Below are 121,896 nucleotides of genomic sequence, written 5' to 3'. Positions count from 1 at the left end.
CTATACCACATCACCATTATGGCGTACCTGCCATATGGTGTATCATTCCATCATATAGAGTACACTTCTCGTGTACTCTCTTCACACGCACTGCGCCACATCACCATTATGGCATACCCGCCATATGGTGCATCATTCTATCACATAGAGTACACTCTACGTGTACTTTCTTTATATGCACTACACCACATCACTGTTATGGTATATCCGCCATATGGTGCATCACTCCACCACATAGAGTATACTTCTCGTGTACTCTCTTCACACGCACTACGCCACATCACCACTATGGCATACCCGCCATATGGTGCATCACTCCCCACATAGAGTATACTTCAGGTGTACTCCATTCACACGCACTACGCCACATCACCACTATGACATACTCGCCATATGATGCATCACTCCACCACATAGAGTACACTTCTTGTGTACTCTCTTTGAACGCACTACGCCACATCACCATTATGACATACCCGCCATATGGTGCATCACTCCACCATATAAAGTACACTCCACGTGTACTCCCTTCACACACTTTACACTATATCACCATTATGGCATATCCACCATATGTTGCGTCACTCTATCAGATGGAGTACACTTCACGTGTACTCTTTCCATTCCACAATACGTCAGGAGGGTATATTCTACATATACTCTCCTTATCCCACACTACGCCACACACAGAGTACACTCAGCGTGTACTGTTTCCATTCCACATGCCACGTCACCAATACAACACATACTCCATAATCACACTACACTGCACGGTCCACAACACTGCACAACACAATTTTCAACTACGCTCCACACTTCACAGCACACTATACAGATATGCCCAACACTTCACCACACAGAATGCCCAACACTTCACTACACAGCACACCCAGCACTTCACTACATGGAACTCCACAATACTAACAGCACAATCCACAACCTAATCAACTAATCAATAGCTAACATAAATAACGAGAGATAGAGGGTTATACCATCGACGGGATAACCGTGCGTTGCTCGTCGATCGTCACAGTCAATGATGCCGGAAGGGTCGTACGTGGCGGTTAACCCATGTATGGTGATTGTTTGGGCGTTTTGATAGCTAAGTGTGGTCTTGGAAGGGCTCGTGGTGGCCTTGTGATGGTGGCAAGGAGAGTAACACGACGGATCTAGCCATGTACAGTGGCGGTCAGCCACGCGCAGTGGCTATCCATCATGTGCAGTGGTTACCCATCACATAAAGTGATAGTTCGGCTTAGGGTTAGACCAAGGGAGGCTGAGGGTGGTCTCATGGTGGCCTCGAGGTGGTGGTTACATGCCGTGGGTGGCGGCGCACAACGGTGGAGGGTGTGAAACCCGTACGTGAGAGAGGGAGAAACCGTGAGATGGAGGAGGGGGCTACTGGCCATGGGTTCAAGGGAGGAGGAAGGGGGAGACTAGGAGGTGCCTGTGGCGGTGTCCAGTGGCCAAGATGGTCGTGCACTACGGCGCTAGGAGCGTGCACAGTGAACACGTGCATGGAAGAGCCACGAAAGTGCATGGGAGGAAGGTGGCCGTGCGGTGGAGGCTGAGCTTGCTGGAGGGTGATGGCCGATGGGAGGCGAAACTGCCGTGGAAGTGGTGGCGTCGTTGGGCGGCACACGGTGGTGTAGTGAGCACCAAGCCCATTCGGGTTGTGCACTACCGAGAGAGAGGAAGAGAGAGCGTGGGAGAGAGATACCAGGATGGGGAGGCTCACTAGAGGGAGGAGGTGCTGGGCTGAGGGGTGGAGTAGTTTGGCAAGAGAGGGGACTGCGTACATCGTATGCTTGAGGGGGAGGGAGGAGAGAGAGTGAGAGAGCTGAGGGAAAAGTGAGGGAGAAGGAAGAGGGGTCTGGGTATTTAACCTAGTCCCTTCATCTTGAGATCCTCAAAACTATCTAAGGATGAGAGATTAAAACACTAATTTGAAAATGCGTAAACATTAACTTAATTACAAGCACTTAGAGGAATTAAGGTAGAATATTATTTAAACTAACATTAGTTTATAAAATAATATTCTTCATCATTAATAAATGATGAAGTCTTATTTAATATATTTCAAAAGATAAAACCATTTAATTAATTAAAGCTTTCAACATAATTTAAATTTCATAATATTTTAAATAACTAAAATCATTTTAAATAATAATATTAAAATAATTTCCAACAATTATAATATTTTTAGAGCTCTTCAAGAATATTATAATTGTCGTATTTAAAATCAAACTTAGTTCAATAATACTGGAAATACTCCTTAAAAATATTTCTAGTACATTTAAAACATTGGGCGTGCCTTAGAAGTCACATAATATCTTTAGGAACACGCCATCGAGGTTCTGCACGCATGACGAGGCTCGCAGTCGTTAGAGAGGAGGAGCAGACAGACTATTACATAATCTCATTCTCGGATTTGCTTACGTCAGAAGGAAGGAACGTACGTCAGAAAGAAGAAGTGTACGTAAGAAGAAAAGAGCGATGTATTACAAGTATATTCCTATCACATTTAATAATAATCCTCCTCCCACTCAAAGAATGTCTCTTTGACATAGAAGATATCCTGAATACTTGCAAGATTATATTATTCAATGGCCTTTTTTGATTCTCCCAATCCATTAGATTCCATAGGAGATGATTCACACAACACATGTACATTATATGCTATCTCTTCTACTCTCTCTTATTCAAAATTATCTACTGCTCATCGTGCTTTTACCTGATCTATTTAATGAACCTAAAACCTTTAGCCAATCCATCAAACACCTACACTGGAAAGAAGCAATGGTTGTTGAAATAAATGCTCTTGAGGAAATTAAAACCTAGACTTTAACTGATCTACCACTTAGTAAGAAAGAAATGGGTTATAAGTGGGTGTGCAAATGCAAATTTAATTCAAATGGGACTTTAGAACGTTATAAAGCTAGATTAGCTGCAAATGGTTACACACAACAAGAAGATATTGATTATTTTGATACCTTCTCCCCTATTGAAAAAAATTTCACCATTCGATATCTCTTAGCTTTGGGAGCTATTCATAACTAGCATTTACATCAGTTTGATGTAAATAATGCTTTCATTCATGGAGAATTGGATGAGGAAGTATATATGCAAGTACCACTAGGTTTTACCAAGCAAGGAGATAGACGACTTTGCAAATTAAACAAATCCTTATATGGATTGAAATAAGCTTCCAGATAGTAGTATTCAAACGTCACGATAACCTTGCTTGGCTATGGATTTACCTAGTCAAAATCAAATTATTCTTTGTTTACAAAATCCTACTCTTCTACATTCATAGCCTTTTTGTTTATGTGAATGATATTGTCATTATTTGTAATGATTTACCTCTGTGAATTCTATAAAAATATTTATGCAATCCAAGTTCAAGCTCAAAGACTTTAGACACCTCAAATATTTTCTTGGTTTTGAAGTAGCTAGATCCATTGTTGTTATTTTCATAGGGTGCTGAGGTATCTTAAGTTCACACTTAAAAAATGTTTATTTTTCCCCAGTTCATCTAAGTTACAACTACGGGCTTTCTATGATTCAGATTGGGCTAGTTGCCCTGATACTCATCGATCAATAACTGGTTTTTGCATCTTTATTAGAGAATCTCTAGTTCCTAAATACAAGAAATATGTCATTGTGTCTCGTACATCAGCAGAAGTCGAATACAGATCTCCTGACATCAACTTGTTATGAGCTGCTATGGCTTTCAACTCTGTTTAAGGATTTCTCAACTAAGATCTTATCTCTTTACTTGCTCTTTTGTGACAACAAAGCTACTCTTCACATTACTACCAACCCGATCTTTCACGAACACACAAAGTATATAGATATTGATTGTCATCTAGTTTGATATTTGGTTTAATCTTGAACCAAATACACACTTGTACCCAACTGGCTGACATCCTTACTAAATGCATCTCCACAAGATGGGTGTAATTAATATACACACTCCATTTTGAGGGGAGTATTTTCAGCCTTGTACATGTACACCTATAATTATTCTAGAATATTCCGATGGCAGCGCAGTTGATTATTCCCTCATGTGTATATAAATAGTTTTTTTGTATTTATACTTTTTACACGTGATAATATTAAATACAATACTTCAACTTTACTTTCTTGATTATAGAACGGTTCAGAACTTTCCAGTGCCACTTTTAGATAGTTTTTTTACACATTATTCTTGTTTGAACGGGCCATATAATCCTAAGCCTATCATATCATTTGTCACAAAATATAGATAGTGTTATTGTGAGGTTTTGAACCTATGTCCTCAAAATCAACATATCTTTACCAAATCCAAGTATTTAATTTCACAATTTATAATAAATATAATATAATATATATAATATATTGTATAACATATTACACAACAATATTATAAAACGAGAATATTTTTATAAAATTATATTATTTTTATAAAATATTTTACAAAATTATTTCTCATTTAAAATATAATTACGTAAAATGTTATAAAAAATGTTCCGCTATAAATCATTTTCTATAGAGAAATATAAGGTATGATGGCAGTGTCAGAATCAATTAATTCTCTTCTTTCAGCCCATATGTATCTTCAATCTTGTCTGTTTGAGGTTTCCATCTTCATCGGGGATCAATCTCCGAAATCGTTATCCTTGCAGAGCAACTTCCTTTTTCATCACTGGTTGAAATTGCCCCTGTCAATTTTCTTTGAGTAGAAAATACTGCTCGATTTGGAATAGGAAGAGGCAGAGTTTCATTGGCAAGCATAGAAACAACATCAGACATGGTAGGCCTATCTGCTGCATAATCTTGTACGCACAAGAGACCCACATGAATGTATCTCAAGATTTGGTGATCAGAATCGGAATCAGCAAGAGTCGAGTCCTTCAGATCCAAACCTCTGCTTTTTGCCCATAATTCCCAAGTCTGCACTCAACCCATGTTTCAAAATTTGCAGATAAATTAGTTGTATTTGGTCGTTTAGAACCCAAGAAAACAGCACCCTAAACAAACCAAAAAGATAGAGATTGAGATTCAGACAACTTACATATCCTACTAAGTTCCCTGTGTTTTCAGGATCAAAAGCACCTTTATTCTTGCGGCCACTCACAATCTCTAGCATCAAAACTCCAAAACTGTAGACATCTGACTTCTCTGAAAACTTGCCCTGCATTGCATATTCGGGTGACATATAGCCACTGTAGCCAATAACAAAGATTTTTAGCCTTTGAGGATAAAATAGTTGCACAAAACAAGTGAATGTCTGCTTACTATGTTCCAACTACTCTTTCTGTCTTAGCATCAGCTTCATCTCGCTCAAAAACTCTCGCCAGGCCAAAATCCGATATTTTGGGGTTCATGACAGCATCAAGCAGGATGTTACCTGTTAGAGAAAATAATTTGATAAAACAATATTATAGAGAGAAGTTCTTCTCAAATTTTTGTTTACTATGAAAGGTACTTTATAATATGACAGATCATATTAAATCACGTCAATTTATAAATTTATTTTTGTGAAATTCATTTGTGGATGAAGTATTTCTATTATTTAAAATGACCAAAATAAATAACATTATCAGTTTATTAATACCATCTAACATTACCTGCTTTCAAATCTCTATGAATAATTCTTAGTCTAGAATATCTATGCAAATATAGAAGCCCTTGAGCAATGCCTTCAATGATACGGCAACGTCGTTTCCAATACAGAAGCTCCATTTTCTTTGGATCTATATGGTTTTGAATAAACAATTAGGCACATCATTGAAATACAGTTAAAAAAACTTGACAAGTAATATGAACTGAAGAAAAAGAAAGAGAGCATGGCCAACCAAAGAGGAAAAAGTCCAAGCTTTTGTTGGGCATATATTCATAGATCAACATCTTCTCATCTTCTTTAACACAATAACCCAAAAGTCTAACAAGATTAGTGTGTTGGAGTCTTGCAATTAGTATAAGCTCATTCTTGAACTCCACCAGTCCTTGTCCGGAACGCCTCGAAAGTCTCTTAACAGCTATCTCTTGCCCATCGGGTAGTCTTCCCTATATAGTATTAATTTATAAAAGGGTAATCAAGCTTTTAAAATTGTTAACAAAAGCATAATGGAAAGAGAAATGCTTTAACCATAAAAAGATTTCATAAAAGTAAACTCATAAACTGACGTGCCTTAATGTGGTACGTTGTATTGTAAAGTAGATCTAACGTCTCATATGAAATTATATAAGTTTGTGAATTTATGGTTGTAGCACTTCTAGGAAAATATGTATGGTTTAAGAAGCCTTACCTTGTAAACAGGACCAAAACCACCTTGTCCAAGTTTATTTTCAGTAGAAAAGTTGTCAGTTGCAGCCACAATGGATTGAAAACTGAGTACCTTCAAATCATGGCCTCTCTTCCCTGCATCGTTGCTAATCTCATTTGTGTCTCCAGATCTCCTTGAACTCGTCAATTCATACAATGTTGCTGCTTCCCGATTTCTTTCCAGGTCCCCTGTTCCGCAGAAGATTCATTCATTATCTTGCTCAACAAATTAATTGCTGTTATCTTGAGAAGCTAAGAACTTACAATGGAGCTTCTTCCTCCTTAAAAAACGTAAGAATATGATTATAGCTGGAACAGGCACTACTCCTACTATGATCCATATCCACCATATCTTCTTTCTTCTGGGCTCCTCTACTAATCAAAACCTTATATAGAGTCAGCTAAAAAGGAAACAAAAATGCCTCTGAATCAACAAGTTGGGTGTGGGGAAGTCTTACCAGGTTCTGAAATATCAGTCAGAACGAAGAAATCTTCTAGATTGCTAGCTTTATCTTCTACAAACTCACCACCAAAGAACCGACATCCGGTTTCAATGTCTTGAAGTGTACAAAAGCCATCACAGGAACAATCGTTCCAGCATCGATCCCAACAATCAAAAACACTGATGCTTGAATTCTCATCCAAACGAGGTGATGATGAAACAAAATAACCCTTTCGCTTCTGAAACGTTTTACTGCTATTCCTGCAAATGGGTGAACTCCGCTGCACACACCCTGGAGCGGAGGAATCACTAAAACACAAACCATTGCTCACAAAAGGAGAATCTAGAAAATCCATAAGAGCTCCACCTGAGGTCAAGATCCACCTCGGAAAACTCCCATCCAGAACAGAATAACTGAAATAGCTCTCATTCTCATTAGTGACATAACTAAAGTTGTAAATGCCAGCATCTGAAGAAATGGTGCCAAAATTCGCAAAGTGAGAATTGCTCCCAACCCCACTAAGCCAATACATATCCCCTCGGTGTCTGATGGCCAACTGTCTCATTCCGTTTGCTGCAAGGTTCCATTCAAGAGAAAAGCCTCCAGGGGCAGGGTTTTCGCCTGCCAACCACGAAGTAAGTGTCCATCTTTTCCCTGTTTTATAGTTGATGCCGAGTTTCATCCCAGGCAAAAGTGTGTTTGTCGGATAATCAAAGCTTTCCCATAAGATCCTCTTGGTAGATCCATCAGGATTCAACTCTTTCACCACTAAGTTGCCCGAGTTCTCGAGAGCAGCGATCGTGTTCGGTGCTGTTTTGTTAGCATTCAAGGGAATTGGACTCCCTCCATCATGCAGAATCTTCAACAGGCCGTCTCCATCCATTGTTAGATTTCCTTGACCAACTGATATAGGTGTGTCCCGGTTTGCAATCCATAACCGGTGGTTGAACGTATCATCTGTGTACCATGTTCCCAAGTAATTACCAACGGGATTGCTGAGGTTGAAAAAGCCAAGCTTAAATCTCCCGTCTGCTGAAATCAACTGCTGTGAGTAACCAAGAACTTCCCCAGGTTTGATGGCGTCTTTCTGTGCATGAGAAAACTGTAGCCCTCCAAGGCACCAACGTGACAAAGTGAAGACATATACTGCGGTTAGAAGCTGGGATTTCTGGCTAACCATTGCCGAAATAGATTTCATCTTTGGTGCTGATTCATGCTAGCTGCTTAAAGATGATGTCTAGACGAGACGTTTCACTTTCAATATTGCACTTGGTAGAGAGAAGAAGAAGCCGGAACTGTAGCGTACATGCACACTGCATTTTCTATTCATTTTTCAGGGTAGATGACATATAATTGTAAATCATGACTGGCTGACTTGACATGTCAAATCATTACTTAGCGTGCCAAAATTGAAACTCATCTACTGATTTGAACATTTTCTACAATTCCTCCCCGGGGCAGGAAATTGATCATAAGACTGAAGAAATGAAAGGCAGCAGATCAGAGAATGATCGAAGTTCCCAGATGAACACAACTACTAGCTCGGGTTGAGTTTTTGTTTGCCACCTTCATTCATTACCACATAATATTAACATCGCTAATAACAAAAATAATGTTTTATATATCTTCACGTGGTCAAGGATATTGCTTTGCTGACATATTCATACACATCATGACTATGGCTGGCCGACGTTAATGCTTCTAAGGACTTTTCTCAGAATTCATATTGTTGAACAAATGTCAACGTCTACTTTTTCATCCGCATTGATTTTCGACGGCTCATGCAATTTTTCAAAGGGAGTCGATGATTTTCGACGGCATCATCTTATAGTTTGGAGATTATTCCAATACTTTCTTATGGATTTTCTCCTCCGATTGGCTAAAAGCAGATCTTATTGTTTTCCAATAATTCAAAATATTCGATTGATTGTTTTGTTTTTGTTTTTTTTTTTTTTTGGAGGGGTTTGGATTCTATCATGATAACCCAGTTAATTATGTATACTTTAAGCCCTTAACAATTACGAGTTTGACTTGGAATTAAAGAAGGGAAAAAAAAATAAAGAAATCATAGAAAAGTTGTGATGAAATTCAAACTTGTAACGCAATTTAAAAAATGCCAAGTCCTCTAACCGTAGTGTCAACTTGGTCACCAATATTGATTAAAAAAAAAACTGGTCACCGGCCAACATGAAATTCTGCTTAATTATATCAACTAGATTTTTCTTTTTTCTTTTTTTTTTTTTAGTGGAAATTAAAGAAGAATGAAAGAACAAAAATTACTCCCAATCTTTTTAGATAGCATCAGCCCCATGCATTATCTCACTTGAAGCTTAACCGAAGTTTGAATCCTGCACCCTGTCAATTCCTACGATTATTAATCAATGGTCTTTTGGGAAGTAGTGGAAAGGAAAACGTCTTTTAAAAATTCAATATTGATCTTTTATGTAACTAATTAATGGTCATTTAAACAACAAAAAGTCTACTTTTACCCGGCAGGGAAACCCCCCGCGTACCCGAGTTCCACGTGTACATTAGTGAAACGGTGTGTTCGCCCCATCATTTGCTCTCTTTTGATTCCTGATTTTTGAAACTTGAAATCCAACCCATAGAACACCTCGTTTTCACCTTAAAAAGGAACACGGCCATGGAACCCCACACGGAACACAACAAGTTTTCCAAGCAAGCTACGAAGACGATTCACACAGTGAAAAAAAGTGAAAAAAGGAAATTACAACTTGAATGTAAAGAACTGCAATGGGAACAAAATCCATCCATCTTGTTTCCAATATTTACTCGTTGTGGAGAATAAAACCTTTCAGTATCGTCCTCTCCATATATGCCAGTTTCAGGCGGGATATTGATGTGGCTAGCAGACATTTCTACCACCATTACCATATTCTTCTCTAACCTTTTCTCGTTGATTAATTTTTTCCTCAATGTTCATAATTTTACTCTGCTCACCTTCTTTATCTCCTATCACTGCTTCTTCTTTTACTACCATTTCTGGTCTTTCTTGTGTTTTGTGCATGGTTCTATTAAGATTTATTTACTCAAAAGAGTCAAACTTTAATACCCACATGCTTAAATTCATTCTTGTTTAATTTCAGCAAGCTAGAAACCCTTATAAACTAGATCTTTTGCTAGATTCTTTATTGAGGGGTTGGTTTTCTGATTATGTTTAACTAAATTTCGAATCTTTGTCGGTTAGTTTAGTCCATTTCTTGTCTTGGGTTTTGGTTGGTAGTTTACAGATAAAATCAAATTGTTTGGGATTAGAAACTCTGAATCTTTGTGATTCCTTGATTCCTTTTTTTTTTTTGGTCTATGAATTCTTATTTCCCCTAATCCTGGGTCTTCTTACATTCGAATTTTGAAGTTGTTGGGTGGATAGATAGCATCTCTTCACTTACACATACTCTTCAATCTACCTGTTTTTTCTGAGTTTGGAAGTGGGTGAATTTCGTCCTCCTTCAATCTACCTGCTCTTGATTACATGGGTACTTAGTTGGACCACAGTGTCTCTGAGGATCTTTTGCTACATGGGTGCAGATAGGGGGAGGGAGAGGGAGAGAAAGAGGGGGGGAGGGAGAGGTTTCGGATGAATGCGACTCCATTTTACTTTTTTTTGGAATGCCTACATGGCACTTGTTGAGACGCCGAAGGAATTGCACCAAAAAATGCAACTCCATTTTTTTTAATAATATCGATAGTTAGCCGATTTCGCAAAAGGTACCCAAGGGTGGATACATGTAGCAGAGCTGTTTAAATAATAGGAAGAGTGTAAGAAATAGGTAATTAAGTGATCAATGATGACATATAAAACGAACATTTACATGCAAAAATTTCTAAATACCTAAAAAAAAAGAAGTTTTGAACAAATAAAAAATATATGCAAAATGATTGATACACGGCTAAAAAAATGAGGGGAGAACAGTGGGTTTTCAGCTTGTAAATTAAAAAGTGTTAAAAAAAGTATATCAAACACATTTTACAATTTTAAAAATAGATGGATACAATTTTTGGACCTCATAATGTTAAGTGATGTATGTGAATAAAGTGAGCTCTAATATTAATTATATTGAAGTCCACATGAAGGTAACTATATCTACAAGTTTAAAAAAAAAACATTTGAATTAAAACATTATAAATGTAGAAAATTGTATGTGGGAAAACTCTAAATATTCAATGTGTATTGATAATATACAGGGGTGGCCTATTTATATTGTAATAAGCCATGTGTAATAAAGGAAATACATTCAATACCTAGATAAAAAATATTCTGACCTAGAATATTTATAGATCATTACTATATCATTCTTACAATCTTAAACAACATACTAATCTAATTAAGGTAGGTAAATATATGCTAACATCACCCTCAAACTCAAGATGTTGAAGCTAACTGGAGTTTGGAAACAAGAATATCTAGCCGACGAGATGAGATTTTATAAAAATATCGACAAGATTTTTTTATATAGAGCGAAGATACAAAGTGTCTTGCTAAATTGATGACAAACAAAATGACAATCTATCTCAATATGTTTGGTACGTTCATGAAAGAAATTGTTATGAACAATTGATTATTATAGTGAGTGGAAGAACTAGTCTTCTGTTGAATGCCCATGTCTGCTAGAAACCATCAAAGCCATAATAGTTTAGAAGTGGTGTCGATTAGTGCACAATACTTAGCTTCAATACTAGATGGAGATACTGTTGGAAATATTTTTAAAATAATTAATTATATATTATATATATTAATAATATTTTTGGGTTAATTTTAGAAGTTGTGATTATTTTGAAAATAGAAGATATGGAAAGGTTATAAGAGTTATAACACTTTTGGTCTATATATGCATCATAAGTCATTCATTGGCTTAGTGGTATTTATGGTCTTGGTTTACTCAAAGAGCTGGAGTTCAAGTCACCCCCATGCCAATATGGGTTTTTAAAATGAAAAGTAATAACTTTTCGTTCGCATCTTTTGGCCATCTATAAATAGACTCGTTGGTCTGCTATTTGATAATCCCATAATTCAATTTCAAAATTCTCTCTCTCAATTTTTTCACTTCTTCAAAACTTGTTTGAATTTGTTCATTCTTAAGTGAACAAATTTCTAATTTTTTGGTTGAAGAGCAAAATCTAAAGGTATTTGGGATCTAATTTCGTGTGTGCATAACGCAGTTAAACAAACAAACAAACTTGTTCTGAACTTTATTGTATCTTTGAGGCAAATCCGCTTGTAATCCGTGTGTATACCGTTATTGGTGGGGGTGGAGATTTTCTTAAAGAAAGCGACATTGTAATGCGCATTGAAGCAAACTTTCTCTTACTATTTTTGTTTTGCAGTCCATTTTGTTCCAACAAATACAATTGATTATATCTTACTATGGCAATGTATCATATATGTCCCAAGAAAAAAACAATAGCTAGTGGTAAAGCGACAATTAGTGAGATCACTAGCCCAATCAGCATCAGAATAAATCTAGAGTTCGAGATAAAGAGAAATGAAGTGAGTGTAATAAAAATGCCCTTGATATAGCACATAATACGAAAAATGACATCATAATGAGTGGAGCATGGCACATTCAAAAATTGACTAACCAGATTTTTGTCTCATCTCATAAAGCTTATTCTTGAGCCAAAACTACAACGGAACATCATCAGTAGAATTATATTGCTTTGAATGAAAATCTCATGCAACTTTAACATTTTTGAGTTTAGGGGGAAAACTATGAGTAGAAGGAAAGGAAGTATTGATAAACCAAGAAAGGATCTCATAATGCACAATATGCCAATCTTCAAGGCGGTTTGCATAGACTTCAATACTTTCACCCTTTTGTTGCTTAGGGGCAACAATATCTCTCGACACATAGTGCCAAAATTTATGGCCATACAGAAAAATTTTTATATTTTGAGCCCACATATTATAATTGGATCCATTTAAAATATTGTCAATGAAACGGATAATATTATCAAAGTTGGAAAAAAATGACATTTTGAAAGGGTTTTTTTCTATCAACGGTCAAAGTCAACAAAAAAGGCAACGTTCAACTGTCAATCATAGGTGACATGGCATGGACTATGGGATGAGAGTGTGGACTATGGGCTGAGAGAAAGTATGAGATTAAGAAATAAATGTGGGCTATAAAGTTAATAGGAACTCACTTGAAGTGGATTGGGCTGTAATGGGCTAAACTAAGTTGAAATATGGATCAAGTTATTGCAAACAAAGAAGGGTGCATGGGGGTGTGTGTACAAACGCACCAAAGGAGCAATCAGTGCTTGGGCAGACCCGTAGAAGACTCAAAAGGTGTGTGCGGGCTTGTGATGAACTGGTATTGTATGATTTTTTCACAGAATCACTAGCGACAGCTCGGAAAGTCATATGGTGGCTTGAGTTTATCGAAAATAAAGACCTACACGGAGCAGTAAGTGCAAGGAAGCAGCAGCTGTCAAGTGTAACAAAACTAACGTAGAAATTCTGGTCGTCTGTAAAGAAAACAACATGAGAACACCAATGGCTACAACAAAAAGGTGTGACACAAACAATAGCGACCAGAGGCATCAAGATGGTATCTTCTCTGATATTATATAGAAAATTGTATGTGAGAAAACTCTAAATATTCAATGTATATTAACAATGTATGTGGGTTGCCTATTTATAATGTAATAAGGCCTATATAAAAAAGAAATACAATCAATACCTTTACAAAATATCATGACCTAGAATATTTACCAATATTACTAGTACTGTTCATCCAAGTTTCGGCATGAGAATTCGGGTTTCAAAACCGGGTTAGAACTCGGACCGGGTTAGCCTGGGTTTGACCCAGGCCGAAATTTGGATTGAAACCAGTTTTTACAAACTCAAAACCCGGGTTCTGGGTTGCACCCCCATTTTAAAAAAAAAAAAAAATCATAACCTTCATGAAAAAAAATGTTGATGCAACATTCAAACTCTATTTATATAATTTTTTTAAATCAAAGCCTACATGTTCCTTGACCACCAATAAAAAACCACATAAAGAAGAGAGTAAAAAAAAACCATAAAATGGATGATTCGTTGAACATAAAATAAATTTTCCTTTTGAGTTTGTGTCCATTTAGTTGCTAGAAAGGAATAAAAAAAAATCAAAACATTCAAACCCAAAAAAAAAAAAAAAAGGATACCCGAATTGGGTGTAGCCTGATTTTTCTATACGGGTCGGAACTTGTAACCGGAACCCAGTTATCCGGGTTCTGGACCTGGCCCGGATGCACAGGCCTAAATATCACCATAATATTTCATAATATTTACGGAAAGTTCCTGGAACAAACAAAACCTTTCTTTCACCCTTTTTGAATCTGTTGTGTTGATGTTTCCATCTTCAGCGGGGATCCATCTCTGTAATTGTCATACTGGTCGAACAACTTTCTTCTTCTTTGTGTGAACTTTCCTTTACCAAATTTCTCCTAGTGGAATATGCCCCTTGTTTTGGAATGGGAAGAGGCAAAGTTTCATTGGCAAGCATAGAAATAACATCAGACATGGTAGGCCTATCCATTGCCAACTCTTGTACGCACAAGAGACCCACATGCATGCATCTTAAGATTTGGTGTTGAGAATGAGATTCAACCAGAGTTGAATCTATTAGCTACAAACCTTTACCTTCTCTCCATAATTCCCAGGCCTGCAACCAACCCATGTCTCACAACTTTTATACAACTTGAGTTCGCAAAATCTTATGGAATAGCAATTTACATATCAGATTGGTCATTTTATTAGAATCAACCAAAAAGCAGAAGGAAAATTCTAAGAGTTAGCGTCCTTACATATCCTACTAAGCTCAGGGCGTGCTCAGGATGATCAATGCCATTGTTCTTCTGCCCACTCACGATCTCCAACATCAACACTCCAAAACTATAGACATTTGACTTCTCTGAAAACTTTCCTCCCATGGCATACTCTGGTGACATATAACCACTACACCCAAAAACATCAAGGAAGATTTTAGCGTTTGATGATAAAGTACTGAGTCTACTAACACAAAGTAAGTGTTTACTTACTATGTTCCTACTACTCTATGTGTATTGGCCTTGGCATCATTTAGGCCAAAAACTCTAGCCATGCCAAAATCAGATATTTTGGGGTTCATATCATTATCAAGCAAGATATTACTTGCTTTCAAGTCTCTATGAATAATTCTTAGCCTAGAATACTTGTGCAAGTAAAGAAGCCCTTGAGCAATCACTTCAACAACGTTGTAACGTCGTTCCCAATTCACCTTTTCTGTAGATCTATAAAGTTTTGCATAAACAATTAGTACTTCCTTGAGGCTCGAGATATAGCTAAAGACAAAATGAACCAAATAGAAAGATAAAAGAGCATAAACAATCAGTCTTCCACATACATCACCCTTAGGGTGACTCACAACTCCCACTGCACTAAGAGTATCCGGTCTCGAACCGATCTTGGCAACCTTAGCCAACATTCCCAGGCTTTCATGAGGAACGACAAAGCTGACCCCATTTGGCTTCCTCACATGTTTCGCGCGATCAAGCCTGCTTTTTTGCACTCTTGTATTTCCCTGCACATCACTGGATCCTCATGAAAAATACAAAGAATTAGATCTCTTACCATGCGCTAGGACCAGCGCACCCTTAGTGATCTTCCAAGCTCCTCTAGAGAACGCTACTACAAAACCGTTGTCATCAAGCTGTCCCACAGAGATCAGGTTTTTCTTCAGATTTGGAACATGTCTGACTTGCTGTAAAGTCCACACGCTCCTGTTTGGAAGTGTGATATGCACATCATCCACTCCCACTACATCTAGTGCCTCTCCATCAGCCGCATACATCTTTCCAAAATCACCAGTAACATAATTCTGCATGATTTCTTGATGTGAAGTGCTATGGAACAAAGACCTTGAATCTAACACCCAATCATCAATCGGACTGTGCACTGCAAGAAGTAAGGCATCATGAATTTCTTCTGCCACTACATTCACAGCATCATCATCAGAACTTTCTTGATTCCTGTAGTTTCTCTTGATGTGGCCCGGCTTGCCACAACTCCAGCACGTGATCTGTTACCCAGATCTCATCTTGCTATTTCCCCTGCTCTTGGAGCTTGACCTGCCATGTCCTTTGCCTCTATTGTCAACAATCAGTGCAGATCCTGAACCTGAGAACTCACCAAAGCCTCTCCTACGTACTTCTTCAGCAAGTATCATATCACGTATGTCATCATAGTTCAGTTTTGACTTGCCAGCTGAACTACTCACAGCCATCCTCATGGCCTCCCAACTATTTGGCAACGATGCCAACAGAATCAATGCTCTGATCTCATCATCAAACTCAATCTCTATAGAAGACAGTTGATTCGTGATCATATTGAATTCATTCAAGTGTTGGGCTACAGACATACCTTCAGACATCTTCAGATTGAACAATTTTTTCATCAAGTGCACCTTATTGTTCGCATACGGTTTTTCATACATACCTGACAAAGTCGCCATGAGATCCACCGTGGTTCTCTCCTTACTGACATTGTGTGCCACTGTTCTGGACAAGGTCAGCCGAACAAGACCTAGAACCTGTCGATCTAACAGGATCCACTCAGCATCAGTCATGCTCTCTGGCTTCTTTCCCAACAGTGGAAGGTGGGGCCTCTTCCCATAGAGATAATCCTCAATCTGCATCTTTCAGTATCCAAAATCAGTGCCGTCAAACTTCTCAATCCCGGGTGCGTTCACTTTATCTCCAGCCATCATTCTCCTTCAGATCCAACCTTGGCTCTTGATACCAGTTGTTGAGAAATACTATGCAAAGCACACACACCAACGATGACAAATAAAGTAAAAGCAACACAATCAAGAACACGACACACAATATACGTGGTTCGGCAAATTGCTTACGTCCACAGGAGCTGCAGAAATCTTATTAACCAGAGGAGATTACAATCACTCAATCTCAACTCACACTCTCTAGGGCTTTTTGCTCTCTCATACAATATGCACTCACTAGACAATTGTTCTCTCTCTAAATATGCTTAAGGCCATCCAACACAAGTCTAATATGATGTATTTATAGGGAATGGCGCTGGAAACCCTAATTTGGCAAAAACTACGCACTTCGCTCGAGCTGAGTGTCGAGCACGACTCGAGCGAACAACCAAATGAACATTGGCTCAAGCGGAGTGTCGAGCGAATACTAGGGTTTATGTCTCGCTCGAGTGGTTTGTCGAGCGTTGTCGAGCGAACTTTGGCTCGAGCCAACTGTCAAGCCAACTTTCAACAAATACTTTTTCAGCTCCAAAACCAGTCTCCACATATACCCAACAATCATGACCTCCCTTCCCATCATTCTTAATCTCAAATGTGTCTCCAGATCTCCTTGAAGATGTCAATGTAAATAATGTGGATTCTCGATCTCTTTCCTGGTCCCCTGTTGCACAAAAGATTCATCCCCACACTTCTATTTATCTGGCTTAATAAATTAAAAATAATGCTAGTATGCTCTCTCATTTTGACTCCTCATGTATTTAATCTTTTTTTACTTACTAATTAAGGAAGTGACTATTAGTGTATTGATATGTTTTTTAATTTTTTAAAAATATTTAAAGTTGTTAAAAAAATGTGAAAAGAAAAAATAAAAAAGAAGAATTTTGCCCAGACAGCACGCCCAAAGGTTATTGCTGGGCAGCAACCTATCATCACTTATAAATTAATTGTTGTTATCTTCTGTAGCTAAAAACTTACAATGAAGTTTTTTCCTCCATAAAAAGCATGCCAATATTGATATAGCTGGAGCGCCCAATGGTGCTACTATGATCCATATCCACCATACACCCTTCTTTCTTCTGGGTTCTCCTATTCAAAAGCTTATAGAGTCAGCTAAAAGCAAACAAAAAACGTCTCTGAAGTCTTGGAGAGGCGGGTGGGGAAGGGCATGCAGTCTTACCAGTTTTTGGCATGTCAGTTAGAAGATAGAATTGCTCTAGATTGCTAGCTTTATCCTCTACAAAATCACTACTATAGAATCGGCATCCAGTCCCATTATTGCGAAGTGTCGCATAACCAACACAGGAACAATCACTCCAGCATCGATCCATGCAATCAAATAAGTTGACGCTTAAGTTCTCATCCAAATGAGGTGACGATGAAATAAAATAACCCCTACGCTGCTCAAACTTTTGACTGCTATTTCTGCAATTGGGTGAATTCTGCTGCACACACACTTGAGCGGAGGAATAACCAAAACACATGGTACTGCTGACAAAAGCATGGTTTGGAAAATCAGTAAGTTGCCCGTCTGAGGTCAAGGCCAACCTCGAAATACGCATACCCGGAGCAGAATAACTGAAATAGCTCTCATTCTTATTAGAGACATAACTAAAATTGTAATAGTCAGCGTTAAAAGGCACAACAAGATTCCCAGAGTTGGACCTGCTACTGATCCCTATCCCACTAAGCCAATACGTATCCCCTCGGTGTCTCATGATCAACCGTCTTGTTCCGTTTGTTGAAGGTTCCATTCAAGAGAAAAGCCTCCGGCTGAAGGGATTTGGCTTGTTAACCATGAAGTAAGTGTCCATTCTTGCCCTGTTTTGTAGTTGATGCCAAGTTTTATCCCAGGCAGAAGTGTGTTTGTCGGATAATCAAAACTTTCCCATAACATCCTCTTGGTAGATCCATCAGGATTCAACTCTTTCACCACGAAGTTGCCCGAGTTCTCGAGAGTAGCAATCGAGTTTGGTGCTGTTTTATTAGCATTCAATGGAATTGGACTCCCTCCATTGTGCAGAATCTTCAACAGGCCATCTGCATCCATGGTCAGATTTCCTTTACCAACTGAAATAGGTTTGTCTCGGTTTGCAACCTGCCCGGGAGTTGAAGGTATCATTTGTGAACCATATTCCCAAGTAACCACGATCCGGACGGCTGATAGTGAAAATGCCAAGCTCAAATCTTCCATCTGCTGAAACCAACTGCTGCGAGTAACCAAGAACTTCGCCAGGTTTGATGGCATCATTCTGTGCATGAGAAAGTTGTGACCCTCCAAGGTACCAACATGACAAGATGAAGAGAAATATTGCAGGTAGAAGGGAATTCGGGCTAGCCATTGTAGGAATAGATTTCGTTTTGGTGCAAATCCTGCTGCTTAATGATATTCGTTGGTCGAGAGGAGAAGAAATTGCTGTGCTGTTTCGCGCCTCCGTAGATGTCAACTTATTTGAACGTGCTACTTATTTAAGAAATATGCTTTGCATTTTCTGCACCGGTAGGACTTTACAATAACTTAATAAGCACAACGTCGACGTTCCAAAGCTACTTATTTGAAATGTCTACTTATTTAAATAATTACATGATTATCATGCATTAATAATTAATTGTCTAAAATTTCAGTCATTCTAAAATGAAATAAAAAAAATTAAAAAATAGAAAAAAAATCTTTTCCCACTCCATCAAATATACTATTGACCACCCGATCGATGAAGACTCGAACCTAACAACCCCGCTTTAGGAGATGACGGAGACCTTACTCGGCGTCTCGTGTCTTGACCCATCAGTATGCTAATCTAATCCTAACGTCTTTGACCCTAAAAAGTTCGGATGCGACTATATATCTATCTTTTTGTTTGTTTGAATTTTAATGTTTGTTCTTCTTTCTGGCTATGGTTCTTTCTATTCTAATTTCTTACTTTTTTTTAATGTTTCAATAAACATCAAAATTAAGGGGTAAAGTAGAGAAGCTAAGAGCTAGACGCGGAAACTAAAGAGGTAACCAATAGACATTACTTACAATAGTGAAAAGGTGATAAAATGGTAGAAGAGATAAATAGTGAGGAAGGCAAATGCCAAATGACGAAAAACTAATAATCTTTTGTCTTCGAACATTTTTTAAGATTTGTGTCAACTGGTTGATATGACATAATAAGAGCAATATATATATATATATATATATATATATATATATATATATATATATACTATTATATAAGTGACTATGAAACGGTTACTAAACAGAAATTTTTGTTTTCCGTTATCTTCTCGTTAAATCAACGTTAGATCACGGTACTTGTCTTTTAAGTTAGATTTTACTTTTTTACATTTTTATCTGTTGAGTGATAGGATATTTTGAGTTTATTATCTTGAGAAATAATTTATACAAGTATCAAATAGACAAATTCTATACAAACTTTTGTAAAAAAATAGATCCCACTTTAAAAAAATATAAAAAAAATTATTATTTATTAATAGAATTCATTATTTTATAAAAAATTTATATAAAATTTATCTATTTAAAGCTTGTATTTAATATTACTCTATTATCTTTATCCTTTATGTATTGCCGATTGTGTCAGTAAATACTTTTTCTCTACAGGTTGTATGTTTTGTCCTTTATGGGGCTGCTACACAATAAATTCTTATTCATTCGTATTTAATCTTTCAGCCTTTTTATTTTCTTGTTTTTCTCTTTCCTCTTTATTTTCTGTTTCTTTCTGCTCACCGAAGTGACCTTCTTCTCTCTCATTCTTCTTCTTCTCTCTATCTCTCTCCTATCTGCATCTTCTCTTTTCAAGTTTGTGTTCTCTCTTCAGGTTTGTTTTCTGCACCATTGAGTTTTTTTTTTCTTCCATACCGTTGAACTAGTTTGAAGATTGTAGATGGATTCCTGTGATCTTATCCTTTCTCATTTTTTTCCTCTTTCCCTTTCTCTATCCCGAGTTGTCTTTTTTTAAGTTGTGTGATTTATAGATTTATGAAAAAATAGATCTTTTTTTCATGTTATTGAAGATGATCCAAGATCTGATTTTGAATTTTTTGTTTTTTATTTGCATGTTGAGGGAGGAGATCGGGGAGAGAGGGATTAAGCGAGGGGTTGCCAGACGACTTTGTTGCGCCTCTCAGTGGCTGATCACAGCGGTGGATCTAGGCGGCGGAGCACGACGCTGCATTACTTTCAGGTGGCTGGGCAAGACTACCTTGGGTGACCTTGCTCGTTATAAATGATTATATGGGGAGGGTGACTCCAAAAGTAGGGAGTATATGGCAGCGTCAAGGTACTACTTGCAAGCTGCATCTCTTTGGCCATTAAGTGGAAATCCCCATTATCAGGTTTTTCCCATTTATTAACACTATGCTACTATTTATCCTAATTGCATTTTGCAGGACTTTATAGCACTTTTCTCTTTTGCTGGCTGAGTGAATAATATATGTTCCTTGTATACAGTGATAACTCCCTTCTTATTAATAAAATTTATCTATCTTGTAAAAGAACTATTTTTTTTATCGGTACATCTTGTAAAAAAACTTTTGATCCTAATATATTCCCTGTTTAGGCCGTATTTATATGTTTTATTATGATCTTGATCTTTTACCGTGACATTCTCTGATCTTTGTGACAGCTTGCTATCTTGGCTTCATATTCGGGGATGAGTTGGTGGCTGTGTATCGATATTTTCAGAGTCTGGCAATAGATAGTCCATCTTCAACCGCGAGGGATAATTTGATTGTTGCAATTCAGAAGGTATAGTGTTTGAACTGATTGGTTTATAACATATATATTATTTACCTGAGTTGTGGCTATTTTACAAAAATGTTATACCATGTCTAGAGTTATATCCTTCTGTGTTGTTTTATCATCAGCATCATTATTTTTCTATTTGAAGTATTTGTTTGGTTTGAGGAGTTAACAGGTAGCCCTTGTGCATCCTTCATCTCATTCATTAGTTTCTAGATTTCTAAACTGAATTTGTATGTTAAATGCTTCTCTTATATTGAAAGTCTAAAGGCTTACTGCATTTTGAGTAAGAGTGGAAACTAGGCTATTGTTGTCAGCTGTAAGTTATTTAACAAGTAAACAGCATAACATCAATTAGATAAAAATGAGCATGCTTATGGGTTTGAAATCTAATTCACTTTCTTGATTTAAAGGCAAGCCACTCATTCTGAAACTTGATAATAGATAGTATGAGTTAAAATACAACTCAAGTCAACTCAAAGAGAGGCTTAATCTTAACTAATGGGTTCCATATACATTTTCTAGGGGTGGAGTGTGAAACAGAGGACCTCAATACAATCACAGCGAAGAAATGCACTTCCGCATGTTATTTGCATGGGCGCGCAAATACAAATGAAACGAGAAAGAAACTTCCTGGGTTATCTACCACTAGTCCTTCAAGATTGGGTACCTCTGCCCGTACGGGTGCATGCTCACTGGCCAACTTTCCATGAGCATCTTCCTCACATTTTCTGTCCTCTTTAATATCGTTCAGTTGTTTTTTATTTTATTTTCCTAATATTGCTCTATAATATTTCAAGAAGATGGTGGATTTGATGAAAATACAAAGAAAACTTGCATTGTGCCAAATCCAATATCATCGTACTCTAGCTTATATATAATGGAGTAGATATACACTCTAGCTTCATAATTGTTCTTTTTTAAAAAAAAAAAAAAAAAATCTTTTCCCCAGGTTTGAGCACAAGAAAGGTCAATCATACTTTTTTTATTTTATTTTAATGACATTTATTATTTATTTATAATTTGATTGTTTTCTGTTACTACAAAAAAGAAAAAAAAAACTTATCACAATTAATAGGAAAAACTCGACCAAAATACTACCTATTCACATTCGGAGGCGATCGAGCATACAAATAAAGTGTCCTCTATCAATCCCTTAGCCTAACACAACTGATGACAAATTATCACTGACACAACTGATGACAATTGATTGTTTTTTTATTTTATAATTAATAATAGATGATGATATTGATCTCCGGTAAGCAAAATTAAATAAAAGGCTAATAAAAGGCTGAAAGAATTTACTGTGTAGTGACCCAATAAAGGACAAAACATACAACCTGTAGAAAAAAAATATTTTCTGACACAATCGGCAATACATAAAAGATAAAGATAATAAACACTGGGAATACATAAATATTTTAAGTCAATTAATTGTTTTACCAATACTTCTTTTTTAGCAATATTTTAAGGCAATTAGACTTTTAACTTCTTCATTACCAATATATATAATGATTAAATTATCAATTAATAAAGAGAATATGATTTCATAAAAGTCTATCAAATAGAAAAAGCTCATGCAATACTGGGAATACATAAATAAAAATTAGTTAGTTATCAGTATAATTCTAAAATTATGAAATGTCAGCTAATCAAATGTTATAATAAGTATTGTTATTGTTATTGCTAAAAAATGTAAAATATATACTAAAAAATATAATAAGTTGGTCCCTACTAATAATTTTTATTCGCCACTTGCTTTGAAGAGCAAATAAATTTTAGTAAATATTTTATTTAAGAATTCTCGTATGTGATATTGTTCTTTTATAGGTTTCATTTTTTTGGTATTTTTTGATTTGATATGTTATTTTGTTATGTCTGTTTCTTTTTTATTTAAAGTATAGATAATTTGATTGCTTGTATTGTTCAGTGTAGAAATCAATGAAATTATTTATTGATTGTTTATTGAAATAGAAATTGTTTATTGATTGAAATCTATATTTTTTTATAAGAATCAAATTATTTTTTAAAATTAATCAATTTAGGAAACTAGGCATAAGCACGTGCATTAGTGTGTGTGTGTGTGTATATATATATATATATATATATATATATATATATATATTTATAGATTATAGATACTTTGTTTTTTATTCTTTTTGATAATCATATTTTTAATTTTTTTTTTTTTTATCGGTCATTCTTTCCGAAATTCATCCATTCCCAACGATTGTATTTTCAATTATTGGTCTCTTCCTAACTGTTATATTTTGTCACTTCATATTTTAAAACTCAATTAATAATGTCTTCTGATAAGTCGAGTTGAAACTAAAGTCGAAATTAACGCAGCTTATGCTATATAAATATGTCTTCTGATATATATACTAGTAAGGTGCCACGTGCAAGGCACGTATGCCAATTCATTCAAAAAGTGCCAAAATTAATTAAAATCTTCAAAATAGAAGAATACATTATCATTTATTTCATAACATGCACTAAAACATTGAATTGATGACAAAAACCAAGACGTTCAACTACGTTTGGGTACCAAGAGTACCTCAAGTACTCTCACTACTATTCCTTACTTTATTATTATTTTTTACCTACTTTTTTATTATTTATTACTTTTTACCTACTATTCATTATTTTATTATTATTTTTTCACTATTTTTTCACTACTATTCACAAATATTCTCAACACTTCTCAGGTATTCTCACTACCCAAACGTAGCCGAAAGCTCTTCAAAGATACATTCTAAACAACAAATTAAAGACATTCTTTATATAAATTGAAAAATATACAAAATCACTATTCCATGGGCAAGCTCTTATCGTGAGAATTGCACGTACATCCAAAATCACCAAATTTATAAACATCACTATTTACATGAATATTATAACGTCTGACATCTAGGTAAGCAATTCCTCTTTCATGTATAAACTGCAAACGATTTTTTAGTTATGTCTCATGCAATCTTCATGACCTATACATATGAAGAGCATCACACAAAAAACTCATAAAGAGCAAAAATAATCTATCTTGATATGAAAATTTAAAAAATGTCATATGAAAAAAAAAAAAAAATTTTAAAAACTTGAAAAAAAAAATTGCATTCTCAGGTCTACGACCTACCCACCAAAAGTTGCATTAGTGATATCATACCAATGTTTCATTAAGTTATAAATTCATAATATTTTGCAGTTCGGTGGAAATATATATTTAGACTTTATGTTGGTGTTTCATTAACGGGTGATGGACAAAATGTTGAATCTCTTATATCGTTGCTGTTGAAATAGATATGGTAAATGATCCTACATGACAATGATGCATCCTCCTGCTACCATTAAATGCCTCGGAAAAGAAAAAAACCATGAGTAATCTAGAAACATGAGTTATCCAATCATTTTGTCAACCCCCTAAGTATATCCTATAATCATGAGATCTTTTGAAATTGAAAATATTTACAATAGAACACTTGTAGCAAAATGCGCACAAAGGGCATTAGATTACTCTTTATATACATGCATGCAATTGTTATGCATGCGGTCTATGTGTGTAGGGAGAGAGAGAGAGAGAGAGAGAGATAGCAGCAAGAAGGAGATTATCATGTAAAGAACATTTCTTCTGCAATACTGTCAACATAGAATATCATCATAACTTCGAAGAGAATGGTGCCCAGAAAAGCCCAAGCAGAGAATGGAAACTTCATACCGTTATCAGAAGGTGATCCCTAAGTGTTTCAACAAAAAGCCCAGAGAGGGAGAGGGTGAGTCATAAAATGTACCATTAACAAGGGATTATTTTCTTTCAGAAACATGTATCATTAAACCTATGTCTAAAAAGGTGGAGACTTACTATGATCATGTCCCACATGGCCACAGGAAACCGAAAGCATGTTGCAGAAGCAATAGTTATGACATGGAGCCGTTTCTTAAGTTGATTCTGAAATCAGAAAATGGTTAGAATTTGATATTGTCGTTGATATCAGGGAGCTCACATCAATTATGAAAGGGGTAAAATGTATTTGAAATAAATGGGTGAATAGAGAGTGCACAATATGCATTTAGCTGAAGATCAACAACTTGAGAGACACGTGCCATGCAATCACCCTTCTCAGTGCTGATAAGATTCCAGCGAAAAGGGGAACTATCATTTCTTTCATACCCAACACTTGCTCTGTCAGAACCTCAGTTTCAGGGCCATCTTTTGATGGTAATTCCAGGTTAAGCTCACAATAAAACAGAGTGGCAAATAAAGTTGCAAATATGCTTAGTTTCGCAATGACAAAGGACAACATTGAAAGAAATGGGGAAACTATAAAGAAAATAGACCAAAAAAAATGCTAAAAGTATGAAAAAAAAATAGTTAGAAACAATTTAAGATTAAGAGAAGTTTGATGTGAAAAAAGATATAGAATGGAGAATATGATAAGGAAACATCTGAGTATTTAGAGAAAAGAATAGTATTTATTTTTCTAATAAGTAGAAAAGAACAATGTTTTTTTTTTGTTTTTTGACAAGTAGAAAATAATATTATTTATAGAAATGATATCTATTTTCTTCCAATCATCATTCTCATTGATAAAAACTAATTGAAAAGTTATCCCATTAGTTGATTCCTTATAAAAATAATTCTTTCCTATTAAATCATTCTAATTGACCAACACATCTACAAGTCTACTATAATACCTCACCAACATTAGATATGTCTATAAAAGCAAAACTCTTGCATTCATGTTAAGCATTGGATGAAAACAAAAAAAAAAGAGAAACATGTCAGAAATAAAACCAAAGCTTACATGCTCTAAGATTATGATGTTTAACTGACATGATGAGCATTATTCATACATCATACACCCTAAAATCAATGACAACCAAGCATATTAGAGAGAGCTACCTTCCTCCAGACACGGCCTCTTCGTCCATATAACACTGCAGACAATACTCCAAGAACAACACCATAATACTCTGCCAATATAGCTTTAGCACATATAAAAGCTAATGAATATTAACTACGGACAAATAGAGACTATGAAGAAAAAATGACACACATTATAAAATTTTCAAGGAAAATATGAGCTATACAGTATTTTAGATCAAGTGATTTAACAAGAAGCAAATATCAAATTCTCCACAACAAATAGAAATTAGGAAAGGGGATCAAGACATAATCTACGGGAAAAAGTAAGGTAGAGAACATGTGTTCATAATTTCAAAGTTAAAGCTCATTTGGTCTTTACCATCTAAAATGGTTTGCAAAAGCCACCAAAGTTTCTCGAGTTCTTAACAAAACACTCTGAATAGAGAATATCAAAATAATAAAAATTATATACATTTTTTTACTGATGCATTAGAGCAACATTAGAGCAACCAATGTCCTTTAAACCGAGAAATTGAAAACGTAAACTCAGCACAAAAAATAAAAAAAATTACATATTATACTTGTTTTGATGCCTTTCAACGCTTTGATGTCTATTTTGCTTCTAGGTTATAGAGAACCTAATATTCAATAGCTTTATTAAAACCCCTTTTCAGAAATAAAAATCAGTTATTACCTTGACTTCGTCATTGTCCTGATCCCAGCTGAATAATCCGAATGTAACATATTTCAAAGCCGAGTCCGAGGACACCTTAGGTGCAATTGAAATAGGAGTTGGAATTTGCGAGAGAGGCGCGGAGACAGCCTCTTTCGACAACTGCAATGGGAGAATCAAGAGCAGATCAGCATTCACCAAAGCAAAATAAATATCTACCCAGAGATCTAAGACGAAAGAGAAAAGATCGAAAGAAAAAAAAGAACTAAATTTGCCTACCCTTTGATGCACCTACAGCGGCTCCATCTAAGTTGCAGTGGAGGAGGTTGAGAAGAGAAATGGAAGATATGGGTGACTCGGCATGGTGTAGAGCTTGCTGACGGCGACATTGGTTGTAGAGAGGGAGAGAGGGATCAGGGTGGGCTGCGGCGCAGAGGAGAAAGGAGGGAGAAGAGAAAAGAAAGAAAGAGAAAAAAATAACTTAGGGTTTGAACACTCCATCGCGAAAAGTCAAAGGTAAAGCAGCCGACACTAAAAAAGACATTTACATCCTCACAAAAAAAGAACACAAAGGAATAAAGAAAAAGGACAAAAATATAACACAAAGCTTCTACATAGGGACAAGAATTCACTGTTCATTACTGTACGGCTCAATAGCCGCTTATATAAAATTACTGTTTATTACTGTTCACGTTATAAGATATAGGAAGATATAGAAAGCTTCCTTTGTATAGTATATACAAGCCCCCCACATTGACTTTAGTGCGCTTATGTGCCTTTTTTTTTTTTTTCTTTTCTTCCTTTTTTATTCAATTTGTGTAGAAAGAAAGAGGCTTTTCGAAAAGAAAATTTTACTTATGACGCCCTAGACCACACACCAGCGTGGGGAAGATTTTCCACTCTCTTCTTGACCATTAATGTATTAGTAGTTCCTACTACTCTGTCTCCCTGTTTTTTATCTAATAGGCAATGAATGAGTCAAGAAGGAAACTCCAGCTGCACAATATTCAATCAACATAACCATTTCGAGACGCGTTTAGAGCCAAATGAATATCAAGAAACCAATACAGATTTTAACAAAAATAAAAATTCAAGAAAGATGCCAATTGTATATCTCTGATGCATGCTACCCACGCTACAACAATTTGCATAAACAATTCGCCCCTTCTTCTTTTCTTCTGATAAACAATCACATGAACAATATTCTTATTGCACATAACAAGCTCCAAACGGGTCTTCCTAGAACACATGAAACTTTTCTTTCACACTATAATGTATCTCATAGGTTGATGTTTCCATCCTCACCGGGGATCCATCTCGGAAATGGTTATAGTGGCTGAAGCCGTACTTTCTTTTTCTCCGCCCGCCTCCGTCAACTGTCTTTGAGTGGAAAATGCTGCTTGCTTTGGAATAGGAAGAGGAAGAGATTCATTGGTAAGCATAGAAATAACATCAGACATGGTAGGCCTATCCACTGCAAACTCTTGTACGCACAAGAGACCCACATGGATGCATCTTAAGATTTGGTGCTCAGAATAGGATTCAACCAGAGTTGAGTCCATTAGCTCCATGCCTTTACCTTCTCTCCATAATTCCCAAGCCTGTAACTAACCCCATGTTTCACAGCTTAAATACAGTTCAATTTGATTATTTGGGACCCTCGGGTACACAGGTAGCATAAAGATATCAAACGATGTAAAATTTTAAGGAATAGCAACTTATATCCAAGATCACTTTGATCATTTTATTTAGAGTAAAAAACAAAGCAAGAAAGGAAAAATTGAGGCTTAGCGTCCTTACATATCCCACTAAGCTCTGGTGATGTTCAGGATTATAAATGCCACTGCTCTTCTGCCCGCTCACAATCTCCAACATCAGAACTCCAAAACTGTACACATCTGACTTCTCTGAAAACTTACCTCCCATGGCATACTCCGGTGACATATAACCACTACAACCAAAAACATAAATGAAAATTCAGCCTTAAGAGGATAAAGTGCTAACAGACAAAATTGTACATATTTACTTACCGTGTCCTGCTACTGTCTCTGTAATAGCGTCAGCAGCATTCCGGCCAAAAACTCTGGCCATGCCAAAATCTGATATTTTGGGGTTCATATCGTTATCAAGCAGGATGTTGCTCGCTTTCAAATCTCTATGAATAATTCTTAGTCTAGAATATTTATGCAAATAAAGAAGCCCTTGAGCAATGCCTTCAATGATGTTACAACGTCGCTTCCAATCCAAAAGCTCCCTTTTCTTTGGATCGATAAAATTTTGTACAGACAATCAATACACAGTAGAGTGACAATTAAAAGACATACTGAACCAAAGAAAAAGATAAGAACACGGCGAACCAAAAAGAAAGAAGTCCAAGCTTTTATTGGGCATATATTCATAGATCAACATCTTTTCAACTCCTTTAACACAACAACCCAAAAGTCTAACGAGATTCATGTGTTGGAGTTTTGCAATGAGTATAAGCTCATTCTTGAACTCCACCAATCCTTGTTCGGAACTCCTCGAAAGTCTCTTAACAGCTATCTCTTGCCCCTCAGGTAATTTTCCCTAAATTAATATCAGGATAAACTTTGTTAGAATAAAAGTTAAATAATTAAATACACTTCTTGTGATCAGCTTAAACTTGCAAGGATAATTGATTATTTGTACCAAAACAACGGTTCTGAGTTCGAATGTTGATTCCCATACATTTCACTAAATTGAAGAGTTTAAGATTTCGAGACAATTGGTAATTTATCAAGCTCTACACGAGTTAGAAAATATATAATGGGTCGACAAAGCCTTACTTTGTATACAGGACCAAAGCCACCTTGTCCTAGTTTATTTTCGGTGCTAAAATTGTCCGTAGCAGCGACTATGGAAGGAAAACTGAATACTTTCACATCATGACCTTTCTTCCCATCATTGCTAGCTTCATTTGTGTCTTCAAATAGTAAAGCAACTTCCTGATTGCTTTCTTGATCTCCTGTTGCAGAATTGATTCATATATAGTTAAATCTGGCTTTATATATGAATTAAATCATATTCTTTCAGCAGCTAAAATACTTACGTCGTAGTTTTTTCTTCCTCAAAAAGCATAAGCATCCCAAGATCACTACAGCAAGAGCAGCCACTACAGCTACAATGATCCCTATCCACCATCTTTTTGCTAGAGAGGCGGGGGTCTTACTGCTAGTTTCTGGCGTAATAAGAACATAGATTGATTGAGCATTGATGCCGTTTTCCACAAATTGACCGCTGAATAATAGGCATCCAGTTCCATTTGCTGAATTTGTTTGAAAACCAACGCAGGAACAATTGCTCCAGCATTTAGTCCAACAATCACTAAAACTGGTGTTCCAATTGTGGTCCCCTTGAGACACTCCTCCTGGAAATTGACCCGTTCGCTGTTCAAATTTTTGACTGCTACTCCTGCAGGCGGTTGAATTCTGCTGCACACAACCGGGATCCGAGGAGTAACCGAAACACATACCACTTCTCACATAAATAGCTTTTGGATTATCTGTAAGCATCCCATCTGAGCTCAAGACGAACCTCGAAATTCTCCCGTCAGGAACAGAATAACGGAAGGAACTCTCGTTCTCATTAAAAATATAGCTAAAATTGTAGTAGTCAGAATCTGCTGTCATCTGATCAACAATATTCTGAAAGTAGGATTCACTCCCAACCCCGCTGAGCCAGTACATATTCCCTCTGTGTCTCATTACCAATTGTCCCGTCCCGTTGACAGGACTCCATTCGAGAGAAAAGCCTCCGGGGGCGGCGACTTGTTCGGATAGCCACGAAGTAAGTTTCCATTCTTTCCCTGCTTTATGGTCGATGCCTAGTTTCATACCAGGCAGAAGTGTGTCTGTCGGATAATCAAAGCTTTCCCATAAGACCCTTTTGGTAGACCCATCAGGATTCAACTCTTTCACGATGAAGTTTCCCGAGTTATCTAGAGTAGCGCTTGAGTTTGGTGCTGTTTGTTTAGAATTCAACGGAATTGGACTCCCTCCATTATTCAAATTAATTCTCAATTGGCCGTCTGCCTCCATTGTGAGATTTCCTGTTCTGACAGATATAGGCCTGTCTCGGTTCGCAACCCATAATTTGGTGTTGTAGATATCATCGGAGTACCATATTCCCAAATAGCCGACATCCGAAACCTCCGGACTGCTGAAGCTGAAAAAGCCTAGTCGAAATCTCCCATCAGCCGAAACCAACTGGTCCGGGTAACGAAGCGCCTCGCCAGGTTTGAGGGTGGAATTTGTCTGTGCATGAGAAAGTTGCTCTCCCCCAAAGCACCACCATGACAAAATGAAGAGAAACTCCGGAGTCAGAAGGGATTTCAGGCTAGCCATGTTTTCGGAATAGATTTTTTGTATAGAAAAATAAATAAATAAATGATAAATAATGCCATTCATCGTAAAAAGTCTAATAACTAATAAGGTGTTCTCTTTTTATTATTATTATTATTTTTGAACTGTTCCCTTACCAAACTTTGAAAAGTTTAAGTTTCAGTTTATTTTAATTTATTATTATAATTTTTTAAATTTTAATATAAAATATAATAAATAATATAATTTTTAAAATTTTAAAATAATAATAATATTAAAAAAAATATTTTAATAATATTTTATTATCTTAATTCAACTCAACACAACATCCCAAAGTAATTTAAAAAAACTCGCACTTCCGTCTCATCATTCATGTCTCTTTGTCTATATATTTGAGAAAATTTTATCGTTTTGTGTAAAAGGCAGTCCGCGTCTGGCTCACTGTTTTAGGGAACGAGGACAGCCAGAGGTACAAAGGAATTCCATCACGGCCATCATGTGCCTTAAACAATTTGTAGTATTTCTTTATGTTTATACATTTTTATTTTTTGAAACAATGTCTATACTTTTTTTAGAGAATATATTTGTGAGTTAAACAATTACTCTCTCGATAATCGTTTATATTTAAAATCTATTTCAATTTATTTTATTTTATTATTATAATTTTTTTAAATTTTTATATAAAATATAATAAATAATTTAACTTTTTCAAATTTTAAAATAACTTTATCAAATTATCACACAAAATATAATAAATAATTTAACTTTTATTCTACTATTCACAAATCATCTCAATCTAATTTAATTCATCTCTGAGTCCAAATCACTCCTATAGTATTTTTATTAGTAAAATGATCAAAAATACCTTATACTATCTCATTTTTATTTATTATTAAATCTTTTATTATTATTTTTTATTATTATTCACAAGTCATTTAAAATTACTTTAACATCTAAGTGGTTTGAATTCATAGATGAGTTGAGATGAGATGAGATGGTTTGTAAATAATAGAATAAAAGTTAAATTGTTTATTATATTTTGTGTAGAAATTTAAAAAAATTATAATAATAAGATGAAATAAAATGAATTGAAATGAATTTTAAACTGGAGGCGTAAAGTAACCTTAATCATAGCTCCCTATTTAATTTTTGGACAATTATTTATTCAACAGTCCCGCACCCAAAAGCAACCCCTCTTTCCCATATCTACACTCATGTCCTGCACTACATGTCTCTCCTATGCAACAGGCGACGCCTACCATAGTGTTAGGGACCCCGGTCTTGTCCCTAACACTAAGGTCCACTAGCTTGCCTTGGTGAAGATAACGACCGAGTGACCTTGCCAACTTGTTTGGCCTTCCATAAAATGATGGTGTTTGGGTATGGAATAATGATGTATTTAGGTAGGCTAAGGCAAATCAATATAGGTGGCTAGACTTGTTCTTGAGTGAAGTGCCAAGATGATGGAAGCTAGGGTGGAATGGATGAGATGAGGTTAGAGTTCGGGTTGGAGGCAACTAGGGTTGCCGTGGACTATGGTGGGATGAGAAAGGTGTAGTCTTGGAAGATTGGCTTAAGATTATGGGTGTTTGATGCAATGGAAATGGCCTAAGGGTTGCCCTTGATGTTTGGGCCACTTGGATGATAATTAGGGTAGGAATGGTGAAGTGTAGCTAGGGTTTTGTGAGGTGGCTAGGGTGGATTTCGAGATTAGCAAGAGATGGCTTAGGGTTTGAGTTTAGAATGATGCTAGAGTTTGGAAATAAGATGGAAGAGTGGGGCTAGGGTTTGGTTGGCTTAGGAATGGATATAGTAAGTTTGAAAGATGGAATGAATCTTTGATTGAAGAGGGAAATTGAAATTTGAATTAATAGTTGACTTGGAGTGATTGTAAGAAGGGTGATTTAAGGAATTGGATGAGTGATTAGAGGGATGGAGTGATTCTAGGGAAGTTCCTAGAATTATGAGATTGGATTGGATTGAGTCAACTTTCATTGACTTAAGGAAGTTGCCAAAGAGGACTCTTGATAGATGGCTAGGTCAAGGATTAAAATGATGGAGTTGGCGCTACTTGGGTTTAGGGTTTGGTGTTGGGAAAATGATGATGGGCGGCTAGGGCTTGTGTTTAGGGTTTTGGACTTAGGGTAAGGATGTGGTCGGCTAGAGTTTATGGTGGATGGCTTAGGATGGCCGAATATGGTAAGTGGGAGTGGAGGCTAGGTGTATTTCGGCTAGGGCAAGTTTTGATGAGGCAAACCAATTATAGAAAGTGACAAACTTACGGAAAGAATGATAAACAAGATGGTGGTCGAGTTTGGTGGCTTGGATGGATTGGAAGAGCAAAAATTGTGAAGAACACCAAGAACAAATGAAGAACACTCAAGAACAAAAACAATAATACTTAACTACTTGAATGAACCAAAGAACAAACAAGATAATTCAACACTTGATTCACGAATTGCACAAGAATTGAATAAACCTCATATATTGATAAACACAACTTGGATTTACGAATTGCACCAAGTTGCAAGAACAAGATAGATAGATTGAACCACACCTATTCACGAATTGCAAGGTGTGATCCTCTCTTTGGGATTCACGAATTGCACCCAAAAAGCCCAAGTGCTTTAGCACCGAAAGATGATCTTAAGAACAAAATAGTCTACCCACTAGGAAATTTGCCAAAAGATATGAATGCAAAGACTAATGGTCCTATTTATAAGGATTACAAGTTGGAAACCTCCAATAGGTCCCTTGGAAAATAAATAATTAAATAAAAATTAATAATAAAAAATAACATAGTTGGCATGGGTTAAGTTGACCCATGGCATGCATGAGCCCATGGGTGGGCTAGGCTGGCTGTTGGCATGTGGCTGACAGGACCCTGGGCTGGTCTGGGCGCTGGGCGCAGGCGAGGCGTGCCCACGTGGGGCGCGCGCGCGGCATGCGTGCTGGGCGCGCTGGGCTGCGCGTGCTGTGCGCGCTGGCCATGCTGAATGGGCTGGTTTGGTCACCAACCTCCTTGGGCATCCTGGGCATGTCAAGGCAGGCCCCAAGGCATGCCCATGGGGCTATTTTGGGGCTGTCCAACCTTATCTTAACTTAGCTAGTGGCTTGACCATGGGTCATAAAACATGGGTTCCTACCACATGGCCACCCAATCTCATTTTTTAAATATGGAAAAGAGGGATTGGAAAAGGCGAATATTAATATAATAAAGAATAAATAAAATTTATTTTAATAGAATATAAAAAAAATAGAGAATGAGACGGGGTAAAAAGTAAGTTTTGATGAAAATTATATTGTTCTTAAAGACATAATACTTTTGAAAATTTGATTGTACAGGCAAAAAAATAATTTTCGGTTTTGTGTTTAAAATATTCGCTTGAAAGTAATAGTTTAAAAAAAATAAAAAAAGTGAATCGTTTAGATGTAAAAAAAAGTTAAAGAAAAAATAATAAATAAAAAATAAAAATAATATTATTTTAATAGAATAGAAAAAAAATATAGAATAAAATGTAAGAAATTTTTAAAATATAAATAAAAGATTATTTTTTTCCAAAATTTAGAAAGAAATTTGGAGGAGCGAGATGTGGATCATTGGATGCTCTAAAAATTATAGCCATCATGTGCTCTCCAAAACTCTAAAAAATGGGTATACACATAGGAATATCTCTCTCTAATTTTTTATCCAAAATTTTGTTTAACCTCTATATATTATGCATTTTCTATCATGTGGCCCCTTCAAAATTAATTTTTTCTTTTCAACAATTGTTGCAATTTGATGGGTAAATTTTAGAAAAGTTTAAAACTAAAATTAAGTTTATGAGAATAATAAATTTATTAATTTGGAACCCAAATTTTTTGATTATATGATATTAAGCTTTTTAATATAGAATCCAAATTGAGATAAACATTAGAAGAATCATTTAAGGTTGGCATTTTGTTTGAAAAAAAATAGTTGAAAACTTTTATCGTTTAGATTTCATTAAAAAAGAAATAAGTTTATTTGAATTCTCAATTGTAACGTTATATACTTATAAATGTGGCACCAAAATATTCAGGCTTTATATAAAAACTTGTATAAACTAACTTATATAGTAAAATAAAATATGAGCTTATGAAAAGTCACCAGTAAGTTTTTATTGAGAACAAAATCTCTAAAAAGATCATCACAAAAATTATAAGGATAATGAAAGAATATTATTCCATAAAATATTGTCATAAGAAATTTAAAGGAGATGTTAAATTGTGTGTTTTAGAATTTTATTTCTATATTTTTTTTTGTTTTTTAAAAAGAGGACGGTACTCCAATTTTATTAATAAACCCTCACTTGTGGCTGAGGAAAATTATGGTTACAAACAAGCACCTGGGAGTTACACATATATAATAAAGCCAAAACTCAGGCATCAAAAAAAGAAACCTTATCACTAAATCAAAATACAAAGAACCTCCCTTATATAATGAAATTAAACCAGGAGAAAAGATCTGAGCAACAACCTGCAGGAAAGAATTAGCACATGCATATAAAGACATAATCAAAGATGCTATTGCAAAATAGAAAGAGACCTCACAAAGACAACCTCAAGTAAGGAAAACCAAGTCTATCCATACGAAGAAGGCCCCTTAAATTACTAGGTAATTGATCGATGTCGAGCCAATCCATGTTTAAACCCCCAGCTCCTTGTTTAGCAAGATAATCAGCCACAACATTTCCTTCACGAAATACATGATTCACACTATATTCCAGTCTATCAAGACAAATTTTGATCTCATCCCAAAAATCCTCAAGATACCAAATATTGCACTCGCCCTTAATAACCCAGCTAACCAAAAGTTGAGAATCCGTCTCAATATCAACCCTGTGAAAACCCATCTGGTTGCACCTCCTAACCCCTTCTAATAAACCCCTCATTTCAGCAAAATTACTAGAACCATGACCTAAGGAAACAGAATAAGCCGCACATAATTTACCATCAGCATCTCGAATAATGCCCCCAGCACCAGCCGGCTCTGGATTTCCTAAACTGCTACCATCAGTATTAAGCTTAACCCTCTCCTGCAAGGGCGGGTTCCATTTCACAATAGCCACTTTCTTCACTTTAGGAGTAGAAACCGGAATATCCAGCCTATTTAAAAGGACCACATCTTGACTAGGAAGGCGCAAATATTTGGTGTTCCCCTGCATAATTTTGCGGATCCAATCCTTAATACCATACCAAACCGAATCAATGGTATCAGCCTTTCCTTCGTACCTAGCTTTGCAATGTCTTTCCCAAAGCTTCCAAGAAACAATGGAAGGAATAAGGCCAAAAATAGTCCGAACCTGAGAAGAGATACTAGCACGATGAAACCAAAAATTAGTTTGCTCCTGCCAAGTACTATAATTACCCATCTGAACACCCAATTGAACCGAATCTAATCTCCATATATTTCTAGCAAATTCACCAGTACAAAGAACATGATTAAGATCCTCACTATGACCTGAGGAGCAGCAATTACATTTCGAAACCATTGGGATCCCAACCAATTTAACCTTGTCATCCACCCTCAGGCAATTATTAGAAGCCTTCCACATCATTATGGAAATTTTCTTAGGAATGAATTTATGCCAAATCCAATGGGCCCAAGTCAAAGGAGGCGCCCGAACTCTGATGCAACTCATGCACTTTTAGTAGTAAAGTTGCCATCCTTCTCCTTCATCCATATAAAAACATCATGCCCCTCTTTCCTCCTAGACAAGTAATCAACCAATTCTGAAACTTTCTGCTGACCCACAAGCCTCTCCAGCAAAGAGATATCCCACCCATTCTCAGTGCAAATGTCTTTTATCTTTAAAAACAGTTGCTCAATAACCGGGTAATGAGCATTAAGGGGACTGCCCTCCTCCCAAGTATCGAACCAAAAAGAGATATTACCCTCTCTCACCAACCACTTAGAATTACTTAAAACATCAAGGATACTTTTAACAATAGACTTCCAAAAACGAGTGCCCTTATTAGGCACCAAAAGAGATAAATGGTTGCCCCTAGCATACTTGCCTCTAAAGAAATCAGTCCATAAGGACTGACCCGAAATCAATTTCCAAGCTAGTTTCATATGTAACGCCCTCTGAATATCCCCAAAAGCTCTAATGCCCAACCCTCCTTCATGAATAGGTCTACAAATCTTAGCCCAAGCAACCCATTTTCTCTTACTCTTACCTTCAGACTCACCCCAAAAGAAAGAACTCAGAAGTCGATTCAACTCCATGAGCACTTTCCTTGGCACATGAAGAACAGCAAGAAGGTTAGTGGTCATACTAGAAAGCACATGCCGAAGAAGAATAGTTCTACCACCTGTAGAGAGCAATTTCATCTTCTAACCCTTAATTTTCTTCTTAACTTTCCCTAGTAATTCACAAAAATCAAAAACTTTCAATCTGCCAACCACAATAGGCACACCCAAGTACTTGAATGGGAAAGACCATTCAGAGAAGCCATTAGTTCTAAGACTCGACCGCTTTCTAAAAACATAAATATGTTTAGAAAAAAATATAGCGCTTTTGTCCTTATTAAGAAGTTGACCCGACCAACCCTCATATAAATTCAAAACATGCATCAAACCTCTCAACGACCTTTTACCACCATTGGCAAAAATGACAATGTCATCAGCATACATAAGATGAGAGACAAGAGGAGTACCTCTAGGGTGATAAAATTGCCCAATTTGACCATTAGCAAAGGAATACTTGAGAAGCCGAGTAAGGATCTCTTGCATAACAATGAACAAATAGGGCGATAAAGAGTCACCTTGCCTCAAACCACGCTCACCTTAAAGAACCCCAGAGGGAACCATTCATCATGACAGAGTACCAAGGCGTGGAGATGTACAACTTAATTAAATCACAAACTTTGGAAGAAAAACCAAAAGCATCCAAGACATGTAAAAGAAACCTCAAATCAACTCTATCATAAGCCTTAGACATATCAAGCTTAATCAGCACATTACCCCCAATAGTCTTTCTATGAATAGAATGAACCATTTCCTGAGTTAAGCTTATGTTCTCAAAAATACTACGACCAGGAATAAAAGCCCTTGCTCCTGAGATATCAATTTAGACAATATGCTCGTCAGTCTAGCCACGATAATCTTAGCACAAATCTTATAGAAGACAGAGCACATACTAAGAGGCCTAAACTTGTCAAAACCATTAGGCTTATCAACCTTAAGAATAAGGACAATATAAGAGGCACAGAAAAACTTGGGAAGGTAAAGCGACTAGAAGAACTCAGAACTGGCTTCCAAAAGATCCTCTTTGACAATGTCCCAGCAAACTCTAAAGAAACCAGAATTGAAACCATCCGGTCTAGGACTACTGACAATGGGAATACTAAAGAGAGCATCCTTTAATTCCACAAGGGAATGAGCTTTAGAGATGAGTAAATTATCCTCTTCAGTAACCACAGGAGATATTAAATGACTTAAGTTAGGCAAATCCCGAGAATCACTTTGACCCAAAAACTGTTGAAAATACTCAACAGCGGCTTTATGAATATTAGCAGGAGTATTTAAAAAAGAGCCATTAGCCAAACGCATATCACTGATTCTTTTATGATTCTTAGCATTCAGAATAGCATGAAAGAATTTAGAATTTTGATCACCATCTTTGAGCTATTTCTTCTTGGCCATATGAGACAATCTTGTCTCCTCTCTACCCATCCAGGTCGATAATTCCATCCTGGCCACCATAAGATCATTGTCATCCTCAGGGTTAAACAGCTTTGAAGACTGATTTCCAATCTCTCAATACGTTGCTCTAACTCCTGAATAATGACATTAGTCCTGCCAAAAACACTCTTGTTCCACTCTTTTAAAGCCACCTTAACCCTTTTCAATTTAAAAGCAATTTTATTAAGCCCAAAACCCAAACTCTCTTACTTCCACACGCCCTCCACAAGATTAATAAAATCAATATGATCAGTCCACATAAATTGAAATCGAAAGGGACTAGGACCATACCTGAAAGGATCTTCTTCCATTTGGATCACCAGCGAAGAATGATCTGACGTAGTGCGAGCTAAGACCTGATAAAACACATTTAAAAACAGTTGAGAAAGTTAGAATCAATAAAACAACGGTCTAACCTGGCCCAACTCCTTGCCAAACCGCTTTGCCCATTACACCATGTCATGCTTGGACCTTTGTGAAACATCTCCATTAATCCACAATTCTGAGTAAACAAGTTGAAATCTGCCATCGCAGCAAACTGACGAGGATGTCCACCTCTTCTTTCAGAATCCTCCTTAATAATATTGAAGTCACCACAAAGAACCCACGAGACTAGACCACTACCACTAGCCTCCAAGTCCTCCCAAAGAGTCTTCCTCTCAAGATGATTACATTTAGCATACACAACAGTTAGGATAAAACTATACCCATTCTCCTCCACTTTCACTGACAAATACTGATTGGAACTAGTCAACAATTGCACATATACTACCGAGTTCCACAAAAGCCAAATTTTACCACTAGACGCTTCATTAGTAAGATAATAATCACATTTAAACTTACTCAAGAAGTTAGGAATTCTGTCCTCCAACAAAAACGGTTTCGCCAGAGCCAAAATATTAGGCTTGTATTTTTTAATAATCTTTCGCAATCTCAACTGTGAGGTGTCAATTCCCCTTAAATTCCAAAAAATGATTGGACTAATCATAGATTAAATTTAGAGGGACGGATCACTGCCCTAGAAGAACTCCTTTTTTTTACCATACCAACGTTATTGCTTATCACTTCCGAATCTGTCTTGTAATCTTTTTGCATATCTACCTTCAAATTGTCCCTGTCAACTTCATGTTCAGACTGAATTTCTTCCAAATTAAGGTTTAGGTCCAACTCGCATTCAACACCATCTCTCTCCTCTATCACTATCTCCTCATCTGCCACAGGAATCCCTACAGAGATAACCTGCACTACCCGATCATTTGAACTCACCCCACCCTCACCATCTGCTTGCACTGGATGCACAAGCCCAAAGCCATCTACCTCCACTTCCTGGATAGCAAGCTCACAACCCGCAGGCAATATAGTTAGCCCATCTCCCTTCGGATCTTGTTGCACTGATAGATCCTGCGGCACACTTTGAATGTTTGAAGCTGTAGAATCATCTCTCCAAGCCAACCCATCTCTCATCTGGTCCATAGCAGTAACCTCCTTACCCGTTGCATCTAACCCATCCAACCCATCTCGCATCTCCCTCAGGGTCTTACCTTCATTTGAAACCTGTTGTAACTCACAGTCCACCTGTAGAGAGTTGTACACAACCATCTCTACCCCAATTTCAATACAATTACTAACCTGTGAATTAGAAACAGGATCCACCACATGCAATCCCTCCAACAAGCCGCCAGCAGCTTGCATTGCACCAATCTCACCCGAACCTCCCATTGAAGAAGCAAAAACCACCATTGCCTGGGAGACAACAGTTTGTTCCTTTCCCGCATCAGGCTGCTCACCCTTCTTAACCCAAATCTGTCCACCCTTAGAATGAATTTTCTGTTTTTCTATACCGGATCTGCATGTTTTCAAATTGTGGCCTTGCACTTTACATGAAAGACAATACGCAGGAAGAGTTTCATAGCATAAATCCTGTCTTCGACTCCAAGCCATACCAGGACAACCAATCCAAAAGTGGCTGATTGGTTCACGTGATGCATCCACCTCTAAGCACACCCTTGCGCCATCTGTTCTGGTAGCACATGTCGTAGAATTATCTCTACGTATAAACTTCCCAATCGGCGCCGTGATCGTCTTAAGCACAGATGTGTGATAAAAGTTAGGTGGAAGCCCGGGAAAAACACCCACACCGGCACAGATGGTGGTTCGTTCTCTTCACTGAACTCCGGCGACCAAGCAAACGGACGATAAGGTACCCCATTGATCTCGCATGATTCCCTGGAAAGTGCCCTGTTAAAATCCGATTCATTCAACATTCTAATGAACACGTTTCGGGGACGTTGCATAGCTGAGACCACAGGCACACCGTTTAGTCCCCAACGGATGCAAATGAAGGATCTGATAGAGTCAAGTGAAGGCCTCTGTCTGAGAAATTTGAGCACCAAGGAAAAACGGAAAGGCGATGCAGTTTTGTTTAATTCCTCCGCAGAAAATTCGGAGGTCTGAAAGCAAGATCCACTTCCAGAATAGGTTGCGGCACCACAGAAACAAGATCAGCGAATGAACGTGGATGGCCAGCCGCGCCTGTCAAGGCATCAACAGCTACCATGCAAGCTACGTAAAACCAAACCCTAGCAGAGAAGATTAGAAAAAGATAATTTGTAAGTCTTTAAAAACAGATGTACCTTACAATTTTATTTCTACATGTATACGATAAATTATAAATTTTTTTTCTTCAAAATAAAATCTTTTTTTAAAGAATGTTTTCTCGAGATGTAACTTTTATATATATATTTAACTTTTATATATTTAATATATATACTCGAGTTCCTGGGGGTGGACGGCAACCCTGCTGGAATGGAATATACATTTCAGTTATATATATATATATATATATATATATATATATATATATATATCTACGTCCTCTTTTACAACTATTTTAAAGCATATTTTCTTGCTTAGAGAATTTTCATGGAAAAAAAAATAAGTTTAAATATTTAAATTGTAAAGCATATTCCATAACGTTTGAGTCAAACTTATTTTTAATCGAAGACGAGAAAGGTGTTGTTCAGAAGTTGTGAAATTGACCTCCTTTTATGTTTTATATGCCCACCAATCTTGACGAGAACAGAGAACATTGATCTTATATATAGTTTCAACACACTACTACTAAATTAGTATTCAAATTTAACTCCAATTAAATTGATTAAGTTGTACTAATATTATTTTGTTAAGATTTTTGTGTCAATAATTTATTCATACAGCCAATAATAAGATTTAATTAGTTAAAAAAATTGGGCAAGAAACAGTACTCGATTGAAAAAATTATTGCTCAACGTATTGTTTGGTCTATAGGTAGGGAATCAAAATTTCCACGTAATAAATTGTTGAGTTCAAGGTGTAGTCTTCACTCTTTACTTTTTAGTTCTGATCACTTAGTCGACGAGCTTTTGTTCCAAGCTAGCAAGTAGAAAAGACTTCCGCATTAAACTGTCAAAGACTTTGATGAATGTGATGCACACGGTTAGTTCCTTTCTTAATGAGATCTCGAACAAAGAGGAGATCGATTTCAATGTGTTTCATTCGTGTGTGTTGGACTGGATTCAAACTGAACTAATTAGCTAAAATATTATCACAAAACAGTTGAGGTGCTTGTGTGAGATTGAGACCAAGTTCTTTAATAAGTGAATGAAGCCATACTGTTTCTGATGTAGCAGTTGCTAGTGCCCAAAATTCGGCTTCCGTTGATGATCTTGAGACTGCCCTTTGCTTGCGTGCTGACCATGAGATTGGATTAGGACCAATGAAGGTGATAAAGGTAGTGGTTGAAACCCAAGTGTCAGTGTTTGATGCCCGGTCCGCATCACTGTATGTCTTAAGTTGGAATTGATCATGTTTTTGTAGTAGAAGGCCATGGAACATTGTCTGTTTGAGATACCTGAGGAGCCTCTTTGCTGCAGTCCAATGGTTTGCTGTTGGCTTTTGCATGAACTGAGATAATCTGTTGACTGCAAAGGCAATGTCTGGGCGAGTGAGTCCCAGATATTGAAGTGCTCCAATGGTCTTGCGGTACGCAGTACTGTCAACATGCTCTGAATCATCTTGAATAGTAAGTTTAGCTGTAGTGGACATTGGAGTAAGTATTTCCTTAGCATATTCCATAACGTTTGGGTCAAATTTATTTTTAATCGAAGACCAGAAAGGTGTTGTTCAGAAGTCGTGAAAGTGACCTTTTATGTTTATGCCCACCAATTTTTATGAGAACAGAGAACAAACCAACTTTCTCAACTCATCGGGTGGCTCCAAATGAACCATCAATATATCAAGAGAATCACGGCAATGGCAATAACTATATAAGAACAAACATCATACCCTCATTTCATTATACTTCTGGAGAATTTTGATTACAATATATATAGCATAAAATGTTATGCATCCTCCCACTGTCGACTGTATTCATAGAGGAACTTAACACGAGATATACACATGGCATTCACAAGCATGTAATCATCTGTAGCCAAATTTCTTTCATTAAACCTGATATCACACTGCAATCACCTCTTGCCCACTTAGAACTCCAAAGAAGGGGTTGGTCATTGCAGACTTCAGTTCAAACCCCACTGTGTTTAGCACTGCCTCATCACGGGGAAGGTATAAATACTCTTCTCCTCCTGTTCTCTCAAACCCACAGAGCTCTAGAAACTCCACACCTCCTCTCAAATTCCCAACTCTATCCTGTCAAATATATGTAAGTGGAAACTTTACAACAGAAGTAATAAATAGATATGAGTCGTGTCGATGAAACCATTTCCTTTTTGTTTGGTATATATTATATATAGTGACAAAAATGCAACTCTAATCGACATAACAGGAAATTAATGACAGATGGCTATACATCATGAGGTCTATGGCAAATGAGTTTAGAACATTCCAGTCAATGGAAGGCTCCAAGGAGCGCTAGTTTACAGTGAATTCAAAACACATCAATTCTGTGCATTTTTTGACAGTATTACTAAAAAAAGTTTACATCTGCCATCCAACAACCAAGTGGATGAGCTCCTGGCTCGCACAATGAGGCCACCTTTTTCATAAACGTGGACCTCGTGAACAAATCTATATGCGATTAGTTAATATGGTCCAAAAATCCCGACTGCACCAAAAATAATCCAATTTCCTGGAGGATGGTTTAGAATAATCAGTCAAGCCTTGTGGCAATAACTAATCCCAAAAGTGTCAATCACAAGGACAGTCTGGACTTTGGTGAAGATTACAAAATGGTCTCTCTATTCACTTCAATCGGCTCTCAATACTCGTAAAGTTGGGACTAAGGCTTAATAAAAAAGAAGCACAATCAAAGGAGCTTACCTGGAATAATAGGTTACTAAGTCTGATCTTCCTGAACTTTTCCTCATCAGGGTTTTTTGCGACATTTCTAATATAGATCAGAAGAGTTTGGAAGGCCCTCCTAACTCTGGCACCATCATCCTAGACCAGGAAAAGGAAAATGGAAAAATGAGGCTGGTGTTAAGTCTACTGAGAAAAAATGTGACTTTTACGTAACAAAAAAAGTAATATGCTTGGATACTGTCAGTGGTGTAACCTAAGGTTCATGATTCATAGACACCTTTGTAGATGAAGTCAATGCAACAAATCCATGGTAGATTCCTAAGAAATATGTTAGGCTATAAATGGTGTGGTTTCCTTCAACTCAGTTTCATTAAAACATATAATTGAAAGATATGAAACCAAAAGTCTTCCAAACATTATTTTTCTTTCAAAAGTTTTTGAATGTAACTCGCGGAGTCTTTAGCATATGATTTCTTTTACAAGGCAGTGGAGAGGAACCTATTAGCATATACTTTCTTTTATAAGGCACTGGGAAAGGAATCTATCTTGTGAAGCCCATTCTCCTGAACACTCTGGTACATTGGAAATCCATTGTAGTGACCATTTATGTGCGGAGTTCTTTAACCAATGGATTTCAGATACACCAAAATCTCTCTGCTCATATGTTGAGCAAGCCTTAGTTTCACTGAAAAGAAGTCCACTATGCCAGAAATGTTCCAAAAGCTTCAAAATTTGGGTTCTCGTTCAAAAAAAATGCTGAGAAAATCAACCACCATTTGAACTTGGTATACAGCCAACAATAGTCAAGAAACCCAGCACTTAGTTTGAAGTTTCTTGAGTAACATTCTATCAGATAACTTATATAACCCGGTCTGGACTTGTTCAAAGACCGGAAGCTAGAGGGGGCAATAATAAAACAGATATGGACATGGTGAGCTAGATAAACACAAATAAATGGACTCCAAAATACAAAGATTTTTCACTTATCATTGTGTCAACGAGAAATCCATCTCCTTGACACGAGTCAAGTTCATGGGACCAGATCTAGTTTTTGAAATGATTCCCAACTCGTGTTTTTTTCACTACCAGCAGAATATGCTGGACACAGAGCAAACCTATTTACCTGGTGATTATGCTTAATAGTTCTTAAACATTCCTTCATGTGCTCTGCCTTTGTAACAGACTTCACAGGCAATAAGGTTTGCAACTTAAACAGGAATAAAAACAACATTAAAACAGTTTTGTCCTGTAATTCTAGTGTTAAAAAAAAGTATATTCTGCAAAAAGATAAAGAGTGGTAAGATCTATAGATATTACTTTCAAAATATCCTTACCCTTTTTTCCTGAAACAAAGGAGTGGAAGGTTTTAATGCTGCAGGCCTTTCTGGAGGCAATCCCAGATGATACCTTCTTTCTACCTGTGAAGACATGCAAACAGTTTTTTGAGTCGCACAAAAGTCTTGAGAGCAGTATCAATTCTTGAATCAGATATATTGAATTGAAATCCTCGGTATGGATTGTACTAAACCAACCGGGAAGGATATAATAGTGATATGTTATGATGCCATCTCAAATTTGGTAGCCATCTTAAACAAATATTTTGGGCATGTGTTTGGCATATAAAATCATTGACCTCTTCTATTGTTCCTGCACATAAGAGGAACATTTTTACGTCCCAGAGAGAGAGAAAGAGATATCATTAGATTTGCGATCATGAGTAGTTGTCCCTGCACTCATCTTCCACCTTCATAAACCTTTTCATTTGTCTTTGCCAGGGATGCAGGTTTATGCCGTACCACCCAAATTTGTGTATGCTTTTCTATGTTGAATTTTGGCCGTAATTATTTCTTCTACTTTCTCATTCCCATTCTCACTGTATAATTATTTATCTGATCAATGATACAGGTCCCTAAAGCTGATGCTATTGGAAAGTAGAACATATTTGATCATTCATATTTTCTCTCATGTGTAGGTTTGGACTCTCTTTCAGCAAGTGAGGCAGAGATAACATGTAGACATGGTTTGAACTCCAGGCATCCACTCTAGTACAACGATAAATCACAATTTATCCACAAGCTCATCTATTTTGAAAACATTGATCTCGAATTTCCCAACTAGCACAATGTACATCTACCAACTAGCATGATTTACACAATGTTCACCGATGTTTCCCATTACTTATTCTTGGTTATGCCCAAAAATGTTTTGTAGTGATAATTAATTTTGCTAAACATTAGAAACAGGACTTGGTCACTCTAAAAAGAAATGGAGAGGCCCTAGGTGAAAGCCCTTTAAGGACTATTATTGAAATCTACCAAATATAATTTACTAATCTTAAAAGCTCCTCTTTGCATAATTATAATTAGCATAATGAAATGTGGCCAAAATTTTAAAACACCTTATCCTGCTCTAGTTTCCGTAACACTTTATCCCTTGCTCTTTTCTCCTCTTCCTTTTCTGCTTTCCGCAAGGCTAAATAACTGAAGAAACAAAGTGTCGATATTCATATATAACTAAGAAGGAAATACAATGCCATGATCTAGAGAAGAAAAAGGGACAGAAACATAGATGGTAGAACTGCTATATGCACAGAGCAATTTATGGGATTAAGACAGACCGTTTCCTTTCATTTTCTTCAGCAAGTTGCTTTGTCTCAGTAAGATCCTTACTGGCTCGAATCCTCTCCTGGAACAATATCACTATCCAGGTTGAAGTAAAGAAATGTATAGAATGTGAAACAATTACATAACAGAATTCCAAAACAAAACCACAAGAGTTTGATTTCACAAAAGCCAACTGCGTTAGGATCAGATTATCTTTTTTTTTTTTAAGATAAGTCGTTAGGATCAGATTTTCTAATAGACAAAAAGCTGTGGCAAGTCCATTACATATCAGTTTATATTCAAAAGTTGTCAATTGCAGTTCAAGAATTCTCTTAAAGATATTGGCACCTTTTCTACTTATGTTCTAAAGCACCATTTAAATTGTCTCTCCATAACAGCTACCCCCCCCCCCCCCCCCCCCCCCCCCCCCCCCCCCCCCCCCCCCCCCAACCAAAAAAAAAAAGCAATAGAAAAAACCCCGCTTAAACAAATAGAAAAGGCAAGAAGAATAATCTAAGAAGCAGGATGAAGGAGTTATCATCGGAGGGAGAAAACAATAAAAATAATTGCATTATACCCTCTCCCTCCATCCTTTCTAATTTCTTTTCTTCTTCTTCCTTCTTCTTGCATGCTCGATCCATGAAACTCGACAAGATCAGTAGTCATGGAAAGAAACCAGCCAGAATTAGTAAGAAGACTATGAAGATTTTGATAATGAGAGGAACCTGCACATAAAAAATAAAAATTGTTATAAGGAAACAGAAAAGGGAACCTTAGTTCCTCTGCCTTCAATTTCATTTGTTCTGTGATGTGGAATGGTTGAGGACAATCAAGATCAACGTCCACAGCTACCTGGAAGAAGTTAAACAAGTCAAGCAAAAGTAGTGACAGTACGTGCAAGACCAATTATATTTCAATTTCAGGTCCAAAATGCATCAAATTTGCACCCTTAAATGTTTTTCTTCACCTCCTTTCCAAAGAATGAGACCAAGCAATGAGCTTGCAAGAAGCAAAGATAAAGCCAAATTTTCAGAACTCATAAAGCACCCACATAAACATATATCGAACTAAGATAAAGGAAAGATCATATAAAAAAGATATTTAGCTAAACCTTTTTTTTATATAGGGAAGCAATCATTTTTTTAATAAAGGCAAGCCATAGCCCAAGTACATAGATCATATACAAGACAAAAACCTATCTAGAGTTATAAACAGATACAAGGAAATCATGGACATTTAATCCATTGAAATCTATTTCATAAGTCCAAAGAAACAAAGTATTAATCTCATCCATCATTCGAGTGCAATCTTCAAAATTACTGTTGTTCCATTTTCTCCAAATGCACCATGGTAAACAAATAGGATTAGGAACCATCTTCCATATCGTAGTGACTTGTGAGATACCATATGAATCATGCCAAGATACAAACAGATCTACTACCCTTCTTGGCATGACCCAAGTTAATCCCATTCTACTAACAACGTCTGTAAGGGGTTTTTCTCCCCTCTGTCTTAGTGGGCCTGAGAAAGGTAACTAAGGGAATAAAAAACAAAGGCTCAGTCCAAAACAAGTAGACTCTTCGGCCCGACCCACGAGTAGACCCCCCTGGACGCAACCTCCATGAGGATGCATACTGCAGGGGATGGAACTCGCTATCCTGAAGGCCTCTCGAACAGTGTCCAGCCCTTGAGTACCTGTCCACGTAAATGGGCGGGAAGTAAGGGAGACCCTTGATCCTCTAACAAGAAGACATCGACAGACCACCAAGAACATCAGCGGGATAAGGCAAATCAGGGAACCACGCCGCATTAATGACACCACTACCTGAGCTACATGCCACATTAATAACACCGTCACAGAGGCACGCCACACTAAAGGACTCTGACAAAATGAACAATAAAAGGACGCAGACTCCATGGAGGCAGACATGATCTGTCCCCCCACCCCCGAAACTCCCGATATAAATAACAACTTCTAGGCACGAGAAACTCTCTCTGATCTCTAGACTCTTTCATTATTTACAAACTTCTAAAATACTCTACTAATTTTGGCATCGAAGACTCCCCAGTCCCAAGGCCACCATTTCCCAGTTTTTTTCTTCTCTATTTTCACAGGCCCAGTTCTGAAAACCTTAGTTGCTAGAACCTGGCCAAAAGACGTACGAAACACAATGTTAACAACATCGTTCCAAATAGCCCGAGCAAATCTTGTAGTGAAGTAATAGGTGATCCACATCCTCCCCGTTCTTTTTGCACATACAACCCAATCTCCCCATCAATGATTTGACGTTTCCTTAGGTTATCCTTGGTAACGATCTTCCCTAAGCAAGCTAGACTACAATGGATTGTTCATTTTAAGCTTCAGCTCACCACCAATCAAAATATGCCCACAAAAAACCATCTTTTTGAGAAAAAAATTTAAATCATGTGATCATGTTCAAATTATATATTGAGATGAGCCTGAAAGATATGTCCAAAAATACGAAAAATTGCTCACCAATATATGCTCTACATAAAATGCTTTTCACTCTACTTCAATATCAAGCCAAGAATATTATGAATTTTAAAACTTCTAACAACATCTTATAGGTGGCAGACAAGGTGAAAGTCAATAACTGAGATCACATATTGTTAAGTCAATTCAAAAGGAAGAGGATGACCACACATACAATAACTAGAATGCAACTTGATCTCACCTATTTTATTGTATATATATATTAAAAGGCATAATTTTTGTTGTGCTTCTCAACACTTATAATAGGAGAAATATACCCCAAAAAAAGATACAAGAAGGTACCATGTTCATATGAATAGCCACGCCTGTTCTATTCTACTAGGGTGTGGGGACCAAGGGAGGGGGAGAGGGGGAATGGTTGGGAACAAGAAGAGTGAAAAGAAAATGCATACTAAAATCTCATTAGTTGATAAAGATTTTTTTTTTATAAGTAAAAAATTATATATATCAAAAGGAGAAACCAAGTACACTGAATGTATAAAAAAAAACACCTTGCCCAAAATGACCCAAAAAGCCCCTAATGACCCAAAAAGCCCGTAGAAAAACAACCCAAAATACACCAAACCCGATCTCAACCCCTTGTTTTCCATAGAACTAAAACTCTACCTGAACACCCAACCCCAACCCCTTGATTCCCGCCTTCACAATGCCCTCCATTTAGACTTTCCTCTAGATGAGCTACCACCCTTAGCGTTGTAGTTGATTGCCCAGGAAAGACGTTGTAACTCCTTGCTTTTCTTGAAATTTGATTTGGTTTCAAGCGCGTGGCTTGCCTCACATCAATGACAAACACAAACACATGGCATCATACATTGATAGACTCACCAGAATAATGAAGTGCCCGTGTAGCTCGTTCCCTTGGAAATCCCATGTCTTCGAGTTCTTCAAGAAGTTTCTTGTTTACTTCCAGGACAGCCATTTCTACAAATATAAATATGTGACTGGTATAGCATGAAACATTTAATCTTAAAGAAATATCATATACCAGCCAATCTTTCAGGAAAAAAAAAAAAAAAAAACTCACATGATCTATGACCAAGATTTTTTTTAAACCTATTATTCAATTATATCCAATGACATGACTGAAAATTTGCCTGCTCCAAATCAAGAAGAAACCCCCATTCCCACCTCATTTCATAGGATTGAACCCAAAACCTCCCCTTATGACAAAAGAGAGATAGCACTTGCTAAAAAGGTGTGGTGCATTTATGAGCTTCACAATTTTTTTTTTTAAGTAAGAAGAATTTATTAATCCGCATTGCCCAAGTAGAAGTATACGAGAGAAAATCCTGCAAGACATTAACTTCACAAATAAAAGGGCATTTTCATGGGCCACATTCACGTCCTGTAAGACATTATAAAATAATAATCTGTACATGTTACGAACAAAGGAAGTTCTCAAGATGAACGACGAAGCTTTATATCCTGATCGAACGAAAAAAGAGCCTATGAACCAGGGGAAAAATTCATGTCCAAGTTACTGCTGATTTCGTAGAACTTGTGACAAAGGAAAAAATGCGGGAATTGCCAGAACTGAAATTCATATATCACTTCCATTCAGTTGTCCATTAGGCTGCCAATAATATGAAAAATAAAATGCAGAGACGTCCAAATTCCTCTATTTCATGTTTTCCCATAAAACCAGAACTCTTTCCCCAAACCATTCCTAAATTCCTATATCTGACATTTGATATTATTTGAATCAACCGAGGTTTTCGGCGGTTTTTCTTGTATAGGGATGTAGATAGTGAGTAAATAATTTAAAAATAAAAAAGACTACCGCTTTGGTCAGCGAGACTTGCGAATGAAATGGAAGACGAAAATTCGAGCACCGAGCAGGGAGGCTTTGAATGATATGGCGAAACGGGGATGAGAGGCGACCTATAAAGGCGGTAGGAAGGTGCTTTAGGAGCTCAGGGAAGCCCAGAAATATAAGCAAATGCGGAAATGGACACCCATTGATGATTAGAGAAGAATGGAGAAGATTCTTTGCTGATTCTGAAGCAAACAGAAAGGAACCCAAGCCAGCTCCTAATCCGCTTTGAGATATTCTGATTCTTATATTTATACGTTTCCGCGGGCCTGCCACCCTGGGAAGGAAGGCATTAGAAAAGTGAAAAATAGCACTTCCCCTCAAGCTAACACCATCAAAGTAAATTTTGTATCGAACCGAGTAAATATCTGTGAGAGGTGTTCGAGTAAATTAGGAACATGTTCGCACTATCAAACCGAGCATTAACTCGCTGAGTCGCATGAAGTTTCAGAAGGAATTACTCTTGAGGGAACAACTTGGACGTTTCTAAAGTTCCACAATTTTGCTACCACAAAACATTTCAAGCACTCTAATAGCCAAGTCCACTCTTGTATTCTCCTCTCATCCTCCGTAAAATTTTCTATAATTTAATTAAAAACCACATTCTTAAATTTTTTTCTTAAATTTTACTCATCTTTCAAAAATCTCATACATCTCATTTTCTATACTTTCTCTATTATATTAAAATAATATTTCTCCATTCTTTCTTTATTACTTTTTTCCCTCACTTCTATTTACAAACTTAACAACTCAATATTTTTTATTATATTTTTTTATATTTTAGTAATTATTTAAATTATTTTTAAAATAATTATTTAAAATTATAATAAATATGAATATGAAAGAAAGTATAGATGATTAGAAGAAGAATTTATTTTATTTATTAGAATAAAATATTGATAAAAGATGATTTAAGACATGAATAATGATTACCTATATTTAAGGAACCATTGTTCATATTCTAAACTTTTTTCCTAAAATAAGAATTCGGATATTGGAGGAATTTTAACCAAAACTGTAAAATAAGCCTCAAATTATAGGAAAAATAGTGTTATGAGGAACCGGTTGTGAATGCTCTCAAATGACTAATAGGATATGAAAATATACTATATTGAATTAGGCAAATTCATTTAAAAGTAACTTTCAGCTACAGTAAATCCAAGCCTTCTGCCATATTTAGGCGTGTACTGTAGATCGATCAAAGCAATTATTTACTATTATTTCGTCTCTCTCCTATTGATTTTTCTTCTTTTTACCGAAGTCTGTTGCTTTTTTTCTTAAGTTTTTTTTTCTCTTTGTTTATGCTTTTTTGCTCTACCCTCGTGAAATGGACTGGCCCAGTTGAACATCACCACGTTTGTGATTATTAGCAGTAAATGACCATTAAAAATATGATTTTTTTAAACCAATAATTTAATTATAATATAATTATTAATTAGTATATAATCAGTAGAATAGTAAAATATGATAAAAATAAATATTTTTAAAATTTTTTTAAAAACTATTAAATTAATATTATTTTATTATTATAGAAAGAATAAATGAATAATTCAATATGGGGATAAAATATGAATGGAATAAATAAAAGTAAATTCATGTCGTATTAATTAAAAATTAACTTTGATTTGACTATTATAATGAGAGTGCTTTAAGCAAGCAAACCTTGTTTAGGAAAAAGTTCAGATAAAAAAACTTACTAATTATACCGGAGATGATCTTTCTCATTGTCAAATAAGTATTAGGAAATTATAATAAAGGGATGATTCTATAAAAATTATTTAGAAACTTCTCATTGCGCAATAAAATGCATGCATCGATTTTGATTTGAAGTTATCCATAGAACTTGATTTTCAACACATTTTATTTTTAAACTTGTTTGTAAATCAAGTTTTGCAATATCAACCGTGTAAATATTATATTCTTTATATTGATTTGTAAATTGAATTTTTCATATAAAAGAAAATGCAAGTTGATAATTTAGAGAATAGGATAAGTTGCATTTGAGCAAAATTACTTTTGTATTTTCATATTTTGGACCATTTTTGTTCAACCATAGCTCCTTAAATCCTTCTCTCTCCATTAAAACAATATGTTAATGTTTTTATATTTATTTTTAGTTTGAAGAGTAACGGTAATAAAATTAAATATCTTCTCTACTTTAACAAAGAAACCTAATTGATTTTGGGTTTCAGGAAGAAAACTTACATAGTTTTTTCAAATTTGTTTGCAGACTTTTTGATGTGATTTTTTAGATTTTGGAGGGAGTATTCATTTTTAGATTTCTGAGAAATCAACCAAAGTATTTTTTTTTTTTAATCTTTTATGAGTAAGATATTGGTTTAGAATTCTTTGAAAATAACCCAATCTAATTTATTGTGAGTAAAAAGAGCCTTTCTTAATTTATTGAAGGGTCATCCGTTCTCTCGTTTGTTCTCACAGATGAGATGAAAATTTAAAATTAAATAAAATATCGTTAGAACATATTTTTTTAATATTATTTTATTTTAAAATTTAAAAAAGTTGAATTGTTTATTTTATTTTGCATGAAAATTTGAAAAAATTATAATGATTAAATAAAATGATAGGGGTGCGGGGTAGCCCCCTGTCTGCCTCCTTTAATAATAGATTACATTCCACTATATCTAAAAATTATTTTTGAGTCCAAAAGTGATCGAAAATATATTTTTGAACCCAAATTATAAATTTAAATTTATAAATATGACTATAATTTGAAAACTATATAGTTTTTAAATTTACTAGTACATATTTTGTATAAGTTGTAGTCTAATATGGTGACCCTTTTATAGATTGTCTTCATAATACAAGGTTCTCACTTAAGCAATATGAGACTATTGTATTTTCTTGACAATTTATAAAAGAGTCACCATACTTCACTACAACTTACACAAAATATTGAGTAAAAATTATACGTAATACATATTACTATATTTATATTTATATATAGTACAAATAATAAATATTTATAAATATGTATAGTATAAATATATATTTATATAATAAAATATATAGTACGGGATAGGAAAAATGTAGGGCGGGGTTGGGCCCTCCCTGCTCCTCGCCCCAGCCAGGGGGGCCAGATGCAGGGCAGGGTAACGGAGTATAGGGCCCTGCTGCCCATCCCTATAAGATGAAATGAAATGAGTTGAGAAATTTTATGAAAGTGAACAAGACTAAATAATGTCAAATTTCATAATTAAATTAAACATTAATAATTTTACGATACATTGCACAATTGTGCGAGTAGTTAACTTAATATTTATGTTGCTTTTAAAGTGTTGACTAGTTTAGGTAGTCAGAATATTCCACTATTATTTATTATTTTATTATTACTTTTCACTACTATTCAATATTTTATTATTAATTTTTCATTAATTTTTTTTACTATTATTCACGGAATATTTGTGATCACCTTATTACCCAAACACAACTATTCTTCTTCTTTTAAATTGTCATTTTTTATAGTTATATCATGATATCAGTTAATGTGTGGACATTTTAAGTAACTTTGTAAATTGATTGCTTAAAGAGAAGCTACTTGAAATGTGATAGATTAACCAATGACTCAAAATAAAAAATATATATATATAATAAAGATGACATGAAAATCACCATATCTGTTTTGTTTGGTTTTTTTTTTAAAATACCAAGGCGGTAAAGAATTATGCCTCGTTTGGTTTTATATATGAAATAAGATGAGATAATAAATTTATAAATAATAATGAGATAATTTGTAAATAGTAATGAAGTAGTTCGAGTTAAAATTTATATGAGATTTTGGAAAATGAGAGAGAGAAAGTTGAATAAAAAAATTATAAAGTTAAAAGAGAGTTATAATATAAATTTTTAATATTATTTTTATTTTGAGATGTGAAAAAATTAAAATATTTTTTGTATTTTGTTTAAAAGTTTGAAAAAGTTATAATGATTAAAAAATATTATATTAAAAATTTAAAAAGTTAAATTGAGTAAGATATTGGTTTAGAATTCTTTGAAAAAAACCAAATCTAATTTATTGTGAGTAAAAAGGCGCTTTCTTAATTTATTGTAGAGTCATCCCTTCTCTCGGTTGTTTTTATAGATAAGATGAAAATTAAAAGTTGAATAAAATATTAATAAAATATTTTGTTAATATTATTTTTATTTTGAAATTTAAAAAAGTTCAATTGTTTATTTTATTTTGCATGAAAATTTGAAAAAGTTGTAATGATTATATAAGATGATAGGGGTGCGGGATAGCCCTCTCCCTGCCGCCCGCCCCGCATGGGCCGGGGGTGAGGTTTTCACCTCACTTCCCGCCCACTTCAATAATGGACTACAGTCCATTATATCTAAAAATTATTTTTGAGTCCAAAAGTGATCAAAAATATATTTTTGGACCAAAATTATAAATTTAAACTTGTAAATATGATTATAATTTAAAAATTATGTAGTTTGTATAAGTTGTAGTATAATAGAGTGACCTTTGTATAAATTGTCTTCACAATACAGTCTCGCACTTAAGCAATGTGAGACTATTGTATTTTCTTGGCAATCTATAAAAGGGTCACCCTACTTCACTACAATTTACATAAAATATTAAATAAAAATTATACGTAATACATATTACTATATTTATATTTATATATAGTACACAAATAATAAATATTTATAAATATGTATAGTATAAATATATATATATATATATAATAAAATATATAGTGTGGGAGGGGGAAAATGTGGGACGGGGTTAGGCCCTCCTCGCCCTCGGCCCCAGCTAAGGGGCCAGATGCACGGCGGGGCAACGGAGTACAGGGTCCTGCTGCCCACCCCTATAAGATGAAATGAAATGAGTTGAGAAGTTTTATGAAAGTGAATGAAGCTAAATGATGTCAAATTTCATAATTAAATTAAACATTAATAATTTCACGGTACATTGCACAATTGTGCGAGTAGTTAACTCAATATTTATGTTGCTTTTAAAGTGTTAAGACTAGTTTAGGTAGTCAGAATACTTCACTATTATTCATTATTTTATTATTACTTTTCACATACTGTTCACTACTATTCAATATTTTATCATTAATTTTTTATTACTTTTTTTACTATTATTCACAGAATATTTGAGATCACCTTATTATCCAAACTCAACTATTCTTCTTCGTTTTAAATTTTGTCATTTTTTATAGTTATATCATGATATCAACTAATGTGTGGGCATTTTAAGTAACTTTGTAAATTGATTGCTTAAAGAAAAGCTACTTGAAATGTGATAGATTAACCAATGTGACTCAAAATAAAAAAATATATAATAAAGATGAAATGAAAATCACCATATCTCTTTTGTTTTTTTAACATACAAACCCAGTAAAGAATTATGCCTAGTTTGGTTACACATATGAAATAAGATGAGATAAAAAATTTATGAATAATAATAAAATAATTTGTAAATAGTAGTGAAGTAATTTAAATTAAAATTTTTAAGGGATTTTGGAGAATGAGAGAGAGAAAGTTAAATAAAAAAATTATAAAGTTAAAAGAGGGCTGAAATAGAATTTTTTTAATATTATTTTTGTTTTGTGATTTAAAAAAATTGAAATATTTTTTTATGTTTTGTTTGGAAGTTTAGGAAAATTATAATGATTAGAAAATGATCAGATGAAAAAGTTAAAAAATTGAATTACAAAATATTTATACTTAAATAATATTTGAATATTGAGATAAAATGGGATGGAATGAAAGGTTGGTAAAACTATCATCAGTATGAATTAGATTTGGTGTTAACCATATCCTTTACTGTTTACACCCACGATAATAATTTAGTGAGTAAACAATAAAATAAAGTTTAAATTAAATCTGCAAAAATAAATTTATTAAAACAAAGGGTAATAGTTAATGATATATTTACATATCCTTTATTACTGTTTTACTATCTAGATATTTTTTTCTACTTTTTATTCTTTGAATCTAGATTAAAAATCTCATAACATGACGTTCTTGTATAATTTAAAAAAATAAATTTAATCAATTAATAAAATCATATAAATTAATTAAAAATAAATTAAATTTTATAAAAATGTACTCAAAGAATAAAAGACTGCCAATTTTTATAAAATAAAATTCTACTCAACAATACTACAACATACTGCATACTGTTGAGTAAAAAAATAAAAATAAAAATAAAAAATAACTCTTTTTATTCTGCATGTTGTATAGGTGTTCGCACACAGGTTTGGATCTTCGAGGGGTGGAGACCACCACGTAGCCCCTTAATTGGGGGGTGGTCGAACCAAGATAGATTTTTTATTTTTATTTTTAAAAATAATTAAAAAAAATGTAGAAAATAATCCGTGATAAGAGTTTTTGAAAATAATAAATTAATTGTGTGGTAAGCTGAGATGTGGATACTATGAGAATTTAGTTGTCGTTAGGAGTGATCGGTCGGGTCCGGTTTGAGAAAATATGGAACGATCCATCATTCTCTCAACGGGAATTTACATCCGTACAAATCTTTTTCTCAATAATTTTAATATTTATTCATTTACTCTAAAATAATTTTTAAACAAATGTAGGTAGAAAAAGTTAATTTTTAAACCTATTTAACGATCCATCTTTAAAACGTTCCCTCTCTCTCCTCCTTCTTGTGCAAATTGCAATGGCCGGTCATTTTCAATCAACCTTTCAATTCCTCTATCAAACCGATCACTGCTCACCTTACTCGAATCACAAAAGCCCGGGAATCAACGACCTCAAATCCTCCTCAGCCCAAGCCGATCACCTAGGACCCGGCGAGAGTGAGGGCCAGCTCGCCGATGAAGAAGCTTGCCTGTTATCTCATTCCAGGTCGATTTTCTCAGGGTTTATTATTATTATTTTTTTTTTTTCAGAATTTATAGCTTTGAGTTATATTTTCGGAAGCGACGCCAGGTTAATTTTCGAGAATGTGATTGCTGTGTTGAAAATAGGCATTTTTCTTCTTTTTCAGTGCCAAAGTTATAGCTTCACGAGGAACCGTGATTTCCGTAGGGAAAGCTTTGGATGTATTAGATTTTGACTGAATGAAACTTTTAAGTGTAGAACAACAGTATCAGTGTTAGAGTTCTAATTTATGATTAGAGGGACATAACTGAGGTTTTATAGACTCACTTATGTATTTGTATTTGTTTTTGTGTGGCTGTGCACACAGATCAGCGTGTGACCACCCACTACTGACCATACTGTGTTACTAGATTATGCAATTTAGACTAATTTAAATTCTGAATTTGTTGAAGACTTGGATTTGAATGATGCACTCATTTGATATTATTAAGTCTATATGAATTTGGATGTAAGTAGAATAGTATATTAGAGAACAGGCTTCAAATCGAGCACCAGGGATTTGGGATAAGGGTTGGAGGCTGAAAGACTTGATTAATGATTTAAATTATAAGTGTAATCACTAAGTGAATTAAGGCAGATTTGAGGGTCGATTATGGCTTGCCTCAGGACGCACAACTTTGATTGTGATCTTAGACTCTACTTTAGCAAGCAATGCATATCACCTGAACATTCCAGTCCCATAAGACCGAACTAAGACTGTTGGTTTGGATTGTAGCAGACGGCATAAAAGAACTCAAGCTCCCATATGTACCTTAAAAAAAATTTTGGCTTTTAAAATATTATCTGCTAGTTAAAGCTTTAGGTTTAAGATATCCTGATAACTATATAAGATGGATATACAATCTAGAATAAGTTTTAAACCAATAAGTACTGAACTATGATCATGCATGACGTGCTTGCATGGACACACTCTTATGTAATAAGGAATTGTTCATTTACTGTGCATTTTTCTGAGTATGATTTGCTAATTGAGTAGTCACGGCTATGGAAAAAAAGGTTTAGCACAGACTTGCCATACTCTACCTCTTCTTTCTAAAAACTTTCATGTCATAAATATTAATATGTCTGGTTATTCTCTTTTCAGTTTTAACCACAGGATATGTAGACCACAATGATGTTTTCAAATTAGGCACCGTCACTGCATCTGAGGTTTGAACTTTCTGGTGGAAGTCTTTTGGCAACTGTTGGCTCCAATTAAGTAAGTCAATGATTTTTTTTTCCCTGTCGTGGGAAATCTTACCATCACTATTATATTTGAACTTGCCATTGTCTCTTGGAATAATGAAAATAAATATTCTTGTGTGACTAACCTCACGGGCACTTTAAAAAAAAAATGGTCACGCACACTTGAATTGGGACTAAATATGTTCTTGGGAAGTAATTTTCTCACTCCTGGGAATTTTTGTTAGGTTGTGCCACTTATAGCATTGTTTCCCTTCCATTAGCATTGTCTGATCGTGAATGCATGCTCATTTTATAATTTCTTCATTTCCAATTAACTTAAACATGTTTAAATGGGTTACTATAGCAAGCCCCTCCCCGGCCAGAGAGCCTCCAAGACAAGGGGGCGGCGGTCAACCATCCACTCTTGAGATTCATATTGATCAATCGATCTCCGCATCCTGCCAATATTTTCAGTCATCAATATCATACATGTGCAAAATATTTTATACGAATTCACCTACATGCAATCTTATATTACTTCTGGCTTCTTCATAGAACTTGCTTATACATAAAATCGGATATTTGCTTACCCATGAGCGTAGACTTCAGTCAAGAATTTGATCTAGCTTCAAGTTTTACTCCTTGTGTTTTACTTCACTCAATTCTCTCTTCCTATTGCTACTTTTTTTTTTTTCCTTTTTTCATTATGTTTTAGACATATGGGTAACATATCAAATATGTTTTAGACATATGGGTATTAGACATATGGGTATGTCAGAAAAATACAAATATTCTGGCCTAAACTTGCCAACTAAATTTATTGCACAATTTGCTAACCAAAATATGGCAGCCACCTTTGTTTTGTGCTTTGGCTTCCCAGTATTGCCAGTTCTATTTCCAAATTTCAGGTGTATAATTTCTAAGTTGGCACCTATATGTATTATGATATGATTAGGCCACCAGGCCTTAATCTTGGCCCTTCATCTTTTTGTTTCAAGCTTAATATTTGATCCAATGGTTCTCATTTCATCTTGCCAGGAATAGTTAAATTAGTGCTAATATCATATTTAATCATCTTTTTTCGCACTGATGAAATGGTTTGTATCATTTTGATGTTTAAACAAGCTCAGTTAAGCTCAAACTGAGAGTGAAAGTTTGACTTCGATAATTTTCCTTTCAATCTTACTATTGGTCATGCTCCATTATGCCATGTTCTAGAATTCAGTTATTTATAATCTTGGTCAAATACTTGTGTCCAATGTGCCCACGTAATCATCAGTTTCAATATTATAAACCTTGAGATCTCAGTGAGCGTGAGACATTTAAAGTTTAAAGATTCATTAGGCACAAGCTACCTGCCATGACTTGTTTCTAAGAATTCCCAACTTATCACTCCTTTTTCTAAACACAGTTTAAAAGTCGTTTACTATGGGTTTACCTGCTTTGATCCTTGTAATGGGCCCATAATGATTAAAAAAGGTTCCATGGGATTTTTGCTAGGCCAGTATTAATATCAAGGCTTCATTAACCACCATGCCCAAACTTGGGGCATCACGGATGTGCTTGGCTTTTGGTAGTCGAGTAGCTTTAACCTTCTTATGGTGTGGTAGTCTTGTAGCATCATTGTTAGTGAGGGTACAAGGGCCTTGCTGCCCTACAGTGTTTCAGAATAAGAAGTGAAGTGCGAGTCTTAAAGGGCATGCTTTGGAAGTATGATAAATGAATCTAATAGCAACAACGCTTGAACAAAGCTGGTGCACATGAAAGGCAGAAAGAGGGAGACAAAGACGGAGAGGATTATAGATGCATGAAATCAAATCCAACTATTCAAAGACATGGCTTCAAAATACATACTCAAAATTAAAAAGCATGCATGCATAAAAAAAATAAAAAATAAAAATTGAATACTCCTATCATGTGAAATTCAAAATAGCAAATGTAGTTGGAAGGTAAGGAATGGAGGTAGTCTGCTATTACTCTTTCATCTACTTTAAAGTGGAAATAAGTAAATAAGTTAGGGTCTCTGTTTGTCTACCATAAGTGCATTTTCTTATATTTGTTGTTTAAAACCTAAAAAAGCTGGATGTTGTAAGCTTGCATGTAATGCAGACCAAAATAACATATTAAGAACTACCTGACATGGCTATAAAAAAATTTTGGGAAAATTACACTTTACTCTTCAAATTACTTAAGTCTTCAATCCACACCCCCCCCCCCCCCCAAAAAAAAAAAAAAAAAAAAAAAAAAACTACCACTCTTTTTTGTAATTTGCTCTCTCCTTTAAGATCCAATGCTTAAAATCATGCCACATCACCTATTTTCATCTACCTTAACGATCAAATCTTATTGGGGGAGTAAATTGCACCGTAGGTCTCAAATTGGGAGCTATACTAACAACTTTAGTGGTCATATTGGAAAATGAGTGGTAATTTACGGGTATCAAGTGCAATTTTCCCAAGAAATCATAAAGTATCAATTGATATAACATTGTAACTAAGCATGCTCTTTTGTGACTTGTTCTTCCTGAAAAAGCATTTGCTTTTCCTACAAGCTGGACCTGATTAAAGATGCTTTGCCTAAGGCACTCAAAGTGCTTCATGTCCACTTAGATGCACTCTACACTTAAAGTACGACTAGGCATGCTTTTAGTGACCCAGAAGAAGTAATCAAGATGCAACACGAGAAATGTGGACAGTGGTAAAACTGGCAATTTATTTAGGTATTAGATATTAGTAATATGCTTCTTGTACGTATGAGGATTTCTTTGACTAAAATATGAGGCCATGATATTATTGCTTGTGACAAAATTTACATAGAAAACATGGCCATTTTTTTCACTCTTGTATGGCTAAGAGGGTTGGTTTTTGTGTGCTTTCATGAATCTTGTTTTCCGCAAGTGGGATTTTTGTTTTTATTGCAAGATATATTGATGCTATAAAGAAGGTTTTAGAGGTCCCTTTCTCTTTCCTTTTTTCTTTTGAAAAAGAAGAGAAAATAAAATCAGGGGAAAGTTCATTTGCAACTGAGTATGTTCCAAGCTACTTTAACTGCTTTCTCAGTACTTGAAACAATGTCATTTTGGTTGTCAGTTGTCACCTTTTTCTTTGGCATGTTCTGTACGCACAACTATTTTCTTGGTTGTTGCAAATGCTGAAGACCAAAGTGTTAGCAGTAGCTGTTTGTCACAGGAACGTAGTTTAAATTTCCTTTTATCTTTAAGGTTAGGGTTTCTGTCAGGCATGTAGTCCTTTAGTTTTAACCTTTTTTCCATCTTCATTCCAAGATATGCTTCTGAGAAATTTAATTCCGACTGTAAACACAAAGAGCAACGCACTGAAAGTAAAAATGAAAGAAAATAGTTTCTAGAACACAAGCACAGACACCGTATATACCTTGTCATTTTGAGATATAAATTGTGCCAGGAAGAAGAAACATGTAGCTGTGTAGTTGTGGCATGGCATATATATATATATATGTATGATGATTCCACGAACTGGTGACTTGAGTATATAGTGCAGATGATCTTAGTTCATTGCATGTGGGTTGATGGAGCAACAGGCTTGTTGATTTGCTGCATTCTAGTTTCCCATAAACGATCAATTTTGGACTGGTGTTGCGAATGAATAGCAAATGATAGATGTCTTTTCAGAGGTAAGTAGATAAAAGTTGAAACTATTTTGTCTTTATTATCTTTGGAGAACGGAAATGATGGTGCCAATGGCAGGAGGTGGATGCTTTCTGCAGGTTAAAGGTGCTATGAATAGAAAGTGGAGCAGAAAGATGGGCTGAAGTTCGATATTTAGACCTAGACGCCAGTTATAGTCTCTTGTGAATGCCTCGTGAGATGGCGAAGATAAACTAAGAGTTAGTTCATGTATTGAACATTAAAAAGGAGATTTTAACTTCTCTAAAGCACCATATAGCTCATTTAAGCTAAGAATGTTTTTTTTCCCCGTCTCAATGGAACACAAAAATGCCCCTACAAGAATTTCTAACATATGCTTTGGTTGAAAGATTCAGAAAATAAATCTTATATACATATATATTGTACATCCAAGACTTCAATATTTTCATATCAAGGAAGTTCATCTCCCTTTTATTTTTTATTAATTCATGGTGTTTTTCTTCTTCTTTTTATCTGTGAGTCTGATTATCATGTAAATCTAGGCTAATGAGTGATGCTGTTTATTAAGGGTGCAAAACCTAGGGCTATGGGTTGTCATTTAAGAAGTATGACTATCATTTTCAATCCTTTTCATCCCAAATTCAATAATTCATTAGTTTGTCTGGTATCCAAGGTTATGAGTATGTCTGTGAACGATTTCTAGTGAGTTGTCTGTGAGAACCAGCTCGTGATGCAAGCTACTCGGACAGCCCTCCAACCAAACCTTATCCCCCTATATTTTATTCCTTCTTTGTTCTTTTTTTGGATGGTGGGGTAGGAAGAAAATTATTTTACATGGTTAAAAGTGGTGTAACACAAAAGTCTTTGAGTCCCATACTTTTCAAATTAGCTTTTAGACAGCACTCACAAATTAGAAAAGATAGCAGAAAAGAAAAGCTGCCTACCATTAGGGTGTCTACACTCTACAAAGCCCACCCACCTAACCATATATTTTCTTCATTTTTCTACTTTTATTTCATATTCTTTCCTTTTCTTTCTTTTGTACCCATGCTGGATTCCGTATATGCACACTCGCCCGTAGGCCCCAGGAGCTAAACCTAAAACAAAAAGACATCTCTCTTTTCTACTCTCTATAGCATGAAAACTCAGGGAAGCAGTTTCTGTCTTTTTTTCCTATGACTTTTGAAACATTGAACACAAGCTTGACCATCCATTCTCTTCTTCTGGAAATAATATAGCCCTCTCAATATATAAGGAAAAAAAATGCATGTGAATTCGATCTAAGTGAGTGATGAATTTGATGGGATTCAGATTTGGCAGTTACTGCTGTTTGCTGTTTTTCCTCTAAAGCTTCCGATAATTATGGATTGGTTACTGTACTCCTCTCCTTTCTATTTCCTTTGTTGGTTTAGGATATCAAACACTGCTAGACATAACGCATACCTGCTGCATACATGATGCATGTCTCTTTGATATTCCTAAATATCTCCCTTTTTCTTTTGATTTCCCTTTACTTTTGTCCCAACTGGGAAAGTTTGCTACCTTCTCCGACTTCCCTTTGCTTTTGGAGAAATTATTAGAAGACAGGTTTAGTTAGAGGATTAGCAAAACCATTCTGGACATTAGGTGCCAGTGGCTCCTTCAAATGACAAGTGTGTTGTGTTCATAAGCTTGTGGGCCCAAATCTAGCCAGCTAGTTGGTTGCCTAGAGGAAAGATTTTCAAATTCGTAGTATCTGCAGGCGTAGAATTTGAAGGCTTTTGATTCCCGACATGCTCAAAATTTGTTTTCCAGTTGTGAAAATTGACTCTTGGAATTGAAAGAAAAGTTGTGATAGAGGGTGTCTGTCTTCTAAGTCAAGCTTGCTTTTTGCCCATCTATCATGTGCTCCACGTTGAAACACATCAGTATCATATGAAAATATATATGTGGGTTTCCCAGTTTTGTAGAAGTTTTGTGTGTCCTCCGACTGGTGCACCAAGATGAAATCTGAGTTGCCCCAAATATAAGTCTTTTTAGGCAGTTCCAAGGAGAGAAAGAGATCGAGGTTTGTAGGGATAATATATAGCCTAGTTTAGCTCCTTTGGATGGGGTTCTGAATAATTGATGGTTTTATTAACACGATTATTTCCCCTTTCTGGCCATTATAGCTCCAGCAAGTTTTGGTCATAGATGATAAATGCCCCATGCTCTTGGAGAAATCAATCATTGTGTAGGCATTTTTTTGGTGGCTTTCTTCAAAGACTTATCATCATTACCCAAATCAACTAAGTTATCGTGCCTTTTTGAAGTCATGCTTATCACATGTTCATAATAATAATACTAATACTGATAAAGAGTACAAGAAAACCGCAATTGCTGTCTGGAAGCTTTTCTGCAAGTCACCGACCCCAATTATTATTTGCCACATATATTTTACCCAAATTCATCATTTGTCACAAAATGCAGCTCTTCTCTACTGTTCTCATTACTGTTGTTATTATAATTGATAAGTGACTTGGCATCTCACAGGACGGCACTTCAAGCCATGGCTTTGCCCACCGCCCAAAATCTATGGGGGGGGTGTGGAATTTGGGTGTGAACTTGACCAAATCAGTGGTCCAGATTGTTTCTGTTGTGGGTCATTTTCAATTACATTTGCCTTAAAAAAAGGCCAATTCTCTCTATGCTAGCTAGCTCTTACCCATTACCTTGATTGCCAGAGCAAGTGTCATTGAAGTCTGCCCATGAGGACTACAGAATTCCCACATGTACACATCTCAGCAGTTGCCCTTTGCGTGGTGCTATGTGGAAACTTAAAACCCAACCCAACGTGCTGTTGCTTTTGTTAAAAACACTTGTGGGTCCCATCATTACATGGCAACAAAACCCATCGTTGGATGACGACGAGACTAACAGCTAAAAACCCACTGGCCGCTTGTGCCTGCCTTTCCCAGGTCGGGAACTGCTGAAAAAGGCCCTTGCATCGTATATGAACCATTGACAAATTGTAGTTTTGTGTAAAATTGATAATTCAAGAAACTATGTATGTGTGACAAACACTTTCACGTTCTTATACACCACAATATTTGCGTGGACAAAAAATATATATATAAATAGTCGGTCTGATCTACTTTGTTCTGATAATTTGTTGTGGATCTTTTTTTTTTTTTTTTGAAAATAAACCTCCTTTGTATTATTTATGAATTAACAGTATACAAACTATCATGTATAACAAGGTTTTGTACTTCTGATGGAATACTCTCCATCCAGATCCTTTCTCAACTAAAGAAAAAAAAATTTTTGCAAGCTTATGTGCAACTTGGTTACATTCCCTGAAGGTATGTGTACTATACAATTTGGCCTGTTCTTCAGCACTCCTTTCATATCTCCAACCATTTGATCAAACCATTCCCAATTTCCCTTGCCTTCACAACAATTAAGGCATCTCCCTCAAAAATTACTTTCTCCATATTTAGATCTGCACATGCCTCATAGCTCTCCACAAAGCTTGAAGCTCAGCAACAACTAGACTGCAGCAACCTCCCTTCGAGCAGCAGAGAGATACCAAAACCTCCCCCTTATCATCCCTTGCAACAATACAAGTCCCCATTTTGTCTTCCTTCTGATTCTGATCATCACTTGGGACCTTCTATTTACTACCTCTTCTTCCCACTGTAGAACACACAACCCCTCTTCACAGATTCTTGTGCCAACTGAAACTTCTCTAGTGTTGCTGCAACTTGCTCAAAAACTGAACCAGGACTAGCAAACTTCTTTTCGAAGATAAAAGTATTTCTTCTTAGCCATACCCCTCTCATTACAACTGCCACTAGCTTCAGCTCCAGCTCACCTTTTAGCAACTTCTTAAATAGGGCTCTTCTGTTAAGCCCAAACATCCATAGCCCCTCTACAGCTCTATAAGGCATGAGTAACAGACTCCACCTCTGATTCACAAACAGGGCAACAAGAGTTTTCCACCACTCTTCTTTTGACCAAGTTTCTTCTTGTTGGTAGACAATCATTCAAGGCTTTCCATAGAAAGATTTTAACTACTCTTGGCACATTTAAATTTCATATCAGCTTCCAATCAAAACTAGCCCCATCTGACTTCTCCCCTCTCTCCCTTTTCTTCCTTCCCACCTCTAGATAATAGGCATTTCTCACACTGAATAACCCATCTTTTGTAGCACCCCAAATCTGCTTGTCAGGCATACCAGATTGACTAATAGGCAGGCTACAAACAACCCTGGCTTCATCCCCATTAAGTACCTCTCTTATCAACTCTTCCTTCCATACCCTTTTGCTGGAATCAATAAATTCATTCACTCTCGCATCCCTGCTAAGAATAGCAACTGGAGATTGAATACAATGAGTTAAAGGAGTAGGGATCCATTTATCACCTCACGCCTTTATGTTATGTCCAGTGCCAACTCTCTATACCAAACTTGCATTGAGAAGTTCCAAAGAGCACCATAAGCTCTTCTAAATCAGATATGGTCTGTGGCCTAACTTTGTATGAAGTAAATCAGAGTGTCTGAAATACTTGTCTTTTAACGCCATAGCTGCCAATGACTGAGGGTTTGTGAAGCAGTGTTGTGGATCTTGCTTTGCCATGTTGAAGCAAAATAATTCCATATATTGAAAATAAAAAGTGCCTAAGATTGAGGCTTAAACGTCGTGTACTCATGCTTAAGACAGATTATCCATTACATATGGTAAATTTGTCAGCACATGCGTCTAACCAAATTACACATGTACCCTACTCCTTTTATCACTTAAGATTAACATATAATTCACTAAAACGCCCGATTGTATAAACAAGTTTCATACACTCGACACAAACCTCCAATTCAAACTGATACAATCATCACGCTTCATAGTTTTCCTCAATCTTCACAATCCCAACATTTCACTTGACATCATGCCACTTCACAAACTATACAACTATCCCAACATTATACACAATTCTTAGCCACTTTCAAACTGCACCGTGATCCCATCACTTCTCATTACCATCCACAACTACGCAATCATCTCACACTTCATAACACGTCACACAGCACATCACAACAAAAACACATAGTTCACAATTCACAATACCACACACTTCACAACAATAGTATAGTCTCCAACACCAATCAAGTTTCACAATAAAATAACTATCGTGGGAAAGGAATAGGAATTATACTATGCGTTGGGGCTGACTCGTTGCATCGCTTGCTGTCCGACAAGGTCTCGTAGCGTCAAAAGCCACTGGTTTGGGTGATGATTGCCCCTTGGTGGTCACGGCCGTGACCTAAAACAGGGGCTGATTTAGAAGGGCTGGAGCTAGGATTTGACGGCTATGGGTGGGTTATTGTGGCTATCCAAGGTAGTGAAAGGGGTAGTGATGGGGTGCTGACTGGCCATGGACGGTGGTGTTAGGTTGAGGAGATCGGGAAAGAGATGGAAATGGGTGGTCGTGGAGTGGTGTGGTGGCTATAGCCGTGGTTGGAGACGGCTCAGGAAGGGCACGACTGAGGTCGTGGCGGAGAGAAACATAGGAAAGAGAGAGAGACATGGGGAGGGATATGTGTGCGTCAATGGACCTAGGGAGAAGAGGTGGCAGTTGCAACGATGACTCGTGGCTCACGGTGGTGGTTGGTGGCGTCGCTGGGGGTCATCGCGACGCTGGGACAGGGAAAACATAAAAGGAGAGAGAGAGAGAGAGAGAGAGAGAGAGAGAGAGAGAGAGAGGCTTCAGGTTGGGCATGAAGGAGCAGGGGGAGCTCCAGTGGAGGGCTGGCAGCCTCGGCTAGGCGTGGTGGCAGTCACGGCATCGTTAGTGGCGGTGGATCTAGGAAACCGAGAGGGAGATGAGGAGATCTCGGGGCTGAGGCTCGAGGAGGAAGGGAGAGGAAAGAGGGAAAATGAGGGAGGGGGGATTAGGGTTTTGGGATTTAATCACAACCCTTCATCTAGGGGTCCCCAAATTGATCTAACGGTAGGAATTAAACGCTGAAAATAAAATAACTAAAAAATAGGAATTAAAATATAAATACCATAGGATTAATTTAAAATCCAACTTTGATTCTAAACATATAATCTTTCATCATAAAATAAAATGATTAGCTTTCATAAATATTTCTTAAGAGAAATAAAAACATCTAAATAAATAGAGTTTTTAACATAAAATAAAATAATGAATATTAAATAATATTCCTAAAGAAATGAAATCATTTAAATAAAATGATTTTCTAAAACTATGTTATTTTCGGGATTCCAAAAATATGAAGAAGCTTACTTTAAAAATTAGGCTTGGTTAAATAACACTAAAAATACCATATTTAAAATAATTTTAGACATTTAAAATATTTCGAAGATTTTAAAACACCGGGCTCTATTTAAAAATCATATGCTAATTTTAAAACACAACTTCGAGATTTAAAACATAAAGACGAGACTCGTGATCAATTGAGAGAAAAATGAGCAGATGGTCACATCAATAAAGTAGCACATGAGTGATATAAGAATGCAATATCTAGAATTTCTCGATACAAAATGATTTGAATGAAATTTATGATTGAATAATGCTACATAGTACATTTACATCACACTTCTCTGCTATTGTGTTGATGTGTCATTGTTCTTAATCCTTGAATCAATTTTTTTTAAAAGAAATAAAGAATTAATAGACAATATCATATGAATATAGAGTATCACAAAAATAAAATAAAAAACAACATACAAGAAACTTAAAACAATAATAGAAGAGGAGGCAAGAATTATAGAATTATTTTAATCGCCGATTAATTGCACCGACCACGGCGTAGTAGATATGCACACGATACACTTGACGCCAACCGAGTTTTCTGGAGCTCAGCCTGAGCCGTTATAGAAGCCGAGCCAAACAGCCATTCCTGTGCCTTATCAACGTTCAACTCTCTCTCCCCTCTTACAAACTCTCGAAGTATAAACAGAACGGTAGAAAACCGGATGAGCACCGGGTATAGGCAGTGGTCGAAGAGTTGCATTTGGATTGAATTTTGGGTTCATTTCATTTTGCCAAATGTGAAATGCCAACTGAGTAACCTAACCCCAGTTAAGATTTTAACCCCACATCTGACCCAACTTGGTTTATTTAAAGAGAGAGAGAGTGAGGCCAGCTGGGTCGTGAACTGGTTCACTGACCTTTGCTAATCTCCCTCCCCTCTCCCTCTCTCTCTTACTTCGGTTTTCCATTGTCCAATGACTACAAACCATAGTCTGCAAATTTAGCTTCTTTAAATCGATTGAGTGATGTTGTAGAGAGAGAAGTTGTGGAGTGAGGGAGTTTGTTCTTTTACTTATACTTGTGGGTTTCGTTGTGTTCGCTGTGATCGAAAGTTTTAATTGTGTTGTTGGTGTTTTTTTGGGTTTGGATTGGCTTTCTTTTCTTGATGATGGGTTCAGAGGGGAAAGAATTGAAATTAGAGAAAGACAGGGGAACCGAGCGAGAGAAGTGGCTGTACAGTTGTATACAGCTTTGTACATTTTGGTTTGGTCCTAAACACGGGGATTCTTATTCATTGGCCTTCTCTTAACTGAACTATTACACAAGCTATAAGCACTCCACCTTGAGCTTTAAAAATATCCAACCCAAAACGTAAAACAAACTACTAAAGAAGAAGAACAAGGACCCTGATCTGTTAAGAGAGTTCCTTTTTCTTTTCAGTAGTCATGAAGAGACTTGGCAGCTCAGACTCCTTGGGTGCTTTGATATCCATCTGCCCAACTACAGGTTTTCTAGCTATGAAGAACAATTCATTTACAGTGTTTTATTTCTATGTTTCGGTCATAAACCATGTGTGTGTTGTGTTTTCCTGTCTCTGATCTTTTTTTTGTTGTTTTAAAATCATCAATTCGCCTAGAAAAATTTCAGATACTTTCACATTTCAAAATCGCTATGTTGTCTTTCCTGTATTGGGAACTTTCTGGCTTTCATCTCCGTTTTCCCTTTCTAAAGATGCTTCTCCTAATTCTCTGTTTATTTTCCGTTGATGTAGATGAACACAGTCCAAGAAACAACCATGTCTACAGCAGGGAATTCCAATCAATGTTGGACGGCTTAGACGAAGAAGGTTGTATCGAAGAATCCGGCCACATAGCCGAGAAGAAGCGCCGATTAAGCGTCGACCAAGTCAAGGCCTTGGAGAAGAATTTTGAGGTAGAAAACAAGCTCGAACCGGAGAGAAAAGTGAAGCTGGCCCAAGAACTTGGTCTGCAACCTCGACAAGTAGCTGTTTGGTTCCAAAACCGACGAGCCCGTTGGAAAACTAAGCAATTGGAGAGAGATTATGGCGTTCTCAAAGCCAATTACGAAACTCTCAAGCTCAACTACGATTCCCTCCAACATGACAATGAAGTCCTACTCAAAGAGGTGCAATAATTTCTACACTTTCTAGCTCTCAGTAAATGCAAAACGTTCATTATGTTTCCCGTGAATTATATATATGATATGATATTCGAATGTTTGCAGTTTTCTAGGTTCTAAGAAATTGTTCGTTTGTGCTGCAGATCAGGGAACTGAAAACAAAGCTCCATGACGAGAGTGCAGTGAGCACTCTTTCAGTGAAGGAAGAGATAGTCGTGGCCGAATCCGATATCAAACCGATCGAACAGAGCAAAGCAGCTCCGGACACTCCTCCTCTGCCCACATCTGACTCAAAAGACTTGCACTTCGAATGCTTCAACCATACTAATGGACTCGGGGCCTCGCTCTTCCCGGTGGACTTCAAAGACGGCTCGTCGGACAGTGACTCGAGCGCCATCTTAAACGAGGATAACAGCCCGAACGCTGCGACTTCTTCTTCTGGGATCCTTCAGAACCAGCAGCTCTTGATGTCTCCGGCGTCGTCTTCCCTCAAATTCAGTTGCTCCAATTCACCGCCGCCGTCGCTTACATGCTTCCAGTTCCAGAAACAGTTCCAGCCACAGTTTGTGAAAATGGAGGAGCACAATTTCTTTAGCGGAGAGGAGGCCTGCAATATCTTCTCGGACGAACAAGCTCCGACCCTTCAATGGTACTGTACTGAGCAGTGGAACTAAAGAAAGCAAACCCTTGTTTCAGATTATTATTGTGATAAATAAAGCCAAAAAGCGGTACCTAAGTGAGGTCCAGAGTTGTGTAAACACTGTAAAGTGGAAGTGGTGGTGGAACAAGGGTCGTTACATAATTTTTATAGCTTTGGTTTCGTTCTCCACTGTGCAAAGTAAAAGTTGGAGAGGAGATCGAGCAGGGTTTGGTTGAAGCAGACGTGAGATCAAAGCGGTGGATGCAGCAAGAAAATGGTACAGAAATTGGAGCAGTAGAATCGGAGAGAGAGAAACAGAGAGAGAGGAGCCAGAGGGTTGGTTTCACGTGGGGTTTGGTTGGTGAAAGTTGACGCCAAGGGATTTTCTCTAAAAGCGGTGCGGGAAGGGAATATGATTAGGTCGTAATTGAACTCCGTGCTCCTACGAGCAGAAAGTGAAAGAAAGGCATTGGTTAGAGAGAAAGAGAAAAGGTCTCCTCCCTGGCCTGTAAAAAAATTTTAAAGAACAAATGGTTCTTGAATTAATCCTTGTAATGCAGAAATATTAATTATTATCTCGCTTTTCTTTCTTTTCTTATATTATGCTTTGATCTTCATCTATATATATATATATATATATTATATACATTTCAATCATTTGTATTTCTGTGACATTATCATAATTCTTACTATATATGTTTGTTTAATGTTAAAAATTGATTTAAATGCTAATAGAAAAATCATACCGGCATAAATAAGAGAATTGTGGAAGATAATTTATCTTGCTCTCTCCTTTAGCAATGCCAATTTTTGTGAACTTTGCTAGAGAAATATCTTTCCATCATCTCTAGACTATACATCTATTTTTATCTTTTATCTTTTTTTTTTTCCTTAACAACCATATTGCCGTGTAAGGATGACGAGGCGAATAACTCATTTAGTTTATAACAAGAATAAGAAAATTAAAAAATCAAATCTGGTGTGATAGAAGGGCTCAATTTTCAATTTGGTTAGGGCTTAAATGGTCTCAATTTTCATTTGGGTGTAGTACCCAGTATACTTTATGCGTTCTCATTCAGTTTCGGTTAATTTTGGACCACGTTCCATTCTAGACTGTTTTAAAGATAATTTTGTAATTTTCTCGTATTTGGATGGTATTCTTGTAAATTCTTAAATCTAGGCAGCATTCATATAATTTTAAAATCTAAAATGGATTTATATAATTTAAAGTTTTTTTTTCTAACTTTAGATATATATCCCCTCGTTCTCCTTTTTTTTTTTTTTTTTTTAATCTCATTGCTTTTAATAATTTCTCCACTCTTTATTTTTCTTATTTTTTTTTCAACTCAAGTTTGTATTTTTTTTAATATTATCTTTTGATACCAACATCTCTATTTTTTTTTAATGTTTTCAACGTATATTTATTTTAGAGAATTTCAATTCTTCCATATATATATATATATATATATATATATATATATACACACACAAATACATATATGATGCACACTCATATACGTGTATTTCTTTTATTAATTATCAGTTCATATATATATATATATATATATATATAGCTAATGCCGAAACGATACATGGTCAGAATGCAGCAGTATCAAAATATTTTATTTTAGTAGGAATGATCACAGAAACAGAATTTCAAACTTTGAAATTGTTTAAGAATTTCTTGTACAAACTTGGAAATATGACCGATTCCTTTATTGAAAGGTAAGTGATGAGCATTTCACTCCAAATGTTGAAGTAGATGATTATGCTCTCAAGTGAGTAGAGAACCAATTTCGGTTGTTTTCTAAAAGAACTTGTATGGTGGAATAGAGGTCTGCTAGATTAAATTTGAAAATAAATATTGCAAATATAATAAGATCTTTATTATTCAATTTGAAAGCAATGGTTAAAGTTTAAAGAAAAATCTACTTGACACTCTATAAGAGGTATATGAGATTGAACTAGATAACAACCATGAGTAATTTGTTACTTAGGATCCGTTTAGCAACACAACTGTTCTCAAGTTTTCTTAAATATTTACTTCTCAAATATCACTCAAACACATGCAAAACAATTCCAATTTCAAGTTTTTAATTTTTTCATCTAATCATTATAATTTTTCCATAATCTTAAACAAAACACAAAAAACAGTTCTATTTTTTTCAAATTTCATGACAAAAATAATATTAAAAATTATATTCAAATTATTTTTTAACTTTATAATATTTGTACTCAATTTTTTCTCTCTCATTTTTTAAAATCCAATAAAACATACTGACACAAACTATTTTACTACTATCTACAAATATATTGAGATATTCTAAGTATCCAAACGACCCTTAAACTAGTCATAGACGATGCAATGGGCAGAAACAACTAAACTTATTAAGCAAAAATCATATAGATACAACTATTTTACACTTTTTATACAACTCTCTAATAAATTATTATTATACAATGCAGAGAAGAATTGGAAGCAAAACTGTGTATTGGCTTCAGCTTTACATATCTTTTTATATACATCTTTGTAATGTAACGGCTAAATAAGTAAATACAGGATTACAATATGAAAGTACAAGATTACAATTTCAAGGTAATGTGAAAAATGCACAATTCTCTCCTTCAAATCTTGACTATATCACAATTAGTGCAGCCCTTGATTACAGCAATGCCAGCTTGATCTTGAGTGGCAGATTCCTTCTTCTTGTCTAGCGTGATTGCAGCTAAATAGTTAACATGAAATAGTTTGTGAATCGTAGTAAAATAATTTAAGTTAAGATATTTTATAGGATTTTGGTAAGTGGGAGAAAAAATTAAATAAAAATATTATAAAGTTAAAATATTGTCAAAATATTTTTTTTAATATTATTTTTGTTTTGAAATTTGAAAAAGTCGAATTATTTTTTATATTTTGTTAGGAAGTTTGAAAAAATTATAATGATTAGGAAATGATTAAATAAAAAAGTTAAATATTCGAAATTGAAAAACATTTGTATTTGAAGTGATGTTTGGATGTTGAGATGAGATGAAATGAGATTTTTCATCCCAACGTGCAGATGATTTGTATCTCATATAATTTGTGAATAGTAGTGAAAATATTAATGAATAGATTATAACTAGTAGTTAAGTAGTCTCAGAACAGTTGTGTTCTCAAATAGACCATTGTTAATTGAAATAATATAGACCAAAGGATGCAATGTGCGCCTACAGACGAGCTACTAAGAACAGCTTTTACAAGCAAAATTCAAGGGCATAATATATAAAGGGGACTGTTAGGGCTACTGTGAGGAGTCCCGAGAGTTTCTATCGAGAAGTGCAAAATAGACCCTTTTTTTGTGTGCGCTTTTTTTCAAGCATTTTTTAAATCAATTTAAATATTTTTTAGAAAAAGAAAAAATTTACAACCTCATTTAAAAATATTTACTTAATCATTAAGTAAAGAAAAAAAAAAACTCACTGTTGATAGTCTTTCTCGGTGGGATAAGCATTTTCCATATATATATAACCTTGGAGACCAAAATTAATACATTCTCCATTCTTTTTCAGGGCCTACAATATTATAGGAGGTCGACCAAACTTATTATGCCTGGCCATAGGAACATCAACATGCACGAGTTGAGAGAGCCTCTTGTCTATCCAAAGGCAAGGGGCTCCACACCCAATTGATGTCGGCAGCTGGCTCAAAAACACTCACCTGCACAATGGTTATAAGCATGGTAGGCTTCGGTCATCCGAAATTCGACTTGACTCAACTCGACTCTAATAAAATATCTTCATGTCTAAATTCAATTCGAGGGTCTACTCTTGAACTTTTAGAATAATTAAAAGTCGAAATAAAGGTCAAATATTGGCATGTAACTGAGAAATATGAGATTTGAATAATTTGATCATCTGACTCCAAGGTAGCACGTATCCTATAAAAGCTATCACAATCACTAATAGCCAGGAAGATTACAACTCCAAGACACCTCAACTCGTTTATTTTTTTAAAATTCTAGTACTAAAATAAAATTAAAAATTAAAAATATTGGTATTTTATCATTATTAAAAATATACAATTAATTATTCAAACAAGATGCACGCTATATTATATCATATATAAACTATGTAGATATATAGTGCATTTTTCTACATTATTAGTATAAATGTATATATAATAATGAATGAATGAATAATTAACAAGTCGAAAACCGGCTTATATATATTATAAGTTTATATGTGTGTTACAAATTTTAAATAAGTTTGTGTTATTTAAGAATCTGTGTTAAGATTTGACTATTCAAAAATCAAATCGAGTTAAATTTAAGTATAATAGAATTGAATTAGGATTTACCATGGAGAAGACTAGTGTTTATATGCAAGTGGTAGTTAATTTCCAAGTGGGAGTTGATGATTCGTGGGTGATAAAAGTTGCTGCCTTGTTCTGTTTTTCCTCAACGGTTGATCAGTTTTTTCCGTTGAGTAATGTACTTTAAGATGATGTTAATTAGTACACTGACTTACATTAAATTTGATCCAGATCACGGTGTTCATGACGTGTGTTGAATTCTGTACGTACAGTCTATTTGCATGATGAGATACTTCTTATTATTACTTATAAAGAAAAGGAAAAAAATGATGTCTGAATAGAGAAAGGGCAGAACCATTTCTCTGCTCCTCGTAGAGCTTGTCAACGTTGTAATGATGATTTGGAAGCACAATGTCCTGTTCCATTATTTTGCACTTCATGCACTTGCCACTTCAAAGATTGAACACTCCACCGTTTTTTTCAACACGACATGACATGCCAACATAATTACATCTCGTTTGGATAGTAAAAAATAAATAAATGATTTTAAATGAAGTTAATAAAATATTATTATTTATTATTATTATTATTTTAAAATTTTAAAAAATTAAATTATTTTATATATTTTATATGAAAATTTAAAAAAATATAATAATGAGATAAAATTATTTTTATATACTAATGGGACTTTTAAATATCTCGGATATAATATTTAGTTAATTATTTATTTTTTTATTAATTATTTGCATGTATTTCTGATATTTAAACTATTATTTGGAGTATTTATTGAGTAGATCCAGTAGTCCATCTTCATCCAAGTTAAATTTTTTTAAAATTTTAATTTTTGGCCATAAAAGCAGGCGGGGGGAATTGTTTGGCCAAATCAAAGAAAAAAGACGAAAGATGATTAAAGTGGGGACCTAAAAAGATGTGCCACATGATTGATTGTTGTGTGTTGGGATCCGCAGCTCTCTATCCATTTCTTTTTGTTTTTTTTTTTTTGTTTTATTTTGGGGTACACCAGTCCCTTCAGGATAGATAAAAGCAAATATTTTATTTTTTTTCAGCCATCAGAATTTCCATGTACGGTACGGTAATTTGTGAAGAGTTTTTCTATACAATCTTTACCATATTTTATATTCTAAATTTTTTAAAATTTTTTAATATTTTTTTTAAATTTTTTTTGAGTTTATTTTTTTAAAATTTTTTTAAATTTTTTATTTATTATTCAAATAATAAATATTTGATAAAAAAAAAAAAAAAATATAGAGTGTAAAGAGATCGTAAAGATTTATTCTTCGTAGGAGTGGAAAACCGGGTTTGCCGCTGAGGATAGATAGATAGATGGGTTGATAGGATACGTATTCAGTGGGGTGGGAGATTGGACATACTGAAAACGAGGCCCCACACGGCACACCCACCATTCCCTCCTTTCCTCTGATATTTCTGCCTTCGCTTTTGTGTTTGTGCCGCGTAGGTGTTCCTCACTCTCCCTCTATTTTCTAGGATGATGGGATCCCGTAATTTCTGTTAGGAGCACAGTACAGTTCATGAGTGACAGCTCTTGTTTCTTTGGAGATACGTCCATCTTGAATGTTTTAGAGAGAAATATAAATTTATGTAATTTGACCTAATATTTTAAATTATAAAATTATTTTTATTATAAAATAAACCTAATGTATACAAAATTCAAATCAATAAAATCTATTTTTAACCATAACACCTCTCATATTTTCAAACAATTTTGAGCATCTTCAAGACAGATTTGAAGGTAGGATGAGACATTAAATTTTCATCTCATCTTATCTCATCATTACATATTTTTCAAATTTCTATATAAAATATAATAAACAATTCAATTTTTTTAAATCTCAATTCAAAACACAAAATTCTCATCTCATCTCTTAAATCTGCCCTCAATCTTAATTAACCTCTTTATATATCAAAAACTAGTTTTGTAATCTATTTTGAGTAAATTATTATTATTATTATTTTAAAGACTTTATAAATAATTCTTTTTTAAAATTCACCTGATCTAAATGACTCGTAGGAGAATTGATTCGCTATGAGAAGCCATTCATTACGACCCTCGATCAAGCTATATATATATATATGAAAAGGAAACTTATATTTTACATCCTAATTTTCATTCCTTTTACAATTTAACCACCAGATTACCGAAATTTATATCATTCCGTCCCAATAATGTAATATATAAATTAATTATAATCCACCATTTAATTAAGATCGTGATCTTAATGGTGGGGTCTTAAAGAAATGATGAATTGAAAGAAGAATGATATTTCGAGGGCTTAGTGGTTATATAAATTACAAAAAAAAAAAAAAAAAGTGAATTTTTCTCAATAAATTAAGACAGGGAATCTCTAATTGTTGCCTCTTTATCCAACTTCAGATGCTTCACGTTGTCTTATTTTAAATTACTTTATTCCCAGCTTAATTTGGCCCACTCTATATATATATATATAGTACTACAAATATTTAAAAAATAAGATCTCCTTTTGCTAATTAATTAAGCCCAACTTTTTTTCATTAATAATTAATTATACCCAACATTAATATTAATGGTATCACTTTCTAATAAAAATAAGTGGCATTTCCGGGCAGCTTATAATTACAGGTAGCATGGTACGCGTACTCCACTTTGCTCGATCTACCAACGTTGGTCTTATGCTTTTGGTATTGGTATTGCTTTTAAACTCCTTTTAATTTTTTATTTTTATTTTTAGCTATAGTAACATGCATGCAGCATGCATCGTTATAAGTAGTACATATTTTTATATATTTGTTGTGTATGCCAAATAGTGCATGTATACACATGAAATGACGCTTGTTATGCATGCATGCATGCATCGTTAGGCTTCTGCGAGATAAGTACAGCTCTTAATTCCTTTTTTTTCTTTTTTTTTTTTCTTTTTACATGCACGAGGATCAAGTATTAAACTTAACATGCATGCAGTTTTATTTTTGCTCTAATTTCTTTTATCATTATGAGTAAGTTCTTATCATTTGTGCTTAATTCTAAACTCAAATCATTCATACATACGTCTTGTTTGTTTTCGTAAATGACCAGATGAAATAAATTGAGATTAAAATTAAAAGTTAAATAATATATTATTATAATATATTTTTTTAATATTATTTTTTTTATAATTTTAAAAAGTTAAGTTGTTTATTTTATTTTTTATAAAAAATTAAAAAAATTATAATATTTAAAATAATTAAGAAAAATTATAAAAACAAACGAAGTTATTCTCAACAAACCAAAGTTATGAGTATCAGTCTATGACTCTTACGTGGCCTTTCACAAAAGGGATAAAAACACCTCACCGACACATTTTCTTAAAACACTATTGAGAGGACAAAAGAAGAAAAAGAAAGCTAAAAGTTGGTATAGAGAAATGATAAATTGGCCATCGAGCCTTGTGGCGACAAGTTTTCCCTCGCACACAAGGACCTTCTCAAATTTATTTTTTTTTTAAATCCAAATTTCATGATAAATTATGGGGAGAGATTAATGAATTCACTGTGACATTGGAGAAAAAAATTATAGAATTAAGGCTGAGGATACAATTATTTTCAAATATTTTCATACTACTTTATTATTATTTATAGACAATTCACTACTATTCACAAACTATTTATTATTGTTTCATTACTATTTACAAACTATATAATTACTATTCACAAATAATATGAGATACTATTAGCATCCAAACTATAATCCAGTAAACTAGCCACAAGTAGGGGTGAGTACAGACTCCGACTTTGTCAGAATTCAAATTCAAACTCAAACTCAACATGTGTAGGCTCCGATCTGACTCCGACTAGTTGAGTAGAGTCGGATCAGGGCTTTCTTTGGGCTTTTTAATTTTTAGCTTCATATTTAACCTATTTTAAAAAAGAAGTTCTTGTGGACTTTCAAATTTCCCTTTTTCTAAAAAAATAAAGATTAAAACTAAATCATTCACTACTAATTTACTTTTATACTAATATCCAACTTATTTTTGTACTATACTTATACTATAGTGTCCAATTACATATTATCATACTATATAGTATTATACATTTTTTTAGTGTTTAATTGCACGTTATTATACTAAAGTATTGCATGTGCACTAGACTTATTTCTAGTGTCTAATTACATATTATTATACTTTAGTAAATTAGTATTATGTGTTATTAAGTTATTATACTAGACTTATTAGTTATTCTATACTAGTGTCTAATTTAATTCAATACAAGACTCATATTATGGTGTCTAATTACATGTTATTTACATTAATATTTCATGTTATTATACTAACGTTTAATTTATTTCTAACTGAATTATATATTTGACTTTCTAGTGTCTAATTACATCTTATTATACTTTAGTAAATTATTATATGTATTATTAACTTATTATATTAGATTTATTTAAATACTAATATCTAACTTATTTATATACTTGATTATGTATGGTCGTAATACTATGATGTTTAAATATACTAAACTATCATTAGCCTATTTATATTATAGTATAAATATATTATTTTATAATAATTAGTTCATAATTTACTTAATTATATAAATTCTAGTTATATAACCATATAATTATATTAGTATGTTTTTATAACATATATACAATATCGAAATTGGACTTGTAGTAGAAGGGGAAAGTCGAAGTATAAAGTCAGATCAAACCAGAGTTGGTTTGGTTATACAAAATCAAACTATCTCATTTTATCTTATTTCATATAATTATTATAATTTTTTCAAACTCTTACATAAAATATAATAAAAATATAATTTTTTTAAAATCTTAAAATAAAAATATAATAAACAATTCAATTTTTTTAAATCTAAAAATAAAAAATAATATTATAAAAATATTTTATTTAACTTTTAACAAACATATCTCATCTCATCTCATATGAACTGCATAACCAAACGATGCAAGTAAGTTTGAAGGGTGAGATGAAAATTTTATATTTTGTTTGAAAGATTAAAATATTATGTTTTAATATTATTATTATTTTAAAATTTAAAAAAATTAAATTAAAATTTGAAAAAGTTAAATTATTTATTATATTTTATATAAAAATTTAAAAAATATATAATAAAATGAAATAAAAATTTTATATTTTATCTCATCCAAACCTGCCGTTTTGTATGGACCGGTAGATTCTGGTTGCACTGTCTCGAACCACGTGGGAGGGGTGTGCGGGTACAGACTACAGAGTCCAGACTCCGGAATCCGGGGCTACGTACAGATCGAGGCCAAAGAAACAAAAATGGTCAATTTTCTCACTCTAGAGTGCGTGTCGGAGCGTACAACGTTTGCCAGCGACAGCAATTCATATATATATATATATACATATGGTCGATGTAAATGTAAGATAATATTATATAATTATTATTATAATATTTATACATAATATTTCTCATTTCATATATTTATAGATAATATTTTTCATAATATTTTATATAATTATATTTTAAATAAATGATATTTTTATAAAATATCTTATAAAAATAATATTATCTTATACAAATATTTTTGTTTTTTACTATTGTTGTGTAATATATTATGTAACAAATGTAATAGGAAAAAGTTGAATAGGACGTCACCCCTTCACTTCGCGACAAAAATTAAAATGACAGTGACTGACACCTTTGTTTATTTAAAAATAAAAATAAAAATAAAAAAATAAATTGATTTAATTTTCTTATTTTAAAATAGTTTCCACTGGTGTCGTGTGCATATTAAGTTACGCAAAGGATCAGAGTCAATTTTTTTTGACCCGAAGCAGGAGGCAGGCATCAGCAAGCATCTTTTCGTGGGACCCAACGTCGGATGACTTTTGACACCTATGTCTTCTCAGGACCATTCATCCTTGGACACTTGTGAACGTCTCAGCTTTTCGATTGTTATAGTGTTCCTTCGTTTTGCACGATCCTAAACTCCTTCATTCAGTCTCTAGAAGACAGGGTATATAATTGTAGGAAAATGTTAGTTCCACCTATCAAATTTGATCGATTGATTTTTAATTTTTAATTTTTTATTTAATAATTATTTAAAAATATTTAAAGATATATAAAAAATAATTAGAAAAAAGAAGACAAAAATATAAAAATACATTTGCACTTATTGGTTTTGAATTCAACGATTGATTATCTGTCGTTGTAGCACTATCCATAATTATAAGAAAGAAAAATTCTATTAATTATTCTCACACCATATAATTTATATAATTTTTTATTTTTTCTTTACTAAATAAATGGTGTATAGATGATAAGTAGAATAACTAAATTATTTTAAAAAAAATTAAAAACAAAATTTAAATTTTTTAAAAATAAAAAAAATAAAAATAAAAGTGATGTGTGGTGTGTGAAAATAATGAGTAGCAAAGTTTAAAAAATATATATTTTTAATAATGGTTCATACTTTTTTTTTTAAAATCAGTATATAGAGATTGCACACTTCACGACTATATAGAGTATTATATTATTATACTATATTCTGTACTCACTTCTGAAAAAATTTCTTTTTCTATTCTTATTTCTTTATATTAAGTAAATCAGTAATGTAGTTATCCCATAAATGCAGTATAACATATTAAGAATAAAAAAATACATTTTAATTGGTTGAAGAAATAAAAGTTATAAGAGAAACGAGAATTATTACTTTATTAATATAGACGAAGAGAAAGAAAATTACTATTTTATATTAAGTTTACGACATATATAGAATACTACCATGCATTGCTATGAATTTATAATTTAACGGTAATTATCTTACAGTAAATGAGAATATTTGAGGTTAAAATAAAAGGGCTAAATTATCATTAAAAACAATTAATACAATAATAAACCAAGCACAAAACTACAAAAGTGGGAAAGATGGAGGAAGATGGAAAATCAACCAACATTAGCGTATCCAGTAAAGCAACCTGTTACTTATGTTTGGGATAGTTGCATTCGTGGACGTGTAAATATCGTATAATCATTTAAAATAAATAAATAAATATATGACATACATAAAAATAAAAACTTAATAGTAGACTTTACATATAATTATAGAGTGTGTAAGTGATGTGCGATTGGGGGATCAGATTAATAAAAATGATAGTTGTAATCGTGAGTGTACAAATATCGTGTAATTATTTTAAAAAAAATATATAAATACAAGACGTATATGAAAAAAAAATTAATAATAAATTCTATTATTTTTTAAAATAATTACACGATGCTTTGACATCCATAATTACATGTAACATTATTATAATTTTATTATTGTTTTCGTATTTTGCGCCCTCTGTTTGTTGGCACTGCCAATGCTAAAATACCCACCATATTTATTGTTTTTAATGAACTAAAAGTGGAAAAGGAAGCAACACTGAAAATGATGTTCTAATTTAACTAATGTCACCATCATCTACTTATGGAGGTGCACAGCCTAACTCTGTATTTCTTCTTTGGTAGAGAGCGAGAGATAATTTATTTATTTATTTTTCTTATTGGAGATTTTATACTTTTGATTTGAGCACGATCATACTATCATATTATATATGTGGACGATTAGTTTATTCCACAAATCCTTTTGAATTGAGATGGATTTGATGTTTTTCTTTTAATATTTTCAGTCGTTACCCAAGTAGAATAGCTGGTTTACATTGTTATTATTATTATTAAATGCAGAAATGATATCATGTTTAAATCTCATATGTATGACTTATATGATCAAGAGATGCAAACTCCTTTTCACACTCAATTAATTTTTAGTCTATTGATATATTCATAAATTTCAAATCATTTGATATATTTTACTATTTCTTTATATTCACATGACTTGAAAGAATTTAAGATTAATTAATGTAGAAATATTATATGCTAATTAATTGTTTTGCCCATTTGTTTAATTTGCCGTAGAGATTACTAAAATAATTAACATTAATTGATCGTTAACTTTGAAACCATGCCCCCAAAAATTTTTAAAAAATTTAATATGAGGTCAGATTGATTAAGCTTGTGGTTAGTGGAAACTAGCCAGAAGTCAAATGAAGAAGAAGAGGGGTTTGGATATGAGAGAAATCGAAGGTCAAGCTATAATTATTTATTTATGAATGGAAGAGATGGATGGAGGTTATATCATTTGATAAATGATCCGTAAAAGTCCTAAATAAATAAGATCCCGTACAGACTTTTATAAAAAATATACTCAGTTATAAAAAAAAAAAATTTATTATTTTTTAGTAATATATATATATATTTTTTTACAAAAGGACTTCACAACATTTTTCTATTTAGGTCTCGTTTGAATATTAAGTTAAGTACAGATGAGTTGAATTCTTTATGAATAATAGTGAGTTGAGATTGTGGAATAAATTTTATGGGACCCATTTAAAATAAATTTAAATATATTTATGAGAAGTTGAAAAAAATTATAGATCTTACATATAAAAATGTGTTGAATTGAATGATATAATGATTTTTGAATTGTACGTTTAGATGTTGGGCTAATCTTAAATTTAAATTCAATTCAAATAAATTGAGATGAGTCCATATTCTTAAACTTTGTAGATAGCATTACTCATGCGATTGAGCTGTTTTGGGATTATTGAAGCCCTGCCAAAACCAAACCAGTGAAGGCAGTATTTGTTGATGTAGGTTCCTAGCTAACTAGCTTGCTATTAATTAATTAAAATATGTGGGATTGGAGGCCTTTCTCTTTCAACTTTTTGAAAAATTAAATTTGGTATGGTTCCTATATCCATAGTGGGGTCATGAGTCTTGACATTTGAAAAGCTATTCAAACAAAAACTAATTCAATCAAGCTACATTGCAAAAATAAATAAAATAAAATAAAATAAAATAAAATAAAATAAAAATTGATTCATAAAGATTAAAGAAATAAAGAATCATGACTTGTTTCTATTCATGCCGTCGAACATCAACTTAATTAGCCATCGGCTAAACGGCTGTGATTAGGCTTCGCTCAATTAATTTCCCTCCAAAAATCGGAGATGTTAACTTCCATTAATAGTATGACATGTTAAAAATTAAGAATACTACGTAATTTAATATAATATATTAGATTTATTTTATGATAATAATAATTAAAAATTTTAAAGATATAATGTATTTATCATTCATGTTAATTTATAAATTTCATTTCATAAGATCTATTTGTAATTGAAGCTTTTCTCAAACAGCCTACAAATTTTAAATACGTTGTATTCTTATACTAACATAGGATGTACTCATACTTTAAAAACTAGAGAAATGTTTAATTTATAAAAAGATTTGCCAAAATTAAATTCATAATTATGACTAGATATGGTACATCAAATTATAAAACTATTTTTATTATAAAGATAATCTTTAACGTATCGCATCTAGTCACATCAATTTGTAAATTTTATTTTATGAGATCTATTCTTATATATAATCTCGAGAGTAAATAAATTTGTTTTCTCCTTTTTTTCTTAACTTGTCACGCTAAATACATAAGTGGAAATCCCATCGCTAGCTGCTTGTAAAAATTAATGAAATGCTTGTATATTCAGCAATTGGATGGGGTAATTTCCAAGTCAATTAATTAAAGAGAATATTGGACTTATTGATTAAGTTGACAGATATGTGGAATAATTAATTAGCCGGGTCCTGTATTTTCTCGCTAAAATTAATTAATATGGCAAAGTTGAATATATTATATACTTACTACATAGATAATAATTTGTACCTAAATAATTGATTTAATCAATATCTGAAAACCAGCGGCTGGAACATAACAGACCATCTTATATATGGTTTTGTTTCTTTCTTTTTTTTTTTTTTTAAATTATAATTTTGTCTTTTTGTTCTTGATGCCCCAAAGAGGGAGTATAAGTGTAAGGATATGAATTCTGTCTGATTAACTTTGTTGTTTGTGGCATTAATATGATCGGTTTCTGTTGCTGTTGGTAAAGGTTGAAAACAGATTAGGATGTGAGTGTTTCCTTATCAAAACTCTTTTTCTTTTCTTCTTATTTTCTATCATATACAATCAGATTAGGAGCCGCCAGATACATAAGTATCCACCTTATTCTGAAATGCAATATCGAATTAATAAATTAAAAAAAAGGCCATGTACTGAATATATATATATATATTTATTTATTTATTTACAAAGAGAAGCGCTCCAGGCCGGTCGGGTGTGAAGATTAATATCACATTGGCCAATCAACAAACGCCACATAAGCATCCCAAAAAGAATTGATCTGGACCCGCATACACTGAAATCTCTCCCTCAACTTTCTTTCTCTCCCTCAACTTTCTTTCTCTCCCTCTCCCTTTCCCATATGCACTAAGCAATTTGTGCCAAAACTAAAGCAATTTGTGTGCCATTTGTGTGATAGAAATATGAAAGAATAAAAAGAAGGCAGTGCATTTGATGAAGCTTCTCTCTTTTCAACGAGTAATTGTGCTTTTGTATATCAGTTTCAGTCTGTAAAATTAGCGAATCCAACAAACCTGGAAGGCAGATGAAAGAGAGCTCAGAGCAACACCTAATGATCAAAACCCACTTGCAGAACTCCATGAACCAAATGCAAAAGGCACCCACCGACAAAACTGCCCATAATGGTAAAGGTCCACCACCCCAAAAGCCTTGTAACACAAAACCTCACAACCAAACTTCACCACCATCAAAAAACAAAGGAAGAAGAAGTGGTAGAGGTGGCTGAAAGTTTGATCAAGGTGATGTTTGTATGCGTCCGAGTTCCCAGCACTGCACCATGGCAGAGGAAATCGATCAGGTTTCTGTTATGGTATGGTTTATTCATATGTTTGTTGTTATATTGTAGAGGAAATCGATTAGGTTCCTGTTATTCAACTTTGCCTCTGTAACACACAGAGTCAAAGTTAAAGTATCCCTCGCTAGATCACGTTTTTCTTAGGGCTTTTGTTTGAGTCTTGAGTGCAGATAGAGGAGAGAGAGGGAGAGAAATAATGAGAGGGAGAGAAAGAATGAGAGGGAGAGGTTTCAGGCCTTGAGTGCAGATGGGGGAGGGGGAGGGAGAGGGAGAGAAATAATGAGATGGAGAGGTTTTGAGTCTTGAGTGTAGATGGCGAAGGGAGAGGGAGAGGTTTCGGTATATGCAGGTCCAAATCAATTCTTTTTGGGATGACTACATGGTATTTGTTGATTGGCCAGAGTGAAATTAATCTTCACACCCGACCGGCCTTAAGGTTTTTCCATTTACGAAAACTAAGTATGTGAAGAGTGTCTAACTTGTGATGGATTTTTTGATATTTTTGATATTTTATCTTGGATATTAAAAAATAAATAAAAAGAGGGCACGGCGTTTGGTGATGAATGATTTACATATTAGTACATAATAAGTTTTATAATACACATTTTTCTGCTTTATTATTTTTACACGTGTGTATAGGAAAGTAGTTAACTTACTATTAATGTATTTTGACTAATGAGGGTTTGGGAACAGCTTTGTATATAAAGCTCATGTAATTACGCTTAATGAATACAACAAAATATTTTTCTATTCTAGAAATTAGTTCTCTTAACATGGTATTAGAAGAAATTAGGGTTTCTTTCTAGTTTCCTCTTTCGTGCAACTTTCCTCTTTTGCGCATCTTTCCTCTTTCGATCATGGTTGAAGGTACTAGTGAAAATTCCACTAGTTCTTCTGTAAATGTTGAATCTGATCTACGAAGTCCCTATTTCCTCACCAATGCTGATCATCCTGGAGTTCTTTTGGTGAGTGAGAAACTAAGCAACAGTAATTACCATTCGTGGTCTCGCTCAATCTTTCTATCCTTGAAGGCACGAAATAAGCTTGGCTTCGTCGATGGATCTCTTCCTGTTCCAGCCAAGACTGTTGTTCTGTTTCCTTCTTGGAGCAAATGCGACACCATTGTGTTGTCTTGGCTTCTTAATTCGTTGTCTTCGAAAATTGCTCAGAGTGTAATCTATGTTGATTCCTCTCATGCAATGTGGCTCGAGTTGAAGGAATGTTTCTCTCAAGGTAACGGACCTCGGATCTTTGAGTTGCAAACTACTATTTTTGCATTACATCAAGAACAAAGTGATGTTAGCACATATTTCACAGATTTAAAGGTACTATGGGATGAACTTTTGAATTATCAACCATTACCTATCTGTAGTTGTCATGGTTGCACATGCAATTCCTCAAAGATTTTTGCTCAATATCCTCATCAGACCTATGTTATGACATTTCTGATGGGACTCAATGATGTTTTTGACAATGTGAGAGGTCAAATTTTGATGATGGAACCTTTGCCTTCCATTAATAAGGCATTTTCTCTTGTTATACAAGAAGAGAGGCAGCGACTTGTTAGTCATCGCACTCCTCATTTTGCCACTGTTGACTCTGTTGCTTTGGTTGTTAGATCTGAGAATTCCTTTAAGAACTTTAAAGGAAATGCACGTAGCAGACTTCTCTGTAGTCATTGTGGTCTTGCTGGACACATTATTGACAAATGCTTTAAATTGCATGGTTATCCTCCTAACTATAAGTTTAAGGATAAATCCAAAGCTGGATCTGTCTCAACTAATTTAGTTCAACAGTCCTCTATGATTGCTGATACTTCGTCCAACAATTTTCCTATCACTGTGGATCAATATCAACAATTGCTAGCTTTACTCCAACCATCTCCTTCTACTGTCACTCCATCAGTCAATATGGCCTTGGTTTCTAATTTTTCAGGTAACCTTACTTCTTTTTGTCTTGCTGCACCTTTCATTGGTTCCTCCTCTTGGATAATTGACAGTGAAGCTTCAGACCACATGATCCATTCTCCAAGTCTATACACTAGCCCACCTACTGCTGTGTCCAATTCAGTTCAGCTGCCAAATGGTACTTATGCCAATGTTACACACATTGGTGGCATTATTCTGAGTCCCACCCTTACCTTAACCAATGTTCTATGTGTCCCCACTTTTTTATTCAATTTCATTTCTGTCAGCAAGATCACCTAATCCTTAAACTATTGTTTAATTGTTAAAGCTGACAAATGTTTCTTGCAGGACCTAGTCACTTGGAAGATGATTGGGATGGGTGAATTGCATGATGGCCTCTACAAGTTGACTATTTCAAATTTTTCTGCTTTACACAGTAATTCTCTTATCCTGTGTTTCTGTCCAATCTAATGTAGCCTTGTGGCATTTTAGATTAGGACATCCATGTTTTTCCAGATTACAGCTTTTGAATAAGCACATTCCTCATTTGTCTTCTAAGTTTGATTCATGTATCACTTGTCCTATTGCTAAACAAAAACGTTTGCATTTTCTAATTAGCAATAATAAATGCATTGCTTCTTTTGATTTAGTGCATTGTGATATATGGGGTCGAATGTAAATTCCCACAAAAGAAGGATTTAGGTATTTTCTTTCCATAGTAGATGATTTTTCTAGAGCTACTTGGATTTACCTAATGAAATCTAAATCTGAAATTGGTTTCCTTTTGCAGTCTTTCTTTGTTCATATAGAAACTCAGTTTTCTACTAAAATCAAAGTCCTCAGGTCTGATAATGGACTTGAATTTGCTCTAAAATCTTTCTTTGCTTCTAAAAGGGTCCTTCATCAATTGAGTTGTGTTGCTACTCCACAACAAAATTCTGTTGTGGAGCGTAAACACTAACATATTCTCAATCTGGCAAGATCTCTCCTCTTTCATGCTAAAATTCCTATCTGTTATTGGGGAGACAGTGTGCTTACTGCTGTCTACCTCATTAATAGAACACCAAGTCCCCTTCTTTCCAATAAAAGTCATTTTGAACTTTTATATCATAAAGTTCCTTCTTACTCACATCTTAGAGTGTTTGGATGCTTGTGTTTTGGCTCCACACTTTCTCATAATCGATCCAAGTTTTCTCCAAGAGCTATAAAATTTGTTTTTCTAGGCTATCCGTTTGGTGTTAAGGGTTATAAATTGTTGAACCTAGAGACTCAGATTTGCTACATTTCTAAGGATGTAGTATTTCATGAAGATGTGTTTCCTTTTGAAACTTCTTTCTCAACACCATTTCAAACTCAAGATTGTTCTATTCCATTTTCTGTTCCAAATTCTGATATTCACCTTCCACCTTCCATTTCAATTTCAGAAACTAATTCTGTTATTCCAATCCCTTCCCCACCCTCACCTTCCCCACCTACTCAGTTTGATCCTCCTCGAAGATCAACTCGAGATATACATCCTCCATCCTGTCTTTAGTCCTACCATTGTCAGCAGGCTACTTTGCAATCTTCTCCTTCCTCTCATCAACAAGCTGCTGGGTCCTCTCCTCAGACTACTTCTCATCCCCTCAGTAAGTTCTTGACTTATGACAGATTATCTCATTCTCATAAGCACTTTGTTCTTACCACTTCCACTCTATTTGAACCTAAGACTTTTTCTCAAGCTACCTCTTACCCTGAGTGGAGAATTGCCATGCAATCTGAAATATCAGCATTAGAAGAGAATAATACTTGGGACTTAGTTCCTTTACTTGCTGGAAAACACCCTGTTGGTTGTAAATGAGTGTATAAACTAAAACTTAACTCAGATGGCAGTGTTGAGATATGTAAGGCTCGATTGGTAGCTAAGGGTTACACTCAATTGGAGGGTTTTGATTACCATGAGACTTTCAGTCCAATGGCTAAGCTTACCACAGTTAGGTTTTTTTCTGTCCATTGCTGCTGTCAAGAAATGGAACATTATTCAAATGGATGTGAATAATGCTTTCTTGAATGGTGACCTCCATGAGGAGGTTTATATGTCTTTGCCACCTGGTTTTGACAGCAAGGGGGAGTCTAATATGGTTTGTAAGCTTAAAAAGTCATTATATGGCTTAAAAGAAGCCTCAAGACAATGATTTGCCAAGTTTTCTTCAACTTTGATAGCTGCTGGTTTTACTCAATCAAAATCAGACTATTCTCTTTTCTCTAAGATTGAAGGCAACTCAGTCATCATGCTTTTAGTCTATGTTGATGATATTTTAATAGCTAGCAATGATGATGCATCTATGAATTCTTTAAAAGGATATCTGAATGATCATTTCAAGTTGAAAGACTTAGGCCCTTTAAAGTATTTTTTGGGTCTAGAGGCTGCTAGATCTTCTAAAGGAATTCATCTGTGCTAGAGGAAGTATTCTTTAGAAATTATCGAGGATTCTGGCCTGCTTGATTGTAAACCAGCAAATTGTCCAATGGAACAAAATCTGGTTCTTAATTCCAGTGATGGTGATGAATTGGAAGACCATTCTCAATACATTAGAGTGTCGTCCAAGGAAAAAAAAATACACAACACCAAAGCTTAAAATATTATTTCGTACATATTTTCTAAGGAAAATACATATTATAATAGAATATTTTTAAGATAAAAATGTTATTTTGTACATGGTACAACGCATATTATGCGGCGCAAATCTATTCAGGAAGCATAAAATCCTGTGTTTTGTAATGCGCTTAATATTAAACTCATGTGTAGAGTAACCGTTCATCTCATTTTACCCATACGAAGGTTTCTAAGAGATTTGTTAAATCATTATTCCGGTCGGACAAATCCATTTGGATGTTCCATAACAGCCGATCCTAGGTTTATTTATTCTTATCCATAAACTATTGTCACATATATAAATAATGTCAAAAACATTTTAAAAAATTTGAAAAACATATTCATTGCATTCAACAGCTGGCTCGGTTCAGTGGTCATATAATTTAACAAGTAAAAGGATTCGTTAATTAATGCAAGAATCTAAACATGATTCTGTTTGCCTCGATCTTTTATGAAGAAAGTAAACGAGATCATGTAGGTGATGTCTTCGAAGAAAGGCTTTTGTGAGGATTTTATTGAAAAGAGAAATTTACAAGTATCGGTTTTCCATTGTGTGCCATGCAGGGAACCTTTGGTCCTATTTATACAAACTGTTGCAAGATAAATAAATTTACATTTAACAAGCATTTCATTTAGACAGACTTAGGACCACCATGAGGAATTCTGTTATCATCAAATCAGTCCAGAGTCTTCTAGCTCATTCTCATTCTTCTGATCTGGTGGGGCAGTACCTAATGTCTTAACAGTCATCCGCAATTCAAGCACCACAGGGAAAGTGTGACGCTTGATCGTAGTTGAGCAAACCATGCTAAAGATAATGGTTTGGTGAAGATATCTGCAAGTTGATCCTTGCTAGACACAAAAGAAACTTGAAGAGATTTTGCAGCTACACGATTTCTAATGAAATGATAATCCAACTCAACATGTTAGTATGAGAATGTAAAATGAGACTAACAGTAAGGTAAGTAGCACCCAAATTGTCACACTATAAGGTTGGAGGATCTCTAAGAAAAATGTTGGGCTCTTTTAAAAGAAATTGTAGCCAAAGGAGCTCACAAGCAGTGTTAGCAACTACCTTGTATTTGGCTTTAATAGAAGACCGAGTAATAGTGGACTGTTTCTTCAAGCCCCAAGAGATAAGTGAGTGCGAAAGTAAATGCAAAATCTATCAATGGATTTACAGTCATCTGAGCAACCGGCCCAATCAGTATCAGAGAAAGCAGATAAAGTGAAGGTAGATGAAGGATGAAAATGGAGTCCAAAATGTTGTGTAAGATTTAATATTATTATTATTTTGAGATTTGAAAAAATTAAATTGTTTATTATATTTTGTATGAGAATTTGAGAAAGTTATAATGATGAGATAAGATTAGATGGAATGAGTTGAGAGTATTTCTATATCCAAACAGGGCCTATAATCTTATTGGTGTAGAATACTTGTCCCATTTTATCTGTTTTTTCTTTTTTAATTTGAATTTCAAAATTTTCACTATTTTAATAGTTATCACTAAGCGTGTATTGTTATGTGTGTAAAATTATAAGTATAAATAGTTTTTTTTTTTTTTTTTTGCTACATTTATAGATGGATTGAAGTAAATACTAGATATTTGATCGGATAATATTAACACGATGGTTTGGATCAGGATGACAAAGACGCCATTAGATTCCTGAGGTTGGGCCAGGCCAGGGTTTAGTGCCGGACAAGGCTCTAAACTTAAGAACACAGTGGGGCCTACAAAGTAGGAGTTTTCAATGGGTGGAGCCCTTACATGGGCCCCACGCCCAAGTGAAAACGGACAAATGGGCCCGATGAAAGGAACTGGTAGCAACTAGCAAGTCTTCTTGGGCCAGGAGAGATGCTACCCGCTTCCTCATTTACTCTCATTAAGTAGCGCGTGGTCTTATTTCGTCCTCCGCTTACACCCCAATCCCCAAAAGGCCACTTCAGATTTTATTTTAAAAAACCATTTACAAATAATATTTTTTATAATATTTTATATAAGAATATTTTAATAAAATATTTTATAAAAATATCCCCTCTCTCTATTAGAGAGTTTCTAAGATCTTAATTTTATGTTTTGTTTAGAGGTGAGATGAGATATAAAATTTTTATTTTATTTTATTTTATCATTACATATTTTTTAAATTTTTATATAAAATATAATAAATAATTTAATTTTTTTAAATTTTAATTTATATTTTTTATATCATAAAATAATAATATTAAAATATAATATTTTAAACTCTAGACAAAATATCATCCCAAACCTCAAGAAAGTTGCCAGGGAAAATACAATGCCTATGGTTCAGATTAAGCCACGTGAGTCATGAGTGACACAAGCAGGTGAAAGGACAGAACGCAATACATCACAATCACATTGAACTAGCTAGTTAAACGCAACATCACGCACGATCCAGCATTTATTACAGTATGAATAAAAAATTACGATGAAAGTGGATATATATATATATATATAAATATTATAAATATATTTTGATAAGAAAATTATTTCATAAAAATAAATTTATAAATTAATATAATTTAATTTAATACGTTACTTGAACTAAATTTAACACCTTTAAGAGTGGCAAGATTTAAGATGTGCGTAGATATTGAAGTATAGTGAATTGAATTGTGATGATAAAATATTATTAAAATATTATTTTTTAATATTATTATTATTTTAAAATTTAAAAAAATTAAATTATTTATTATATTTTATATTAAAATTTAAAAAAATTATAATAATAAATTAAAATAAGTTTGATAAGCAAACGAAACCTTACATAGACGATCGAGAATGTACTGTTTTTGACACCCTGTGTATTTGTAGATCAGATCACATCATCGCACCCTTAATATTACGATATTCATGACCCAATTGTGAGAAAAAAAAAAAAAAGTCTACGTCTACATGCCAATGACTTCAACTCTGTCAGCGTCATTCACGACATGCATAAGATGGACATCTCAATCCATTTCAACCCCTTCCCCTATGTTACCACCTATATATCAAGTGGTTTTCCAATTGAAAACTACATAATAATATCTATCTTGTTGCAAAGCTTGGTGCTTTTAGTTAAGATTATGGGTATTAATTCCTTCTCTCTCTCTCTCTGCCTTTTTTTTTCCCCCGCTTTATAATGTTCTGGAGAAAGATGAGGAAATGCAGTAGTTGTTGGTGGGAATAGAGAGGAGAAGAGGAGTTTTTTGTCTTGTTTTTTCACGAGCCAAGATCTAAGATTCAGAAGAAAGAGGTGCTATAAAATACAATAGAAAAAAAAGGGTGTTTCCATGAGCTTTGGTAACTGACATAGCAAACCTGATAGCTAGAACCACTTAAGTTAGACAGACACAAAACTCAAGGAAGTCGAGTTAGAAAAGGATGGAAACGCTAAGAAAGGGAAGCTGGATGAAGACACTCGAGTCTTTCTTTATTCTTCTTCTTCTTCTTCTACTTCTTCATTTTTTTCTATTCGTCTTTCTCCTCTTTTTCTTCCTTAGCTGGACAAGGGCTTCCTCTCTTTTGAGCCCCTTCTTCTTGAAAAAGAGAATAATTAAGTCGAGAGGGATTTGAGAGCGTGCAGTTTCTCCCTTAGGCATTACAGGTGTAAATTAAATCAATAAATCGAACCACGTTAAATGCTTGGTCAGTGAGCTGATTTGAGAAGTATCTCATTATTATTTATAAATTATTTATTATTTATTATTTATTATTTATTTACTATATTTATAAATCATCTGGAATCACGTAACGTTTAATCTTTATATCTTTATCCTTGATATCACTGCTGTAAATACTGTTGTTGCGTACGTGTTATTTTTAAGACCAATCGTTGGACACGAGGTTTGAAAAAACACCAACCGATACTATTTCAGAGATAAAAATTGCAACACGATAGGATAAACAACATTACCCTTGATGTTAAAAAAAAAAATGATTCGATTTGAGCTCGCTCGATCGATCAAAGTGACAACATTTCACCATCAAACGATGCCCTAGGCTCTAGCTAGGGAGCCCGGCCCATGATCTCACACTCCAATTCATGCTACAGAAGTTGAAACGAAACGAGCCTATGAAGCAAAGCTAGGAAGATACTAGAGAGATGGGACGGACATGGGTTAAATCATTGCGTGGATTTAAACAAGAAATATATTTTTGCTAGGAAAAGCAAATATCAATCCAATCCAAAGCGTAGGAAGATGGATAAGAAAGAGGAATATATGTAGAAGAGGGTGGGAGGGGAGGGGGTCCCAGTGAGGCTCACGTAGTTGGTGGGAAGTAGACCCCACATCCACCCTCCCCTACGTCTCAGGTCACATCTAAACAATGGGGTGTTTTTTCTGGATCCACCCATATGAGCTTTTGCATCCCTCTCTCTCACGCACGCACATACACTCGATTGGACTCGGAAACCCGTATCATCGCTTTCCATACCTCTGTCTTTCTCCGGACACCCTGTGTACGTGACGTTTTCTTTTTCTTTCCCTTCTTTATCTTTGGAAATTAAAAAGAGAGAAAGAAAGGGAAAAAAAAATGAAGAAGAAAGATTAGACAAAAAGGTTGTGAGCAGAGGAGAGAGAGAGAGGGATGAATGGGACCCATTTCCAGCATCGTCTTTCTCTGCTTTCAGAACTTGTGGGACCCATTTAAAGTCTCCGTCTCCGGTCCACACTCCTCCACTTTTGCTTCTCTCTCTCTATCGTCACCCATGTTTGACTCTCTGCCCGCACATCTTATAAGGTTCAGATCCCTAGAAGCATCTCAGACTGGGACAATCTAGTGTTGTTTGGACTTTGATTTCAGTCCAAAAAAAGAGTTGTATTGATCAAGGGGTTCCCTGATCAAGTTGCATGAGCCCCATCTTGATCTCGGACGTGGCTTGAGCCGCCAAAGCCACAAGCCATTCAATTATATTCCCCTTTGGTAGACATCAGCTGCAGTTTCCATATGATAATTAATTTAGCATGCATGGCCGCCAAAGAGCACTGAATTCTCACTTTTTCAGCTTATCATCTATCTATGCATCGACAAACCAATCGCACGAAAATGAATGATTAATCCTTGCTTTATGTGTCGAGGTTCAGGATTTAGCGTTTATCTAAAACAGGTTTTAAGTTGGAACAACAGTCTCTCATTTAATTAAATATTTTTTTATTAAAAGAAAATATTGACACGTACCTATACACCGTCGATGGGAGAGGCAGCTGGCTACCGTGCAATTGAAACTCATCAGGGCTTGTTTAACTCCGGCACATGCACCTACCACTATCAGGGAAGTAGCGTCAGGAATTAGTGAATGTCACCTGATGTTACAGGGCTGAAGCTGTTGAACCACCCGAACTAGCTAGCATGCAATAAATTTGCCAAAGCTCATTAAGTATTTTGACAGCAGTACTTTAATTCAATTGCATGCCTTCTGAAGCCCGGCCGGGACACAAACTATTGCTTTACTGTTAACCAGGCTATATAAGAATATTATATATATATATATATATATAGTTGATAGAAAAATGTTCTTCTGGATGCAAACAAAAACTGAGAATGACATGATGATCATGATGCAGATTAGTGAATAAATTGATGGTTTGTATCGTAATCTATAAGAAATCGTGGCAAAAGAATATGGCAAATCTGAGAGACATCATTGGGCTTGGCTTATCTTGTATATAATAAGGAAATATATACAGCTTTCGTTTTTTTTCTTGCGTCGTAATCGGATAGAGTTGGACCCAAGCAGTCCGTTTCCTGAGGTACGTAACTGACACACAGGAACCCTAATCCTAATGCACACTCTGCAATGAAAAGCGCCTTGAACAGAAAAATTAAAAAAATGGCAGGTACCATTGTGCGTGTGTAAAGATTATAGAGACTCGTCAATGGCGGTGGTGGGGGCAACCCAAGTTGGTTTAAATGCTTAATAGCTTAGGTGAAAGGACACTACATCTAACTCATTAATGGTGAGCTGAGACAACACACAAGCCCACGTCAATATTTAATAGATTCTTCCTCATAAGACCGCCACACGTACATGCAGTGTTTTCGTCGCTCCTGGAAATATTAGTACATGAAAATTGAATATCATGCGAAAATACATGAATTTGTCGAAATACATTAGTCTTCAACTATGGTGTTATTTAAATGTTTAGATTAGCTAAATCTAGCTAGCTAACTTACTTGTGTATCGGTCTGTGCTGAGGAATGCGCGCAACTAATGTCACAATCTTGATCACACAATTTTTTTTAACAGTTTTGGGGAGGATCAGTTGTCTTTGTGATTTAGGGAAGGAATTATTCAAAATAGACCGAAATAAGAGTTCCATGAACTGATTTCAATTTAATTGAATTTAATTTTAAGTTAAGTCTAATATTTAAATATCTAATTCTTAAATCATTAAATTCATCTCAACTCAATCTCTTTATATATGGGACCTACATTAATATTTTTTAACTCAATAATTTTTACACGCAGGAGTTATAATAGTTTTTAATTTCTCATAAATATATCTAAACTCATTTTAATATTTAAATACATCTAAACTCATCTTAGATAGGCTCTAAAAAACTCACTCTATCATTTTAATTCACTATTATTTATAAAGAATTTAATTCAGCTGAATATCCAAACGGAAAAGTCAATGTGAAATAGAATTAAAGAAAAAAAGTATAAATTCATATAATTTGATGCTATATTAATATATATATATATATATATAGTATCTATTTGATAATAAAAAAGAATTTTAATCAAGCGCGCGCCCCGCTAATTTGTAGAGTTTTTTTTTTTTTTTTTTAATTTAGATTTTTTCTATTTGGATGAAATCAGCATAATCACAATTTTGGTCTTGTTAGATTGTTAAAGGCCCCCGTATTCATATTAGAATCGACGTCATGATCTTAGGATTGTGAAAGCTTCATGGTATTAATATCATATTATGATGGTTGTTAGTAGATTGTTATCAAATAAATAATTAGATGCATGTGGGAAGCTTAATTATAAATTATTTGTGTATATATAGTTAAAAGTATTTCCATATTATGAACAAGAATATTCTCATGTAGATCCTTGTTTTCGTCACTCTTTTAAGCAAAAAGATTAGGACATTGGGTTGCCTTGATCAGATCAGGACCATGACAATTATAATGAAAACTACTTGAACAACGTACGTGACAATTAGCAACAACCTCAAAAAGTTGCTTGGCCTCAGTGATCTAGAAGATCAAGTTATCTAGTTTCAACCATTTTGACTGCTAATTCCCTAGCTATACATAGAGAGCTCCCAATGGCAATTTCTGAGAATGTTTTTTTCAGAAAGTTTTATATTGCATGGAACAACGAACCTCATGATATTGACACAAAATAATTACATAATTAAGATGAATCTTTTAACTTGCTAGCTAGCTAACTATAGCTAGCGGGGTCACGGACACTTTCTACACTATTGTTATTGTCATGAACATGATTTGTTTTCCGCATGGACTTGTAAACATAAATTTCATTCTTTCGCTACTAAAATAATTAATTCCGGATCATGATCGATCTACTTAAATCATGGGACCATATAAACTAGACTTTATTATGATCTGTTTGTTCTCCCTATTACCTTTCTTTCTTTGTTGCAGTTCCCTATTAATGTATACAAGTCTAACACAAAATTCATGCTACCTACTTTGCTGTTGATTCATGTACGCAAGTTTATTTTAAGAAATGATATTTATAGTTATAGAATGTGTAAACTGTGCCGCGCACTCATTTAAAAAAAAAAATTAAATAAATGTGAAACTCATATAAAAAAATTAATTTTTTAATACCAACTCCACTCCTCTCTTTTAAAAAAGAGTGTTCTGGGTGTGCTATTCAACAAAAGCTGTGTATGATAGCTTGATCCACTCATACCCTGCTTCATCCAGGGGCATTACTTTTTCAACTTAATTGTTTTGAAAATCGACAAATAATTTAATAGGCCATGATCTATAAGCCCCATTAATTCATAGAGTTTCATGAACAATATGGGGGCCCAATCCAAGATCATTCTAAGCCCACTTCTTCATCCGCCAACCCAAACGAAAGAGCTCATTTTTTTAATTGTTGCGGACTTATACTGAGGATGTTCTCGCCCGTTTGGGAACTTACCGGTAATATTCTTCTTCTTCTTCTTCAAGAAAAGAATCCCATCGTTGCATCAATCATGAAAATTGTTTTTTTTTTTTTTTTGGTCTTGGGGTTGATTTTGGTGGTCTCGTTTAAGGGAGAAGTTTGTATAAGCCTTTGAACCAACTGCGTCCGCCCCAAAAACTGGTCCAGAAAAACATATGTTGACCCAATACAAAAAAAACTACACTCTTCTCCCCTTTCCTTTCTTTCTCTCTTATAATTTATAAGTTTTGAAATTTTAATACAAGTTTCCCCTCTTTCCACATCAGAAAAGTATCTTCTTTTTTTTCCCTTTTATAAAAATATATTTTTGAAAAAATATAATTTAAAAGAATAATTGATATATATTATAACCTGTTTCTTTTTTCCAATAAACTATTGTTATCCTACCACCAAGGTGAGTAACCCAGTTAGCAAAAGCTAGGGGATCGTTCTTCTCTCCCTTGCCTAAAGTCACAGGTTCGAAACTGTTTGCTTTAGTAAAATTTCTAAACCAAAGTTTTGAGGGCTCTTGCATGCTGGCACTTTGGTGGGTTTGTAGTGACAGACTGCACCTCCTAGGGGTCAGTAGCTATTGCTCAATTCGAACATATTAGAGCGAGTAGGAGCCCTTATGGTCACATCCAAAAGAGGAAGCTACACTGGCCGCCCCCTCCCCACTCTATTCTGGAAAGAAAATTACTGTCATCTTCATTTTGAAAAACTAATAAACAAAATATTGATTAAGAAGGCGTAAATAAATCATATATTCTGTAAGAGAGTTCTGCTACATATAATCACTTTTGCATACTCATTGCACACTCTATTGATGTGATTGGTCAAAGGAGTTATTTTATATTAAAAACAAGTGACATATTCAATCACATTAGTGGAGTGTACATGGAGTACGCAAAAGTGACTGCACATAGAGTTTTTGTTATGATGAGTAGACATTGTCCATTAATCTTTGGATTTTCCTTTAAAAAGAAAATAACAAATGATTCAAGCGTGATAAAAGTGTTATATTTATATAGTGTGATGAAAGTGGAACAGGGTGTCATTACTGTTAAAAAATATTAAAAAATAATATTGTAATTATGAAATTAAGTAGATTTTTTATTAATATCAGGATGATTAGGTTTAGTATAAAATCAAAACTTGAGAAAACGGTTCGATTCAGGTTGATTCAAATTGAATTGATAAAAAACCAAATCGATTTTAGCGATCTTTTTGAATCATACCAAATCGATTTTAGTGATCTTTTTGAATCATTCTTTGAACCGCTTCAATTGACTGATTTAGGCCAATTCACACCATTTCTAGTCAATTTTAGACTAATTCGAGCTGATTTCAACCAATTCAAAACTGTTTTTATTTTTAAGTTGTCTTACAATTGAGTTTTTTCTCCCTTGTACAAAAATATGATAGAAGTAAACATATATATTAACTTTTTCGTCATTATATTCGAAAAGAATCGTAGAAGAATAGAAAGATAAAACACATAGTTCTTTATCTTATTTAGTTGAACAAAAAAATTAGGAGATAAATGAGTATTTAGCATTAAATTTATAGTTGTGCATAAAATTATACATTTGTCATGTGCTTATAACTTAATAGTCTTTATCTTCTTTGTGTGTGTATGTGTGTATGTGTATATATATATATATATATATATATATATATATATATATAGATATATCTATGAGATAAAAAAAATTGTTGACGATTGAGGTGATATAAAAATTACATATTTATTTAAACTATTCGAATTCATATCATATTTTTATTAAATCTAGTCAATGAAGTTATAGTTTATATTCTTTTATATATAATATCCAGTTCTTATATTACATTATATATGATTAATTTTAATATCTTTTTTTATCAACTTTAAAATAATCGATTTTAAAATTGTTATAAATCGCTCGATTCGAATTGTTGGATTGTCCGCTTTATTGAATCGGTCGTTGCCCAATTCCGAACCCAATTCCAATTTTTTGAACATCGATATAACCCCAAACGATGCGTTTCATCGCACCTACAACAACGAGAGCACCCGGCCCTCTCTCTCTTGTTCGGAGTTACAAGCAGACCGATTGTAAGTTTACATTCCTCCTTTCAAAGTTTTCGTGGGTAAATAAATGCTTTGCCAGTGAGTTATATCCATTCAGTTCCCAAGTAATTTTTTCTCAGAAATATTGAAAAAGAAATCAACCTGCATGGTTTAGCTAGGTTCATTCTGTAGTTATTTAACGTAGCTAGCTAGCTGCATTTAGGGTGAAAAGAAAATTAATGCCACTGGGGTTGATCTTAGGCGCTTAGGAAGAGCATTTCGAAGAAAACTGACATCATCTCTTGATGTCCGTTTACTCCTTCATACCCAGTAATTTCATTATGGGGTCAAATTGAATTAAGCAATGGAACATGTACATTCCCAAGCTTGCTGGTAGTGGTTACATATATGAGATATATATATATATATATATATATATATATAATATTATTGAGAAATTTCTAACAAGATCTAACTCAAATGGTACCTTTTCCCCTACCCACCCAATCAAAATGAAAATAAGAAGAGAGTGGAAGGTGATGTTTCAGGTTTAAAAATGCATTAGGTATGTATGTATCTTTATTTATTAATCAGAAGATAGAGAAATCGGGGGAGAAGCCCTTTTATTGATATTTTACTGCATACTAGAGAATTAAAAAGAGAGAGCAAAACAGATCATCTCTCAAATCAGCTGCCTACCCCCTTGCTGCTGTTTCTCCTCCTGCCTTTCTTCCCAATGTTTTTTTTTTTTTTTTTTTTTTTTCAATAGGTAGGAGATGGCTAACAGTCAGCTTCTGACTTATAAAAGAATAAAAAAGCATTCTGCTTTGCTTCTGGGTCTATTTTGAACATCTCTTATCTAATTGATGCCATTTAGATACTGAGATACTGCAAGTAGCAAGAATGCTTATAGGGCTGAAATGTGCTATATAATTATTTAACTGGTAGAAACATATGTTGTGTATCTTATAGGGAAAGGTTCGTACGCATGCAGCTTCACGCTCATGTGCAGAATGCAAATTACATATATATAGACATTGAAGCTTGGCGGGGATTCACTTTTATAGTTGCTCAAAAAATCTAGACATCTTTACAATAAAACTGTTTATTTGCAACTAGTTATTTTCAGTGAAATGTTTATTTCCAGCTAAAATGAGTCTGTTTTCGTCGTAAATAGTCATTTTCATCACAAACAAATAGCTACAAATACCCGTTTTTCTTATAGTGACATAAATGATGTTTTGCTTTCCTTTTTCACGAATCACAATACTAAATATCATCTCATCATGTACGTCATCGCTCCCTTTGGATGCAGCTAAAGCCCTATGTCTCACAGTGCCAGCCCAAGAGAAGTTAAAACTTCAGACGCAGCTGATGCAACAAAATGAGCAAAACTCTGAGAACATGCGGGATGACTTTAATCCCCATTTTATATACTGGTGATTTTGCGATGACAATTTGGATATTGTTGCTTTGCAGATTAGATGAATTATATGAACATGTTGAGAACTTTTACCCCTCGTTTCACACTTAAACAGTTTAAATTGATATATACAATTTGCAAATCTGTTTGCGCAGATGTTGCCAGACTTGATGATGCACGACATGCAGCACTTTTATTTATGTAATATTTATTTATATCAGCGCTGTTAGTATCGCAGCAAATAATATTTCAGACAACACTTTCCAATGGCTACGCCAGATCATGATCCCACATTATCAACATGAAAAATACATTGGCATTCTATACACATGTAAAATCAAGTAAAATATACAGTTATGCTACTTGCAAATTGGTGTCTAAACATTACATAATTTATTGTAGGACTTGTTACAATTATAAAAAAGTTTCTAAGCACGAATACTTTTTATGCCATAACGTGGAAGGCTTTCATATTAATAACGTGTTGAATGTGTCGATACATTTTTTCATCAAGCAAAGCCCAACGACCGAGGGAAAACTTGTTCTTCTTCTTCGATTTTATCATTCCAATCACACCTGCCGATGCCTTATATTTAAGTGGTAATTTTTCATTAAAGTAATTAATATAAAAAGAAATTGTTAAAAGCCTGTAGTCTGATTGGCATAACCCTAATATCTAAAAGAGAGCTCTAGAGTTCAAAACCTCACTCTCCACTCAAAAAAATAAAATAAAATAAAAAAAACTACTTAAAAGTACGTATTGATTGTCAAAAAAAAAAAAAAAAAAAAAAGAGAGAGGAGCAAAATCCAAAAATTAAAGTGAAGTTCCGTCATGCAGATTGATTTTGTTATTTTTAATAATATTAGCTGATGTGAGATATTTTAAATGATTAATGTAGCAAATCACTTGAATTATGGGTCGAAGATGACCAATTCAGGATTAAAATAGCATTCCTTCAACACTAAAAACAAATCAGCCTCCCATTCCATTAGCCACACCATGCAATAAAAGTAAACAGATTTGAAGGAAACTAGCCCATATTTTCAAACCCCCAAAGAATCCGAATCTATTAATTTATTATCGATGAGAAAGGGAATGCTAGTTGTAGCGCGCTAGCAAGTGCTCCATAAAAACAGTTACTTTTAACAAAGAAAAAACACTCCCACTTGTCTTATATTTCAACTTTTTCAACATGATTATCTGTTCTTACGTTGAGAAGTACTACTTACTGTATAAATTACAACGTTATTCTTATCCTTTAAGCAATGGACAAACAGTTTGGGACAGAGACACGCCAAGTTGTTTTGGCCAGCTCGTTTGTTCGTATTGAAAACTTGTATGCGTGATCCATAAAAATCTTACGAGAGAGAGAGAGAGGGAGAGAGAGAGAGAGAGAGAGCCAGGGAAATTCTCTTTTCGGCCAATTGAATGCTTACAAATAATATTGGGTGAACATGTGTATATGTTTTTCTTAGATTGTATCTTCAAATCTATATAATGTATATAAGCTTTCTGTGCAAAATGATATCGTTAGGTCATGTAGACGTCTACATCCGTGAGTTTCTAAGGAATCAACTAATGGATTTGGTTGAGTTTTAAGGCACCTAGGGAAGCATATGCACATTACTTAACTATGTCAATAATTTTTCGAGTATTTGCCAAAGTTGGCATAAAAATTTACTAGGATTTTCATTTTTTTTTTAAATTTTACCTTCTTGATTTTCACTTGAAAACTAATCATCCTATTGCTCAACTAATTTCTTATTTGTTTCTTGATTTATATCGGTTGTTATTTCTCTAAAGGAAAAAGCTAGACCCACAGATTATGGGTACCAAGGATGGCTCCCGACTGAGGTGGCTACTGCCACTTGGTTTTAAAAAAAAAAAAAAAATTAAAAAGGAAAAAGAAAAAAAAGGAGACAAAATCCTCGCTGATTTGAAACCCTAAGGGAGAAATGCACTACTCTACGACTGCCTCTGTTCTTGGCTTACAATTTACCTCTTCCTTTTAGCTCCTTCTCGCCCTTCTCTCATTTCAAACCTCTCGCAAGGGATGCCAACAGAGAACCAATCTTGCTTACTTCTCTAACACAAATGGCTTTACTTTTCTTGCAAAAGCAGTTTTGGCAAAATAGATATTCCGAACAAAAAATATCTGTTTATGTTAAGATTCTATTTACTACAATCTCTGTAAAACCCTAACGATGAACAAGGATGAAATGGAAATCACTATAACTTCAATAGATAATGATGTACAACGGAATTATTGGAGGCAATTCCTTCCTCCAGTACAATCCAGAAACTTAGCACATTCAAGACCCGTTGCTCTCTGTGATTCTCTCCTCATATACCAAACTTGTAACAGACTCTGAGTATGATAATCTGACCAACGCTAGACTGAAGCTAACTCACAGTAACTAAAACGCACCTGTTTGGTTTATACTTACCAAATGCTGTGTTCGACTCAACATAAACAACAGACTCCCAATTTCACAAAACACTTCTCATTACCCAACTTAACAACGACAGACTCCATCTACATACTAAATGTTGCGTAGCACTTAGCTAAGCCATCCCTTGTTGACCAATAGGACGATACTGTTTTGAGTTCCCAAAATTCTCGCTGACCCCCTTCGCAGTTCCATACTTCAGTTCATCCTTCCTTCTTCACTTTGTGTTTTTTCCCCTTCTGATCTAGGGTTCTTGACAATCTCTCATTTCTTCACAGCACCTTGCCGACAAGGTGCAGGTAAAGCTGTTGAAGCTTCCACAATCTCTTCCATATATTCTATTCATCCAAAGCAGCCACAATCTCTCCCATGTATTCTCTTCATCTGTAGTCCCACTCCACTTGACTAAAAACTCAGTAACGCCCCTGTTCTTCCACGATGGACTTTAGCTTGGGTTGGACTTCCCATGCATGTTGGTTGGAGGAAGTGTGGCCAAGGGTTGAATCGACTCCCCAATCTTCCTTTTAAGGCGTGAAACATGGAAGGTTGGTGGATTTTGGAGGAGCTCAGCAGCTTGAGGCGATATGCCACCTCACCCATTTTCTGCTCTACCTGGAAGGGTCGTAATAGCGCGAGGCTAGCTTCAGATTCTGGCTGTGGGATATGGATTTCTGGCTGTAGGGTTGCTACCTGAAGTATACACAGTCTCCCTCTTCGAATCTCCTCTCAAATCTGTGTTTGTGTGATTGTATCTTCATTCTATTCCCTGCAACCTTTAGATTTTCCTTTAGTTTCTTGAGAACCTGGTCCCTAGTTTGTAACGTTTGATCCACTGATTGGTTTGAGGAAATCTCTTGAACATATGACAATAGCTGTGGTGGGGGGTACCCATATAGGGCCTGAAACGGGGACATCTTAGTGGCTGTGTGGTACAAGGTGTTGTACCACCATTCTGCAAATGGTAACCACTGTGACCACCTCTGAGGTTTGATTCCAACATAACAACTTAAGTAACCCTCTAGACATTTGTTTAGGGCCTCTGTCTGTCCGTCGGGTTGAGGATGGTAGGCAGAATTATGATTAAGAGTTGATCATTGCAAGGAAAAAAATGCCTGCCAAAAAGAACTCACAAAAACAGGATCCCGATTTGTTACAATCGTAGGAGGAAGTCTGTGTAGCTTAAACACATGAGTGAGAAATAAATTGGCCACCCTTGCTGCTGTGTATGGATGGGAGAGGGGTATAAAATGTTCAAATTTAGTGAACTTATCAACCACGATGAGGATCACACTGGAGCCACTGGACATGGGAGGCCTTCTATGAAATCTATAGAGATGTCCGTCTAGGCTTGTTGGGGCACTGGTAAGGGCTGCAACAACCCTGTTGGTGGGGTTGTCTCATATTTCACGGCTTGACATGTCTCACATTCACGAACTAGCCCTTTTATATCTTTCTTCATTTCTTTCCAACAAAAGTCCATCTTAGCCATATGGTAGGTTTTTAAATAACCTGAATGCCCCCCCTAAAGGGTTATCATGAATATATTACATTACTCTCCCCTTAAATGATGCATCAGTTGCAATCACAATTCTCATTTTCTCAATATCAGCCCCCTGTTTCAAGTGATATCCCTTAGGTGGTGCAGTGCCATCACGCAATTTTTTTAAAGTATCATTCATCTCATCCGACCCTTCATAACTAGCCTTGAATTCCTCTGCTCAATCAGGTGTGGGAAAGGAGATCATAACTAGGGATCCTTCACTCAGCTCGTTTTCTTCCTCTTTTTTGGACAATGCATCTGCCACAACATTCTCCTTGCCTTGTTTATAAAAAATTACATAATCATACCCCATCAACTTACTTACCCATTTCTACTGAGCTACAACCCCCACTTTTTGTTCCAGTAGGAATTTAAGAGCCTATTGGTCTGTCTTTACAACAAAAGATTGCCCAAGAAGATAGGGAGCCATTTTCGCACGGCCGTTACCAAGGCTAGGAGTTCCTTCTCATAAACGGAAAAAAGGAGTGCCATACCCTTCAGAGCCTTGCATATTTAAGTAAGGGACTGTCCAGATTGCATTAAAACTACCCCCATTCCCCTTCCACTTGTGTCGCACTTAATAGTAAATGGTTGAGAAAAATCAGGTAACTTAAGAATCAGGGGCTGTGTCATTGCCAACTTTAGCTCATTAAAGGCCTTCATCGCATCATCATTCCACAAAAATGCATGTTTTTAAGCAAGTCTGTCAGTGGGGCAGCGATTGTCCCATACGCCTTAATAAATTTGCGATAGTATCCTGCCAATCCCAAGAAACCCTATAAAGACTTCACATTAACTGGTGTAGGCCAGTCTAGCATTGCAACCACCTTATGAGGATTTTCCATTACCCCTTTTACAATGATCACATGTCCTAAGTAGTCAACCTCAGGTACCCAAAATTTATATTTAGACAATTTTGTGTACAACTGATTTTTCTGTAACACTTCCAGCACCTTCTCCAAGTGCTCCATATGATCTGTCCAACACTTGTTGTACACTAATATATCATCAAAAAATAAAAGTGCAAACCTTCTTAAATATGGTCGAAACTCGTAATTCATCAACCATTGGAAGGTCGATAGGGCATTAGTCAACCCAAATGGCATCACGAGAAATTCCTAGCACCCATCGTGAGTCCTAAAGGATGTTTTTGCCACATCCTCGGGTACCACCCTTATTTGGTGGTATTCGAACCGTAGATCAAGTTTTGAGAAGACAAATGACCATACAATTCATCTAGTAGTTCATCAATAACAGGGATATAAAATTTGTCTTTTACAGTTTCTTGATTAAGTGCCCTATAATCCACGCACATTCGCCAACTCCCATCTGCCTTATGTACCAATAATATGGGAGAAGAGAAGAGGTTGGTGCTAGGCCTCACCACCCTTGATTCTAGCAACTCAACCACAATTTTCTAAATTTCAGATTTTTGGTAATGGGGGGAACGGTAAGGCCTTGTTGTTATGTGCTGGTACCTTCCTTGACTGATATTCTATGATTATGGGCCCTCGAGGGTGGTAACCCTCTTGGGATTTCAACAACCTTAAAAAATTTAGTGATTATTCCTTGCACTTCCCCTCCCAATTCCAAGTTTTGATCCTTGCTTTTCCCAACCAACAGATGCAAAAACAACCAATTTCCTCTATTTATAGAGGTGAGCATGACCTTGTTACTCTCCTAAATTGTGAGACATTTTTTACCTAACCCATGTAACTCCACATTTTTTTCCAGGTACACAAACTTCATTGTCAATTTGGTAAGTCTCATACAATCGGCCCAAGGGTCTCCAACCAATCTACCCTTAAGACCACATCACAACCACCAAGAGCTAACACATAAAAAGAAGGATTGAATTGGATACTTTGTATCTTTGTTTTGACATTGCTGCAGTGGCCTAGACCTTGGAACATCTCTCCATTGGCTACTTTGACTGTAATTCTTCGTGCATCATTGACCACCAATCTGGCACTTTGGGCAAAAGAGAGATCTAAGAAAATATGCGTACTCCTGGAGTCAACCAGAAGCACCACCTGTTCATTCCCAATCCACCCCACTAATCGTATAGTTCTAGAGCTGGGTGTTCCTGTGATCGCGTTCAATGAAATCTCAGGCTCTACATTCATTGCTTGCTACTTCAATGTCATTTTGTTACCCAACTCAGTGACCAACTCCTTTTCTGCTCCAGTTTCCTCGAACTCATCAAACCCTATAATAAGTAGATTTTAGGGTTTTTACAGATATGAGTGGGATTCCACTTGTAGTCGCAATGATAATACATCCCCTTTCTACGCTTTACATGCATTGCTTTAGATGAGATTTTCTTAGCAAGTGAACTGAATTTCTGGGTTCGACTATTTCCTTCTCCAAATTGACCCACTGCATTAGAGTAATACTTAGTGAAAAGGCCCATTTCTCACTACTGGCTTTCATGGACTTCTTAGTACTAGATAGATATTCTTTTTGTATGTGAGCTAAGCCCAAAGCAGCAATCGAATTAAAGGGATTAAACATGTGAATTGATAACATGATTTCATCCTTCAAGCCGTTGATGAAGCAGCTCAGTTTATGGTGGTTTGACAGTCTCCATAGCATGTTGGAGAGTGCCTCGAAGTGAGTCTTGTAAGTCACCACTGTTGTTGTTTGTTTCAGGCTAGTGAGTGTTTCCATGTCACCGTCATATGCTGTAGGTCCGAAACGAACCAGCATAGCACAAACCAACATTTCCCAACAAACTACCCCTTGTCTAATGCATCCTGGTACCATACCAGAGCTTCCTCTTCCATGTGATAGGAAGCCAATAGCAACTGTTGGGTAGGTGGTGTCTGATGGGATTTAAAGTATTGAGAAGTTTTGAATATCCATCCTGATGGGTTATCCCCATCAAAATGTGGGAAGTCGAAACGTAGTCCTCTCTAGTTCTCTCATCTCTGATGTAATTGGTCTACAGGTTCCTGGCCCCTCCATTTCCCTGATGAGCCACCAGAGAATGAACCATTTTAGTGAGCTGGTCTACTCTATCAGTGCTCTGGTCCAGTCTCCCTCGTGTGTCACAAACGCCCTCCTCCAAGTCATCAACATGCTTTTTAAGAGTTTCCCGGTGTTGTTTGGAACGAGTCTTATCAGCCATGAGGATCACCGACTTAATGATACCACTTGTTAAGATTCTGTTTACTACAATCTCTGTAAAACCCTAATGATGAACAAGGATGAAATGAGAATCACTAGAACTTCATTAGATAACAATATACAAGGGAATTATTCAAGGCAATTCCTTCCTCCAGTACAATCCAGAAATTTAGCACATTCAAGACTCGTTGCTCTCTGTAATTCTCTCCTTATATACCAGAGTCATAACAAACTCAAGTATGATAATGTGACCAATGCTAGACTGAAGCTAACTCACAGTAACTAAAATGCACTGTTTGGTTTATACTTACCAAATGCTGCATTCGACTCAACATAAACGACAGACTCCCAATTTGACAAAACACTTCGCATTACCCAACTTAACAATGATAGACTCCATTTACATACTAAACGCTACGTTCTACTTAGCCAAGCCATCCTCTGTTGATAATTAGGATGACACCGTTTTGAGTTCCCAGACTTCTCACGTAACCCCCTTTGCAGTTCCTTACTTCAGCTCATCCCTCCTTTTTCACTTTGTGTTTTCCCTCCATCTGATCTAAGGTTCTTGATAATTTACACGATAGAAAATTGCGCCTACTACCAACCAAGAAGTGAATAAAACAAATTTTCCCAAGACAAAAGTGTGATTCCTAGGCACTGTATTGGTGGTCAGAGGGGTCAAAACGAGATCCAATTTTCCCGGTTCAAGACTCGGTTCTTCTTTGTAGCATTTTCTCATTATTTCTTGCAAAAATGCAACCCTTTTATTGGCATCCTAGAGGACCCTCTTGGACAAGAGTCTGCAATCTTGGAGGGGAGATAGAGATGAGGGAGAGGTTTAGGTCTTTAGGATTAGACTTAGACGGAACAAAGAGTGGTGTAGGGATTTAGGACTCCTGTTTCTTTTTTTAATTAATATCCATGTGGGTGGCATGCCGGGTTGCCACATCAGTTGGTATATATTCTCGATAAATATTTTTGGTGACTGTAGCACCGCCCTTTTCTAAAATTGAATTTTGTTCTCTCTCTCTCTTGTACAATACACGAAAGGCAAAAAGTTGTATGGTCTTGTACAATTTGTACAGTCATCAACAAACCTAACCCAAAATCATAGAGGCCAAGATTGCCCAACTGTAAAAAAACTGACTCATGTAGATCGTAGATGTAGGTAATTCCGATTGGCTCATAGGCAAACATTCAGTCCTTTAGTTGGTCAATTTCCTTGCAATTAAGTTTGTGTGTGGATTCAGTAGCTCATCATGTTTAGGATTGAAACTAAACAGAAACATACGTTGAGCTTTCAACCCTAGATAACACCACGATAGCGTTATTGATGCTTATACTTAGTTTTATACATTTAAAGAAAAGAGCAATATATCCATTCGGGCCTAGTGCCTTGTTATCCTTTAGAGAGAGGAGAACATCTTTGTTTCACCCTAAGTAACATCTCAATAGGTCATTGCATTGGCCAGGGTTTAGTTTTTGAAGTGGGGCTAGCATGTTGGATGGCAATCCATTAGGTAGTCTCTAATAAAACCCCATTATTTATTCCTTAAAGGCAGGCTGGCTACTTGAATGGGGGACCAATTCACTTAATAGGAGGTAATGCTGAATGGGAAAGAGTCTGAGCTAATCGATGAATGCCATTTTAGCCTTTATGAAAAGGCTCTTATGTGAAGCTAACATGGTTAGCTACATACAAGTATGGCCAAATCAAACTTTGGGTAAAATTACAAGAGAGGAAAAGGTGATTGATTCTTTTTATCCCAATCTTGCCTCTATCTTTTGTATGAGAAAGTCTACTTTGCCTCCCTAATTTGACACCTCTATTTGACCCCTAGTCAAAATTTATTTTTTTATTTTATTTTTTTTACTTAGTGGTTAAGGAAGTGATTTTAAGTATATTGGTGTATTTTTTTTATTTTTTAAATATATTTAAATATGTTAAAAAAATGTGAAAAGAAAAAAGAAAAAAAAAAAAAAAGTTACACTGGGCGGTATGCCCAGCGGTCAAAATGGGGCGGCATAGTAGCCGCCCCCCTTTTGTATTTCTTGGCTTGCAATAAAGAGCTTGACTTTCAAGTAGTACTTTCCGAAACAATCAAATAAGTAGCTTTTTCTTCTAGTGCCAAAACTATATGTATCTCCTGACACTTCATTAATAATTTTCTTTTGATATGCTAAGTCACTTGACTTGAGCAAAGATTCAAAGTCTTAATGGCTTTCTTGATTGCTTTCTTTAGATTCAAAGTCTCTAATGGTGCTTCCCCCGATCTGCCAATAGTACCTCAAGAGATCTAATAAGTATGCCTTAAGGCGAGCTTGAATGACAGAATGAAGGGAGTGAATTTATGGGCCACTCCCATGTTGTCAATTCGAATGCTTTATAATTTGCTTTCTTTTAAAGAGAGAGAGGAAGTTGGGGTTTTCTCTACAAGGGTTTTATATCTTACAAAGCTTTGATCCAAAGTGTTTGGGAGATTTCATGGTGTGTTTGGGTGTGTGAATACATTGTGAGACCTACGCAGGTTGGTTATTGATAACAATAATAGCCATGTAGTTTGTGATTGGATGTAGTTGTTAAGATTCTCTAGATAAATCTTTCTCTTGATAGATCTCTTCTTGTTTCTCAATCTTAAGAGAATGTGGCATTGGCACCTTCTACCATATTGCATGGGGCATCATAAAAAATATTTGATTGCGATTGATTTGTATTTCTTTCAATAGGCGCCAATCTTCTTCATCTACCCAGATTGCATCAATTTAATATGGATCAAATAATCCATTGGATGTACATTCAAAGATGGATAAAATTGCTTTTCACCCTTATTTTTATGTAAAGTGTGAGGGATTTTTTCCCGACCCATGGAATTTCCTAAGCCTAGCCAATAGGGAGGGGACTCACTAGAAGATAAAATGTGAGAGAATGAGAGGGGACTGAGGCAAGGGAGTGTCAAGAGGCATGAGAAAGTAATGTTAGAAGAGAAGAATGGGAGATTTGACATAAAGTAAGGAAAAACAAAGTGTCAAGAGAGAAAAAGTAGGGAAGTGACTTAAACCAAGTGGGGGGCAAGAGATAAAAGGCAAGAGGAACCTATAGATTAAGGACTCTCTCTTTCGGACGACCTAGACTTCTTTGGACTTGGGGACTTCTTTTTCATTTATAGAGCTCCAAAGAGAACTTATTCTCCAGTAAATAGCTCTATAGCTTCCATTGTACAGTGAGAAAGGAGAGACCATGAGAGACTATAAACAAGCTTATTATTGTGGAATCCCCCCTCTTCAAACCCCTTGGACGTAGGCCTAGTGCCGAACCACGCAAAATCTATGTGTTCATTCTCTTTATTTTCTACATTTAAATACCGTTCATCACCATGACGTACGAACCGCACCGTACAGTCGCACTGGACCATTTTCGGGAGCTCCAAACAATATCGATCGAGGCCCAACTCTGAAAACCAGAGTGGTCGGGGCCTAGCCCAACGGCATGCGAAATATGACGTTAACAGTGGCATCATCTGTGAGATCATTATAGATCTTTTGTGTATTTTGTATGCCCGCGACAACCAGTTCCAGGCAACTCGGAAGAAACACAGAGGAAGCCAAGGAGACAAGGCTGAAAATAAGGCTGAAAATCATGGATGAATGGGTGATGAAGCTGACCGACGAAATGCAAACGCTTCACAAAGAAAATGATGAGCTCATATCGAAGGAGCAGATACAAATTTTCTAGATAAGTGTTCTCAACCTTTTGACTTTTATTGTTATGAAAAACACTACTTTTGAGAAGGGAGAGTGAACTTTTCCTTGCCTAGGCAATTAAGTGTAGTGCACTTAAGTGCTTTCCATGCACACAGTATGTAGGACTGGGAACTCAAACTCCCTAGCCACTTGGACTGCAGATATTTACCCACAACAACACGTTGGGTGCACGTAGTAGCTCGCAGCACCTTATCGCGAGCCTAGACCACCTGTCGGTGGCCTTCGTTGGGACCACTAGTGGTCTTTGAAGGCGGGCCCGCTGGCCCCCACTGGCAGGAAGCCATGAATAGAGCTCTCCCGTGTACACCTTAACTCACACGCAGGGCAGCGGCTTTGCCCATCAACTGTGAGGCTAAGGGACCTCACTGGCGATCGCCTTACGGCCCGTCGGCATCGTCTTTGTTTGTTGGACTGATCTCAGACCACCTCGACGAACGAACGCCATCCAACGACCACGCACGACAGCGCACACCAACGGAAAAAGCATAAAGTGCAATGACCTTGCCATGGCGCAGAGTGGAAGCAACACCGACATTAACCTGTGTAATCGCCAGCGCCGTCTAGCCCCATGGGGATGGTCTGCAACCACCCCACACGGAGGGGACCTCACCTTGCATACTCCATGCCTGAGACCACGTGGCCCATTATCTCCTCGGCTTGGTCGCACAGTAACACGGTGGGGGTGCCAGTGGCCACCATGTGGACCGCCGACATTTTTTGCTCCCACCTGAACACCATCTCCGCGGCCGATAGAGGTACTCATCGGCCATGCACTGGGCCAAGGACTACACAACGTCACCTCCAAGACCAGCTCAGGGCGGCATCCTCTCCTCGACGACTATTCTCCTCGGCCAACCTTCTCGGCCTTAATAGACACTAAACAACCACTCTACACAGCATCCTTGCCACTCTACGCGACCTCTTCACCACTTTACTAGGCCACTAATAGGTGGGCATGGACTCCACGACCATACAGTAGTGAGCATGGACTTCTCGGTAGTCCCTCTCCACGGCCTTAGCAAACTTTTCACGGCCACAAGTCCCTATGGGCATTGTCTTCACGGCCCTGCAGCAGCGGGTAGAACCACTCAGTGGCCTAGCATCACGACCACTGAACTCCACGACCTCCATGCATTACGGCCAAAAAGCTCCACGGCCTCCATGCATTGCGTCCAAAAAAGCTCTCTTCAGCCAGTTCACAGTCGGGGTTCACCTCTCATCAGCCATACTCAGTAGGCAGGAGTGACTCCACAAACATGTACATCATGGAGGAGATACAAACACAACATGTTAGCCATGTGCACCACGGCTCGTGGATGCACTTCACGACCATGTGCATCACGAACACGGCCATAGACATCTAGACCACACAGTTGCCAAAAGAAAAAAAAAAGAGGAGAAGGAAGAAAAAAAAAAAGAAAGAAAGGAAAAAATAGAAGCGGGAATAAAAATGAAGAGTAAGAAAGAAAGGAAATGGCAAACAACAACGGGCAACTTCGGTCAAGTAGCAGACAAGAAGCAAAAAATAAAAAAAAAATAAAAAAGAAAAAGAAAAGAAAAAGAAGAAGAAGAAAGAAGAGGAAGAAGGAAAAAATAAACAACAGTGGGCAAAAAATCAGCCGCAACAACTAAACGCTCTGGTTTATCTCCCTTAAAAATTTGTGGGAATTCTAATTTACTAACGCAATTATTTTCTATGGTGCGAAAATCAACCAGTTTCAATCATCAAAGTCAACTCCGCTAAATGGGAACTCCATCAACAACTTACCTCCCCGCGAAGTGAAAGGGAAAGGTAGGCCTAAAAGGTTGCCTTATCCCTTTCACGGAGGAGTGTGGGTCGGCCCTTGGCCACTCGAAGATGGAATCTACACCAACATAATCTATATCAGGAACTCCATCAACAACTTACCTCCCCATGAGGTGAAAGGGAAAGGTAGGTCTAAAAGGTTGCCTTATCCCTCTTGCAGAGGAGTGCGGGTAGGCCTTTGGCTACGCGAATATAAAATCTCTACCAACAAAATCTTCATCAACAATATTTTCATCAACAGGATCTCCACCAACAAAATATTCATTAGCGGAATCTTCATCAACAGGATCTTCACCAACAAAATCTTCATCAGCGAAATCTCCATCAGAGGAAACTTCACCAATAGAAACTAACACTTTGAAAATGCAGGAATGAGCAAATGGAAAGGAAAGCTAAGGAAAAGCAGCGGGAAAAAGTGAAAGGAAAGAAAAAAGGCTCGGCGGGGTAAAGAAAATAGAAAAGGCGACTAGAGGAAATAGGAGCGAAAGGAAGCGGCTAAGGAAATAAGAATTGTTAGGAAAAGGCAGCTAAGGAAATAAAAGTGAAAGGGGAGACGACATAAAGCAAGGTAGAACCCCACCTAACGACCGACTATACGGAAAAACCAACGGCCCAACAGAATGAGGCAAGGTGAATGGGAAGCAGGCTAAAAAATTCGCATCGGACAAGTCCGATAGGAATTGGCGGGGTAATTGTGAGGGGATTTTTTCCCGGCCCATGAAACTTCTTAGGGCCAACCAATGGGGAGGGGATTCACTAGAAGACAAAATGTGAGAGAAGGAAATGAGACAATTAGAGGGGGTTGGGGCATGTGAGTGTCAGGAGGCATGAGAAAGTAATGTTAAAAGAGGAAAATGAGAGATTTGAAATAAAGTAAGAAAAAACATCATGTCAGGAGAGGAAAAGTAGGGAGTGACTTGAAGTAAGTGGGGGGCAAAAGTTAAAAGGCAAGAGGAACCTATAGATTAGGACTCTTTCTTTGGGATGACTTAGACTTCTTCTTCATCTAGAGAGCTCCAGAGAGAACTTATTCTCCAGTAAATAGGTCTACAGCTTCCATTGTACAATGAAAAATGAGAGGACATGAGAGATTGCAAACAAGCTTATTATAGTGGAATCCCCCCACCCCAAACTCGCGAGGACGTAGACCTACTAGCAAACCACGTAAAATCTATGTTCATCTCTTTATTTTCTGCATTTAAATACCGTTCATCACCATGGATGTACCGATCGACATTGTACAGCCGCACCGGACCATTGTCGAGGGTTCCAAACAACTCTGATCAAGGCCCAACTCTAAAGACCCGAGTGGCCGAGGCCTGACCCAAAGGCGTGTGAAATATGACATTAACATAAAGGATCTAAGCAAAAACCGCAGACTCAATCAATGGCTTAACTTGGGAGATTAGAACACATGAGAGCTTTTTTCTTTATTATATCTTTCGTTGGGACAATAACCCATGGCCGGGAAGGACTAATTGGAGGATGAAGAATTAGCATACTGACTCACCTTTCTTCCTATTCCAATGAAACATTTTTGTAAGAGTAGGTTGAGGGAGAGTCAATATGATATTTTCGTTGGTTTTTTCAACGAAACTAAAAGTACGTCGAGCTTTCAACCCTAAATAAATGTATAAGTCCAAGTGTGAGCATTTCAAGGACTCTATGTAATGAGCCCCTCCTTCACTAAGTATGAGTTACCAAGAATAAAAGAGAGAAGATCCAAGAAGTAGAGAAAGAGAGAGAATTACAGAAGAGAATGTAGAAAAAAAGGAGAATAAGGAGAGGAAACGAGGGAAAATCTGTTGAATCATTTCATGCCCTTTTACTTCTTAGCTTTTGCTTTTATAGTTGACAATTAATAGAACGGCACCGTTTTGTGCCTTCTTAACAGACTACACTAACACAACGACAACGTTCCACTACACTTTATTAGACCAAAACGACAAACAAGAATACATCTTCACCACGACCTGTCGTATTGCCCACCCTTTAACTAACAAAACTAACTTTCCATCCTTATTTCTGCTGCTGCATGTGACTCTTCCACGAACCTTCAACACTGTCAACTACTGCTGCACACAATCTCATCAATGTTGCTCAACCTTTGGACCTTACATACCCCTCCCCTTCAAAGCACCTTGTCCACAAGGTGAGGGAAGCTATGCCTTAGTTGCCAATAAGGTTCCCACGTAGCTTGGTCAGCATCAGTTCCTTCCCATTAAACTAAAACTTCTACCATTACTCTGTTGTTCACCTTCCTGCTACGGCGCTGTAGAATATTTTGAGGCTCAGGTGCAATTTCTCCTTGAACATTCACTGGAGGTAATGTTGTCAAAAGGGAAATATGTTATCCAACCTTCTTCTTTAAACAAGAGACGTGGAAAACAGGATGTAACTGTGACTATGGAGGTAACTCAAGGCGATAAGCCACCTGCCCAATCCTTTCCAATATTTGAAAAGGACCAAAAAATTAGATGACAGCTTCATGTTTCTCCTCACTGCCAAGGACTTCTGTCTAGAAGGCTGAAGCCTTAAATAGACCCAATCCCCCACCACAAAGTCCTCTCAGTATGTTGTTTATCATACTGAAATTTCATTATCTCTTGTGCCAACAACATATTAGTCTTCAAAATATCCAATATCTGTTCACGAGACTTCAACAATTCTTCCACATCTTGATTAGATGAGAGACCTAGAACATAGTCTCGAAGTGGAGTAGGTGGGACACCATAAACTGCCTTGTAGGGAGTGAGCTTAGTAGAGGTATGGAAACTGGTACTGTACCACTACTCAACCAAAGCCAACCAATCAGACCACTGTCTTGGTTTATCACCTGAAAAGCACCTTAAAAATTGCTCCAAACACTTGTTTACAGCCTCAGTTTGACCATCACTTTGAGGATGGTATGCTGAAGAGTAAGCCAGATTCACACCTTGTAACCTAAAGAACTCCTTCCAAAAAGAACTGAGGAAGGTAGAGCCACGGTCTGATACAATAGATTTTGGCATGCCATGTAATTTAAAAACATGATCCAAGAAAACTGAGGCCACTTTAACTCCTGTGAAAGGATGTTTTAAAGGCAAGAAATGAGCATATTTCGAAAGCCTGTCAACAATCACCATAACAACTGAGTAGCCTTTAGACATAGGTAATCCCTTCACAAAATCCATAGATATATCAGCCCAAACTGCCTGAGGAACTTTCAAGGGTTGAAGCAACTCAGCTGGGAGAACATTTTCAACTTTATTTCTTTGGCAAACTTCACACTCCTTTATGAATTTCCTTATCTCAATTTTCATACCAGGCCAACAGAAGTCAGATCTTGCTCTCTGCAGTGACTTATGAAAGCCTAAGTGACCTGCAGTAGGGCTTGCATGAATAAAATGCAATATCCTAACTTTTAAGTCAGCACAGTCAGGAATATACAACCTTCCCTTCTTGAACAAAACTCCTCCTTTAATAGAAAATTATGAGCTTGTTGTAGGATCCTGCTACAAGATCACAAACTGCTGCTGCACCACTTGATCTTCAACATATGCCCTTTTAATCTCTTCTAACTAAGTAGGGTTTGGAACAGATATGGCTAGCACAAAATGAACATTCTCACACTGATCTTTCCTGGCAAAGCATCTGCCACTTTGTTCTCCATAGAAAAGTCATAGCTAAGCAATTTAGAGAGCCACTTCTGTTGAGCAGGGGTCCCAACCTTCTGTTCCAACAAGTACTTCAAGCTATGATGATCAGTTCTAATAATGAATGAACCACCTAACAAATAAGGCCTTCACTTTTTGACTGCCAAGACCAAAGCCAAAAATTCCTTTTCATAGGTTGATAATTGCATATTTTTTCCCTTTAAAGGTTGGCTTAAGAAAGCCAAAGGCCTTTGCTCTTGCATCAATACAGCCCCTACACCACTCACACATGCATCACATTCAATTACAAATATTTTAGAAAAATCTGGCAAGGACAAAACAGGAGGCTGTGTTACAGCTTGCTTCAATTCTTTAAATGCTTTAGTTGCTTCCACAGACCATTTAAAACCTTCCTTATTCAACAATGCTGTTAATGGAGCAGTTATGATGCTATAATCTCGAATAAACTTTCTGTAATAGCCAGTCAACCCTAAAAACCCTCTCAATGCTTTAACAGATTTAGGCACTGGCCATTTAATCATTGACTCTATCTTTTTCTAATCTGCCTTAACCCTTTCCTTAGAAATGAGGTGCCCTAAGTACTCAATCTCAAGGCAAGCAAAGTGACACTTAGATCTCTTTGCATACAATTGATGGTCTTGTAGGGTGTTCAAAACAGTGCCTAAAGGCTTCAAATTAGACTGCAAATCTCTACTATATACAAGTATATCATCAAAGAAAACAATGACAAACTTTCTTAAAAATGGCCTAAAGATATCATTCATAAGACCTTGAAATATGGAGGGTGCATTAGTGAGTCCAAAGGGCATCACAAGAAACTCATAATGACCCTCATGTGTTTGAAATGCTATCTTGGAAATGTCATCCTCCTTCATGCGAATCTGATGGTAGCCTGACCTTAAATCAAGCTTGGAAAAAATAGCTGCCCCAAAAAGTTCATCAAGCAATTCATCCACCACTGGTATAGGATACTTATATTTGATTGTGGCTTCATTAAGTACCCTATAGTCTATGCACATTCGCCAAGAACCATCCCCATTCCTCACTAAAAGGACAGGTGAAGAGAATGGTGATTGACTTGGCCTAATGACAATAGACAGTAGCAACTCTTTGACTATTTTTTCAATTTCAGTCTTTTGGTAATTTGGATATCTATATGGCCTCACACTCACTGTTGTGGAATCTCTTTTAAGAAGTATTTGATGATCATGAGACCTCTGTAGAGGTAAACCTCTTGGTTCATCAAAAACTGACTGAAATCTGGCTAACAGATTCAAGATATCTTGAGGTACATCATGCAACACCTCTTGAGACCGAACTGCAGTTTTTTGCAAATATAATCCCTTGCTCTCCATTGGAGATAGTTTGGCAACTTCAACATCATCAACAAGGTTGCTAGAAGTGGAAGCTAATGCCTTTAAACAAGTCAAAACTCCTTTGTAAGTAAACTGCATACTCAACTTGCCAAAATCCCAAAGGATAGGGCCTAGGGACAGCAACCACTGTACTCCCAACACTATATCACAACCACCCAAATTCAAGATAAGTAAATCAGATACGAAGGTTGTACCTTGTATATTTAGGGCGACATTACTACATTTCCCATCACTAGCCACCATATCACCATTTGCAATTCTAACCTGCAGAGGATCAGATTGCTGTATTTCTAGTCCACATTTACTTGTCACTGCAGTATCCACAAAATTATGGGTATTGCTAGTGTCTATCAAGATAGTCAACCTTCTCTTCTTAATATGACCAAAAACTCTCATAGTTTTTGGGCTTGGTGATCCCACCAAGGCTTGAACTGAAATTGAAGCAACACCAGCAACCCCTTTCATCTGCTGACTATCATCTTCTTGTGACTGCTCAGTTTCTTCCTCTAATTCGAATGATTCCATTTGAGATAAATCCATACCCTCTAAAACATACACTCTTGGTTTTGCACATTTATGGCCTTGAAAATATTTCTCATCACAGAAATACCAAAGTCCTTTCTTCCTTCTATCTTGCATCTAAGTTTCTGAGATCCTTTGGAAAGGCATTTTAGAAACAGCCTACCCTCGAGGAGGTGCTCCCAAAATGGACGGAGCCTACATTGATTTTTGCACACTAGTCCCTGAATCATATGAGGTAGTCTTCCACACCTTTCTTGTGCTCCAAATATTATGTTCTTGAATCTTGGCCAATCCAAATGCATCATTCAAGTTCTTGGGATTAAACATCTTCAAAGTAAACCTTACCTCATCTTTCAAGCCACTTATAAAGCAACTAAGCTTGTTCTTCTCAGAAATTCCTTTGAGCCTATTAGAAATCAAATCAAATTCTGTCCTATAGGCTACTACTGTACTCACTTGCTTCAACCTTGTAAGAGCCTCCATTGGATCATCATAAACAGATAATCCAAACCTTACTTGCAATGCTTGAGTAAATTCATCCCAAGAACGAAATAGACATGCTTCAGTGGAATTCTGAAACCAAACTAGGGCTTTCTCCTCCATATAAAAGGAAGCAAAAAAAAATTCTTTGTCCTGGAGGTACTTGATGGTACAAATA

General features: G+C 35.5%; 4 protein-coding genes, 1 long non-coding RNA gene and 1 pseudogene across 16 annotated transcripts; 2 read left to right on the top strand and 4 right to left on the bottom strand.

The window, feature by feature from the left end:
* Positions 1 to 4,534: 4,534 nt before the first annotated feature.
* On the bottom strand, positions 4,535 to 19,000 carry LOC121248971 (G-type lectin S-receptor-like serine/threonine-protein kinase CES101). 5 transcript variants are annotated; one of them, XM_041147609.1, is made up of 9 exons: positions 17,695 to 19,000; positions 17,493 to 17,603; positions 17,083 to 17,178; positions 6,294 to 6,397; positions 5,841 to 6,051; positions 5,613 to 5,738; positions 5,281 to 5,392; positions 5,057 to 5,207; positions 4,535 to 4,935 (listed from the first exon to the last, which is right to left on the bottom strand). In XM_041147609.1, the coding sequence occupies exons 1-9, from the start codon at positions 18,266 to 18,268 to the stop codon at positions 4,630 to 4,632; spliced, it is 1,791 nt and encodes a 596-aa protein (XP_041003543.1). In that variant the 5' UTR covers positions 18,269 to 19,000; the 3' UTR covers positions 4,535 to 4,629. The 5 variants fall into 5 exon arrangements, with proteins under 5 accessions (XP_041003543.1, XP_041003544.1, XP_041003540.1 ...); XM_041147610.1 differs by having other exon boundaries at positions 17,493 to 17,600; XM_041147606.1 differs by lacking the exons at positions 17,083 to 17,178; positions 17,493 to 17,603; positions 17,695 to 19,000 and adding exons at positions 6,575 to 6,685; positions 6,769 to 8,222 and having other exon boundaries at positions 6,294 to 6,499.
* LOC121248974 lies at positions 13,868 to 15,070 on the bottom strand (annotated as a pseudogene).
* A 9,251-nt stretch (positions 19,001 to 28,251) lies between the features above and the next one.
* LOC121248972 (G-type lectin S-receptor-like serine/threonine-protein kinase CES101) lies at positions 28,252 to 31,188 on the bottom strand. The gene is made up of 6 exons (XM_041147611.1): positions 29,863 to 31,188; positions 29,600 to 29,778; positions 29,150 to 29,360; positions 28,823 to 29,059; positions 28,593 to 28,743; positions 28,252 to 28,393 (listed from the first exon to the last, which is right to left on the bottom strand). Exons 1-5 carry the CDS (start codon positions 31,154 to 31,156, stop codon positions 28,667 to 28,669), a joined length of 1,998 nt encoding a protein of 665 aa, XP_041003545.1. The 5' UTR covers positions 31,157 to 31,188; the 3' UTR covers positions 28,252 to 28,393; positions 28,593 to 28,666.
* Positions 31,189 to 43,150: 11,962 nt separating this feature from the next.
* On the bottom strand, positions 43,151 to 66,123 carry LOC121250157. Of its 7 annotated transcripts, XM_041149128.1 has the most exons (10): positions 51,040 to 51,344; positions 50,085 to 50,180; positions 47,517 to 47,596; positions 47,300 to 47,383; positions 46,759 to 46,826; positions 46,540 to 46,621; positions 45,476 to 45,559; positions 45,265 to 45,348; positions 44,160 to 44,279; positions 43,151 to 43,529 (listed from the first exon to the last, which is right to left on the bottom strand). In XM_041149128.1, the coding sequence occupies exons 4-10, from the start codon at positions 47,372 to 47,374 to the stop codon at positions 43,338 to 43,340; spliced, it is 705 nt and encodes a 234-aa protein (XP_041005062.1). In that variant the 5' UTR covers positions 47,375 to 47,383; positions 47,517 to 47,596; positions 50,085 to 50,180; positions 51,040 to 51,344; the 3' UTR covers positions 43,151 to 43,337. The 7 variants fall into 7 exon arrangements, with proteins under 7 accessions (XP_041005062.1, XP_041005057.1, XP_041005058.1 ...); XM_041149123.1 differs by lacking the exons at positions 50,085 to 50,180; positions 51,040 to 51,344 and adding exons at positions 63,316 to 63,321; positions 66,113 to 66,123 and having other exon boundaries at positions 47,300 to 47,596; XM_041149124.1 differs by having other exon boundaries at positions 45,476 to 45,554; positions 46,538 to 46,621; positions 47,300 to 47,596.
* Positions 57,883 to 62,998, top strand: LOC121250158. Of its 2 annotated transcripts, none has more exons than XR_005937723.1 (4): positions 57,883 to 57,912; positions 59,033 to 59,146; positions 62,631 to 62,763; positions 62,837 to 62,998. It is a non-coding gene; the product is annotated as an uncharacterized LOC121250158 (long non-coding RNA). The 2 variants fall into 2 exon arrangements; XR_005937724.1 differs by lacking the exon at positions 57,883 to 57,912 and adding an exon at positions 57,913 to 57,996.
* Positions 66,124 to 69,871: 3,748 nt separating the features above from the next.
* LOC121249153 (homeobox-leucine zipper protein ATHB-6-like) lies at positions 69,872 to 72,348 on the top strand. Its single transcript, XM_041147853.1, has 3 exons — positions 69,872 to 70,478; positions 70,744 to 71,117; positions 71,255 to 72,348. Exons 1-3 carry the CDS (start codon positions 70,418 to 70,420, stop codon positions 71,783 to 71,785), a joined length of 966 nt encoding a protein of 321 aa, XP_041003787.1. The 5' UTR covers positions 69,872 to 70,417; the 3' UTR covers positions 71,786 to 72,348.
* Positions 72,349 to 121,896: the final 49,548 nt, after the last annotated feature.

Source organism: Juglans microcarpa x Juglans regia, chromosome 2D, assembly GCF_004785595.1.
Source record: "Juglans microcarpa x Juglans regia isolate MS1-56 chromosome 2D, Jm3101_v1.0, whole genome shotgun sequence".
Lineage (NCBI taxonomy): Eukaryota > Viridiplantae > Streptophyta > Magnoliopsida > Fagales > Juglandaceae > Juglans > Juglans microcarpa x Juglans regia.
This window is presented reverse-complemented; position numbering and strand designations above follow the sequence as displayed.

Excerpts from the sequence above, each read along its gene's own strand:
- LOC121248971 (XM_041147606.1), bottom strand. The coding sequence starts at position 7,951 with ATGAAATCTATTTCGGCAATGGTTAGCCAGAAATCCCAGCTTCTAACC. Across the intron at positions 5,739-5,840 it reads CTTGGACTTTTTCCTCTTTG|ATCCAAAGAAAATGGAGCTT; the intron begins GTTGGCCATGCT and ends AAAACCATATAG. Across the intron at positions 4,936-5,056 it reads CAGGGAACTTAGTAGGATAT|ACTTGGGAATTATGGGCAAA; the intron begins GTAAGTTGTCTG and ends GGTTGAGTGCAG.
- LOC121248972 (XM_041147611.1), bottom strand. The coding sequence starts at position 31,156 with ATGGCTAGCCTGAAATCCCTTCTGACTCCGGAGTTTCTCTTCATTTTG. Across the intron at positions 29,779-29,862 it reads GAGGAAGAAAAAACTACGAC|GAGATCAAGAAAGCAATCAG; the intron begins GTAAGTATTTTA and ends ATTCTGCAACAG. Across the intron at positions 29,361-29,599 it reads GCTTTGGTCCTGTATACAAA|GGAAAATTACCTGAGGGGCA; the intron begins GTAAGGCTTTGT and ends ATATTAATTTAG.
- LOC121250157 (XM_041149123.1), bottom strand. The coding sequence starts at position 47,542 with ATGAAATTGAAGGCAGAGGAACTAAGGTTCCCTTTTCTGTTTCCTTAT. Across the intron at positions 45,560-46,539 it reads GGAAACTAGAGCAGGATAAG|GTAGAAAGAAGGTATCATCT; the intron begins GTGTTTTAAAAT and ends ATGTCTTCACAG. Across the intron at positions 45,349-45,475 it reads CTTTGTTTCAGGAAAAAAGG|TTGCAAACCTTATTGCCTGT; the intron begins GTAAGGATATTT and ends TTCCTGTTTAAG.
- LOC121249153 (XM_041147853.1), top strand. The coding sequence starts at position 70,418 with ATGAAGAGACTTGGCAGCTCAGACTCCTTGGGTGCTTTGATATCCATC. Across the intron at positions 70,479-70,743 it reads ATCCATCTGCCCAACTACAG|ATGAACACAGTCCAAGAAAC; the intron begins GTTTTCTAGCTA and ends CCGTTGATGTAG. Across the intron at positions 71,118-71,254 it reads ATGAAGTCCTACTCAAAGAG|ATCAGGGAACTGAAAACAAA; the intron begins GTGCAATAATTT and ends TTTGTGCTGCAG.